Source organism: Phymastichus coffea, unplaced genomic scaffold, assembly GCF_024137745.1.
Source record: "Phymastichus coffea isolate CEN01 unplaced genomic scaffold, Cenicafe_Pcof_1.1 PCOF00124, whole genome shotgun sequence".
Taxonomy (NCBI): Eukaryota; Metazoa; Arthropoda; class Insecta; order Hymenoptera; family Eulophidae; genus Phymastichus; species Phymastichus coffea.
The window spans coordinates 324,094-427,020 of record NW_026706935.1 but is presented as its reverse complement, the minus strand read 5'-3'; the positions used below and the strand labels follow the sequence as shown (position 1 = coordinate 427,020).

The following is a 102,927-nucleotide window of genomic DNA, read 5'->3' as shown; positions in this document are numbered from 1 at the left end:
TCTTACATCAATTATAATCACCTAATACAATGTACGTGTATTTTGCGTATTTGGGTGTGTGTATGTGTATTTTTCATATCATTAGCGCTATGCATAATAATCGTTACAATTCTTGTTTACTTTATACGCGTAAAATCTTAATGTACTACAAAGTACTTGCGCTACAATCGATTGCCTCTCTATAAAGTTCATTATTTATCTTATTTTAGTATTTCTTTCCATTTTTGCGTGTTGCACACGCCCGTCATTCGTTCCCCTCTGTTCTTCCTTCGTTTCTTTTTTTTAATATTTTTTTCAACTTTCCTCCCTTTTTTTATATCTGCAGTCTTCCAATTTTTGCATTCACGCGCACGCAGAACTAACCGTTCGTGCTTTGTTCGATTCGCGTGAAATTGTCAGTCTTTCATTGTATTTTTTTTAAATGTTAGTTAAGAGTAATTAATTTTAGTCTTACAGTTAGTACGGCTTTTGTTTTTCATCTTCATTGTTTAACATGCTCGAGAAGGCGCTTTCATTTCAAGAAATTTTATCTCTGCCTTGCCTAATTGATTCGTTTTAGCGCTACTAGTTGAACGTTTTGAAAGATTCGCTAAAGAAGAAAAAAATAATGTATGCTTTCGTAGATTCCTAAGTCACAGATTTTTAAGTTCTATTTTCACAATATTTTTTAAATGCAAATTTGAGTTAGATAAAAGAAAGCACCCGTATCTCATACAATCATACATGAAATGTTTGTGATGAATATATGCGGATGATTGGCATGTATATATACAAAAGAAGAATAAAAAAAAAAATAAAAAAAAAGAGTGAAATCTATGCAGAAACTACAAAGCATACACTGTTACAGTTCTTCGTTGATTTCTCAAACGTGACTAAAGTTAATCGTATGTATAATGTAATCCTGTACCGGAGCTCCAATGAAAAACATTTACAATATACGAGAGTTGACGCTTAGCGCATCTTTCACATGAATCACAGACCTGCGTACCCACGCTTAGCTCAAGTCGATCTTTTTACATTTCCAGGATTGACGTTCGTTTATTTACCTTTATACAATTATTATACTCTGCGTCCAACGCAGGCTGTCATTTTTTCTCGATTTTTTTCTTTTTAATTTTTTTTCTATCTCCGGTAACTTTGAAATTGACAGTACTGTTTCATCCATCTACTATTGCTCGTTTTCGGATGTATACTGTACTACATCCACGTTTTAGAGTGAACGGCTCACTTTTCGATGTAGATCGTAGCAAATCGTATTTGCTCGAGGATTAACATTCGATTGCGACTATTTGATATAAATCGATTACAATATACATATATCGACAAAACATTGCACTTGTTTATCAAAACCTGGGAAATCAGCGTGTATAAGTAATATTTCACTGAATATACAACTTTATTGATCGAATGGAGCTAGGCGCACGAACGAGGTCACGAACTCTTAAACATCGTAAATGACAAAAAAAGGGTTACACATATAGCCGACATTAGAGAGAATCATGATAGACAGAGCAATGCAAGTTATATAAATCGTGTGTTCGTATGCAAGAAAGACGCAAGTGAATCCAGTCCATTTCTTAAAAAAAAAAAAAAAAAAAAAAAAAAAAAAAAAAAATAGAAAAAAAAGGGAGAAAAAATAGTAAACGAAAAATTACAATTACATTAGAGTATGATAAGCTTGAGAGCGTAAAATCAGAATAATTCCATTTCCCGAAATGGATAACACAAAAACAATATTGCAAGCATATCGTATAGATTTGCCCTTCGCTTTTTTGCTCTTTTCTTCTTTCCTTTCATTCAAGCATTCGCAAAATAAAGTTTAGTACGTTCATTCACAGAGAAAATTTTCAATCACACATAATCGCGCCTTTCGTCTCAATGCGATTCTTAAAAAAAGTCTTCTAATAATAAGTGTATATATAATATATTCGTGTATATAATATATTTTATGAATATTATTGATTAAGTAAATACTAAAGGAAAGAATCTATCTTTCTAGTAGCATTTGGCTTGCCAAATTCTGTCAGTTCCATATATAAATAGCGTTAAACGTTTAATTAGCACTTAGGACTCGAGGGATTATTGTCGTACTATTTCTCCTATTGATTGAACACATTCCCTCTGCAAACTTTGAGATCCGTCAGAGGTTTAGTCTTTCTTTCGTCTTATTATTTTTTATTATTTTTTTAAAATTTGTCTAGATAAGAAAAATTGGCTATTCTCATGCCTGTGACAACAATCACCCGGGAGTCCTAGCGATAGATATATTTTTATATATATATATATATAGTCTTTCATCAAAGACATAAGCACTAAAACCTTAGCAAAAAAAGCAAGAGTAAACTTTCTCATGAGCTCATTTTGTTTTTTTTTGTCTTTAAAAAAAATGTCACATGTAATCCATACAGGCATGAGAAAATTTACTCTCCCAGTCCTTCCATTGCATATAATTTGTTTATTCTTCGAAGGGCTTGTAGCTTATATTTTTAATAGTAGACATTCAATAGCCTATAATCTTCACTTAAATAAACTAAAAATTTATGAGAATATGATTCATTCGCATTATGTTTATCCTTTTCTTTCATCACTGAGGAATATCAATTAATCAAAAACATCGACGTATTATTGTGTGCCATTTATACATCATCGCCTCGATAGCAAGCAAGTTAATTTGTGACTAAAAAAGTATCAAAACCGTGGACAACGCTTTTCATTAATTGATATTGAGAAACATTCATCCTCATTAAACAGTTTTGTTCCTGTGTTCTTCTTTTAAAAAATTACGAATCGCACACGATTCTATCGTTCATTTTTTGTTGTTATTATTCTTGTCGCCAATAAATTAAGTCTAATGCTCCGCTTGTTTGCTCCGTCTTTCTCATAACTCTGTCGTTGGTTTGAAATTATAAAAATAGCGCTAACCTGCTGCGTGAAAAAGTACGTGAAACACGTCGACGAGTAGTATGAATAATGAGCAGCCGACGCTGATAGTTTAGACTTCGCCGAAGCCACCGATCGCTTGCTCGGTCATGCGCAAGCACAATGACTCTAAACACGAGTTTATCTCTGGATCAGTCGTCTCTAAAGCGTTGCTCGAGTGACCAAGGAAATTATCTCTTGGAGCACTATAAGTGCGCTGTAGCGTTCTCTGCAATTGCTGTAATATAATTAAAATTTACGTAAGTTTCAAGAAATTCTACCTTAAAAAAGAATACAGGTTTTATAGTTTCCTAGAACGAATTACCTCCGCAGTATGTAAGATTGAAAACGTATCAAAATTAAAATGGATATTCACCTCTAGGCTATTCTCCTGGAGACTGGGCCGTTTTTCGGGTGCTTGAACGAGTCCAAGATTGTTTTGATTCGATGTCTGACTGGAGCTGGACTGTAAATACGGAGTCGATATACTGTTTCTGTGCGGCTGTACCATAAAGTTGTTCGTTGATTTGCTATTTCCAATATGTCCTAGGTTTAAACTGGGCTTTCGGCTATGCTGCTGTGAGTTTGAGTATCTCCTGTTGAAGAATGCATGATTATTATGCTGCCATCTGCAAAGAAACATTTATACATTAATATTAAAATATTTTCACAATATTTACTATGTTGACTACGTAACAGACATTAAAGAGTTTTTTAATGTGAAAAAGCCAGCTTATGTAAACACGTGTTATAATTTAGCATTTATTCATTAGTAAAAAACTATACTTTTTTATAACTTTATGTACGGATTACAAGTCATAGATTTTAATTAACTAAATTTAAAATAGCAATAAAATTGAGAGAAATCTACTTAGGAGTTGGTCTGGGATTGCCAAGACGACTGCGCCATTGTTGTACTTTTTCCTTCTGGCTGGGAGTAAAGCAATCGTGTTGCAACACCTTCTCAAGAATGGTTATGCAGGAGCATAAAACCGCATCGTCTACATTTTCCAGAGCCAGTCTGCTGCATACTGCCGAGTTATATGAATAAAACAATTATTCAAAGAATCCGCGAACGCGAGCGCATCTTCTTTGTAAATAAGATGATTCAAAACTTACATTTACCAAGAACCTTAGTGAACTGCATGGGTATATCGTGAACATCGCCATCACGACTTGGTTTGAGCGGCGTTGCAAGTATAGTCTTGAGCTCGTCAAGAGCTCCTACCAACAATGGTTTCTGTCCAAACGACGCGGACTGATTGGTTTGCGGTTGTACCAAGTCCTTCTCCAGATCTAGCAGGGTATGATAACGCTGTTGCAATTTGAGAATCGACAGAGCGAGCTTATGACGTGCACCCTTGGTTACTCCTTGCTCGGCAAGCTTCTCCTCGGTTAAATCAAGCATATCCTCATACGACAAGTTGGTAAACAGGTAGCTGTACTTGTGCAGACGTAGTGTCTTTAACCATGCTGGTACATCTGAAATTTGCGTACAGTTAAGAAAAACTAGATGTGATTAAAGACTACGTAAACAAGTCAAATGATCACCTCTCATTCCTGTAGATAGCGGCCTAGCAGAAGCCTCATCCAAACGACCTTCACTGCCGCTGCTGGCGCACGAACTTTGCGGGCTAAGCGGTCCCAAACCGATCAGAGCTGTCATGCAAAACAAACCGGCAAGATTACACAATCATTCCAACAGTAGTTGTAGGCCGTAAAATGTTGACACGTTTTTCCACACTGACCGCAATGATCTCCTGAAACGCTGTAACTTCGAGTCTTGTGCCTCGATGACATGTTGGCATTTCCAGTGCGTTCGATCAACTCGGGTTGATGCGATGATGCCACAGGTGGTGTCAGACTGTTGGAACGTCGTTGACGGGTGACTGGCAGTTGAAATTGAAAATTGAATGGTGCACCTGACTGCGCTCCATAAACTTGAGACATTTGCTCGGTTTGCTTAACGCTTTTTTGCCATGGAGAATCCCATCTAAAATATTTAATTAAATTTTTCAAGTTAAATACATCAATTAATTATTAATATTTTTAGTTCAACTTACCTCATAGGTGTACTAGGGCTGAAATCTTCAGTATTCTGAACAGGTTGAGAATTGGTAATCCTGTCTTCAAGTTGTCTCAGCCACAGGGTTAGTGTTCGTCTATCTTGACTAGTGATCGCAGGATGAATAAGAGTATAACTCAGCAACTGTTGCGTTTGCTCAGTGTACCGGCCAGTGGTCACACAGTGACTGATTAATTCTGGTATGACCAATAAATAACATTGCTTGCATTCAACATTGCCTGGTCTAAGAAGTGGTAGATGAGTTAATAGTTGGTTGATGGCAACCTCTGTTGATTCTGACAGTAATGAGTTGATAAAAGCTGACAAAAGAAAATATTCTTTATAAATTATGCAATAAATGAAGAGGGAATTTATTATATTTAAACTTCATTGTCTTTTACATCACTGAATGATTTCAGCAACTTTATTTTCTTTAAATAACTCTAAATGTGAATGTTGAATTATTCAAAAAGCAAATTTACCAGGATTATTGGCATTGAGTTCTTGGGAATCTAATTCAGAAACAGAATGAAGTGAGTGCTGAACAGCTTGAGCAAGAAAACGAGCTTGAACTGCTGGTATTCGCCTCAGTAGAGCATATAGTACAACTGTCTGCTCGCATTCATTCCACTGTGAGAAGACTCTTGTTAATTCGCCCACCTGCTCGCAGAACAGAGCTCCTGGTGACCATTTCATTGTGTGAAACACACCTGAAACAACATAGAATTAAACTATATTCTAGACGGTGCAATATAATTGAAATACTTGGATCATCACACACTGCTTAGTTTGTCAAACATGTATTGATCTTTAAGTTTCTTAGACAACAGGTTGGTTCTAAAGTAACGAATGCTAATTAAAGCTATTATCAGTGATTATGTTGGATAACCCAGTTAACAAGAATTATTATACAATAGTTAAACTGAAACCTGAGTAAGTATGTTACTAATTTTATCACTTGTTTAAATAAGCCAATTCTACTGTAAAGTAGATAGAGAAAGAGAAAAGAGAAAAGAGAAAAAGAGAGTTCATTGAAACGTACATATATATATATACACATATATAATGCCGAATGTGGGCTAAGGCGCGCAGAAAAGTAGGTAATTGTGCAACAGGGTTTACATGAAAACGAATCACCCTTCGAAGAGAAATACGCAGGCACAAAATCACTTGGCCACGGCTACTGAAACTCTCTTATTCAGATCGATGTAACTCTCTGCCTGCAGGAGATACCGACTTGGAAACGAGTTTCATCGACAATTTCCAAGCGCGAATGCGACACGCCTTCGAGCAAGTGAGCGAGCGAGCGACGAGAGAGAGAGAGAGAGATCGTCTCTCTTTCTCGCGAAATACAGGGCGCACGCAATGACGTTTTTACGTGGCTGTTACTACCAGACGTGTTTTTCACACATAGCAGCCGCGCGCGAGAACAGACTGGTTGAGTTAAGTCGAGTGCGTGTGTGACGTCAGGTAACCAACGTCGCGTGACCATTTGCACAGCTATATATGTGATTTATTGGAGAACGCTGAGATTTATGTCGATGGATTATGCATCAAGGCTTCGAGTGCGCTGTTTTTATTAGTGGTATATGATAGGCAATGTTGTGGTGATTAAGAATGACCTGCTTTCGAAAGAGAGATAGAGAAAGAGAGAGAAGCTTCTTCGTTTGATGGAAGTTTGAATAAATAAGATAGTGCAAGCGGATCACTTAGATGGAAACTTCATAAGCAAAACAAAACATAAAATATCATTTTATGAACATACGTCTCACTCTAGATTTACCTAAATGTACTTTACTCGTGACTTGAATTTTTATTTGATGCGTATTCATAAGTAATCGTTAAAAATCCTTTTATAAATATATTTTAAAAATACTAAAAGTTCAAATAAGTTTTGGTAAAGGCTTCTGAAATTAGGAAAATTACGTTATAATTATTTCGCATTACCGAACTTTGAATCTGATTGTCGGTTTTTATGGTTCTAGTACAAATAAAATAGTTTCGCGCTTCTGTTTGAAGTTTATTATTGAATTCTAAAAACAAAGTTGACTCATTGAAAAAAAGCAAAAAACCTACAATACCTCAGAACGATATCAGCAGCTTAAGCTTTGAGTAGTAAAAAACCATTCGGTCAGCCGCGATTAGTACTGCTGAATCAGCTCAGCAGATGTTAACTCCAAAATATTTTTCACGCTCCAAAAAAATCAACACGAACGCGCAACAATAGTTCTGAACTCAAAAAACCTGCGCAGCACATACGAAACAAAGCATGATCATGCACTTGAAAACGTAGCAGACCGCTCGCACCACTGGTAGTGCACGGAAACAAAAGGGTCGCATTCGCGTAGTCTGTATTGCAGCTGCTGAAAAACGGAGCCGCTCATAATCAGCTGTACTCCATTGCCGCCCCTCCCCCCACTTGCCCTGGCCCAGACGAACTCGCGATGAAAACCAAAACATTAGCCCCCACGGCTGGATAGCACGCTTCGGAAAGTGACGGTCAAGAAGCTCCGCGTTCTCCCTATCGTTTTGCGAATGCAAGAGAGGCGTCTCTCTCCCGCGCTGCTGCACACCCACAGCGCATACACGTACGCGCTCGGCGTTGCGCGCGCAGCTGCCCAGAGTTTATTCGCGGGGCGCAGCGGCAGGCGCGAGTTATACGTATACGTCTGTATATAGGTATAGCAACACGCACGGGCGTTCTCTTTCTTGACCAGCGCAACTACACGCCGAGAGCGCGCGCGCGGGCGCGCGCCGGCGGACCAGCCGCTACACACACGAGCGCGCGTACGGACGCACGCACGCACGCACGCACGCACGCACGCACGCACGCACGACACGGACGCAGGGTCAAGTTTGTTTACCAATTATGTCGCGAGCGCGCACTGAGCAGCTTGCGTGCTACTATGCTGCCGATAATCAGTCTTATCTGCGCGCGAGCAGGGAAAAAAATTGCGCACTTTCGTCGCGAGGCGGCCCCGCGAGCTACGTGTGCGTGTGCATGCACGCGACGAATTTTAGGGGGAGAGCGAGCTTGCGCGCCTGTGTGAGTGCCGTATAGTCGCTCTCTCTCTCGCGTGCGGCGCTACTATATAGATATACGTATCGACTGTCTCGAGGACGTTTACCTCTGGCGGCATGCGTGCTACGGGCGCGACAGAGACAGAGCTAAAGCGACATGGAGACGCGCATCGCGGCACTTTGTTTACATGCAAGAGCCGCCACCGCCGCCGCCGTCGCGCACTTTATATACCAGATGGCTAATCGCTACGTACGACTTCGTTTTCGCGAATACAAGCCAATTGTCGAGGATAAGCGAAGAAGCGCACTGCGGTCGCAAAACGAGGCTTGGCCAAGGGCGACTTTTCATTCGTTTCCCGGCGCGAGCGCCGCGGCTGCACCTTCCCGCAGCGGAGCCGCGTCGACGAAGCGTATGTCCGCGAACCAAAACAAAAGCGACGATTCCGCGGCGTGCTGCGCGCGAACCGACCAAAACAAGAGAGTGGCGAACAAAGCGCGCGACGAGCGAGGTCGCGCTCGCCCACGAAAGCTTGACTCACCTGTGCGTACCTTGGCGGCCAGGATGACGAGAGGTGGCGATGATCGAGCGAGAGCGGATGAAAAAGGCGCGCTCGCGCGGTTCCTCACGAAAAGCGACTACGCGGCGGCGGCAGCGTCAGTCGGCTCGCTCTCTCTCTCTCTCTCTCACTCGCTCGCTCGCTCGCTCGCTGCTGCCGCTGCTGCTGCCGAGAGACAAGCAGCGAGCAAGCGGGGGGCGGCGCGAGTCCAGGGGTGGGGAAAGGGCAATGAAACCATCGCCGCGTCCTTCTCTCCGAAGGCTACGTTCACAACAGCCTCGCGTGTCTTGTTTACTGCCTCGCAAGCTTACGCTTTCTATACGTATGGGCCTTTTGTCGTTGGAGATGCGTGTTTTCGGCAGGGGAGTTTCTCTCTTGCGGCGTGAATCGAGTGATCGTCGTGTGCGACTCGATTAAGCGCAAGAGGAACGCGCGCCTACCTGCGCATCACACGTACGGACGAGAAAATTTTCGGAGGAAAAGCGCGCGCACGAGCGAGCGATGAGAATGCATGACGCGCTCGCCTGCTCGCTGCGGGTGAAGGACCTCTACGGTGGTGTTTGTAATCGCTGGGGCTGGGGGGATGAGGTTCTATTACGAAGCGAACCCAATGTGTACATATCGCGACTGTTATCGCGCCTAGCTTTTTCGACAGCGATCTCGTGTCGACGCGTCTTCAAGCGGCTGCTCTGAAATTTCTTTGTCGTATATTCAACAATTGCAACTCCTAATCTACAACTCCGAATCTACGTTGTAAAAAAAATCTCCCAGCCCCATCTGCTGCACTTGTCAAGATTGTTCCGCGGCACGATAAAGAAACGCGCCTGTAGGGTGAGACGAGAGAGGTTGTAGAATGAGCTTATACGTCTGTCCTCTATCCTTGGGTTTTTTCGGCTTCACTGCTGCTGTCCATTTGCGTCTTATTTTTCATTGTCGTCACGTCGCTCGATTCTCCCTCTCTCGTTTCTTTCTCTTCTTTCATTCTCTTTCGTCTGATTTTTGTTTATTCGTCACTAAGAGGCGCATAAACAACCGAAATAATTGACTGGAGAACTAATCGCCAGAGAAGACTGATTTTTTTGTAGATGTAATTTAATTAGAGATTAAAACTTGTAGGCAATATTTTTTTGAGATTTCGAATAATCAAAATTGAAATTCTTATGATTTCGTGAAACTATTAAAAGTGTGTAATAAAAACGTACATATAGGATAGCGCACGCATACTCATATCAAAGACTCATGCGCGTCGGTGTTATTGTCCTTTAAAGGCCAAAGGTGGGAGGAAGGGGGGTTTTCAACGGCCTGTTCCACACTGTTTCCGCGCGGTTGCGAAGAAAAACAAAACCAGACCAAACAGATTTTACACAAATGAAAGATATGGCGAATCATTTTCTTTTTATAAATCTTACGATAAGTCAAGCAGACGAAACATCGCTAGCAAATAATCATCAGCGGGCGTTCTCGACGTATTTCGACTTGTGTTTGTTGGCTTATCAGTTCTCCTTCCTCTTGCGAATTTCAAGTAAGACACAAAACAGAATGGAAAATAACTTACGCGACTTATTCTTCGCTTGGTGTGGTATGTCTATACTCCCTCTGTATCCTTTTCTCTCTTTCAGCTACAGCATTTTCCAAGCTCCAAGTTGTTTTCTTTCGCGTTGGTTTTTAATTCCCTTTATTGTTGACTGCACGCGGTATGTGAGACTTCAGCGCCCGCGACTGATATGACTTCTCCTCTCGCACTGCACGTGTTTCGTCTCTTTCTTGCTGCCGGAAGTCCACGATATCTCTTTCTAGCTAAATTGCTTGCGGCTTACCCTCCTCCTCTCACTCTCTCTCTCCCCCTCTCTCTATCTTTTTCTTCTCTGTGTGGAGAAAATGGACAGGAGCAGATTACGCGAGGTTAATGACGGATTCTTGTGACCGATAGCGCGAGTTTTATAGGGTTCAATTGTTCGAATTTTTGGTGATTGTTCAATTGTGAATAAATATATTTCAAAAAATAGATTTCATAAATTATGAGATATTCTCTTGTAGCTTAGTCGTTCGTATTTTACTTTTATTATTATTCTAAAACATATATATATTTTTTTATGATGTAACGCTAATTATATCTAGTAATCTGCAATTTGTACGAAAATTTATAAACTATTTAAACATATAAAATAACATGTGTAAGTTTTATATGCTACGAATATAATTCTACACTTAATAGCCTATCAACTAGCTCAATTCTTCTTTCTAACAATTGCATTTTTTTATCTGTCAATGAGTCTTTTTTAAGATTTTTTAGTAAGAAATAATTGATGAAGAGTCTTAGAGCCTCTTTAAATTGACCCAATTGTTTGGATGATGCTATTTTCTGGAAGACTTGAAGACATGTTTCACCATTTTCATGAAGTAATAAGTCCAACATTATTTTTTTTAAAAGTTTCATTGTTGGTTTGTTTAACTCTCCAAGTTCAATTACCTAAATCGACGTTAATTATTTATAGTATTCCAGTAATGTACAGAAATGAAAGTACTAAATATAAGCAAATAATACCTTTAATACTGAAAGAGGTAAGCCTTTTTGAATAAGTAAGTAGGACACTAAACCAGCCATATTCATTATTTGTTTAGAAGTGTAAGTATTCAGTATTTTTAACTTATCCCATAAAGTATATTGGATAGTCATCTAAAATTAAATAATAATAACAATTAATAACTAAATATATAACTGTAATACGTTATATGCAGTGACTCTTACTTGATATTTCCTTTCGAATTCACAAAATTTCAATAAAAGTACAGCATAATAAGGATTGAAAGTACTTTCTTGCAAACAGCAATCAAAAATGACATAAACTATTTCCCTTTCTTGCCGTTCTTTTAGTCCGAGGTGATGTAGTTTCTCAAATGCATCTAGAAAATCTTCAGCAGTCATGAGGATACAAAATATATTTTTTCTCACATCTGTATTCATTCTTTGAGCTTTTGCTAAATCCAAAATTTTTTGACTATAAGCTGGTTTAATTTCCTCAGATATTTTGGATTTATTATCTACTTCTTTGCCTGACCAAGCTGAGCCAACAATCCACCATTTACCATTTTTATCAGCTGTAAAAAACATTGATTATGTAAATATAATTTACAATGCACCATACAATCATGGAGATTGTTTAGTTCGATATATTAACCATTCAACAAGTCCTGTAAAGATAGATTTAATTGTGAAACAATGTTTCCTTTCCTGATAACGCTTTTTATAACTTTTTTTAAATGTTCAATGTGGCTTTGGTCATACTGTGGAATTTTTTGCATGTTATTATTTTTAATAGCAAGTAATACATCCAACATAAATTGAACTCGAGAACTGAAATGAAAGGATAATGATTAATTTTCTAAATAATCTTTAAAAAATTTGGTTTCATTCAAAAGAAGTCTGGATAGTCTTACTTTGATGATTTCATTGTAGCAGCTTTTTGTTGTAAGCTCAAAATTAAAGCTTTCAAAGCAAGAGGGTCATCTTTTCTTAGTCCAAACCCAGCTGATTTTAGTATTACCAAAATTACTTCTATTTCTTTCTCGGTAAACTTTTCTGCAAGTTTCTCCAAAATTTGATAAATAAGTTTTGATCCAAAAACCTGAAACGAATAAATAACTTAACTTAAGAATTTTTGTTGATGAAAATGGAAAAATATTTATTGAAGATTATTATTTTTAAATTACCTTGAAGTTGTATAAATTACAGATCATTGAGACCAAATTATCAAGTTCCTTATTTTCTACACTCTGTGTGTGACCTATCATTTCATTGAATTGCCTTATTAGAACCATTATAAAATGAGCTCCGATTTCTGTACCAATATTTGCATGTAATATTGCAATACACATCATATGTTCTGCTACAAATCTGTCAGCAGTCATTACAGGAGCAACAATAGATTCAATCATCAAAGTGGCAAGCATTTCATTCATATCATTTCGACTATTTAACATGTATAATGTATCCAGCTAAAATTATTAAAAAAAATAATTAATACAAAACATTTGATTTATTAAAGTTTATAATTATTGCATACCTGAGAAATGATAGTATGCATGTTACTTTCTGCTAATCTATTTATAAGGCCTTTCATTTGTCTTTTCAGTAATTTCAACTTTGCATTTTGTTCAGAACTTTTCTCTTTAAGTCTTAATGCAGGAGCAACATATTTCTTATTTTCTATAATAACTTCACCTTGTTTATTCCTCTTTCTACCATATATATCCTCCCAAGTTTCATCTTTTTTAGATTTAGCTTCATTGTCATTTTCCGAATCAACTGAATTAAAGTTTCTGTCATTGTCAAAATCATCAAAATCATCGAAACCATCTTCAGCTATAGATCCATCACTAACATTGTCAAAAAATTCATCAACAGGCGTTTTTCCTTTAGCTAATTCAATGACTTTATTTTTTTTAACAACTTTAGATTTATTTTGTTTTTTATTTTTTTTAATTTTTGATTTTTCCTGTACAGTTTCTTCACAGCTGTCATAGTCATCATCGTTACTATCAATGCTATTAAATTTGCATTTCTTATTTGAATTGCACTTCAATTTACTACTTTTCTTAATTTCTTCAATATCTCTGTTATTATCAGATTCACTGACATCAGAATTTGAATGCACATCAAATGTTCTACTTTCTTTGTCCAATTTTTTCACATTTGTACGATTTTTTTTTAAATTCAATTTTTTTGTGGTTTTAATATTACTTTGTGTGTCACTGTCTTCAGATTCAGAATTGGCATCTTTTAATAGTTGCTTCTCACTTTCTGCTTCAATTTTTCTCGTATCCTCATCACATATATCCAACAGAACTAATTTTTAAGTTAAGAAATGTTATAAAAAAGGCTATAAAAAAATGACAAATTTTAGATCGTTATTGATAAATTAGAGAAAAAAAACTATAAATAAATAAATAAATAAATAAATAAATAAATATTCAAAGGATACAATCCAACCCATCATTTATAAAAGATTTTGGTACATGCTTTTTCTTCTTGTTAAATTTGAGTTTCTTCTCCAAATTTTTAATTACACGATCTTCAGCTTCGTTATCTTTCTTTAAATTTAATTTTCGTTTTTTTGCAAAAAATCTAGCACCTTTACCTCTCATATTAAAATATCGTTGAATTCATACAAGACAACTTTTCTGCAAGTTAATTAACAACGAAAATGTGTAATAACGAGGTCCACTTATTGTTTAATAACGTATATATTATTAGGTTGAACTATAATTTATTCGCGATCAACGCTGCAGTTGTTATTCTTTTAGGTTAGAATTTAAACAACCATTGAGAATATTGAGATTTAATTCTAACCCAGGCCATGTGGTATAACGTCATGTCTAGTGTGTAGAGATTCGTTGGTAGAGTAGAATGCGATGTTGCCGCAGTGTTACATATACCTATATTTATAGCCCACTTATTTTTGGTTAAGCACGTGGCCGATGATTATAATGGCGGTAGAATACGCTATATATGCATGTGTGTATATATACATAAATATAATTACAAACACTGAACACACACAATAATATAAACACTGTATCGTTTAGCTCATGGAAATTTTGTTGATATATATAATATTGTTGCACATCCCACAATAAGACCTACTAAACTTACAATAAGAAAGTTTTGGATGAAACATTCTTTATATTATTTTGACAATTCAAAACAAATATATTTAAAAAAATTCTTTATAGAAATTTGTATAATTTGTTTGTAGGGTTACATTAGAATGTTTGTTAATAATACATTAAATAACGAACTAATTTACCATATTTTTTAACTTTTTAAAGTTTTGTTTTTAAACAATGAACTTTTAAGGAAGCATCATTTAAATAGAATTGAGCGATTTGAAATATTTGTGTGTGTAAAAATAATTATTCTTCTAAAATACAGATTATTAATATTATGTTTTCAAGGATTTTCATACGGATAGTGATAAATATGCAATCTTTTGTATCAAAACATCAGATATGCAAAATGAAAAACAAGAATTGATAATAAGATCTAATATATGTATTTGAGTTCAGCAATCGGTAATAGTTTGATGGAAACTCGATAATTATATTTTTAAGCCATGAGGTGCGCTCCGCATTATCAAAACTTTTAAACTTTTGTTTAAATGTAATATCTGCATCAACATTTGTACTTTTAAAGCGAGTTCTTTCCTAAGATAACTTTTGACTTTTCACATTTAATGTAAAATAGTCGATTAGAAGTTTTATATTCAATCTGACAAATGTCGAAAATTACTCCATTCCAGCTTTTTTATACAGTTTCTGCATGAATTTATTTTAACAAAGCTTTGTGAGCAATATAATGCGAAATTAAATTCAGTAATAACACGTGAAATGTCCATTTTCTTCTGTATTACTATAATTTTAAGGAACACATTCAATTCTTTGTTTAGATTACTAGTCACTTTTTAAAATACAATCAGTTTTTGTTTTTAATATTTGCATTTGTTCACATTTAAAACAAAAAAAAATCATAGCTAAAATCCGTATATTCCTTTAGTAAATTATTTATGATCAAGACTGTATAGAATATTCTCAAAATCGTTACTTAGTAGATATTTCGACATAAGAAGACATTGATACCAAAAATATATTCTGCACATAACTTGTAATACATTTATTCCATTGTATTTCATTTTTTAACACATTGTTGGAGAAAAATTATTATTTTTTATGAATATATATAAATATAGTAGTTTTACAGACGTAAATAGTTTTAATGCAAAATAATAGCTTTCAAATTTTTTTATTTCATATTAATTAACGTTGAGTTAACATTGTCAAAATCTCAGTCACCTCATAAAATATATTTTCGCTTTTCAATAAATATAGTAAAATGCAAACAGCTACTAACATTTATAAATGAGATGTTTGTCTACAAAGTGACAAAATCATAACAGTAGAAAAATGATTTATTCTTAATATATCTATCAATAGTCATAATACAACTGCATAAAAAATTGTAAACATTATTAAGAGCAACAATGCAGTTATTTATAGCTACTTAGATGTTACAACAATATCTTATTGATCCACAATTTTTTAGAAACTATTTTACTTTAGCTTATATAAATATTTCGCATCAACGATTTTATTTTAATTTTTTAACAAATAAAAATTACAAATCCTATGTGCAACGGAACGAAGAACAATACGTTCATTTTTTGTGTATTCCATGACGAATAACCAATTTATGGCCGTTTATTTCATAAGCAGAAGGATTTTTCAATACATTTACCGCATGCTCGCTTTTTTCGAAATTAACAAAGGCATATGCTTCATTTGGTGGACAGTATACCGAAACTACATTTCCATATCTATAAACCAATAATGAAAATATAAACGAAGTAATTATCAATTTTAAACAGTTGCTATTACAATTAATTTCAATTAATTTGCTGAAAATTAAATAATAATACATGCAAAATTATATTACTTACCGTTTGAATTTTTTTCTCAACACTGTTTCAGTGATATTTTTGGTTAAATTTCCAACCCATATTGCTTTGTTCATAATTTGACCGGTACGTGTTTTATGACTTGTAGTATTCTTCTTAATACAATTGTCTACATTTTTACTAGATGGAAACAATGTATTTGTAATTAATTCAAAGTATAATGACATTACTTAACGTAATGCATGACTCTAAAGATTAAGCGCTTTAAAGAAGTAATACTTACGTTTTATTAACAGATTTTGTCAATAGATGAAACATTTTAGTTGACATGGGTTCATAATTAAGTATATTGTTTATTAATGAAGTACAATTTGGTTTTTCATCTTCATCTGACGAATAAATTAAATCATCCAAATTCTCGATGTCATCGAAATATTCGTAATTATTATCCGATTTATCTTTCTTATTAATAATATTTAAATTTCCCAGATAATTAATTGCTTGCTAAAAATAAATGAATTCAAAATTGAGTGCGATTTTATGCATAATTCTTCATCATTGTAATAGTCATAACTGTGTGAAAACTAACTTGAGTTTTCGAATATTTCCGTAAAGCTAAAACAGCACTTTTTTCCGTGTAACCAAGGCTTGTAATTTTAGAAATTTTAGATCGCATGTACTCCCTCTGAGCATACACATTATCCGACTTTATAGAAAGAGAATTTTTAAAGTAATTTTCAGCCTGGGTATATTTCTGCAAAAAAATATTTTATAGTTAATTCACGTATGAAGATACAAAATATGGAGGTTTTTGGCTTAGAATTATTCTCAGATTACGGTTCTATGTATACAAGAACAATTTATGGCAAATTGTGTGAAATTCATGGCTTGGCAGAGGTAAAATGGCACATCAGTGTGTCAAACATTTCATAAAAAATGAATAATCTTCAAACTTTTTTTGTCAACCATTGAGTGAATAGACACATTTAACAAAATGTATACCCACCGGCAATGGATTCTGAATGAATTTTTTGAATTTGATTGCTGAAGAAAGTAAATACAGACTTTGAAATTATAGACAGAGAATTTTCACTCGTGATTATTTGCATAATAAAAAAAAGAGATAGATAGGTAATCGCTAATTTTTGAATCTGTATTTACTTCGTCTTCAGCAATCAAATTCAAAATGTTTGTGCAGAATCAATTGTTGGTGGATATACATTATGTGATGTACTAATGTGTACATTATTTCCTACAATTTTTTTAGTGAATCAGATTAGGTACTTTTTAGTGGTAAATTTTAAAAATGTCAAGACAAAAATTTTTAATTATTATATACTAACATACGTATAATAATCAGAACGAAATAATAATTTTTATTTTGTAAATATATAAATAATATATAATATAATAAATATTTTTATTTTATACCTGCAATGCCATTGAAGCTTTACCCGCTCGCAGATATGCAATGAATCTGTGATCATAATGTGAACTTGTTTGTAACACATAATGAGCATCGGCTAAAGCTCTAATAAAATCATAAAACAATGAAATTACTATGTGGAAATACTAAAATAACTGGAATGCATAAATGTATATTTATAAAAGTACACATACAAGGAAGGTCTATTCAATCGTAAATAACAATAACATCGATTTAAGTAATGACGATCATCAGTAGGATTTAATTGCATAGCTTCAACCAAAGAATTTAATCCTCCCTCTAGATTGTTATCCAGTATCATGTTTATAGACTCTTCTGCAAACTTTTCACTATATAAAATGTAATCTCTTTCAGAGATTGATGAATCAATCTTATTTATCTCCTGAAACATTTATTAGTTAATTTAAAATAAGATTATTTCAATTATGTGAGTTTCTCAGCAATAATAAAATTACGAGTGATACAGCTACACTTTTTTTAGTATTATTATTTTCACTATTTTCTTGCTTTGCAACCTTAGAAATTTCAACTAATTTGCTTTTATTTTTATCTTTTACAGGTTTAATCATTTCATTTATAGCTTTTAAATTTCCAGTTAATACATCCATATTATCAATAATTTCCTCATCTTCATTGTCACTATCTGTTGTATGATCACATGATTCTTCAATTTGATTTTTAGATTTCTCTTTCAAAGTTGAATGATCATTCATTGAACTGAAATATTTTTGTATGTCACTATTTTCACTACTTTGGGAATATGAACTCCTTTTTTTTCCTTTATTTGATATATTTTCAGAAATATTTTCTTTAATATTATTTTTACTACTTTTCTTTTTTTTTGAATCAGGTTTGATTTGAGGTTTCTTGAATTCCTGTTCACTGGAATTACTTTTTACAGTTTTATTATTTGGATTTAATTGAACAGTAGAGTTTGTTAATTGTATTTTATTTTTCTGATCTGATTCAAATTTTGTTACATCATGTACTATATCAACTTTTGCACCTTTATCTTGCTTATTAACTTTTGTAGAGACATTTACTAAGGTAATTTTGTTTGCTTCAGCTGGTTTTGCTGCCGTGGTTGCTGTTTTACCTATTTTTTTCTGATTAGATATGTTTTCATTATTTTTGATTTTTATACTTGTAATATTTTCTTGGCTATTGGTTGTTTGATTAGAATTCTTTTCTTTTATATTTTTATTTGGAACATTCATTACAACTTTATTAGTTACTTGTTGTGCATTTAAAGATTTTATTGATGTTTCTGAATTTTGATCTTTAGTGATAATTGGTAATTTAGCTTTATCAACTACAGTTTCATTTTGTTTGAATACAGTAATGGTTGTTTTTACTGTTTCATTTTTGATTTTGAAATCTTTTAATAATTCCTTTTTATATGTCTTTAATGGAATAATACCTTGTTTTGGAATATTTACTTTGACTTTACTCCAAATGCTCTTGATATTTTCAGTATTCTTTATTAACAGCTTTGTATATTTATCTCTGTAATTACGAAGTTCACGATAATTTGTTATTAATGTGACATCTTTGTAATTTTTTGTTTTATAAACAGAAATAAATATATATTTTTTATTGGCCCACAACTCATCAGTTGTTTCTCCTGACGATGAGTGATAAGATGAATCTTCAGATGAATTATGAAATTCATCAGATTCAGTTTGTATGTCATCACTGATATGGCATGGCCACCCTCCAGCATAGTCACTGCTCCTGTTGCTCATGATTAATATTTATAAGTCTTATCCTACGAAAGTTACCTGTGAATAGAAAAAACAAAAATGAATGCAGTATAATGTTAATTCAATTATTTATAGAAAAAGCTGAGTTTATTATTGTTATACTTGCTAAGATCAAACTTATTATTAATTTTTGAAAAAAATATTAGTTTTTATATTCAAGACAATAGTTTCTAGTTATTAAGACAATCAAATTCAACAATGAATAAGCTGATAACGTTTTAAAATGTTGATGTATTAAATAAATTTAGTTCTTTGTCAATAGTGACTCTTCATATAAAAAATCATTAACATTAATTGAACCCAAATCAAAATCAAGTATTAGGTATAATTTACAATAAGCATTCACGCCGTGAAATATTTTTTGCATTTGTTTTACAAATTTTGGTTAGTTACAATAAATTCGCCATTTTCAAAAAAACATTTTCGTAGGTACCAACAATGCTGATTTCAACTATTTATATATTACATAATCTTAATAAATAACAACACCATATTCAACCACAATTAATGAAAATGTATCTTACATTATTCATCTCAATATCGATATATTTGTGCTTTCAATCGCATACGTTCGTGTGAATTTATTTTTCTAGAAATGTCTCAGTCTTCTTTCATTCATATGATTCACAAATGACGAATTACAGGAACAATTAATATACAATGAAATAATGTAATACTTACATCAATTTATATACGATCATGTGATATTGCACACAAAACATACAGACAATGGGATATCCATTATATTTAGTATTTACGCTTAGTGAAGTCGAAATTCGAATAGAATATTATATTTATGAAGGAGTGAGTGCAAATGCGAGACGAATATAAAACTGTGTAGAACCAAAACAAAATTCAACATCAATCATATACACATCTAAGCGGGCGTGGTTAGCGCCGGCATTGCCGGTATCACATTCTATTTATCTAAACTTCGACTTGTGGCGACATCGTGACGTGACGGTTGTTTCACCATTTTTTTACTGTCATCTGGTTTAAACTAACATTTACGTGAGAACGTTTGTTAAAAGTGTTGTTTGAAAATATTAATTACTAAAAGATTCATATTAGTAAAATTAATAGCATACAATTGAAAACTATTTTATCGACGTCTTGATATCTAAAGCTATTGCGAAAACTTGGGAGGTTATGTTTAGGAGTAATTGGACAACAATAACAATACATACATAAGAATTGTTTTATTGTTAGCTATAAAACGTTCGAACACTTGAACAATTGAGATTGATGCATTGAATTAATAGTTATTCGTAGTGTAAGATTTTTTCAATTTTATTTACAGTCTATTTTATTTTATACATTGTCAATGTAATGAAAGTTTTATATTTACAATTTTCTTGTTTTAAAAATTCGTTGGTATATCATAAAATTATAGAAGTATGATTTCTGGAGATATGAATGAATACTTATATTACATACTAATGAAAGAGTATATTAAATTTTTATAATTTAACTTATAAAAAAGCCATAATTATAACTTTTTTGTAATTTATAATTATCTATCACAAGTAGAATATTTGTTGATATCATAGCTTCATATTCAAAAGTTCAGATATAAATTATACTTATTTCAACTAAACTTATACTATTACAATCAATTATGATCTTGAAAATTTCATTGAATGATTTAGATTTTTAAATTTAAAAATCATAAAAAGTATAGTTCATTTTTATTTGATTGTTTAAACATACAAATCCTGAATTCGAATTAATATAAAAAATTTTATGATGTTCTGATTTCATAACTTTATTTGAATTTCAGAACAAAATGGAAAAAATGATCATAGGAGAAAGTGAAATAGAAGGCAATGAGATAACTATAGCAGAAGAAAGTTTAATAAGTCTTGAAAAACTTGATAGAGCTTCTCCAGATTTATGGCCAGAACAGAATATTACCAAATTTGTTGCTCAAAATTCACCACAGCCAGAACTCCCAGTTTGGACAACTAATCTAACAACTGAAGATATGAATCAGTTGTATCAATTAGGTCACCTATCAATTAATGAGTTAATATTGGAAGCAAAAAAACTTCTTGATACTGCATATCAACTTGGATGTGAAGAAGCAAAAGAAATGACAAGAGGGAAATATTTAAATATATTTAAACAGAAATAGTCCATAGTAGATGCAGACCAAACAGTTTGCAATATTGATAATGAAAATCATGATTAATGTTACAGTAACTGACAGTTTTATATTATAATTGTGTTAGTTTTGTGGTTTAGTAAAGTAATTAAATTTTATAACTGATTTAAAAATATCGCTCATCATTAATTGAAATTAAGTGAAAATGTATTCAGATCTGTATTTTATTTTGCGACAAAAAACTTTTAGTACATTACTTCTATTTTTGTCATAATAAGTAAAAATATGATATATATTGTAATTAAAATATACAGTATATATTTTCAAAGTATAAAATATTGAGATTACTATTGTTGAAGTAAAAATAGTTTAAACTTAATCAGTGTAAATTTCATTATAAAATGATTATTTAATCCATGTTTAAAGTAGATGTAAATGCATTATTAGTACATATAATCTATGTATCGTAAAGAAATATGTATGTGTTGTAAAGAAAATCTTTAAATTGTACAAATATTGATATATCTTATGTAATATCTACAGTATAAAAAAATTCAGTCTAGGTGTGCCTGAAATTAATAAAACAATATAATATAATCAGAAATTACATTTTCAGGTATGCAAACTGTATTTGTGTAAATATAAACACGTAAATCAAGAATGTTCAAATTTAAGTTTTTTCATATGTAAATTTTATGAGAAAAATAAAAATAATGCTTGGTAGTAATTGTGAATAAATAATGTTTTCTTTATTTCATCTTAAGTAAACAATTTTAAAATTAGTTTAGTAATTTTTCAAATTTTTTAAATTTGGCAATAGTATCATTTATTATGATATAAATTTTAACTTGGCGATGAGAAATTTGGTGTTATTTTTTAATTTCACGTATAAAACATTAAATATAAGTTAAATATTATTGTAACAATGATTTTTCAAGTAGTAGATAGAAATAATTATCTTAAAATTTAAAATAAAACAAGCATTTATGGATTAGAAACAAATAATAAAATATATTATTGCTAAGATTTCCGGAGAATAATTATTGCTGTGTCTCACAGTATTCATATATATATACTTACTAGTCATACTAATTTTAAAAATATAGTCCTAATTATAAAAACAATGACTAATTGTTGAACATTTTGAAATTTTTGGATATTATGTAATATTTTTGAACACTGCAGATTTCATTAAGAATTTTAAAGCACTTTTTGTAGTAAATATTTACCAATTTGGAAACAACTTTTCAAAGCAGAAAGATATTTGAATACTTGTGAGCAACATAGTCAAAATGTGTATGCACTCTCGTCCGATTGTAGAGTACTATAAGTCACCACTAGGTGTCGCAAGATTTCTGCAAGTGGAATAGCGTTTTGTACAGCATAATACTAAGTAAAAAATACAACATGGTATCGCTTCTCGGCCTTTTGGCTAAGATCAAAGTGTAGTATCTGTTCTTATCAGCTTGATATCTGATACGCTCCCCATTGGGGAGCCAGAATATCGAACTGATTTTTGGAATATGGTGGAGTGTCTGGGGCTTGCTCCGACTCCGCCGCGGGTCGACCTTGCATTGCAGTACCGCAAGGAACGGCCCATCTAATAGAATTCAAACATAATTTTCTTAATTTTAGTAAAATTATTCATGAATTTTGAATTTCAAAATTCAAGCTAAGAAGCCAAGAAGGTATAATCTGAATTACCTTTTTAATTTAGACAACTGTTGTAATTTGACTCTGTACTGTGGTTTTGTGGTTTTAAGGAAACACGTCATCCCTTTTATAAGAAAACAATTGATAAATTGAAGCGAAAAGATGTAACGAGTCGATTTGAACCTCGCGCCTTTTCACATTTGCGTGTGTGCGTGTGTAGATTCGTTGCGGAGTACTGCGCATGAGCGGGAGTTAAATAAAATTAACGAACATCATAGCTCGCTCGCTTTGTTCGAACTGCCGTCCCGCCAACGTGACTGCACATCGTCGCGCTTGCTGCTGTCTCCGAAGTAGGATACATGGCAAGGTCAATGCCCAAATTGTCACCTCTGTGATGTAACGAGATTGGAAATCATCATCTCGGAACAAATCATCAATGACTGGCATCGGAGGGTTATGTGCCTAGTTTCGTCGAGGCGTTTGAATTCGTTGCTCTCAAGGGATCCTCAACGTTCACTACGTCATAGAATTTGTTAGTGATACAAGAAATAACAACGGTATTACGAATACCAGCGGACTTTGTTAACAAACGTAAGCATTAATCGAACTGAGCTCAATTACTTTGTATTAATTATTCCAACAAATTATAGGATAGTAAATCTATCATAAATTCACAATCATCACTCTACGCCAAAGAAAAAGAATTAAATTTATTGGCAATCGAAATGCGAATATGTAAATAATGTATGAATGTTGTGTGAATATTGTGTGAATGGAGTTGTGATTATATGTGAATGTTGTATGAAAGTGATAGTGATCACGAATGTATATATTTAGATTATGAAACTTCAACTATTTAAAATAATGTATTGTGGCCAAAGGAAATACTATGTTTATTATTTCAATAATCCTTCCTTCTCGTCGTGTGATTCGGGAGCTTAAGGAATTTATGCTCTACTGACTGTGAAAAGCCATTTTATTTGCAAGTTGTCCTTTTAACCTATATAAATTTTACATTGGCGCCCGGCCACGTGGTAACCTAACTCCTAAATTAAAAATGCATGGCTAATTCCAATGAGTCCTCGACTTACGTGACGAGATCAGGAAGGGGAACACATAACTCATGTCTCTTCTTAGAATAAGAAATAGCAATAACAGACACTAAATGCTCCTGAATAAATGCAACTAAATCAATAACATTATAATTCGGATCAACAATCTTCTCAGCAATCAATGATCTTAAGTTTATAAATGCATGTCTTAGACCTCTAGTTAATCTTTGGACTGAGCCAAACCTTCCACTATAAATGCCATATGAATAACGACCACCCTCATCTTTTGAAAGTAAAGGAATCATAACTAACTCAACACCAACATTCTTAATACCAAGATGAAGCGCAGTCTTTCTACTCATCACTAAATCAAAGCAGATACCGTTACAATTTTGAAAGTTTTCCGTAGCACGATCATCTTTACCAATAAAATAAATTGGAGTGGGATCAGAACAACCAAATAAATAATAAGTAGCAATTAATTTTCCGTCGTGACCAAGTAGCATCTTCTCGTTTAGCTCAAAATGAGAGACGTGAATATCCAATTGTACTCGATTATGCACGAACGTGCAATATGTATCTACAAAAGAAGGCATCAAAGACCCAATCTCAAAAAGCTCAGTAGTTGGGGGTAAGGCACATCGTACTAAAGAGGGACAATCTCGAGCATCACTTTGTAATGATAGTGAACTAATGCAAGAATCAGTTTGACTCAAATCAGAACTTTGGGATACAACTTTGGCATAACTTCTTAATGAACTAGGGTCCTGTGGCACATGGGGAAGAAGCGAACTGTCAGTTTTAGATAACTGTAGCAATGATGATTGCAGCTGAATCTGATGCTCAGGATATGTTGTAACTTGTTTTTGAAGCGTATTCATTAACACACCATCATGTATCACAGCTGAAGTAATTGCACTTGTGTCCTGAACCATCGTAGCACCATTAGTTCCGACTAGACTTGGAAGCTTGGATATCTCAGTATTATTTGTAACAGTAACCGTGGAATTTGATAAATCGTAAGGCATAAAGGATAACTTTTGTTGCTGTAATTTCAAACTGCTCTTCACTAACTCAGTCAACTGTGTCATCTTCTCATTCATTAAAATCATATCCTGTTCATGCTTCACTTGATGAGCGTTAAGATGATGATGTAATCCAACAGTATTATGATAGCTTTGCGCGCTCATATGATTCAATTGATGTATGCTATTATCTAAAGCAACTGCAAGACGCTTCAAACCAGGGTGAACAACACTCAATTCATTCGCAAAGTCGGTCACATCATCTTCAAGCAAATCAAGATCAAAAGTCAGGTTATAGCACACGCGATCAATAGAATTCATAACTCTGTTATTAGTCATAATATTTTGGGGAGGTTGCATTATTCCAACATCTGCAATTTTGTGTATTAACTTATCTCCTCCATATTTTACTGGAATAATAATAACACCAACATTGTTCATATCTCCAAAAGCATTAACACATAATTATTCAACAGTTACCTAAATCAGCAAAACTTGCGTTGGCTTCAATAGATTGTAACCAGAGTGATTTGATTGTTAAAACCTTAACAAATTTAGATCTTCTATTCGCAGAAAATAAAAGAAATTTTGAAAATAAATACAATTCACATAGTAATCATAACAATACACAAGCTGAAATCGGGCAAATAAATACTTACATTAATAGAGGTCGAGGTAGATTTAATAGAGTACGAAATAATTATAATCCCCAACGATATCATAACAGTAGACGTTATTCAAATAATAAACCTTCTCAAAATTTTAATCAAAACAAATTTCAATTGCCGGATTTAACGATTCCACCTCCAAACATAAATGATAGGTCTCATTCAAATGGTACAATTATTGATGATAGCCAACAAAACAATTCAAACTTTAATAATTTAAACTAAAAAATGACGCATTGAATTATGGCTCATCAGTCCGTCAATATTATGACGTAATTAGAGATTTATCTCATGACATAATAAATAGTGAGAGTCACACACAGTCAGGAATAAATAAAATACCTTCATCCCCCAGAGTTTTACTTGAAGTTGACAAATATAAGGTGTGGTGTCTTGTGGATAGTGGTAGTCAAATAACAGCAATATCAGAAAACTTTTATAACAAAATAAAAAATACAATACGCATATTAGAATTACCAGTTGCAAACGTAATAGTATCAACAGCTATAGGAAAAAAATCTACAACAGTTAAGACAAGTAGCATTAGATTTAAAAATTAATACAAAAATATTGTCGTTTTATTTCTTAGTGGTGCCCTTTTTGTCGACAGATATAATTCTGGGAAATATTTCAACTTGAAATTTGGTATGATCATAGATTATTGGAAGACTCAATTGAGATTGAAAGATGAAGTGATTCCTGCTCATTTGGTTTTGTTTGAGAGAGGAGATTTAGAAAGATTAATAATAAGAAATAAAGAAAAAGTAACTTGTATTCATATAATTAAAAATGAAAATATTAAAATTGATAATATATGCGAAACACAAAATAATGAACTGAATGATTATCAGGATTTAAAAACCGTTGAGAGAAATAAAAATAATGGTATAAATATGAACAATTGTGAAATTAATCAAAATCCAACGGTAAATATTATTAGGAAAAATAATATAGAATATATTGACAATTTGTCTGATGTTTACGATGATCTTATGGATCTAGATATTGATTTATTAGATACTTATAATAATTGTGTTAATATTAATCGCATATATATGAATAACATGAAGACAAGAGTAATGCATAAAGAAAAAGAAAATGAAAAAAGTCTTGATGATCAACTTTACTCAATTGCGTTTTCAACTGAAAATCTAAATGACAGGGAGAAACAAATTTTTCATGATCTTTTAATTAAATATAAAAAATTGTTTGAGAATAAAACGGGATGTGCACTGGGTTATGAGCATAAATTGGTATTGAAAAATAATAATCCAAAAATTAATCGCTCATATCCCGTACCATCAGCCTTACAGGAACCGGTACGTAGGGTCATTAATGAAATGTTAGAAGCAGGTATAATAGAACCTTCAATTAGTCCTTACTGTAATCCTTTACGTATAGTGGTTAAGGAAGATGATTCATTGAGGGTTTGTTTGGATGCAAGACAAATAAATGATAACATTGAAGATGATTTGGAATCCCCCCCTGTTATAGCAGAAATAATGCAAAAGTTTTATGAATGCAAACATTTTTCAAAAATAGATTTACGAAATAGTTACTGGCAGGTAAAATTACACAAAGAGTCAAGACCTTTAACCACATTTAAATTTGACTCAAAACCATATCAATGGATTCGCGTGCCTTTTGGCATCAAAACAGCTGGCAGCGCGCTCATTAGAGCTTTCGCCATCTCACTTCAAACCTCTCTTCCAATTAATTTTAAATTTTTAGTTGAAGAAAATAACGAAGAAAAAATAGAAAAGGAAATACCTCTACAACTTTCTAATATAGAGAAAAATTTGATAACCTATGTAGATGATACTGCTATTGCGTCTAAGACTTTTGAACGTCATATTCAGTTGTTACAAATAATTTTTCAAAAACTATTACAAAGTAATTTCACAATAAAAATTTCAAAATCAGAATTTTTCAAAAATAAAATCTTATTTCTTGGCTATATTTTGTCGAATGAAGGCATAGAGCCAGATCCGAAGAGAATTGATGAAATAATTAAGTTTGAACATCCAAAAAATCAAGCACATTTGCAGCAATTTTTAGGTGTATGTAATTACTACCGCAGGTTTGTCATGCGACATAGTGATTACATTTCGCCATTTCGAGATTTGTTGGCTGGGGATGCGGTTTGGCATTGGACAAATGAGCATGAGAGAAATTTTGAGGCCTTAAAACAAAATTTCGCTCGTGCAGTTTGCTTGAGTCACATCATACCTAATAGCCCATTTAAGTTGCAGTGTGATGGTAGTTTGATTGGTATAGGCGGCACATTATATCAAATTGACCAAGAAGAAAATCAATGTATAATTTCGGTAGCGAGTAGATGCTTAACATCTGAAGAAACTCGATATACTACTACCGAAATAGAATTACTAGCTATTATATATTGTGTTACAAAGTTTCGGTATTATTTGATAGGTGTCAAGTTCGAAATAATAACTGATCATAAAGGTCTGACATTTTTACAAAACACCGTTTACCATAATTCGCGCTTAATTAGATGGTCCCTGTTATTACAACAATATTGTTATGATATATCTTATTGTAAGGGTACGGACAATGTAGTTGCTGATTTTTTCAGTCGTAATCCTATGGGAAGATTTCATAGAGAAACGGATAAAAAATTAATGATTGGTTTACTCAATACATTTATTTTTCCTTCTCAAATTAATGAAGTTTCTCCTTTGGTAATTATGGCAGTAAATGAGGAAAAACCGTCTTTAAAGCATATGTTAAAGAACTTAAAACAATTGCAATCACAGGACAGTTATTGTACATCAATCACGAATAAACTTCTTGCCAACAATAACAAAAAACAAACAGAAAACTTTGAAATATATCAACAAATCTTATTTCACCGCGAAAATAAAAGTCATTATTATCGTATTGTTATTCCAATTACATTAACAAATAAAATAATAAATTACGTTCATAACAAATTAGCCCATCCGGGTGTTTTCAAAACTTTAACTTATATCAAACGATTTTATTACTGGAAATTCATGCATAAGCAAATAAAAAAGTTTGTATTAACATGTGATTTGTGCCAGAGGGTTAAGTATTTATCAGTCGCGATGGAGGGACCATATAATCAGGTTGCATCAAATTCACCTTCAGATTTGGTCACAGTCGATTATTATGGACCCCTCCCTCGCGCCAGGGGAGGAATGGAGTATGTATTTGTCGTCTTAAACGTGTTTTCAAAATTAGTACGTTTATACCCATTGAGAAAAGCTACCACAATAAGTTCACTCGATAAAATCTTGAATAAATACATTCCAGAATGCGGAAAGTTCGAGAGAATATTAAGCGACAATGGTACTCAGTTCACCTCACATAAATGGAGAGAGTCGCTAGAAAACATAGGTGTCAAAGTCCTGTTTAGTAGTGTAAGGCATCCACAATCTAACCCCACTGAAAGAGTTATGCGTGAATTGGGTAGAATGTTTAGGACCTTGTGTAAGACGAAACATACTACTTGGGTGAATCATATAAATACTATTGAAAACCTTCTAAATGTAACTACTCACTTCACTACAGGTTTCGCGCCAAACGAATTACATTTTGGTAAATCGATACAAGATGAAATACAAAAGTTGGTTAAGTTTCCAATGCAACCGAGAATTGATCATAAAATAATTATAACTCTAGCTCGAGAGAATATTCAAAAAAGTTTCAAGAAACGTTGTGAAAAACAAAAAATAATATCTAAAGTAAAACTTAATATAGGTGACTTAGTGATGTTACGTGTAAGACATTTATCAAAAGCGTTAGACAAGGTCACGCAGAAGTTTTTCGATATATTCGAAGGACCGTATCGTATTTCTAAAATAATCGGTGAAAATGCATTCGAAATAACTGAGTCTGAAGATTCCAGTGCGATTATTGGTACTTACAATCGCGCTAACTTGAGAAAGTATAAAAATAGATCCGATTCGTAACCTTTTTAGATCCAAATGATGACGAAATATAATTTTCAAACATGTAAATAAAATCTTAGTGATTATTCAAAATGTAAACTTCAAAAGATGTATAGATAGATTTAAGGTATGGAATGAGTGAGAAGAATGAATGAGTACATTTAAGATAGGGTAATTGTTTTGACGATGTGTTAAACCGAAAACCACGAATACTTATGAATTACTTGTAAAGATGTACATATAATATCTAAAAAATCATACATGGAAAATGACTTTAATTTGAGAAATGAAATGTATGAATTGTAGAATTGATGATTTAAATTTATGTTTAATTTGAAATGTGTGAATCATGGAATTGAGGAAGACGACGCTTAATACTGACTAAAGCAGATCGTGAATGTCAGTCTACCCAAGCATATATGGACTTCTTCTCAACCCTCATAAGTCCAGGGGAGGAATGTAACGAGTCGATTTGAACCTCGCGCCTTTTCACATTTGCGTGTGTGCATGTGTAGATTCGTTGCGGAGTACTGCGCATGAGCGGGAGTTAAATAAAATTAACGAACATCATAGCTCGCTCGCTTTGTTCGAACTGCCGTCCCGCCAACGTGACTGCACATCGTCGCGCTTGCTGCTGTCTCCGAAGTAGGATACATGGCAAGGTCAATGCCCAAATTGTCACCTCTGTGATGTAACGAGATTGGAAATCATCATCTCGGAACAAATCATCAATGACTGGCATCGGAGGGTTATGTGCCTAGTTTCGTCGAGGCGTTTGAATTCGTTGCTCTCAAGGGATCCTCAACGTTCACTACGTCATAGAATTTGTTAGTGATACAAGAAATAACAACGGTATTACGAATACCAGCGGACTTTGTTAACAAACGTAAGCATTAATCGAACTGAGCTCAATTACTTTGTATTAATTATTCCAACAAATTATAGGATAGTAAATCTATCATAAATTCACAATCATCACTCTACGCCAAAGAAAAAGAATTAAATTTATTGGCAATCGAAATGCGAATATGTAAATAATGTATGAATGTTGTGTAAATATTGTGTGAATGGAGTTGTGATTATATGTGAATGTTGTATGAAAGTGATAGTGATCACGAATGTATATATTTAGATTATGAAACTTCAACTATTTAAAATAATGTATTGTGGCCAAAGGAAATACTATGTTTATTATTTCAATAATCCTTCCTTCTCGTCGTGTGATTCGGGAGCTTAAGGAATTTATGCTCTACTGACTGTGAAAAGCCATTTTATTTGCAAGTTGTCCTTTTAACCTATATAAATTTTACAAAGATTTGATGATATTCCTTATAGTATCTAATTTTCTAGAATCTTTACCAAAAATCGATATGGTACTTTTGTTTTTTATTGAATTTTGTTCATTTAGTAAATGAGATAAACCTTGCAAATAAATATCATCAAATAGTCAAAACTCTGTAAAACGCAATACTCTATCTAAAGTTTGCAAGCTATTAAACACCTTTTCGCGGATGTCCGTTGCTTCAATAACTGTATCTCAATCACGTTGAGTGTTAACGATCTTAATATTCTAATTCTTCTGACACGTAATACATAGATTCTAATCAATTGAAACACTCATTAATCAGCTAATTTATATCTAATATCACAATTAGCCAACTTCTACTTGTGCTCGACATTCTACTGTTATATGCACTTGTTACGAACAAGGTACAACGTTGTAAAACAAAACACGAAAAAGGTTTTTTTTTTTCTGCTAAAAATTTTTCTGCTATAAAAAATTACTACTACTTGTAGATCTTGACTTCAACTTTTATTGTCTGCAATTAGATTTTAAAAAGTTGATTCAATCTAAATCTGTTGATCACAAATGCCCGAAATTGCATTTTTCGAAAGCTTAAGATTTTTTTTAGGAACTAAGGATTGGACGAAAAAAAATTATACAACAATTGTACAACAATTATACAAAAATTGATTCAAATGCAGCGTCAAAAAATACAAAGGGACCGTACAATTGCACTTCTAAAATAACAATTAAATTGCGTGACTGAAAGGATTATAAATCAATATTTTTTAATTTGGAAATGCAAATATAATATATTTAAACAATTAGCAATAATTATAAACTAACAAATGAGCGTTATCAATTCATAAAAAGAGTCTTATATTTGAAAAATGCGAAAGACTTCAATGAAATTAAAAAAGTATAACATCGCGAAAAAAAATTCAGCGTGGAATTTGGAGCTTCCTCAATGCAAGTGCTAAATAATTTTGAAAAAAATTAATTTATTTATTTATACAGTGTAATTTTCGAAAAAATTACCTTTTCAATGGTTTATTCGATTGACTTGATATGAATTGTTAAGTAGTTATTAAATATTATGATTTTATGAATACATTTTTTGAACATTTAACTTATTTTTATTTTTTTATCAGAATATTTTTTGGTTTCAAGTCTTACTATTGTATGTTTATGAATCATGTAAATATGCTACAGCACTACGCATATCTTTCGTTATACAACATTTATCATAATTAGTTAAAGCAAATTCGTTTCTGTAAGCATCATTAAAAATCAACTACCTCAAATTTATGTTAACAGAGAATTCCATTACTATGAAACAATGATTAAGTTAAGTAGCTACAGCCATAATTGAAATGATACATGGATACCCGATACTATTCATAATGATAATTTCATTTCTCACATTATATTCATTAAATTTATTCAACTTTATGGATTTTATGGCTACATCAGAATTTAGTCAATTACCCTTATTAACTGTACCACTACTACCAGAACGAATAGTCTTACAACTAGACATGAAAATATCATCTTTATCAATAATTTTAACTGATAAATCCAGTCTTTTAATAAGAGGATCAACATTTGTTATACTTGGGTTATAGTTGTCATGATTAGCAGACTGAAGAGCATTACTATTTTTTCTGTTTTTCTTGCTTCGCAAGTTCAGTGTAGTGCATCGACATATCAACCCGTGCGCAAATACAAACAATTTTATATCAAAGTCGATGGTTGGAAAATATACTTCACGTATGCAGACCTAATATTTAAAAAAATTGATTACTTACTTTGAAATTTGTTTCTTCGTTTATGTCCCTTATTTCTTGTAATATCCTATTGCATATTATATTTTCCATGATTTCACTTACTGTTTAAAATTATAAACAGAATAAAACTATTGTGTTAGAAAAATGTTATTATTATTTGAATATTATTTTATTTTATTGATACTATTTTATTTCTTTTTAATTTTTACTTTTTTTTACTTTTTTACTTACAGTTAATAGATACAAGCAACTTAAATGCTATATAGCACGGAAGAAACAAAGAAACGTAAACGCTATGAACTGAAACATGTGAACATGAAGATTAAATTTTGACGCGTCTGAACGCTAGCATTATATCCTTATCCTAATTTAATTCTTATATTTTTTCATATGACAATTCAAATAACTAACTCGGCAAGAGCTTTTAAGAAGGTGGACATATCAAAATTTCTTTTATTAATCAAACAACAATTTGTTCAATTGGTGTTAATTTTGATTTATATGAATGCAGTATAACCAAAAGTGCCAAGTACAGTAATTATTACAAACTCTATGGTAAAAAAATGGTATAAACTCCGTTGACAAGATATGAAATAATTCTAATTGTTACTAGTAATATAATAACCAATGTCTTTTTTTAAAGATATGGTACATCGAACAATGCAATCTGTAAATGAGAATACTGCCACTGTAATTGCAATGAGGGATAAAATGGATACGCTTATAGAAATTCATAAAGAACATAACGAAATTATAAAAAAACTATTATGAGAAAAAACTATGGAGGTAACATTAGAAGTTAATAATTGTTAACAATAATAAATGTCTAACATGTTTCTCTGACATCAAATATTATCCTATTGAGCGTCCAAATATCAACTCTATATAATTTCTTTTCAAATTTTTCAGTTATATATTGTATTTTGTAAAGTATTTCATATATATATATACACACACACACACATATATATAATTTAACGATAATTACTAATTTTATAGCATAAATATTTGTATTACAAAAGTTTGAAGCATGCCACTGCAATACGGTGGTGATGTATATGATTGACAGGAGAACTATTATTTTGAAGCCGAGCATGAATATGTTCTTGGTCTCGCAGAAAGGCAAACAATAATAGATAATTATTTTAACATAATTCAGCAGAATAGAGATGTTTAAGGAGTTTGAGAGTTAAAAACAAAATAAATGAGCAATCATAATCAAATAATTAATTCTTAATTTTATTGAATCCCTATGAATTTATTTATATAACATAATTTTCTATTAACAATAAATCTACTTATTTATTATTATTTAATATATAAATGTGATCATACTTTATAATCAAGGGTCGCGGTCGAGAGCCGTAGGCGAGTAGACACGAAGTGGCCACGGCTGCTGGCCGGCGGCAACACTCTATATACTAAAATGGAGAAAAGTCAGATTTGTTGAACATATGATAAATACTATTTTTGTTGCTAATTTAAATTATTGTTTAAATTAAATTAAATTATGTTAATTTAAATTATTTAAATTAACATTGGTTTTAGTGACAGACACGATCGGCACACAATGCACTGTGCAACATCTAAGTGTTCAGGAGTTAGCAGTCAACACAATATATAAGCCGTGACAAACCGAATCATCCCTCTGCCCCTTGCTCTGCGTAATTCACAGTGCCACCTTACTAGTCTCTATGGCATGCGCTCTCGTCCATCTCTATAACATCATTCGTCACCACTAGGTGTCGCAAGATTTCTGCAAGTGGAATAGCGTTTTTTACAGCATAATATTGAGTAAAAAATACAACATGGTATCGCTTCTCGGCCTTTTGGCTAAGATCAAAGTGTAGTATCTGTTCTTATCAGCTTGATATCTGATACGCTCCCCATTGGGGAGCCAGAATATCGAACTGATTTTTGGAATATGGTGGAGTGTCTGGGGCTTGCTCCGACTCCGCCGCGGGTCGACCTTGCATTGCAGTACCGCAAGGAACGGCCCATCACATATAAATAAAGAATAAGTTTCTCATATGGTTTAAAGCATCCAGTCAGAGTTGAAGGTCGTAATATTGATGTTTCAAGGTACAACAATATGCGGATAGTATAACTATATTAAATATTAAATTGAATAGTATGAACGTTTGATTCGCCTTATGTATCTGACAAAAAACAAAACAACAATTAACTTACACTACTAGTTAATTTTCTATACCAAATTTTACTACGTGGTAAGCAGCACTTATTGATAGTGCTGAAATTTCATGTAAACGGCTCACGGTATATCACATAACCGAACGTATTATGATGTAGGGATCGGTTGGCGTTCATCACATATTAACTGGTAATTGAAGGCATCCATGTTAACAACTATACCATTTGTATTACCACTAAAAAAACGGTCGTAGCAATAGCACTGTTTTGTTCTAGATGCTATACTCTAACTTATTATAACTTTGAATTTTTCTTATTACCTAGAACCTTATAAATTAATCTGACTAAATTTTTCCAACATTGACTAATCAGAAAGCAGTTTTATCATGTCAAGATTTTATTTCACTAGCTATTTTTAGCCTCTTCTACATTGGCTTCATTATCCAATATCCACGCAGTCGAAGCAGCGGTTGACAAGGTCCGCGTAATCAAGTGGCATTTTTTCATTTTCTTGTAATGTATATTCTTATTATATTTTAATGAAAGAATTAAAAATTAAAAGTAACACGCTTCATCTAAAAACGTTTCAATAAAATTAATATAGTTTTTTATTTACTTTTTTATTTTTCTTATTCTTATCTTGATTTAATTCAAGATAAGATTTTCCTGATTTTCAAATTAAAGTTTTTTTATTTGAGTTGATAAAAGATGTACTCTTTGTTAGTAGAAAAAGTCACTGTTTTAGATAATTTTTTCTATATTGATAGTTGAGATTGGGCCACAGAGTCAAGCACCTACATAGTAGATGACTGAGACTGCTTTGTTTGTTATTAAACATAAATGTATTTTTCTGTTGGTGGCACATTTTATCTACCCCTTTCCTTTTAGGAAACTCAAAAAAATATTTCTCGAAACTAATATTCTAATGTAAGATCAAGAATTATTTATATTAGTAAGAAGCAATGCAACTAAAAAAAAGTTGTATGGGAAGATTATGTTGATATTCGTAAAATATTCTAAGTCAAAACAGCTGCATCTCTACAATCGAGAATTCCGCTGAATATTTTTTTTGACCGAATCTCCTTTCGAATTTTTTTTTAATCATCAAAAATCATAGATTATTTCTAGATAATTCCAAATCCCTTCAAATACAATCTTAATGATCAAGAATCATTCTGACTGTATTTCGGCTATCGGAAATTCCTCTGTATATCCATCAACGACTGGGAGTGTGGTTTTTTTATGCCGTGTAAGAGCACTTTTATCCATATTTTCTTAAAATTGATCATATTCAAATTTTGACTTTAAGAAAACTAATCCAATTGGAAGATTTGTGTATTTGTGCAAACTTTATAAATGTAGCTGAGTTTACTTGTGCATAATGTGTGTTACACAGTGTCGACCGCTGTTTCAGTTGCTAGGGTCTTGTAGAGGGGAGAGCAGTGAAAGAAACGAAAATTAATCTGCGGTTGGCTAAAGCGGTACTCTATTTGATCGAAATGTTTAATTTTCAAAATTTATTATCGTGGAAACTGTTGAAAATGAAAATTTTTTTCTATAACCCGATATAACTTACCCCGTATAAGCTAGTAAGATTTGATATATTAGCTACATCTTCTAATATTTGAATCAATAATTCATCTTTATCCGGCACCCAGTCTAAGGTAAAATTAATTATTTCAAGAGAATAAGTAATCAAATTCGTAATGAGCTGGTTATCGGTATTCTAAATAATTTAAATGCCATTACTCATTGAAATTCGCTGCATTAATTCAATTCAGCTCGATCATAAAACATATCTTGAAAAAAAGTCACACCGAATCAATTTCTCTTGTACTGTACCTTAGTATTGACTTATACACTTTAATTTATCTAAATATACGCTTGCAAATAATCCACATTTTGTTAGGATGTCAGGCGCTTTTTGTAGGTTGGATGCAAAATAATGCTGTACTTTGTCTTCTCTTATATGCAGTTGCAAGACTCTATATTGAAAGTTGAAAGTCTTACTTAACATCTATATTAAGTAAGGTGACCATTCATCAATGTTCAAGATCTTTTTAATATATGAAGGCAAAGTTATTTGTACTAAAACAAGGGCTGATTCCATAAATCTGAATTTTGATCCCTTGGTAATATAACATTATTAAAAATCTTGCAATAATTATGAACTGATACATCAATGTACATTTTTATTACGTTTAGTTGAGGAAGAACTGAACAATGAATTCACATTTTTATGAAATTGAATGTCGGTCGTTTCTCCGTATCTACAAAATGATAGTACTTATTTTTAGAAAATTACTTTATCGATTTCAATCGCTTCGTTTCACAACGATACTATAAAGCTTCAAACACAATTTGCATCCGCCGTTAAAACTGAAGCCCCAGTTTAAATGCACATTGTTCGTTGTAAAAATATGTCCATCAGATTATGATATCTCGAAGAAATTCGTGCAAATAATCATGTTTATTTATAGTTTATTTATACATTTGAGTAGAGTAAGAAACGCAGTTGCGAATCTCCGAAAAAATGTTATTCCAATCAGTAATTTAAAAGTTCAAAATTTCAAATCTATATGTACAAATATTTTTTTTTCAAACGTAATTTGAGACCCGTTGAAGAAAACTGGTTGAGATTGTTGAATAAAATTAATCGAGCGCACAAAAATTATTCTGCGGGGGAACATTAACTGTGATTGCTGTACTTAGAGGGACAATGTGTGGCTGTTAACAAACCGCTCAGTGGCAAGAAGTAGACTAAAGCGAGGAAGAAGCCAAGAGGGCTTACTGCGCATCGTAGTGGAGTTGATAAATTATGCATTGAAGGCATGCATAATTTATTGCACCGTTAATAATATAGCCAGTCTTCCTGAAATATTCCTGCTTAGCTTTTGCCACCACCTCATGTCGATTCGATTTATTTCACGTGCTCACTGGTTGTCACGCCGGATACACTGTTATGTCGAAGAACGCTTTTTACAAAATAAGAAGACATTTTTTATTTAATGAACATATGATATAAAATGATCCAAGATAATCGACAGCAGATCGATGGCGATAAAGGTAAGACATAATTTTTTATGGTATCACAGGTAAGCTGATACATTCTTTTCATCACCTGATAACTTAATTTGAAAAGCGACTATTCTTTTAGCATATCTATAGAAATTTTTTTCATTCCACTTTTCGTGAAGTATTCTAGTAGAAGGAGTATATGTAAAAGAATCATATATTTTGATTCTATACATGACAACACTACTGCTTTAATATGTTTCTACACGCGTCACGCGTCTGTTCATCTTCATTTTATTTATCTTTTTGTTTGATATTCGCATTCGATATTATATTGAGAAGAATGTATCAAATAAGATCTTTTTCGAAAAAAAAAATTAAGGCAACTTATTCAAGAAATCTGATATTTTTTTAATGATTATAGACTTTCAATGGGCATTTTACTTGAACCGAATATTTCTCACTATATTGGGTGTCTGGCCAAGCGATGAAAAAGAAAGCAGATTAAAATCTTTACGACTCCCATTGATGTTCATAGCCCCAGTGTGTGGCATATGTTTGCCAGCGACTTACGCTCTTATTCAGGTTCAAGATCAGCTAAACTTGGTGATCGACAATTTACTTATTAATATTTCGCATTTGGTTGCTGCTGCTAAAATTTTTCTTCTTTGGTATTACCGATCGAGTAATTGAAATGCTTATAGTTCTTTTAGTCTCTAGATATAGTGAAATTCATGTTCTCTTTTATACTTGTGATGAGGATTGTAAACATTACAAACATAATTATTTCAGAAAAATTTATAAAAATATTTTTGCAAGTTCAGTTCTTTTTTAAGAATTTGACTTTAAAATTAAGTAAAAGGCAGAGAAATTAAAATAAAGAGAATACGTTTTCAAGATTATTAAAAAACTTATTGAACCGATCGAACTCACGATGACTTACATTAGCATTTTTTTATTTACTGTACCTTGTGAAATATCTGGAAAATCACAATGCTGTCTATAAAAAAGTTCAGCAAAATCGAATTAATCTTTAAACTATATTTTTCAAAGATTACATTATGCTGATCAAATGGTCGGAAATCAACTGGTCCCGATGTACCACAAGCTGGGAGCGACAATTGATGGCAAAACAAGCTAGCCGTGGACGTTTTCTTAGCGGATTCAGCTACATCACCATATTCATCCACGTGAACGGCTTCGTTTGGTCCCCCGTGTTCGATCTAGGAATACGTATTGTCAACAACATAACCGATCCAAATCCACAACGTTATTTACCTGTTCAATCTTATTACCCATACGATTCCAACAAAAGCCCTTACTACGAGCTGACTTATTTTAGCCAGATATTCTCTATATGCTTGTCTTCAATAGCCTATGCGTCGGTCGACACTTTGTTCAATGTCCTTGTTTTTCACGCCAGCGGGCAGAGTGAGATACTAGCTGAAAATATGAGCAGACTTGGCGATCGACAAGAACATCAGTCATTGCAATGTAAAGTCAAAGAGCTGATCGACTCTCATAATGAGCTCGCAAGGTACGTGCACCTAATTAATGGTCTGTCCATCCGATCGATAAATAAATGAGCGCGCGCTTACTGCCAGATTTGTCATGACCATCGAAAAGTCATTCACCGTTACGATTTTCATTCAATTATTCGGTGCGGTGATACTCGTATGCAGCAGTATTTATGCTTGCGTCAAGGTACGGCTCGTAGACACTAACGATCATTCAGATTCGCTGTCTTTATTTTGCCGATTGAGCGTTTTAGGCCATCAATGAGAACTCGTCGATAAAGCAATTGTCAACACTTGTCTTGGGTGCTGTGAACGTGAACGAACACATAGTTATTTATTGTTTGACATGCGAAATTCTGGCAGCTAACGTAAGCTTCTCAAACCTGTAATCTATGTGTAATATTATAACATCGATACAAATAATTTCTTTTTATTACGCACAGAGCTTGGAAATCTTCAATGGCATTTACAGCTCGAAATGGTATAATTTGCCAGCAAAAGAGGCTCGATACGTTACTATGGTATTGGCTCGCACTCGATACCCTTTGCGACTGTCTGCTGGCAAATTCTTCTATTTATCGATGAACTCTTATATTCAAGTACGTTTTATCATTATTTGGCCGGTAGCTCAATCTGCTTTGTTGAATTTCCAGAGGAATTTTGTTAACTTGATTTCAGATTCTTAAAACGACTGCTGGGTACATTTCCATGTTGCTGACCGTTAGTTAGATATTTAATATAACTTCTAGTAATATTATAAGATAAATAGTACAGTGTATGCAATTTGTACTGATTTCTTTAAACGATATTCATAAGGGCAAATAAATTCTAGTCGAGTTTCTGAGTTGTATAGAGATATTGTCACATCACTCTATCCTTTGTTCTCCTACTAGACTTATTTGGGGTGAGTCCATAATACAAATCAATCGCCCTTAGCAGTATTCGTGGAGGGTGATTAATTGCGCTTTGTGCGTATGAGTGATTCTCTCGTAACTTGCCCAGATGGCGTCCAAAGTTAGGTGCGTGTTTTGTTATAAAGTTTCTTCGGGAACTAATTTGCTACGGAATTAGTTTGGCTTGTCAGCTGTGTACATTCGAGAACTAATTGACATTTACTTTGACTCTAACGTATCATTTTTTCTGTCATAACAATATACACCTGCACGCACGGGAATAAGGTTTATAATTTTTTATGCGCATAATAGAAATAAAAACTAATTGTTCGTACACCCGACAACGTTTTGTCTTTAGCAAAATTTTGCAGCTAAAGCCAAAACGTTGGATGGACAATAGCTGATTCTCAATTAAAAAGCCTTATTGCTGGTAGATGCACCACGGTGAAATTCTTATTTTAAACTTTTAGTCAATTTAAGGACTTTTGTAGTTTTCTTTCACGATTAATGATAATTACAATTACGCTTTATTCATATTTTTGTGTCACATACTAAACCTACATTAGTACTTGTTCAATGCAGCACATTTTTGCCATATCGAAATTCTTTGCCCTTAACCAGAAGACTACACTGTAAACTCGTTTGGGTTCAGCATAATAATAACAGACTTTTTAAACAAAGAAACTGTCCACCTCTTACAAAAATTTACGCAATTAATCAAATAGTATACAATCAAGGAATTAAAGCAGAAATCATTTCTGTGATGGTATATCACACATTTTGATCGGGATGCCAACGTGAAGCCAATAGGCCCAAAACAGTAATAGATAAAAGGATATTTATGTATGTTAACTATTAAATATAGATAAAATATTATTAAATATTGCTTCAAACAAATAATCTATAAAGTTTTAATAGCTGTATTGAATAAAATTTTTTGTTTTCAGATTTTCAAGACTACTTCTATTGACCTACATTGGAACGTATTAGAGTTGCAAAGTGAACCTCAAAATTTTAGCTAATTCATCAAAGTTAAGAAGAAAATTTCTCATGCATTAAGGTAATATATAATTATACTTAGTTAGTGCAGCTAATATACAATTATACTCAACACTTTCTACTAATCTTACTTATATAGAGAGAAATAATATTGTGATAATTTTGTCGAAAAAAACTCGCTCAATTTCGTCAGCGATTTAACTAGATGAGTTCAATCACTTATGTTAATACACGAATAGCATCAACAACAAATACAGTGAACACAAACAACGTCAATACACAGCAGATCAGGTTAGACGATGTGATTTTTTGAATATAGGAATACAGGATCGGTTGTTACAAACTCAGTTACAACCTTTGAATTGGGGTTAGATTATAATTTTATATCTTATGCGTACGGTGATTCGACCCCTTTACTCCAGATATCACAATATATTTGCATCTGATATATTTCATTATTGTCGTTTCCAAAGCACACATGTGGCAGTGATGTAACCAACTTGTTGATGTTCGTGCTTTTAATTATATTACTAGCGTTATTTTACACGCTTTGCGCACTCTTAAATTTATGTTTTTCTGTCACTTATTGCATTATTCCAACTTTTTATATGACAACTTTGAGATTTTAATGGTATATATGTGCAGATGAATAAATAATACTATTTAAAATACACTATATTTATCGATATTTTTTCATAAAAACTGATCAATTTATACTTTTTTCAAGATGTATCGGAAAAGTTATCTAAAAGACTATACTAAACCTATGATTGATAAAATGTACTTAAGCTGTTACACTATTATAAAATACTACACCTTACATACTTAATAGTAGTGGTTATGGCCCTATAATCTTAGCATGAGTACTATATTGAACATCGTTTGTATTTTTATTAAAATCATCCGTGAACATTATTTTAATTTAATAGGTTAAATCTTATGATAATTAGTTTCTGTTGCCCGCGTACCTCTTAATTTTGTACAAAAGATAAAAAGGAATTTTCCTCTATTTCATGTTATTAGCCTTCTCTATCGTCTAACTAAATGTTAAGAAAATATTAATTTTAGTATCGGTGATGGTTATAAAACTATTAATTTATACTAATAATTTCATATCACAGTGTCTTATGTTATCAATGGCATATTTTCATTCTTGCTATAAATTGAATTTATTGTTGGAGTGTAAGTCTCACACCTCTAGATGTATAATGCAATTTTTTCAAAGTATACGAAAATTAAAAATTTCGAGCTTCTTTTTCGCATCAACAAATCACAGCGCTGGATGTTGGTGACTCATCAGAAAGGAATAATATTATTTTGTCCCTTTGTTAGACGTAACATTCGTATCTGCGTCAGCGATCGATATTTAACGATTAATCGACATACGCTTTGCCATATACATCTCTTTTTTCTACATAACATAAGTAATTTATATGCTGTATCGCACAGGGAGAAAGATTTATAATTGTTATGTATATCATAGAAATGAAAGGCATAAATAATTCCGATACCTGTAAATGTTCTGTTTCTCTGCTTTACTTATACCTTATTTTTTCACTAAAGTTTCCTCTCAACTAACTGTAAGTTAATTATATACGCGCGTCATAACAAGCGTATACCCATATTGTAATATGCACCAGATAAAAAGTATTATTGTAACAATAGCAATTATTCTTATATCCGAGAAATACGATATGCGTTTGCCACAAAGCGTTTTTTTTTCTTCGCTTTTACAATCTATTTATTATTGTCGCTGTAATCGAAACAATTTCTTCACGTCCTATTAGCACGTATCTGTCTCTTATTTGTTACACGCATGAAATCAATCACGTTTTATAAATTTGTCATTGAGCGTTTCAACGCTACTATGAGGTGTTTTAAGGGGGATACAACGATTACAGCAAAAGTCAAAACAGCTTAAAAAATAAAGTTATATAACGGAATATATATATGTATAGTATAAAAAAATTTTATAATTATGTTTTAAATGTTTGTTTAAATGTGTATTCAAAATTCTAAAATGAATCACTGTATTTATAAATTTAATAAATAGTCTTAAAATTGATCTGTTTTTGTAGTTAACCAATCAGCGACTAGCTTTTATCGCCTGCATATAAGCGATGCAAAATATTTATTTATATTTAACGTAAACTAATTGCGTATATTATATTCACCATCAATGCTATTAAATTACACATAAGCAATGCAAAATAATTATTTATATTTATCGTAACCTAATTGCGTAAGGCATATTTATCAGTAATGTTCTTAAATTACATATAAGCAATGCAAAATATTTATTTATATTTAACATAGCCTAATTACGTAAGACGATTTATTTCTTAAGACGATCATTCATGAGCAATGTTATTAAATTAAATTTGAAATTGCCGAAACATTTAACCGCAAGTCATGAAAACTTTTAATTGCGAATATACAACACATTTTACAGTCGTAAAACTCGTGCGACTTTCTTTTACAGTAAAACAAACATAGCTGTCGTTCCATCGCCGGATATCCGAGGACCAAATAGATTTTTTGAACAATTTTCACATTAATTTCATATGAGGAAATGTTAAAGTTGCAAATTTTGAAATGAAATATTTCAAAAATTTCTACTGGCTATCTAAATCATTATTGCTGATATATTAAATTTCCGCGCTGGAGACTTTTTAAGTGTGACCAAATAAAACTAAACAAGGAAAATGATTGGAACTAAGGAAAAGAAGGAGAGAGATGCTAGAAGAAGAGATTGCAGAAGCTACAAGATTATATGAACAAGCCACAGCCGATTCCGATGGGGGTGAGTGTTATGTATGAAGCTTATTTCTCTTGTAAATCTCTTGTAAATACGTTTTTCATTTAGTTCACTTTAATAAAATGTTTAATGGAGTACAGGCTGTCAAAGACTGAAAATTTTCATTTTAAGCGTGAGCAACTGGAAAAAATGCAGTCGACCTTTCTCTTTGGAAAAATTACTTGTTACGTACTTAATTACTATATTTTTTCAAGGATGTAAAGGATATTATACTAAATATTCTTCTATTTTTTGTGTAATAATTCGTGTAATACATTTCAACAGGGTATCTGAAAAATGTACTTTGAATATATTCGCCATATTGTATAGTAAAAAAAGTTATTTGTCAATGGAGCATTAAGGAAATATTTTGACAAAATTTGAAAAAGATATTTACACAAATATTTTGAAATCAATTTAACGTAGAAGTTTTTGTCAAGTTAGTATAAAGTAGTTTCAAGGAATGTTTTCACGAACTTCTTTTAAATTATTCAAAATATTATGTATGTTTTTGCAAAGTTTATTTAAAACATCATTGGCATTTATTAGAATGCATTATTTTTAAAAATTTTTTAAAAGTGTTTTGAATATATAAAACAACATATTTTAACACGACAAACAGTATACATTTGAAATATTCCTATAATTTTTCTAATGTTCTAGTTTTTTCAAAACATTTTGAACGTCTATTATAACAATTTGATGACAAGTTTTTGTTTGTAAAGTTTTTGCAATATTCCTGGATAGATGGAATATATAGATATATGGAATATTTGAATATATCCACATATGAATATATGGAATATTTTCGTACATGACAAATAACATTTTACTGAAAATGTTCAATATTTTATAAATGTATTAAAAAACATTCGTTAGAAATATTTCTAAGCTATTTGAAACTTCCAATACTTCCCTCAAGGTTTCCCTGAAATTTTTCTTCAAATTTTTTACTAAAATGTTTCATGTTATGTGGAATTATTCATTTTTTTTGTGTTATTGGCCATTATTCTATTGTCGATTTGCATGACGATTTGGATAGGACTGCATAGGTTTCGGTTTTGTATAGACTATCTTAACGATGTAGAAAAATATAACACTTTTTTGTATATGTTTTACAAAATGATTTATTTGTACAATATATACTCTTTTAATTAAAAAAGAATATGCCTTATATATAATATTTTAACTTATTTTCCATTTGAATTTCTAATTGATAATTTAAAAGCAACGTTTCTTTAATGTCTCTAATTTAAAAATTATTGTTACTACGATTAATTTCAGCTTTAAAATCAATTTACCCTATCTCATATTTCTTAAATCTCGTTCAAAATTGAAAAAATCGAAATTCAAAAGATTGAGCATAATTTCATTTTTACAAAGAACCCCAATATAGGCTATATATTGCAATATTAATACATATACCAATTTGTATAAATTACGTTTTATGCAGAATCTATAAATTGTAAGTGATATATAAGAAAGAAATATTTAACATAATGATCATATCAAAAATTATATTAGGAGCCATGTACAAGGAAAAAAAGAAAAAACGAAAAAGAAAAAGAAAAAAAAAGAGAAAAATGAAAATATAATGGATAAGTTCAACTATAGAATTTGTGCGTTTTAGCAAAGATGAATTCAGCAGTTATTCAATCTATATACGAGTATATAAAACATATTACTTAGTTTATTAGTAAATTTATAAATACGTTTCATTAAGAGGAAACTCGATTACTTAATTTTAATTTTGAGATTGAAAATATATAACTAGCAATACTGGAAAATTTGAGCATATCGTAATTGGTATTAAAAGTATAGTATATTGAAAATTTACTACTAAGCAAATTTCTAAGTAGACTTATGATGCATTAATAGTATTAAAGATTCGTCATACCTAAAAGTTCTTTAAAATTATAATAAGCAGTTAGAAAAAGTTAAATGACAATATTTGAAAGTTATTTTCGATTGTAAATGTAGAAAAATAAAATCTAGTGCAAAAATACTATGATATATCTTATTATGCACATGTTTTGAGAGAGCTATTATTGTACTTTATTTAACATAAATATGCTTATGCTTCTTGTATAAGAAATATATACAATAGATATCCAAAATTGACTAATTTCATAGTATTATTGTAATATTTACCAGTCATGTTAGCGCTACTTATAAGTTAATCGTTAAACAGTTGTATTAAATTATAGCAACTCGATTATGTACACATTTTGAGTAAGGCTTACTCCGTACAATACTGCACGGATGTCACTAGCACATCCATTCGCATTCGTGTTATCTTTGCAATCAGAACAAAAGAAAACTTGAACTATGTGTTTTAGAACTAGAAGCCAGTGAGGATTGAACTAGCCGTCTCTAGCACCTATACCAGGGTTCTTTGACGGACGTACATCGTATTAAAATCTACCATCACGCATGCACACACACGCGCTCATAAAAAAAAGTAATTCAGTCTTCGTCGCTTCGATGAGAATGCGCTTAGTTATCGCGATTTCGCTGTGCAATTCCTCTCGTCGCTGCCATCGCTGCACTCCAGATAGCCATTGCAAACGCTTGATTTCGGCAGACACTCGCCCAGGGGACATCGGTGACCTTTGCAGCTCGTCACCGTGGACGGTAGGTCAGCTCGAGATGTTACTCGCTCGATCCACGATGAGTAGTGGTAAACCTTCGTGTAGACACCCGGCCGGCCTGGTCTACCGCAGCCATAACCGTTTGACGTTATGCCTGCGAATGACGTTGACGATAAAAGCATTATCAAAACGCTAAAAGTGTCTTAAAACGAATTCTGTCGATAGATTACCGTGAAGAGTGTACTTGTTGCTAGAATCAGAACATACGAGTGGACCTCCACTGTCGCCAAGACATGCATCTCTGCCACCGTCTTTGACTCCGGCGCAAAGCATACCCGCGGTAATTCTGTAAAGAGGTAGGAACAGCGTTTTTCTTCGGCACTCTTCCGTCGATATCAGCGGCAATTCAACTTCTTGAAGGGTGTCAGCTACAAAAGCAACAAAAAGTCCAACTTGGATAAAAGGTTTATTTCATCGCGTGAAAATAGATTGCGGAATATTTCTCACGGAATATCCTGCCGATCTCGAAAAGTTGACCCCAGCCAGTGATAGTGCAGCTCGTGCCGCTCTTGGGCTCCGAACTTGGCAAACAGACCGGCCTCACGTAGTCACTGAACGTCAGTGCTCTCTCGAGCCTCAATAGGGCGATGTCGTTGATGAAGCTGTTGTCAACGTATTCTGGATGTAGAAGTATGTAGTCCAATCTGATTACTTGCTCGTATGGACTAGGAAAGCTGCCCCGACGCGTTGCTCCGATTCGTGCAATCCAGTACTCCTCTTGGGCTCTGAAATATTTTTAATATTTCAAAAGTTAGCGAAACTTTAATTGACATTATGCCTACGCAAGATTAACAAATTACATGCATTTTAATAGCATGCGCCCTAAATCACGACTATTAAACGAATTTCATAAATGCAAGTTTCAAAAGAATAACTATGATGATAAGAAAAATAATAATATTTACACGACAGTTTTACTGCAAAGTTTATAATTTACTGGCAACAATGATATTTCAAAACTTTGTGTATTTCAAGAAATGTTAATAACAGAAACAACATACCTATAGAAGCAATGGGCAGCCGAAATGATCCATCGATCGCTAATAATCGCACCTCCGCACTGATAATCGCCTTCTTTGTAAAGTGCCACTTGCCAGGGCCAACTACCGGCGGATGAACTTCCACCACCGACGATTCTGTAATGACGCGTTCGAGGCCACTTTCTTCAATGTCCCCAATAATTTATCAAATCAAATTTAAAATGTAACTAAACGATACTAATTATTTGTACGTGTGATATAATGAGACCAAAAGTGCAAAGATATAACAAAAGTACAAATCTATCGAAAATAAATGTAAAAAAAAAGTTTCGTCTACTTTAGTTACATTTTTTAATTTTCGACGCAAGAAGCGCGGAACAGTTATGAACATACCTTCCACCCGATGGCACTTGTGTTCTAATTCCACACTCGAAATTCTTGCATTTGACTTTCAGGACTTGGCCGCTATGACATTTTGTCTTTTTAAACGTCAAACTCGTCCTGTCGTTTGATTTATCGTCGCTTACAGACAAACTATAGTAAGTTTTGTCTCGCACTGGGCTGTCTTCTTGAACTCTTTCTACTTTATCAAAATCTCTGTAGAAAAGGTATGTTTTTATAAAAGGTAAAATCACATAACGAATTTTGCAAAACATAATTTGTACATAGATTCATTATTGCAATAAAAGAATGGTTGAGGAGAAAAAACACGATAAAATATCATGTCGAAAAAATAAAAAAAGTCTACTCACTGATAAGTAATAGCCTTGCAAACAGCCCTTCCAAGATCTTCAATGCTCCACGATAATTGTCGCTGCTGTAGCAAGTCATCGGAATCACTGAGACATAATTTACCCCATTCGCCATTTTTCCTCACATTCAAGTATCCTCTGTCATTGTAACTATTCACTTCCATTCTATCGCTAAATCGCACCACTTGACCTTTTTTGATTGAGCCTTTATCTCTCGTCAGGTGATTTCTGACTTTCAGCGATGAGATTTCTCTACCAGATACAACGTCCGTCAGGTTCCGATCATCCTCAGTTATCGACCTTTCGATGTGATCATCAAGAAACAAGTGTTGTGGAGTATGGTCGATGTTTGCCAGGAATTCATCATCGATCAAAGCTGCACATTTTCGCTCGTCTTCACCGTGCGGACAGTCCCGAAAACCGTCGCAAACACGTGACTGATCAACGCAGTACCTGCTGTTGCCGCAGACGAATTGTCCTTCTTGGCACCATGCTATAAAATTTTACGAATATTTACAAATGATTTCTCCAATAATTTAAATGCACGACAACACTCGTAAGTATTGATACAGTCTGTTTGAATAATCATTTTCAAAGTGAAACTAATTTACGATACTGAAATCTTTACAGGAAGATTTAGGATGAATAATACTATTAATTACCACAGTCGGATTCGTCAGAAAAGTCCCAGCAGTCTAAAGTACCATCGCAGATCTTTTCTTGAAGTAGCTGAGTCCTGAGGAAGTCAGCACACGTGCAGTTCGACTCATCTTCCGAGTTTACACACTCGCCCAACATATTGCAGCGAGCACTTGCTGGTAAACACTTTCCGTCACTACACTGGAGACCTTTGCATGGCTCTGTAATATTTTTTAACGTTACGAAATAACCTGACAGTTATAATTTTATTAAATAATATCATCATAAAAACTTACGATGCCGGCTTGTCTGATTTTCATCAGTCGTCGACATCATTTTATCGTCCCTCTCGTCGATTTTGTGCAGTGTTTTAGTTATGATAGGCACGCCATCGCGGCTGAATGTATAATTCAGAGTCGTCTCTTTGGAAAGGGCGAAAGTTTGATTTTCCCTGGCAACAACATCAGCGATTTTCTTAAGCTTCTCCAAATCTATGATATTATCAGGCTTGAATCTCGTCACGATGTTAGATGAACTTGCTCTGGTTTCGTTTTTCGGTTTTTTCACAGCGACAGGCTCATTTCCAGTCCTCACTTCGGCTAATTTTCGTAGACCGTCTACGAGTAGGCTATCTTTGTCCTGTACGCTTGCGATTTTTCGATCTGAATTTTGGTTAACTTTCGATGTTGTTGTTGTTGTTGTAGTTGATGATGATGACAATGGTGTGCTCGTAGTGGATGTTGTAGGGGCAACTATAAATTTTATTTTCAGTGTTGTGTTGCAACGAATTTTTATCAAATTAAAATGTATATGAATAATTTTTGAGATAAAGATAAAAGACTTTGTTTCTAATGGGGGCTTCAACCACAATATAATTAAAATTAGATCCTTAACGGTCAATAGACTTGATACGGATGACGAAAGTTATACAAAAATATTCTTACCTAGCTTGATAATCATCTGATTGCCTTTAATGCTCGATGAAACTTTCGTACTAATCGACGTGACTACCTCAATTATTTGTTCGACAGTTCCACCAAGTGGTGGATCTTTGTTGAACTCTCGTTGCTGCTGTGGTTCCGCTTCGCCGCTTTGCAAGCCGAACAGTCGCTCAAGGAGAACGGAATCATCGGTAGTATTTGCGGTTGCTACTGTAGTACTTGGAATCTCTGTAGTTTGTTTTTGTTTCTCTCTGTCGAGCTTTGGACGTGGTCGTATTGGTCGCCCCACACCTGAAAATTGTGTTTTAAAATAAGAAGCTAGTAAAATGGCAAAATTACAATAAATTCTTATCAACATTTTAACAAACATTTTTAAACAACTTACCGGAGTTACTTTTGACAGGCGCCAAAGTCACCAAATCAATCACGACGTTCGCTTTCAGCGTGTCGTTGTATACTTTCTTCGTTGTTGCAGGTGTACTCATTAAATGACTAGAAATTTCACTTATCGAGCTTTGGATTTCTCCGACAATATTAGTTTCGTTTGTCAGTGGTTTTATAGTGTCAATCTAAGAAGCAAAATAAAAAGATTAATATTCCATCTTCGTGTCCGTGAAATAAAATGAACTTACCTTAATAAAAGTTGAATTTCTTAACGGATGTACTATAATATCTTGAATCTTTTCTTCATTAGGTACTTCACTCTCCGTGGTTGCAACCTTTATTTCTTCTAAAGTTGTCGTCTCCATTGGTAAACTCGTGGTACTTTCATTCGCATCCTTAACGAACGTTTCAATCTCAACAATGTGTTCAATATTAGGTATCATCCCTTGGCCTTTAGTAATCACTGGACGTTTATTCGGTAATTCTAGTTGTTGTTCTTCCTTTGCTGGACTGATCTTATCTACAGGAATGGTATGGCTGAAGGGTTTTAGAGTACCTGATACGCGAACTATAGGAGGTTTCGAGCCACCATTCAAGTCGGGAGTTTTGTAACTGGTGTAAACTGGTTGCAGTATTGGTTCGAGGTGTTTGTCATCAACGTCATCGGCCGAAATTTCACTGTACCTATTTCGACTTTCTAGATCTATTCGAATGGAATAAAATTATAAAAACTATCCAAAAAGTTATATTCAAAATTAAAATGATTATCAACCTAATTCCGCATCGAGTACAGGTTCAGCAATACCAACACCTGTCAAAATAGCTGGCTGATCATCATCCATTTCGAAAATGGGAAACGCAGGTGCTTCACTGGTGTGATCCGTCAATTCAACCATTGGTTCCGACGAGCTTATTTTCAATCTCAGATCGTATGTATCTGACGGCAATTTACCAGCGCCAACCTCGATTTTAGTGCTCTCCTCAGCGATGACACCGGGAATTTTGTTTTTGTACTTGCCGTTTACCCGGAAATTTACCATCTCTTCGGGAACGATGCGATCGTGAGGGAATACGGTGTCTTCGTCGTCAATTGCTATCAACATCGGTGGCAAGAGAGTACTGACTCGTGTTAGAGTATCGATTGCTAGTGTTTTTACGTCGGCTGACGATGAAATAATCAGTGATTATAACATTGAAATTGATCTAATAAATATTACCTAATGAATCTTACCAAATTTATCGACATCTGCCTGAACACTAGGTTTGGCAGTCGTACTCGTCGTAGTCGTAGTCGTCGTAGTACTTGACGTCGTAACAACATTTGGACCTCGCCTGATATCAGTATGCAAATATGGAGGAACAATAGGTTTCCAAGGTGAAGTTTCAAGCTCCGGTTTATGGAAAACATTGACGGGGGCATCCGTAGTTATCTTCGAGGTACTCGGCGATTCCGTTGTAGTAGTTATGGTCGTAGTCGCTTCTGCAGTTGTCGTCGTCGTTGTCGTCGTTGTCGTCGTCGTAGTCGTCGAGGTCGTTGACGGCTCCTCTTTTCTTGACAACGTTGATCCACTGTAATTGAGCTTTGTTGCTGTGTAAGTACCTCGAATTGTCGGTGCACTACCAAAGTCGATATCTGCATCGGGATCGGTTGATTCGGTTGGTTCGGGTTTGAATTTGGTTTTTGGATTGATGATGATCGAGATGTTTCGATTCGGGCGTAAGATACCATTTTTCGTGATCATGGTGTTGCGCTGCTGCGTAGATGGTGCGGCTTTTTGGGTTTGGCTGGTTTCGTGGTTTATTCCTGTTAGAAAAGTAAGTCAGACAAATTACATTTCTTACAATTAAATTCTAAAACATGAAAGTCGTCTAAATTCTTACTCACTTTTGACCGTAACACTCGTCAGGTCAAGTTCCATATCTTTAAATAAAGATGATACCGAGTAAGTTTCTTTCGCTATTATATCTTCTATCGTATCTTCTACATTTGTTATGGACCTTGGAATCTTCCTTCTATCCAAGTATAATCTGAAGAATACTTTTAAGGTATTATTTTCGAACTTGTCTATGACCGTTTGCTTGTATGCAACACCCAGTACACTTCTCCTGAATAATAGCTCAAACTGAAAATAAAAAGAAATCCTCGCGTTAATAAAGTTTAGAAATGTCCTAAACTGAATTATTATTTCAGTACTTACGATATTTCTGTACTTTTGTTCTTTTTCTCGAAAGACCATACTTGTGTTCAACTTCAACATGGGATTATACTTTTCTCCCCTTATTATTCTAAAACTACCAACATAGCCTACTATTGCTGAAATAAATAAGGTCACGTTATTTATTTCATAAAAATTATGAGTATCGCATTTAGGAAAGAAGCATTTTTTCAGCGATTACCATTCTTTGAGTCAGTACGAAGAGCTGAAAAACAAAACAGAAAGAGCGTTAAAATACATTACGTATTCTTTGTTCCTATGTTAATGATCAATCAATTTATCATCTTCGATTGTTGTGACGATAACTTAGCTTACGTACAATTTCGAAAAATTACAAGGTGACAGCAATTCGAAACCGAAAGCCTCGATATAATCGCAAAAATCTGACTCTCGCCTACGTAAAACAAAGTGCAATTCTGCTGGCTCGGTGGTCTTGATATTGACAGTACAGAGTATTAATAATAAATAGCAGATAAGAAACTGACCACCCATCCAGAGCGCGAGTCCAGCAACAGCGAGCACAGTCACAAGCACGAGCATAGCAATGATGACGAGCATAGCACTGCCGACTTTCCACGTCGAGTTGCCACTACGGCTGGATTTTGACGTCTGCGGTGGTACCCGTGACCAGGCCGACCTCGGTGGCATGTAGTAATCATTCTGCAAAATAGATAGACCTTGCAATTAGGCGCACGCAGGAGAAGAAGGATGAATTCAATTAAATTGTTTAATTACATCGTCAATCTTTGCCCGTGACATCGGCATGATTGCAAGCAAGTTTGTTTTTACGCTTGTAATAAATAATTTTCGGGCGAAAATTGATATTCGTCTTGCCAAATACTGCAGTGTAATCTTGTTTGCATTGTTGGATTTATGAAGCAGTATTTTCGATCTCATATGATTGGGTTATTTTAACGATAAGTTCGATTGGGTTTGCGAATAACTTTTGAAGAAAAATAAAATGAACTAAAAATACTTGTTGACATCGGAATCGAATCGTGTATAGAGTGGTACGAAAGCAGCAGGACGAGAAGAATTCCGACTTGTTTAAACACGCGAGTTAACGTGTAAAGCTCGTTATCTGACCACTAATACAACATGACTAGTGAGTGTATGGTTTTGAGATGCAGAACAACGTAAAATTACCTCACGGAGAAATTGAAATACACAAATAACGCAATCTTCGAAATAATCAAATGCATGCGAAATTATAATGCCGAGTTTCGCTGTAGCAAGAAACAAACGTTCAATTAAAATCAAATGAAAGCTCGTAAAATATGAGATATACGGTGACGGAACGTATTCTCCATTTAGGAGGCGCGGTCGGTTGCAGCCGAACGACCAAACCGACAGAAAACGCGAGCGACGAGCGCCTGGCGTTCTCGCAAAATTGACGGCTCGAACTGTGCGCCCGAAAGCTAATCGTCGTCGCGGTCGCGCATCTCTTCGGCGCGCGGCTAATGCGAGGCACTTGCGCAAGACTGCCTAAGCGCCGCTGTCGGCGTCGGGTACCGTTAGCGGATTTTTGGCGCGCGCGCGCGCGCGCGGCTCGTTGCCTAGCGGTACGAACGCGTATGCAACAGCGCGGCGCCTGATTTTTCGCGCTGATTTCGTATACACGCCCGCGACTCCGACACGTCGAGGCAGTTTCCGTTACATATGCTTCGGCGTGATGCCGAGCGAGTTTTCATTATCTCTGTATTGCTATTATTATGTTCTGTTTTTTTTCGAAATACGACCCTGAAAGCCAGCGGTTCGTCAGACTATTATGTATTATAAACGCTTGCCGACAACTCAAACGAATCATGTCAACTTTTGTCTTCACTGTGTCGACACAAAAGTCGGACGCCGCTTGCGTCTGTAGCGTGATCTTGAACTTGATCAAACGTCTCGCACGCGGAAATACAATGTTCATCCATTCTAGTTAATAATAATAAAACAAATGGGCACTTCGAGCATCCAAAAACCATAGCCTCGCAACGTTTCCTCAACTATGACTATCACTTTATTATGGCCCAAATAACGTTTCTAGAGCAGTACTCGTATATTATAAAGTAAATTCTACTTAAGACTGAATTCCTCGTTAAATAATGAATGCCGCTGTGCTGTTTAATAGATTTTTTATAGCTGTTTGTAAAATGAAATTACTATGCTCATCGACCACAAAACCCTCCTCGGTTTTTCCCTCTCAAACATTCACAAGTAACATCTAGGAGCGGAAATTAAAGTAACTCCTCGTTCAACTGGATGCATTCTATTTCTGCCGCGAGCACGCCGACGTCGAAAGAAAATTGTTGTTTTCTTGAAAGTCAAACCACTCGAATAAAAAACGTAATTGAAAATCGTTAAATGCGATCTTAGCATTGCAAGTCATTGGTGTTATGGGAAGTAGTTGCCGTGGCATTGCGAAGGCGATAAACAAAAAAGAAATAAATAAATAAAGGTGTAACAGTTTTCGAACAATTTTCTCGATTGAACATCTCTCGACGGCCGTCAAAAGCAGATACACATCGGGAGCCTTCCTTTAACGGGGCAGCAACAACAAGTCGCAGAGATGCCGTTATGCCATCGACACACGTGAAACGCAAATCGTTGGAGAAATAATGCAGCCGTCGGCGGACGAAAAACTCGCCGCAGCGCGCCGAGACAGACTAAATACATCCGAGTCCACGGCTCGCTCCCATGGAAGGGAGGCGAACGACAGGCGTCAATTAAAACCGCGCGTCGATTGGTTTTATTGCGAAACGAGGAGCGAGTTTCCCTTCGGCCACATCCTTCAATTTCTCAAGTTTAATGCCTTTATTATACGCCTTTGGGTGTATCATTCTATCGTTCCCTGTGCGGCGGCGGCTGCGGCGTCACGAGGAAGTCGTTAGTGCGGGCTGCCAAGTCAGAGGTGCGCGCGGCTGCACGCGCACAGATGTATAAATTAGTTGGCGCTTTGCCATTAGTTACGCCGGCCCGAGATCTCCTATCTTTTTATGCGCCATCGCTTGCCCCCCCCCCCTTTCCTCCGCGCGACGATCATCGTCATTACCTGTTAAAAGCTCCGCCGAACCGCCAGCTTTTGCGTTTACTGTTACCGCGTCGTGGCAATTTACCGCGTGCCTCATGCGTGCTCCTTTCTCCGGCTTTGCGCGCGTCAATTCGGATTGCACCTTGTGCAAACACACCGCCAAGCTTTTCTGCTCTCGGGCCCGTTGGCGTGGTCAATATTCGAGAGAGAGCCTCTTGGCTCGCCTTACCCCCTCCCTTCGAGCGTACAGCCGGCCGTTTCAACGTCGCGAATTGCGCGCGCCGAGTCTCGTTTCATTAGGGTTTAATAGGAGCGAGAGAGCCTCGTAAAAGTACGTTTTGGGTTTCGTCGCAGGTAAATAAGCTCTCGAATTAATTGCGATTGCCGAGGTCTGCCCGACTGCAGCTCGAAATGACGTCTCGCGACGTTTATCAGAACGTGAGAGCGTTAGTAGAGAACTAATTTAGCATGAATCGAGTTAATCCGGGCTTCTAGTCTTGTCATCTCTCGTTCGTTTTCTGTACTTAGCACGGCGACTCGAGGACAAAGTAAAGAAAGATTCTCGCGCGATCATTCATGTCGTACTCGATATGACACTTAGTTTACAAAGAGCATCTTAAGATAAGTGAATTGCGCAAGCATAAGATCTGCTTGATTTGTCGACGAAACAAATCCATTCAGCCGTCTCGCCTTAGTCCTAATTCTCAGGGAAAGGAAAATGCAGCGTCTTATGAGAGTACTTAATCGCTCGCATAACTAGCGAAGTAGACTAAACAAATGTGATTGCATTTTGTTATTGCGAATAAATCTCCCGCGAACGTCAAGCGCGCATGCATAATGCAAATCGAGTGCATGGGAAGAAGAAAAAACAGGAGAAGAGGAGAGGAGCGCGCGTACGTGCACGCAACGGGGAAGCCGAGATGCGAGCGGATACGAGATGTAAGTAGGATTAAAAGTGAGATAAGCTCCGGGAGAGAGAGAGAGAAACAGTTTTTCGCATTTTCCAGGGAAAATTGCTCTCGCGCTCGGCGAGCGTACGCACGAGAGCCGATCGACGTCCCGTCGCGACGTAATCGTGCGCGCCGATGATCCATGGGCTTCGAGATCGGCAGCCGATATCGCGCGACCTTTGCTGCGGGGAACGCGATCCCGAATTGAGCGACTCTCTCTCTTTTTTCTTTTCTTCCTCGCCCGAGAGCAGAGCTCGCGAAGCGAGACACCGGGGCAGCTCGGGGTTCGTCGACCTCAACGCCAAGTCCGAATAAATCTCATCGAGATAGCCATTAAGCATAGGCTTCTTTTAATTCGCTTCGGCACTTGCTCACCTTGCTCCTCGAATTAAAGTGCGCGCACGCCACGGCCGCCTCTCCTTTTTTTTTCCCTTCTCTCCTTACGCGCATTCCGCGCGTATTTTTAGCGTCGGCACGCACGGAAAAAGCGCGAGGGTACCGTTTCGCGCTCGCGACTCAGGTCTTACCGATTTTCTTTTTTTTCCTTTTACTTCCAACTGATAAATCTTTGGCCGACGCCCATGGAAACTAGTGAATTGATTTCTTCGATTGATAAACTAGTTTGACTCATCCCACTGGGATGTTTCTCAAAGCTTTTGATACCGATATTCAATATCATCGTTCTCAAACTGGTTTTCCGATGCCACTGACACTTAATCCCTTATGGACTAATTCTTCCTCGTGATTGTAATTCTTTGTGATTACGATTCGAATCAGCTTAGTTTGAACGAATAATTATAGTTTGATCCCGGTGCCGGAAATTCCAATAATAAATTGTACATACGTGACAAATGAAAACTATTGAAATACTCTTAAAAAATAAACGGTTTCCGGTGCCCATTAAATGTTTTATAGTTGCTGTAAATTCCTTACATTCTTTGCTAAAAATTTTTGTGGAATTACTAAACTTTACGCTGGCATTGTCATATATCATACTGTAGTAATATAAAAGCAATAGATGATCAGAGAGAATAACGTTGTCAGTGACCTTCGTGAATTCGAATGAATTTTGCATTACCTCGTTGCTTTTCGATTAGCTAACCGACCAGCTGAGCTCAACTCGCATAATGAGCCATATAACAGCATCGACACATCAGTGTCACATAGCAAGGTAAAATCGGCATGCATCGCAAGCGGCATATGTAGGCCGGACGCACGCTCCTCTAAAATGAACGGCCGCCAAGCAGTGCGGGCATGCCCGAGATTCATTGGCACGTCCCAGTTGGCGCCGTTTACGCGGATTTTCTTATCGCGGGAGATGGGCCTTTTTGCATAAATTTCCGTTCGAGCGCCTTAAGAGCGAAACAGTGTCTAGGTCAGCCGCGATCACTCGTAGAAAGGAGAGTCTCAGGCTGCCGCTTCGAGCGCGCTGCGTGCGGATTTTTAGACGCGCGCGCGCGCGCGGTGACATAACGAGTTTTCTTGCGCGCGACTCGGCGGTGCGAGGCACCGGAGGCGAGCGGCGTTCCTCGAGCGAGCTCGTAAATCTTTTCCGACGGTGTTAATAGTTTAATGGGTCGGCTTGAGTGAGTGATTGTGATACGGTAGTATGTACGCGAATCAAATAATGCTTGGCTCGAGACAATTTTCAAACCTATTATTTTTATAGCGCGACGTAAAGTTTACCTTTGGTCCGATTGCGAACGAACGTTTCGAAATGGTCGTCGCAAAATCAGCAAAATTAAATCGAGTATTGCAATTTTCGTAAGATTCAAGTATAACAATGATAAGGCCTCGCGGCAATTCCAAGGTTTATTGGAAATGTGTTCATTTTGGGGCGGATTCGACAACAGTTTTATTAATAACAGAAATTTATCCTACATAAAATTTGTACCTTTTCGCTGTAAATATGACGTCTATCTTTTGTACATTTTAACTATAATGATAGCTTGAATTTATGTTACTGCTATAAAATGTTACAAGACATACATTTAGCCTTGAGATCGTTGAGTCCATCCTATTATCAAATTCATAACTATTATGAATAATTATGAGTAATGACTGTTTTAGATGTCGATACATTTTCAATCTATACTATAAGCTTCCATATGGTACACAATTTTTCTAATCAATAGCTTTATAACGTATCTAGACAATGTGTAATGACTTCAAACTTTCTCAACTATCTTTATCCAAAACAACTTGTAACCATATTGTTTATACATAATTTATCGATTCAAAACCATAAACCACATTCTCCGTACAGCATCAAAATGAAAAAAAGAAAACGAACCCCTGTACGAAAAGTCAGTCACCCCTCTTTCCCGAGTCAATTAAAACGAATAGGCCTAGTGGGTTGCGGCATGCGCAAGCCGGAAGTGGCGGCAAACAACAGCAACCAGTCAACGGACCGTCAAAGGTGTGCTGCGCTCGTAAGGTAGCAGTAGCTCAAAAAAAAAAAAAAAAAAAAATTGAACGAACTGAAATTAGCGCATTTGCATAAGTATTCCCTTGAATGGGCCCTTTCTCGTTACCGCGTAAATCGTCCCGATCGTAACGAGTCGCGCGCTGTTGTTCTACCTCATGAATAAAGCGAGGCGAAGATGAACCTTCTTTTGCCTCCGTTTTTTTTTTCTTTTTCGAGTCGGCGTAAGTCATAGACTTGCCTGTCGAATGAACGAAGGACGCCACCCGTGGAGTGACAAAAGCCGAGTGGGACTGGTGTGCGGGCACCCGAGAGCTTCTTATTTTGTTCCTTTCTTTTTACGAGGAAGTGCCAATAATCGACAGTCAGCCTCGACAATCACCTCGAGGAAGTACTCGTCCGATGGCTAAGTTGTTGCAGGCAACGCCCACGTTGCCATTTAGTCGAACGATAAAACCAATCGAATCGACTTCGCTCGCAGCGCCAGCTTCTCCAAATTTCAGCAAGCGAGTGCCGGAGCCACTCGATCCTTCACAATGCGTCGACCTGGATGACGAAATCGCGCTCGCATTATCGCGTACGCAAGGTTCGCTCTAGAAAAAGTATTCCAAGGTGGCCTGGGCATCGCCGGCTGCCGATCATCGAGGCCTCTCTCGCCAAATAGAAAATCCTCGCTCGCGCTCGTTACGGCAATGTGCATCCTCCTGCAATTCCGATGGGTGTTCGCGCACTCCCAGCGCCGAGCAGTCGGGTCGACGCAACGTTGATTTGTTTATGAACGGCGCGCGAAAAAGGGGGGAAAACTTGTTAAAAATGACACGCGCTCGCTGCAGATGGCTCGACGAAACTCTCGCGCTGATTTAAGACCATTCCCCTCTCTCTCCGCTTCCAAGTGCAAATTACAACGAATGCCCTTCTCTTCGCTTTGGAAAAGCTTCGAACTGGTTTTCGCGCGAAGTCTTGTGCATAGGCAGCGAACAGGTTAATCGCCCGCTCAGCGAAGATGAAAAAACAATTATAACATTTCTGTAATCCGTTGAATCGGTGACGCGAGTATCTCACAACGACAGTCCTGATTTGCCAAGATTCCACTTTCGTTAAGTGGGTATGATCGAGGATAGAGATTTTGCAAATAAAAATTAACTTTAATCGTCCTCAAATAATCCAGACGACGCGTGTAATCAGCAGTCACAGCCATAAGTATTTCCAGCTAGCGACGAAGCCACGAGTTATCTCGCGTGCACGAGACCATTTTTCAAATGCTACATCGTAACTGTCGCGTTAACGGCATCGATTAAAAGGTAAGATCAACCGAGCAACATATTAAATAATTAGCTTATCTCAATCTACGCCTGATCGTATGTAAAGTTAATGCGCTCGGAAGCCACGATAATAATTCGCGTAGCCCAACCCCCGAAAGAGCAAAAAAAGGTACGCGATCGCACATCGGCGCTTCCGATCGGCCATAAAGCAAATTTCAATTACACGGCATTCTCGGCGGCGATTATTACCGAACGAAGCGGCCGTGTCGGAGTTGCCCGCTCGCATAATTAATTCCAGGCTGACCGCGAACAAACGATGTGTGCGCAGAGCGATTCGCTCGGCGGCGCGTGCCACAGCCAGTGTATAATCGCGGTTCGCCGTCGGGCTTTCCTCTCGCGCGAGAAAAGTGGACTGCGAGGAAACGAAAGGACAAGGAGCAGCGCTTGGGGGGGGGGGGGGGGGGGAGATGTTCGGCGCGGTCGTTAGTCATCGGCGTTGCGTTAAATGAATGCCGACGCTGTGCTCGCTGCCCGCGCGCGGGTTGACCGATGGGTTCGCGAGCTCGTCCGCCCGCCGGCGTCGCGACTCGTTCGGCTCCGCGAGCAATAACGACGGCCCCCTCCTTGCGAGCCGCAACGAAAGCTACGCGCGCGTCAAGAGAGAAGCTGCGAGCTCGCGCGCTCGTATTGCATTGAACGTAATTACGTAGCTCTCTAACGTTTTCTGAATTGCGCGCTATTGCGATTATGACTCAATTTCAACTGGCTGAGCACTAGTAATGCGTGTATTATCGCACTTCTGGTTTATCCTTGATGCTGCATTTTAGATTCTCAGCATGATTGTGTCGAGCGGTGGGATAAAAAGCTAACAGACGAAAATAACAATCGCAGCGAAAAAACTGCGTGAGCCTATAGGTCGACTGGACGGCGTCGACAATTAATAGCGATGGCGCATTGCAAAACTAGAATAACGTCGACTCGACGCGCGAAAACCGATCGGCAAACGCCAGGCACGTCATCATTACCGGCAATAATCCAGCCGCAGATCCGAGGGGGAAACGAGAGCCGCGCAAAAACGCGGCAGAGCGACGGGCGCAATTACTTTGAGCGCGCGCGTAAAGAACGAAAAAAAAGATAAAAAACAAAAAAAAAACAAAGCATCGGTGCTCGCCCTTAAAGCAGAGAGAGAGAGAGAGGCTCTCGCTGCTCATCTGTCGGCGGCACACACGCGCGCGGCTCAAGAGCCAGCGCAAGGGAAAAACAAGGCGGCGCGCCGCTGGCACTTAAGTCGCGATGCCGAGCATGCCCAACTATGCAGATCGCCGAGCGTGGCAACGGCTGCGCGCGCCGCGGAGCGTCGTTATGCGCCGCCGCGCCGGGCCCGAGAGCCGCGAGTGTCGCTTTGCGCGCGCGCCGCGGACCTCCCTTCTGCCTCCAAATCGCGGATTCCTCGCCGCCGACTTTACGCTGCTCCGCGTCTTTTACGAAGTCGTTGCGCTGCGTCGATTACGAGCAAACGCTCCCGAGGAATTTCGTTTGTGCACTTGTTGTTATTGATCTATTTCGAGCTGGACATTTCAAAAGTGCAGTTCGTTCGAGACTCGGCCACAGGTGGCGCTCGACTATCTGCAAACGAAATGACTCGTATAACGAATAATATTCAAAAATTTATTGCACTCGTTACCGTGAATTTTACAAGCCTTGCGCGAGTCAGATCAATTCATAAAGTTCAATAAGACTCGTGTGGGTCTAAAAAAGTCACCTTTAAAGATGGCGTTAATTAAAATTATTCAACATGTTTAAATTAATTGTGTATTTGTTGCTAAATATGTTTTTGTTATCGACGATATGAGTTACCATTACGTCGATAAAATTTTGTAGTATAGCTGATTGAATTGTAGTATTTAATGAAACAATTTTCGCATTATCAGCAACGTGAGTTTGCATTAAGTCGGTAGTGCACCTAGTCGAACTGTACTCTTACGTGTACTTATGAAACGATTTATTCTTTATCGGTAATATGAGACACATTAAATAAGCAATTATTAGACAGATAGAGAAACAGATGAGTAACTTCGTTGAACAAATCCCTCGATAATAAATGGTAAAACCCGTCCGGGGGCATTTTCGTCGATAGCAAGAAGAGAGAGGAAGTCGTACACACAGAGCCTTGGCGACCGTCGACTCGTCGGATCGCTATATACCTCGCTCTCATTAACCGAACTTGCGCGGCCTTGGGGGATCTTTGCACTCGTCGGGAGGAAGATGCGCGCGCGAGTGTCCGCGAAGGCCGCGCAAGGGCGTGATCGCTTATACATGCGCGAGGCTTGTCGCCCTCTCTGATAAATTGCGATCACGCGGCCGTCCTCAAGGGGGCCCCCGCGCGAGTGTTCGTTACCGTCGCTACTCCCCTTCTCCCTGTTCCCCGGCTCTCCTCTTATCCCCTTACTCTGCCGATTGAAACGTCATATTGAAAAACAATGTCGCGGCTGATTCAACCTGATTGCCCCTCTCGTTTTCTTTTCTCGGCTGCTCAACATTTATCTCGATCGCCGCTTGTCTTTTGTTCGTTGAGCGATGACACTTGTAGGCGACGACTGCGTGGGTTCAATTCACAATGCTACACGTCAACTGCACGTCAAGTGCACGTTTTACAATTAACTTAGCGAACCAAAATCTCGAAATAAATCGTTATCTGAAGCGAAATGACATGTATTAAGACAAGATTAGAAGTAGCGATTAAATAAACGTACCTGGCCATTCTTTATTCTACATGAAATTCTTGTTGATGTCTGTATATTAGAACTAGATTTACTATTTTTAATCCCTAGTAAGAAACGGTTTTTACGTACGTTTCATTGTTTATGAACATCATGATTTACCATTAATTACTTCAATGAGTTGGCTACTTACGAATATCTGGGCTTATGCACGACGATAGAATGCGATAATTCTCTATCTTACCTGAAACAGCGAAAATCATGATATGAAATAAACATTTTTCACATACATTTCAAAAGATATTTATCTCATATTTTTCAAAAGATATTTATCTCATATTTTTCTCTGTAATGATCGAGCATAGAAATACCGTAAGGTAAATTAACAAATTCTTGTTTTGTTTTTAATTAACCACATTTTCCGGCTGATTTTCGATTTATATAAATAAACTTTAATTGGGAAAACAAGTATCATAACATTTTGAAACAGCGATGCACACTTTTAACGTAATATCAGAGACCAAAGATGTGCTGGAGTTATTTTTGCGCACGTTCGACGTATACTAGCCTTTCAAAATGGCAGCATTTGTATATTTCCTTTGGGCAAATTTACATTGAAAAATAATAAAGTGTATAGATTATAGGTAAGGAAAAAAATCCCATAATTCTTTGACTTGTACCACGTGAAATTCTTGAATGGTTGCCGACAATCGATCGAACACATTTTTACCCCAAAAATACGGCCGAATAAAATTGCATTGTTCGCCCGGCGTGCAAGGTCTTAAATTGCCAAGCGATCGTCATTAAAAGCTACGCGAGAGTAACGATAGCGAGCATCTCGCACTGCACGCCGCGAAGAGAACATGAATAATCGGCGATACTCGTAACAGCAGCGACCTTCGTGGTTTCGTTCGGCGTTGTATATTGCGAGTTTCGCTTCAATCTCATCTCCCTTTGATACCCGTCACGTAATGACGGCTGACCCTGGACCGGCGCTCGCGAAACCAATGGATTTGTCCCGGCCTGATCGCTCGAGTCGGCCGCCAATAAATTACAGCCCGATTTTATTCATCCGCGCGCGCGCGCGCAGCCTGTGAGAAAAGCCGGCGAGCGCGGCGGCGTGAGTTACGACCGCGCGCTCCTCGTCCACGATGATCCCTCCTCGCCTTGACGAACTTTTAGACGTGGCTCCGCTGCGCGTTAAAGCGTTTAATGGACATTCTGGAGCGGCAAAGTCGACGTCCCAGTGAGAAGATTAGAAATACTTAAGGCACACTTGACTATAATTTGGCCGTTTTATGTAAGGTGGCCGTGCTCGAATGATATTTAAGTTGAAAATTACGCTGGACGACTGCTCAACTTAACGGCGGCCATCTAATTACTCAATGTTGTTCGTAAAAGGGAGTATGCGCGCACGCGAAGCGTAAAAATGAATTTTTACAACGAACGTGCGACGTTGAGAGACGTGCAACGCTCGCCTTCGCGTACTGTCACTTGCGACAATGCCCAAGGATTTTTAAGCGACAGAAGCTATAAGCTTTCACTGAGTTTTCTTCCTTCGAACGTTTTCAGGTAACGCATACGAGCAGACGTCGAAAGAGTCCAACTATTCCAATTTAAACAAATCACTGGCATCTTTCCGTCGGACTTTGCCATTGTTGGTTAACGCTCGCGCGAATCGATACACGCTGAAAAGGCAACAATGCCAGCGACGGTGCGGGGGAGGGAGCATGCGATACCACCGTAGAACGACACGTTCGAAGACGGAGCGATCGAGTGCGCCGCGCGATAAAATTGTTACGTGTAAGTCCCGCGCCGCTGACAAGGAAAGAGGGAGGAGGAGGACGATCCTAATGAAGCGGCTCGACCGGACGAGGAATTTCCCTCGTGGAAGAACAATGCGGCCACTTGATTTTTTTTCGCTTGTTTCTCGCGCAAAGGCGATCTGCAATTAAACGAACGCAGGCGGCCCATCGAGTCGACGAGGAGCAGCGAACAAAACGAAGGGGACAAACTCGCATTGAGACATCGCTCGCGTGGACGCGGGTTCGGGGAAGCCGTTTATTTCGCCAGCGCGCAGGCTGGTGGTTTTCGCGTGGAGCCGCGTCGTCCGTGCGGAAGCTCGCGCGTGCGCGCGCCGAGCGAGGGCGCGATTGGCGCAAGCGAGGCGAGAAACGAAAGCTGAAAAACCGCGGCGACCCGGGGATGGGCAGGGCGAAAGAGTCACTTCGAGGGGGCGACGGAGAGGGCGGGAGACATTGCCATTAGCGCATTCCGGCTCGCGGCTATTTTCCCTGTCGTTCGTGCTCCCAACCTCGAGTCGATCGCCTCTTTCCTTCTCCCATCTCTCCGTCGCGTTTTTCTTTGCCCGGGCCTGGTCTCTTTCTCCGCGCGCGAGAGCTGCTTTCGTTTTCTTTTGCGCCTGGCTCTGGTTTCTCGAGCGATGAGAGGCCGCCGAAACTGACTGTGCTAGCAGCTCGTACGTCGATTTACCGTGCGGAAGAGGACAATTATTCATAATTTATAAGACCACTCCGACGTCGGTCTGCCGCGTGAAATCAGACAGTAAACTCGCGCTACTCCACTGAGAGTCCACCTGCGCGCAGCTCTCTGTTTACCTTTTTTTTTTATCTTCCCCTCCCTCGCGCGGCAACTGGTCTATCGGCGACGAAATAGACCAGTCGAGCAGGTCCCAAGACCGGATTGTCTCTCCCTTGTGGAGTTTCCTAGAAAAGAGCGCTCGATGTGCGAGCGATCGATGATTTCATATCGCGACCGAAAAGTATTCTCGCCCAGCTGGGCTTATTTTGAAAGACATCATTGCCAAGGGCTTGCCTTCTTGCAGAGTTTTGTCGCTTTTTAAATTCAATCAGTTTCAGTCAGTTTGCATACGATGGTCTCGCTCATTTTCACTCCTATGATGTTTTCATGGGATCTCTGGAACGTTTCGTTGAAGCGTGAGCTACAAGACCCATGATATTTAGTAACTAAAACTCGAAAACAAAAGAAAAAGAACAAGAAATGTACGTATGAAAAAGGAATTTCACAAAGTAAGCCGCGCTCGTTGCAGAATTCGCGGCGAGCAATCGAAGTAAAGCAAACTGATGCACTGTCGCCCCACGCTGACGTATCGCACTCGGGAAATCCTCCTCCTCCGCCTATAAGCTTTGCAAAACACGTTCTACGCTGAGATTCGTATATCGTGCAATTAACGTCACTCAGGTGCGCGTTTACGCCGATAAATGGCCATCGATAATGAATTTACACGCTAACTATCGGTTTTTAAAAGTTAGAGCTAGACGAAAAGATGAAAAAATTGCGAATATGAAAGTTTTATTTCAAATTGTGGCAGAATCCGCGGCAAGCAATCCAAGTACAGGGGACTGATGCGCTGCCTCGCCACACGCTCACACATCGCACCCGGATCGCACAAATCGCCATTTCGTCTCCTTCTCAAAAATTTAAAATCAGTTTCGTTGTTAACGGAACTTTACTCGGGCGTGTGGGTTTACCATGCGAAATTTCTCAAAATCGCGTCATTTACACTGTCCTCTTTTTCGAAAACGTTGTATTATTTTTATTAGAAAATGGATTCATTACAAGCGTATTTTAAGCCAATGTTTAAATTGAAAATACAGTTCTTTTTTATTTTTGACAAGAAATAAGTACCTTTCACAAAGTTTCATCGACAAAGTCTTGTAAAATTAGTTTTCTTCTTGTCAAAGATAAACTTGTACCACTTTGTCCAGATAAATGGTACAATTTACAGAACCCACTATTTGTGTCTACAAAATTCAACCAAACGACATCTAAAACGCGTAGGAATGCTAAGTAAATTGAAAACAATAATAATCTATTTTTAATTTTATCATTCGTGCTTTTAAATTCGCACCTTTTTCATTAAAAAAAATCTGTTGCATTGTTATAAATGAATTAAAACTACATTTGATAACATTAATTTGGCTTAATAATTAATTAATGGCGTCCAATCATCGTTATTTTCACAAAAATAAAAACTATGCTTACAATTGCTCATATCTCATAAAAAAATAGCACAATCTAAGGGCTTGATTAATTATCGCCGAACATTTTTCCTCGTATATGTACGAACATGGGAAACATCTCAAACTAAGATTTTCGACTATTCGCTTCCATCGTTGTACCGCACATTAATTTTTCTTATTTTTTTTGTGAGATGCATGTATAAAAAGTGAATCTTATTGCTTGCTAATTAAAAAGGAAACCAAAGTATTACAATATTTTCAAGAACACAAATTATAATATTAAAATGATTTTCACTTTATTAAATGAAAGAATAAGGTTTATCAGTATTTTTATGAAATATTAGATACATCAAGCTGTTTTTATACACTTCGTTCTTGAATGCGACTTGATTTGAATAGGCGAACGAGTTTCCACGTCACGGTGCGGTTTATTGTCAGTTTAATTGTTACGCTCAAAAAATTGAATGGAATTTGACAATAATATACGCGATGCGCAGAAACGTCGGGCAGACAAGCGAGTCCGGAGTTCTTTTTCTGCGCTTTAGTCAGCGATATCGCGGACGTCACTCGGCTTCCTGGAACAGAATAACTCACGGCAGTTTTTGCGCTTGCCCGACACGCACGGACACCGCGCGAGCGCGCGCGCGGGGCTGCGGCGAAAACGCCGCGAGCGAGCGCGAGAGACCGAGGCGCGACAAACGCGAGCGCGCGCGGCTCGAGCGTTCCTCGCTTCTGATTGTCCTCGCCGTTGGAATGCCTAACGAGCGAATTTGTCGGAGTCGAATAATGGTCAACGAGGGACTTAGCGGTCGCCAATGGAACACAATGGAAATAAGGAGCGAGTGTAAATCGGCGCGCGCGGTGCCGAGCGTCGAGTGCTGCGCGATTTGAAGGCGTCTTTCGTGTGCAGCCGAAACGTCCATTGCGCAACAAACAAAAATCAATCCGATTCGCCGTGATTCAACTCAACCGTCTGAGCTTTTACATTAACTTCACGTGAAATGTCGAATGATCGATAGTATATTAAAAAAATACGAATAAAGTCCTTATTTAAAAAAAATACTTCTAACACAGCGGTCATCGAGGAACTCGTTAACGAAAGCAAGCGAGTCAACGTGAGTTGCCTTATTCCTGTATACGGCTGTTTTGGCACGAACACAGAGATAATGCAATTGACATTGATGCTATAGAAAATCTTTGCCATTCCGTACTTTTGTCGATAAAACGCCAGTACGAAGATAAAGAAAAATAACCGTCGTTAGTTCGGTCGGCGTTTTCTTGCTCCTGATCCAACGTCAAGAGATACCGATAACAACAATGTGCTCTCTTACGTTTTCTATTTTCAAATTTTTACGCAAGAAATCTCTATAAGCTCGAATTTCGTCGCACGTCGATTCACAAGGTCACGAATACCTGCTAGTTAAGTAATGCCCAAAATAGATGTCGAACTTCTTATTGAAGGCGAGTCGTGTATTTGACGTCGTTTTGCAATTTCAAACGATTCTGTCGTCATAGATTGTCTATCGTTCGTTTAACCTGTGTACACGAATTCCGCCATTTTTTTTCTATAACTACAGAATCGATTCTGTTAATTAAAACAATGTCAATGAACTCAAATCACATCGACAAATTTCCGTGTGCTTTCGACATTCAATTAATGTTTTACGATAAAAAAACCAATACACTCATTCACAAAGTAAAAGTTTTTAGGCGCCTTTTTGCTTTGATTACGTTTAAATAATTTGAAATTGGTAGTAGAAAAGGCACGTCAACAAATCTAATTCGATATTATTTTATAGTTATGTCATGGTATAATTAGGCGTTGACATCAGACCGACAACGATAAAGTACAACGATAAGCTCTTTACACGAAGATATCAAAATCACGGACGACGTACGTATACTCCGTCGGATCGCAATACAACAGCACGCTTGCATTTTCTTAGTCTCAACGTGAAAAATCCAACCACCGGGAAGACTCGGCAGCAGCGCTATGAGCGAAGAGAGATTGGCCCAGGCGGCCAAGCAGGCGACCAAGCAGGCGGCCGACCTGCTCGTAGCTTTGGAAGGAAACGGCGTGCCGGCGTCGTCCTCATCTCCGGCGAATTCCAACGAAGATGACGGTCCGCCAAGCGTCCCGCGAAATGCCGACGCGTGCCTTTCGTGCGCGTTCCTGAATCCCGGCAGCATCGAGTCTCGGGCTTGGCGATGCGCACTTAGCACTGTTCCCAGAATACTTTTGTGGATCACGACGGAAGTCGCGATAATCGGCAGCGGCGTGCACGGGCTCGTAGCAACTTCCATCGCTCTCTGTCTTTGGTCCAGCAAGGCGCGAGTCTTTCACGAGGGGATTGTCAAACGCGCGTGTTTTATTTTTCTAGACTGCCTTTACATTTTTCTTTCTAGACAAACGCGGCTTAAGAAAGTTGGAACTTCTCTTCGGATTTTTTATTTCTACTATGGCTATCACCCTTGGATACAAGGTGCGCATCTTGGCAGAGTACTTATTTGTTTTCTGTCAAAGCGCATTGCTTCATTGTTATTTTTGTCTTTACAGTGCGTGCTATCTGCTCCTCCGCAAGGTGGAATCACGACGGGACTATTTATACCTTCGTGTTCCAATTGTAATTCAGACGTTTTATTACAAGCTATAGGAATCATCGGCGCTAACGTACAACCGCATCATATATATCTCCATGGTGCACTAGTCAAAATAAATAAATATTCCGGTGAATAATATAGTGAGACGAGAGAAAAGGTGCCGTCAAAACAGCGTCAAATCAGATTAGCCAAACAGAAAAAATAACAACATTCTCCAATTAAAATGATAATGCTTTGTGCGCTAATTAAATTTAATTGTTTGTGTATTCCACTCTCGTGATATCCATCGGAGAGAGCCTAAGAAAGTGCGAGAGGCGAATAAGTACATTATTTCCGAGGCTGCGATCGCGTTCTTCGTATCGTTCCTCATCAACTCGTTCGCCACGGCAGTTTTTGCACGGGGACTGTTTCGGAAAACAAACGCCGATATCGCGAGTAAAGATTATCCCGGCGTAAAATAAAATGGCCGACTTGCCGCTTTTCAGCGTGAACTCTGTGGAAAAAAAAAAAATAATAATAATTCACGCGCGATGAAAAACGAAAACCAGCGCGACAAATGAAGAATTTCAGAACAATTAACTTGCACGCTGCGAGCAAATCTGTACGTCGGCGGCGTATTCCCGGGCTGTCGATTCGGTTTCGCGGCGATGACGATTTGGGCGGTGGGCAATCGCCGACAACGATCGTTCCATGGAAGGCTTCCTCAACGTGCAGTGGCCGGCGTGGAAGCGAGCTTTACTGACAAGACGAGCGCTATGAACGACACCCTGAACGTGGTCATGAGTTTGCATCTGCCGTTCGCTGTGCTACCGACCATAGCGTTTACAAGCAGTGCCTTTGACACGGGGGACTTGAGAGTCAAGAGTGAAGTGTGAGTTGCTGTTCAACATCGGACGACTAATCGGAATCAACATCTATTTAGTGGCTCTGGTGGTCTCCGATCGAGGAATAGCATTCGTTGCCGTTTCTGTCGTCTTCGCGCGGCTCAATAGATTCCAGGTGAGAAATTTGGAAAATCATCGTAGCTCGCCAAGCAGTCGCTCGCTTCGAAAATAAGCAACGCTCCGTTTGCAGCTTACAGCTGAGTACGCGAGAGGCCCGATCTACAGAACTCTTGCGACGCAACCGACGTGACAATAATGGAAAGGCCGCCGATGACTGACATTGCATACGATTACAATCGGAAGAAGCACAGAGGACGCTTCTTCCGCTGCAGGCAATTAGCGCATAGAAAGCGTCATTTTCTCTTGCTACTATGAAGCGCCAATTTTGAAGTGCTAACGGCCGACCGCTTTTGCTATTTCTAAAGACGGGCCTGACGCGCACGTCTCACGAAGCACGGACTGGCGCTTCGTATGGTCGCTATCGAAGTTACAATGTCTACGCGTACGTGATTGCTTCCAGCAAACAATTGATTTCAAAGCAATCTCAAGCCACCTGCGGCATACTCGCACGTCAAGTTTTTCTTCTTTTCTTTTTTCTTTTTTGAAAAGTGCGTATGGGCTCGTTTCTTTAACGAGTGTTTTTAAAGGTCACGAATGTTCATAAACCTAAATATTATAACATTTTTGCCACAAACCAAATATTATTTATTTTTAACAATAGCTTCTTTAAAATAAATAGTATTGTTGCGCGGACAAGTTAACAGTCAACCTCCATCCTTACATAGGGTCAGAACGACGAATACAGACGTAGGGTATTGATAATCATTTACTCATAGTCAAACTATTCTCATAGTTTTATTTATTTTCACCAAGTGGAAAGCGGCGAGAACTTAGCAATGCAATCGACGTGCTTTTAATCCACGAGCAGAATGAGAACGTGCTATAAAAAATGAACGAAAAAGCTCGGCTGTTGAGGTTGCTGATAGTGTCCCGACTATATTTTTCAGTAATTCCCTTCGTAGCATTCTAAGTAAGCAAAATAAAAATAAATGATCATCGAATTCTTTATTTTTTAAAAGTGTGCATCAATAAGCAACCGTTTCTATCTCTATCTATTTATTGTAGAGATAAAAAATAAACGTTGTCAGACTGAAATTTCTTATTTGGCCAAACATACGTAAATTTCCTTAAACCGAAACAATCGCAAAAATCGTTTTCTATGCTATATTACTCAATCAGAAGTAACGTACTTATGAGGTTGTCTCGACTCATTGATCGGACAAGGTAGTCTCGATCAGTTGGCAGCGCGATCAATTTACGCTCGCGATGCCGTGCGAAATTCGCCAGAAAGGTTCGCGGAGTTTTTCGAGCCGATAAGTATTAGCGAGCGATTTTGCGTGCGGCCGATTGCAGCACGTCCGAGATAAGCGTGGAAATCGAGTTGCGACGTCGAGCGTCGGAGCGACACTACGTTACTCGCGCGCCGTGATTTATCGTCTTGCGGCTTCATTGGACGCGAGCAGGCGCACACAATGGGCATCAGCGGGCGACGCGCGTAAGGCCGACACGCTTGTTCGAGCACTGGGAATCCCATCGAGGCAGACATTCTACGCTGTGATGCGCAAAGCCAATCAACGATCGTACGGCGAGAGAAGGAGATCGCGCGCACGCGACTCGAGCGCGTACGAGTGATTCGGGGATGATCTTTACCGGCATCGTTGCCAACTGCGTCCTCGTTACTTCTCGCCTGGACAGCCTTCGAAATGTGGATCGAGAGAGCTCGCGCGGAGAGAAAAAAGAAGCGCGAGCGTCGTCGCGATATCTCGCGCGCGCGGCAAGCGAACAATCCGCGAGCTTCCGACTTAGGCGTCGCCTTGGATTCTCATCGCACAACCGCTCTCCACCCACGCGCGGGGACCTCCGTATTCCCCCGCGAGTTTTCTTAGATAAAGATCCCCACACGACGCGACCATTACGCGCGCGCGAGGGGGCCCCTCGCGGTTACGGCAGCTGCTCTCTCGACCGACGCCATGGCGGCGAAGGATCGACAGCGGAAATGCACTCTGCCTCTCTATACCTTCTTTCGTTGACAAAGGAAGCGTCGTCGCGCTTCTTACGAGCGAAGGACGGCGCCTGAGTTGTGCTCTCGCCCTTGTCTCTGTGTACGCTGTTCGTTTGCTTTTTCTTTTTACTAGTTACAGATTAACTGTACGGATCGTTGGTTTTCCGATCTCGCGAGTTTTCCTTTCCTCTTCTTTTTATTTCCGATCGTAGATGAAATGTCCTGCTTTGGTTGCGTCATACAAGTTGCGGTAAAGTTTATGCTGAGAATCATTAATTTTTCCTTTTATTCTCACAGTTGTTATAGCAATATTTTATAACTTCACAGTTTTTTAACTTACATCCGTAAATTGAGATTGACAAAAGAGTTGATATTCTAAATTAGATTACTCATAACGTTCTAAAACTACGACGTTCTCGAGTGCAGAACATTTTTCTTGATCAGAGAAAGAAAAAAGAAAGAAAATTCTTCATTAGCGCAATTTGAGAAACGAATTTCTCTTAGTTCGAACAATAACGTTCGAGCAATTGTTTTGCATCGCGTTGATGATTCTGAACGAACAGCAAGTCACGCGATAAGCGACAAAAAAAAAATAAATAAATAAACGAGTGACAATCGTACGGCTGCAAAGAAAAGCTTTGACCCCAACACTAGCCACGCGTTTCGATGAAACTTGAAGCACTTCCAAAGTCGTAATTGCAAGCCTTCGTTACCACGAGAACACGAGCATCGTCGATCTCGACGCTAAAAATTATCCTAAATCGGAGTACAAGTTGTTGGATACCGTTTCGCGAAGCAAGTACACGCCGCGTGCTCAATCTTCACTGCGATCTCGAGTGTAATAACGAAAAAAGAGCGAGTCTGACTCGACGCTGCGCGGCGAAACTCCCGCGTCGGTATAATTGGCGGGCGCACGCGTCTGTAGCCGCTTTTCGCCGCTTATCGCGAGCAATAGCGCAGGCGTTTCGGCGATCGGCCAGCTCGTAACGAGGAGCGTCATTAGCGATGGCAGGAGATTCGCATCTCCGCGAGTCCCGGAGCTGCGACACAGTCGAGCGCCTCTCTCGCGTGCGTGTACGATCTCGGCTGCATCGTCGCGCGGCTCGCTCTTACTTCCGGATGAGCGGGGCCGGGCACCTCTATTTTTGCAGGGCGTGCCCACCCAGTGCCCCGGGGCGCGAGGCGCTTCGCCGACTTCGGATTTCGTGATCGCGACACGCGGACTTTCCGGCTCCTCTCGCGAGACTCGGCTCACGCTGGCTCGTTTGCCGACAAATCACGGCTTCGCCGAATGGTCGGCGATGTAAAATAACGCGATTCAGAGAAAAGTTTCGTTGTTTCCTCAATTTTTTTGCGATTAGCCGCTATAAAATCCACATACTTTCCCATTGAAATAGCGTTTATTAATTTGGCCATCAGTTTTATTTTGCAATGATAAATTTTGCAGCAAAACATCTCAGCGTGTTTCCTGAAGAGCGCGCAATAAAAATGGGATCGACTGTCGTAACGCACCATCGCATCTCGAATATACGACTGCGATTACGATAAAAAAATCGGGTCGAAAAATTCTAAACAAAGCGTCTAGCCACGTTAACTACCCATTAGCGTTACGGAAGTTATAGGCATCGGCGTAATTTTAACGAGCTGTCATGACAGCTCCATTAGCGTTACATTCAATTAACTTTTTCCTCGGCGAAGAATAGTCTCATCCTTAACAATCAGACGAAAGGAAAAAAAAAAGTGAAGAAGTAACTTCCTCTAATTCTCCGCGAGTGCAAGAAGAAGCTAAGCGGAACATTGAAACGTCATGATTGTCTCGTGCAACTCATCGCCCTTAAAAGCGGCAAAAAGCGAATGATCATCTTTTTCGCGGTCGGCGTCGAATTCCTATCGCGCGGTATATGAATCGCGCGATCGAGATGCTTTATATATATATATAGACACATCTCTCGATATGTAACGGTGCATCGAAATACATTTCTTCGAAGTAGCCGCGAGCCAAGCTTCTTACGTCCGCGATTTTATTGCGCCTTCGCTTAATTAATCACTCGCGCAACGAACCTTAATTATTATTGTTCGCGGGAGAAAATGGAGGGAAAAAAAACGAACGACACATAAACAACGGCCCTAGTGAGTTTTTGAAGAGATAAACGAGACTCCCAGTGGGAAGGGAGGAGATGCGCGTACGGTGGAGTAACAGGAGAAAGAGAGAGAGAGAGAGAGAGATGCCTCGTAGCGATACGCGCGTGAACTGGTTTTCTCCGAGCGAGAGAACAAAATACCTATTTTTTCCCCCCTCTTTTTTTCCGCGGCATTACGCCGATCGGCCGTCGCGAAATTGAAACCGAAGCTATTCGCGAGATCGTTGGAGTTGATAAGTGGAATAATTAAATCAGGCGTTCTCATCGCGTGATAATGCCGTAATCGGCCGTGTGTTTGCATTCGCTAACGCGAACGAATTCGATTAATCCACGCAGGAATTGCAATCATTTATGTAGATCGCGCAGGAACAACGTCGTGGGAATGCTAATTAACATTGTTGTTTCCTCTAAACGGTTGAATCATATTTACGAGGCTCTTTATCAACGCGCAGGAACGAAGGCTCAATGGCTTCAATCGAACCAACTGCACTTGGCGCATAGCCGTCGAACATGAAAATTGACAGCAATCGCAGACTCGTCACAATTCTATCATTCGAAGCAACAACACAGTTACCACAGCCCCGCGAATTAAATACGTAAAATTGGCATCTGCCCGTACCAGCTGTTACAATAATACCAGACTGTAACACTGCTCGTTATCTCGATTTCTCGAAACTTCTGAAAATCCCGCGAGTGTAATCATCCAATCGAAAGCGCGCAGCTTCACATTTCCACTTCTTTTCTCACGCGGCGTGATCCCATCGAAAAGTCCCATAGCGAAAATAAAGAATCGCATGCAAGAGAACGAGAGAGCCTTTCGTAATTGTTTAATTACTCGGGAGCGGGAAGAGCGATCATTGGATTCGCGAGCGCGCGTGCGAGAGAGAGAGAGAGAGGCAGGAAGAGCGCGCGCGGTCGCAAGTCACTCTCGCGGAAATCATCGGCTAGATCTCGAAAGGGAAACGCGCGGCGGTGCACGCGAGAGATCGACGCGTGGCTAACGCGCGCGAGCAATTAATGCTGGCTGGGCGCGCGGTTTCGAAAGACGAGCGGACTCGCGGACCGACGCGTCGACGCCTGGCTTCCGGTGATGAAAACGCACCGGTGACATCCAGACCCCGTGCGACGTAGAGCCAAGTCTCTCGCGCCGGACGAGGGGGCAGAGCGGCTTGCGGATCTCGCGATGTGTGTCCGACCGGCGATTATTATTCGCGCGATTACGCCACCAGGCGACACTGCGAGGTAGCAACAGTCGCTTCGACCGCGGATTATTTTTTTCCTTTTCGCCTTGTATCCTCCTTCTCGTTGGGTTCGTGAACTTTCCCAAGCGCGAAGGTCAACGACGCTTCGCGTACCTCGCTCTCTCGCTCGCGCTCAATGAAATGCGGTCAAAATTTTTTTTTTTTTTTTTTTCTGTACGACACGCGTTTCGCTCGCGCCGCGAGGTCGTGACGTGATCAAACGCGACGGTTTAATTTTTAATGAACGGCGTCAGGCGTGCACACACGATTGGCGTTGAACATGTCGACTTGCGTCTGATCGCGACGAGGATGGGAAGAGAGAAGAAGCACGACTCGCGAGACTGATCGGCGGACGAGTCGTAAGTCTCGGGGAAATACGTCGCGGAGTATAGTTTCGACGACGACACGACAGAGAAGCAAATATGAACGTACCCGCAGCGGAAAGGAAATACAATGTGAAAGACATAACGCAGGCCCAAGAAGCGAACTGAAAAAACGCCACGTACTCGATTCCCACTTAGCACATAACTCTGATAATGTAATACGCGCGCGTATGCACGGTATATATCCAGGCGCACGCACGCCCGTGTAACCAATTACATAGTGCCGACCCTAACCGTACGTTCCGCGTACATGTATAATGGAAGTTTCTCGCGAGAGCGGGCAATATCTCCTTTCGCATTTGCTCGGAAACAACCCCTTGGCGCAAGAGCAGTCTGAAGCTTGGCCGTCGTAAAAGCACGACGCTGCGTCGGCTGCTCGCGTGTTATTAAAGCGATGGGATTCCTTTTTCACGACAAACCGCGCATTCAAGTCCAATTGCCATGCTTATCGCGTTAGAGGCTCGCATTCGTCGTTGAGACTCGCTCGGCCGAATCCTCGAATCATCCGGATACGCGATTGCCGCGCGAACGCGTCTCGGAGTCGCGCAACGTTCCGTGCCAGCTGTCGTCCCGCCAAGCGCACCGAATCAAGCGAAGTTCAACCGGACATTCCGCGACGAGCGGCTTAGATTCACATTGTCACGTATACGATATGTTACGTACGAAACCTCGAGAGCGAGTACTAAGTACGTTGAACCTAACTGTCGACCCATTGTTGCAGCCGCTGACCGCCGCCGCCGCCGCCGCCGCCGCCGCCGCCGCCGTCGTCGTCGTCTGGTCGTTTAGAGCATTAATGCGCTCTCCGATCTTTAGACTATTGTGATGATTTGTGTGCGCAAAACATTATAAAAGCTCTAGGCTACTTCTCGGTAGTCGTCTGCCTTCAAGTTAATGCTCGAGTCAATGCCTCTTTCTTTGATTTATCGGTTAACTGGATTTTGAAGAAATGTCCGTGAAGTTGCGGCAACAATGATCGTCGTTTTCAGTTTTTGTTCTTCGACGTTTAAAAGAAAGAAGCGTTATCATTACAGTTGGAGTTCGTTGTTTTGTCATTTGAATCGTCAAAAATATTCAACCACAGAATCATTCTCACGTTTATAACAATTCTGCTTTACATAGAACGAGTTTGAATTTTTCGATCACGCGTGAAAAGTCTTATTTTTATCCTCACGGCATGTATTTTGGACACGTCATTCAATTTTCCATTGGTCCATTAAAGAATATTTAACGAGGAGATTCATACACAACTTTTTAATTGCAAGAACTTCCGTGACATGTCCCGAGTATAACAATACAGTTAAGTCATTATTATTCTATTGTTGTGCTTCGCAGATGTTAAATAGTTTATATGGCATGACCTTCGATACACGTCATCGGACTGCGACCGCCGTCATAAAAGCGATGATAAACGATTTCCAATGATTGAGTTTGACGTGTGACTGAGCAATGGGGTTTTTGTGCATTCGTCTTTTGATATATATACTTGTTTAGAGTGATAATCAGTCATTGAAGATTACAAAAATCTTATCGTATAGAATTGACTAGTTGAACCTAGTGCGTCCCTAAATTCATTGCAAATTATATAATATTAATTGATAATCCAGTGATGAAATTGGCATATTTAACTATAAATGAAGATTTTGCTGTACTAGTAGCAGAGGGGAAACAATACCATAGCAGTACAGCAGTATATTTCTGTTCGTCGACTTTTTGTATTCAGATGTTTTATACTCAATTCTTTTTTAATAGTAGTTGGAAAAAATGCATCTATTAGTACATTACACCATTAGATTGCAATTATTCAAGGTACTTTGACGCTCAAGACCGTATCATTAGATGTTTCACTCGATTGTGAGTCATTCGAACGTTTCTAATAATACTACGTAAAGAAGAAGATGAATGACCCTATTTTACTCTTATGATATAAAAAAATGAGTATAGCTTTGTAAGTCAGACTTTTGAGTCTTTTAACGTGTTTTTCAGATGAACAGTACGAAAATCTCATACTTGTATGGAATATAATTTCTATGCGTCAATTTTGATAAGGATACATCGAAAAATCTGAAACATGATCTTTTTTTTTGTTAAAAAGAGGCTGTTATTAAGATTTTTATATAAAAATATTAATATTATTGTGTCTAATTAATACCATGACTACGTGTGACCCCAAAAAAGAGAAAACGTGGACTGTATCAAATAAACTATGACGTTCGAAAAAGTTGTTTACAAATGGACAACATCTCAAGGAATGCCCTTATGGTAGAAAGAATTAATTATATGAGAAATGATCCGAATTATTTGGGCGAATTATCAATAATGTTCGATCGTGAAAATATCATTAACAAAAAATTAAAGGTAAAGCATAGACTCAACTCCAACCACCAGCAAATCAATATTTATTTCTTGCATTTACAACGAGTCATCGCGCACATCAGCCGTCAGCTTTGCATATACATAGACGCGCAGCTCGTTAAAGCCGATAATAACAGATCGCGAACGGGCCTCGTAAGTAATGTTTCCTCGGCGAGAGACGCAATTCGCGTACCGGCTGAAAAATGGCTTTCCGAGGAAAGCGCGGCCGCCGCGTGCGACCGCGCGGCGCCGCAATTTTTGCGCGGCGAATAATCGAACAATGAAAGCGGCCGAAGGGACGCTTGGAGCGCGCGAGAGATGCGGGTAACGTACGCTTCTCGCCCGAGACGGGCACAAATCTCGCGCGCTAGACGCGGCGTGTGCGACACGCGGCGCCGAGCGACGTCGCGCGTTGCGCGGATCGTTCAAACGGCTGAACTGTGCCGTTCACCTCTCCTTCTATTCCGGCTGTTCTCGCGCTTCCTCGCCTCTCTTCTTCCCGCTTATCTCGCTATAAATAATTTATTTTCGGCTGTCGGCTCCCCCCCCCCCCCCCCCCCGCCGTTACGTACTGTTATTCCGGAGCGGCGCCGTTTGAGCTCCGGAGCGCGCGCTGGATCATCGAAGCAACAAAGTCATCGGCGTCCTCGCGATTTCTCCGTCGCGCGTTAACGACTCGTTTGTTTGGCGAAACTTGGAGCTTACATCAACGATAACTCCACTGCGACGGCTCGGTTATCAATTAAACGCGATAAATCGAGCGCCACGTAAGCACGCTTACGCAACGTCCTAATAATACCCCCCAATAGAAGAGCTTTCTAACCGGTGCAATTGTGCGGAGGCGTTCTCGGGATTCTCCAACGGTCGGCGCACGAAATCAGACGAGTCGACGACGATATATCTCTCAAAAATAAATCAATGGGCCATCGTCTTGCATCCCGACCTGTTGTACTACTCCCTGAAGACCTACAAATTCTCTCTCTCTTTCCATCTACATATTTACTTTTTGCCGGCGAGGAAAACCCTCGACGTTGCGGCGCACGGGTAGGTAAACACCTGCCGAGAGAAAATACTGCCTCTGTCGCCTTCTTTTTATTTTCTCCCCGCTAAGAACGAGAATCTCACGCGGCAGTAGTCCCTCGCCGCTGTTTTACAAGGACTCTCGATAAGTAGTCGTGAATGTCTTCTCTCTCTCTCTCTCTCTCTCTCTCTCTCTCTCTCTCTCTTTCTTTTCGGAAGGCAGTCGTGTGTACGCGCTATTGTCAGCAGTAGGGAAGCCTCGCTCGGGTTTTTGTCGTCGTCGGCAGTTAGTGCAGTGGTAAGAGCTTTTGCTTTCGTTGCGCGAGCGGCGAGTTTCTTTTGCCGCGGACCAGTTTGCGACGCGAGAGAGAAAGAGAGGAGGCTCTATGAGCGAGGACGGCGACGGCTCGAAAGTAAAATCCTTTTCTCGCATTCCTATATGTGGTATCTGGGTGAGGATGCGCGCATGCCGCGTCGTGTGCGCTTCACCCGGAGACACATTTCCATGGCGATTCTGAACTGTAAACAGCTCGAGCGAGCTTCAGCGCACTCCGAAGCAGACGGAGATGGGCATTACGACAATCGTAGCAACCTGCAATAAGTCTGTTGATACCAATGCTTCGCAAGTTAGCGCACGAGCCGACGGTACAGTTGCAACTCGTAGCTGGACGCTCGCGGAGTTGAAAAAGAAAAAACATATATATATATATATATATATATATATATATGTATAAAACAATGCCGCGATGCCGAATGATCGATATTTAATGCAGCAAGAGCACGGCCAGCCTGCCGCGGGTACTTGAAATAGACAATAAAAGCTCGCTCGCGAGAACTCGAAGGAGCAGCGAAGGTCATCAGCTGTTGCGCGCCGAGACCTTCCGAGAAAATCCTTATCTCGGGTATGGCGTCTCCCTCCGCGGGCGGCAGTAAGCAGCAGCCACATAATAAGCGCTTTTATCGCTGCTCCCCATCGAACCGCCGCGCGATGCATCGCTCTCTCTCTCTCTCTCTCTCGCGCGCGCGCGGCTCGACGCTCTCGTTTTCAGGAGAGCTGCAATCCTCGTTGCGAATCGGGTCGTCGCTCCACGTATTTTCGCGCGTCAAACGGCTTACGTGTCGCCGCGCGCCGGCTCGCTTAGATTTTTCGACGTTCGCGCCTTCGATTGCTGGGGTCGACCGAGGATTGTGCCTTGTATATCGAAGGCGATCGCCGATTGTCGTGGTTGCGATTGTCTTTTTTTCAATAGCTTGGCGGCGAACCTGTTTTGCGGAACACGTTCTTACAAAATGTTAGAAAATCCGGGTAATTTTTGTCGTTGCATGTTTCATGTACGTATCCAGATTTGTTCGAGGGAAGAATAAGCTTGCGGAGACAAAGTAAGATTTATTTGCAGGTCTTTCTTTGATACGAAAAGGTTAATCGAATTTATACTTGAAATATCGCTTATTTAATGAGTACAACCACGTGTCTGCTTTTTCTTCACTTGGAATGCAAAGTTTCAAGCTTTAAATGAAAAAATTGAAAATGATCGATAAATGAGCAACGTTTATAAGTAAAAAGTAAAACTGCCGTGCAATGTAGCATAGCATTTTTTATCTCTGACACGATTTCGAGATTTTCATTTCTGAGACGAGACGAGATGCTCTAATCAGTTGCCAGGTAATTTGATTCCGCGAATGTTCAAGGTATAACATCAGTATCCAATCGCACTGAAAGGAAATAATACGGCGCAATAAGTGAAAACGAAGCTCGCGATGACAAAATTAACATTGTCTTTTTGAAAATACAAAATGAAGAAGAGCAATGCGATTCTTCCGAATATAAACTCAGCATTCTCTCGGCAACTCGGAACGATCTGAAAGATTGCAACGTTCCAACACGAAGGTCTCTCTCTCTCTCTCTGTCTCTTCAGCAGCACGTTCATATTTGCATGGTTCTCATGGGAATCGCAGGAGATGCGTCTTGCACGTGCGCGTAGTTACGTGATTTTGTCGCCTCGGCCCCAATCCCTTTGTCGCTGAGCCGATAAAAATGCCTCCCCCTTCTGTTTATTTTTGTTCCCATCGTAATACGTGAGCGTTGCCCTGTTGGTCGGTTTGTAACGACGACGACATCCTCATTTTTCCCTGCGCTGGTTAATGGTTCTTGCGGCGTTCTCATTAGCTCGCTCGATGACTTTGTTATTGTTGTATCGCGTGACATACCTTTTTTGCAAAAGAAAAAAACAGGGGGGAGGGAGGGATCGGCGGTTCGCGCATCAAGGTCAGTTGGATACGCGCGACATTAAAATGACGGTCGATGACATTATTTTTCTTTCGGTTTCTACAGACGTTACGGCCAGTCGATAACGCGATGCTTTTAATCGTGTTTCCAGCGAATCGAAAAACCAGTGTAAAAGAACTTATCTCTCGCAAATATATACTGCACGTTGCGTATAGGAGGTGCAAGTCTTATAAAAGTAATTTGTAGTTTACAATAGTATGTAATTTTCTGATGTTTCATGGTAGATTGTAAAATGGCATGTGCATTCTGTAGTCAATAATCGTTGAACTGTAGGACTTACTATCAATTTTACACGCCGTTTGGCTATTAAAGTAAAGAATAGTTTCTGAACACGCGAAGGCGCAACGCACGTTACATCAGCGAATAAATTATAGAAAAAAAAAGTAATTCAGGATCTTACGTTCGGAGCTTTTCGTTCGTCGTTCATTCGTATTTGAAGCATTGATTTGCGGTTTTATCATGGCTAAAAGAGAAACACGCAGAGCTGCATCTTAGCATGATAGATTTCGCGTCGTACACTTGTTTCCAGACATTTTATGAATTTGGAGAGCGAACCTACTTACGCGTTCGAGACTGGCGGCGCGCGATGTCACCTACTACAACTTAGCAAGCGGTCCGACGCACGGGTTGCCAAATAAACGACACAGCGATAATACAGAGGAAAATAAAAAAAGAATCGTCAAGAGCTGCGCATTTCTTTCGCGGATAAATGTCGAGGAGATAAAATTTTGAGCCGCCCCACGGAGCGCACAGGCGAAATCCCAGAGGCTGTTTTTCATTACCATACAATCGTTGTCGAGCTCCCTCTTTGCACTTCCAATAAATGTACGTGTAACCTAATGGCTTTTCACTGACTCACGACCGCCACTTCTGAGAACTGCCTCTCTCTCGCTCTTTATCGTAATCCCTCATCTTCCTTCGACTCGAAGGAGAGAGAGAGAGGGAGAGAGAGAGAGAGAGAGAGAGAGAGAGAGAGAGAGAGAGAGAGAGAGAGAGAGAGAGAGAGAGAGAGAGAGAGAGAGAGAGAGAGATGGTCTAAACCAATCCTGCGCACGCGATCGCCTCGATCTTCGTGCGCGCGCGGCTGCGTTTATTTGTCGCGAGCATGGGAATTCGGCGAGGGCGAGAGCGCGCCGCTCGCAAAGTGCGCGTGCTCCTTCGTTCCCCTCTCGCTCGCGGGCACACGCGTGCGCCGGCCTCTCGCACTTCGACTCGAGATATACGGCTTTTTAATCCAGTCACGCAACGCCTCGTAATGCCCCCTCGCCCGCGGATCCAGTTTAAAATCGTTTTATCCCTTTCAATTGCCTCGCTCGAATTCGGTTTTTCATTTCGCCGCGAAGTGTTTGTTTGCGCGCTCGTTGTCGCGATCGAAATGAGCTTCGCGCGAAGCCAACGGGAAGAGCCGCGCTCCGCGGCGACGTACCCAATGACCATTCGCTAGAGTCGTATTCAACGATGCACGCGCGAGTTTCGCTTGTGCGCGTCGCAATGGATACATTTTCCGTGCACAATGGCGCTGCGCGAGTCAGCGTTCAATGGGAGGATCCTTACAATACAAGGTGGCTCACCAAATAATGCAGCCTGATGAAGCGAAACGTAAGAATCACCGAATCACGTTTGCGCCGATTCCCAAACCATCTTGGTACCGTTCGTTCAATACGGTTCTCTCCGGTTTTTTCGACCTCGGGTCTTCGGAAAAGATACCTTTTTCAGCTGTTTACGCAGCGTTACGTACGGCGAGCAAAGAGAAAAGGCAAGGCCGCAGTTAGAACTGCATCGGAGTTGAGTCGAACGACTAAATCAAACCGCGCGCGGAGAGCTCGGAGCGCGCAGACAACGCGGATCAGATAAGTGCAGCCACCTGTTCGAGCGCAGAGGTACGTAATAAGATCGGCGGCGCCGATCACGGCTCGTCCAATTGTTGTGCGTTGCGTGCGGCCGGGAGGTGCCGATCGATCAATTGTGCAACGAGCATTTTTCGTTTGCGCCGCACACCTGATGACGGAGCTCGCTGGCGGTGCATTCTTCCGAATAGGTGCGCGACTCTCTGTATTCGTCCGAGGCTCTTTGCGGCGGCGGCTCGAGCGCGCGCGTCGTAAAAAATAATTGAAAATAAAAAAGCCCGCGTAACGTTTTATCGAACAAGTGAAGATGCAATAACGATCCGACCGAACGTAAAAAAAGTTAACAGTATTCGAGCTCGTTAACGTAACAGTTTCACCTGCCGGCCACTTTTACTTTTAACAGCATCGGGACCGTTAACCGCGAAGGAAAATACAAAAGACGAGGCGGCCGATCGCTCGGCGAATTTTCCCGCGCGACGAACACTCGACGCCAGTCGTATCACTCGACGTCTCCGCGCATTCGGCAGAGACGGCTACGGCTCTAATCCTCAATTTTTCCAATTTTCACGACGCCGCGATCAACCGCACGGCCATTTTACGAGACTTTGAGAGAAATATAGAAATTGGCACGGTGACACGCAGACTAAGACTCTTCGGTGCACTCGATGGGTTGGCCTGCGTACCGTTAGGCAATTTTGTGACTACACGTTTCACGGTTACGGTCGCAGTTAGAGATGTCGCGCGTACGCGTGCACCCACGCTCGCGCACGGTGCGATCCCAAGCGGCCGCGCGGCGACAATCCGAGGCGATCTCGAAGTTGCCGGAGCAGATCTCTCGTCGGAAATTGTACGCCGTCCTTGCCGTCGACCGATACTTCGCGCATCGCATACGAAAGCAGAAATGTGCCACGCGTGAATTGCCGTCGGGAGCAAAGCCCCTCCCGCTCGATCGCGTTGTCAAAGCAATGCGGCAGATCGTTAATCAATCGATTCTCCGCGCGGAGAAGGCGTCGGCGCGATCGCTCCCCGTAATCGTTTAAAAACTAATAGCCGTTACGACAGACTCGTGAGACGGAGAGAGAACAGCCCGGGGGCACGTGAAACGCATCCGTGCCGAATAAAAAGCAGGTCCGCCGCGCGAAATCGGCAATTATCCCTCTCTCTCTCTCTCTCGGTCGGTCGGTCGGTCGCGCGTGCGTTGATCTTTGGGTGTAGAGGCGGCAAAGGTGGCACTGACCTTGCGCCCACTCGACGAGCGACTCGGGTACTGTTATGTGTGATACGCTCCTCTTGGCACACTTGCATTCGTATACGCGCGCCGACGTCGCCGGCGAAATTTTCACGGCGCTGCTATTCGATCGAACCGGCGACGCCGCTGCTTAGCTGGCCCGTTGCATATTGGGCCGCGTAATCCGACGCGTGACGTGCGCTCCTCGCTTCGATGCATCGAGCTTGGTGTTTTTCGAAAGATTGAAGATACCCGGATATCTAATAAACTATAACGCTTTAATGTTACATAATTTAAGTATTATGGTCCTCGGGTATTCAAATAAAACATCAATTCTTTCGTTGTTTTTTTTCCACTCGGACAAATCGATCGTAATCTTTAATAAAGCAGCACAAATTTATTGGAATCGTTCATTGGTACTGCAAGTTTCGAAACACTCGTTATACTTGATGTAATTTTTTAAATGCAAGTAACACGATATCATATCCTTAAATTACTTGCACGTAAAAATGAATAACAGCAGCCGAGATGAAAAAAAAAATATCCTCATTTCTATCAATAACACGAAGCATAAACGTCAATTAAAAATCCAGCAAAGCGCAGAAAACAAAATCCGATAGAACGAATAACGAGCAAATCCCATCCTGGACGCGTGTAATACAGCGAAGTGCAGCGACGACGAAAAGACGCCAAAGCGAATGACCCGTAGATATATGTGAAACGAGAGTACGTTTGGCTGTTGCACGAGCTTCATTAAAACGATGCAATGACTGCTTTGCACTTGAGGATCGTGCGCTAAGTATTCAATCAGCAGCGCGTCCATCGATATAACGAGCTACCGCCATTCGAGCTCGATTATCCGCCAATTATGACCCCCCCCCCCCCCCTATCCCGACGTGATCGCTCTTTTGCAACGTGGCTTTTGAAATAAGCGTCGCGGCGATGCACACTCGCCGATTGTCTTGCCAATGGACGACGCGCGGAGCGCGATGATCGACGCCTCGCGCGCTAATTAATTTTCCCGAGCGATAACGCTTAATTGGTGGCCCAGGGGTGAGCAGCAGCCCGTCGCGACTTTCGCTTCGCCGAGAAACGGCTCGTTCCCATCGCGAGCGGCGCTCGTCGGCGGATTTCGACGCGACCTTGCTCGATCGCGGGACGCCTCATCCTCGCGTGGCGCGGCGCACCTCGTCGCGTTTACCGCAAGCGCGGCGAGCGATCAGCTTTCCTAGATAATGGTCGCCGCGGGTGCGCGCGCGCGCGAGTCGGCAATTTCCAGCTTGCGCCAGCGAGCGACCGCACGCGGACGGAAACAGCGAGAGCTCGGCGAGGCCGATTCGAAAAAGTATCCCGATGCGCGATACTCGACGGCGTTTAATTATTTTATCGCTGCGGAAGTTCGCGCTTTCCTCCTTTCCTTTTCTATTATCGGCGCTTGCGATAGTACGGAATGGGTTTTTTCTTTCGAATTCGCTTCTTTTCATTCGTTGATTACGATTTATTTATATACAAATTGTGTCTGTTAAAATACTCTTTTCTTTGTTGGTGCTGTTGACCTTTCGAGGTGACTGATGTAATAAAATCCGTGTGATATTTTGGCGTTACATTTACAGTAGACAATCTAATTGCACGTCTACAAAAAAGGGACCGAATCTTGAAAGGTCGACTTAATAAACGATTTTTTTAGTGCGGGATACTTCATCGGATAAATGTTCGAAAATTATGAGTTCTTCTGTTTGGACAACGTTCACTTTAACGCGAATCACTGTTTGCGAAATGCAAATGCGTTTTCCACGCGCAACGAAAGATCGGTCGAAGACAGGGGGGACGACAGAGGTAAAAATGTAACGCATTTCGCTGCATTCGACGCAGTCATAGCTCGAAGAGGCCTTAAAACGCGCGCGCACGAGAGAGCAAAGGAAGCAGGGAGCCGACCGACACGAGCACGCGCGGAACACTTCCGCGTGCAGCCGTCGCGGAAGTGCGACGCGCGGCGGCCCAAAAGCGCGCGTATATAAATCGCTTTGCGCGGTAGCCGTGGCTCGTTAAAGGCTCTCGCCATATTCGTGCAAGGCCGGCGCGGAAGGGCTCGAGAAGATCGCAAGCGCGAGCGTTCATTATCGAAGGGCCGCGATCTCGCAGCTGCAGCGGACAATGCCGCGCGCCGCCGCGGGCTTTCATTTTGAGCGCGCTTGGCCTTGTCGCGCTCGAGCGCCGTTACGTAACGCCGCTGCGTCCGCGCCGATCTTGAAATTCCTGCGTGATTGCTTAGATTTCAGAGGGTCCGAGCTTCGCCCCCGGGTTGTTCGATTTATTATTATTATTATTATTATTTTTTTTTTTTTTTTTTCGTTTCCTCTTCGCGGTTCCGAGAAAAGAAGATGCTTCGTGCCGTTCGCGTTTGTTCGCTAGATGCAGATCATCGTGAATTTGAAATTGCAAAAGGTAGCCTTTGCGTTTGCGAATGGAAAGAAAAAGAAACTTCCACGCGTAGGCCTCGGTACGTTGCTTCTTTTTTTTTCCGAAAAAAATTTCCGTTAACAGTTATTAATATCTATGTTTTAGTAACTTGCAATCGTTATTTATTCATTAACGCAAACATAAATCTGACGCTTTAGAGTTGGGTTCAAGCAATACACTGTTCATAGCGTTCATAAAATAGCATCCGGCTAACAAGCCAACGACAAAGTAAGTCCAAACGGATAAATTGTGTCATTGTACTTGTCGTCGGTGGTTACATTAACGTTGTTTCTGATATAACGCTTCGTACTTTATAAACATATAAATAAACCTCGAAAGGATTAAAATAAATAGAAGGATTTAATTTGATGAATTTTGAAGTCTTTGAAAAGTGCAGGTATAATCTTATAAAAACGTACATTGGAAACAATGTATGCTCGATGGAAAATTGTAACCAATAAACAGAATCTTTAGCTCGGTACAATTATCGCTGTTTCGAGAGCATCCCGGTTCGCAAAGAGAAATTCACTCGGGCGCTCCGCTGCTCGTACGCAATACAAGATGTAAAACAGCACAACCAACGGCATTATTTGGCCCAGTGCGCGCGGCGGGCCAACGCGAAAGTCGACAGGGAGTTTTTGGCGGACGCATAAATCTGCTTTTTATCGCTCGTCCAACGCGCTCCAAAAGCGATCGGCGGCAAAAGGCCGACTCGGCCTGCGGCGAGGGGGCTATTAGCGAGGCGCTCGAGGAGCGCGCCAAAGCGCCGCGCGCCGAAAAACGACCGACGTCCCTTGAAAGCCTGCCTCGGACGCGCGAAGCGCTGGCCGCGATGAGAAACGAGTGAAGCTGGCTCGCGGGAGAGAGAGAGAGAGAGAGAGAGAGCTTTTTTTTTCTTTTCTCTTTCGCTAGGAAGGTTCGTCGTACCTGATGATAAGGGCTGGGATAAGCGCCGGGTCTGTAGTAGCCGCTGCCGCCGAGCGCCGGATGGCTCTTGCTACTGCCGCACATGGACGCCATCGTTCAACCAAAATCATAAGCGCACCGTCACCCAAAGCTGAAAGTCAGCAGCCCGTCCGCGAGCTTGCACCGGACCCGAAGGACAAATTAATAAATAAATAAAACTACACTGGGACGCGGGAGACAAGTGGCGCGGGGCTCATCGCGCGGCGGCGCCTCGAGCTCGACGACGTTCCTGGGAGGCAACGGAGGCGCACGACGTACGTGTGTGCGTCCAGCCAGAGAGACGGCTCAGCACCGACTGACAGTCGGCGATGTTCCAGCGCCTCCATTCTTCATCTTCATTCTTTAGCGCTGCTCCCCCCTCCCCCCTCCCACTCGCGGCTACCCTGCCGCCTGCGGTCCACTACCGAACGAGACTCCCGCGAGAGAGAGAGAGAGAGAGAGAGAGAAAGGGACAGAGTGCTTTTTTTTCGCTTCGCTCGGCCGACCGATTATACCGGAAGCTTAGCCGCCTGAAGATATACGCCTTTTTTAGCTCGCTTTAAGCTTCGATCCTCTCCGCGCTCGTGTTCGTCTTGTTCTCGTATGCATACGCAGGACGATTGGCAGCCGGACCCGTTGCGCCGCGGAGTCGACTTTATCGCCAAACCACCATCTAATGCCCCGCGCTCCCGTGAATATTCAAGCCGTTGCTCTTGCCATTATCGCCTCTTTTCCCTTATTTTCGTTCTTCCTCGCTTTCGATTGCTCGCGCGCGGCCGTGTGGCTGGCGCGCGCTTGCCGGAGCGTTTCCGACCGGCCGATAATTGGCCTGGCGAACAGATTCAATATGTTTTTCATTACTCTCTTGCAGATCACGTCAGCGCGAGATCAACTTCATTTTTCGATCGGACGCGTGGCATATTTATCGACTCTTTAGACGCCTCGCGTGTCGTGCGTTAATTGTAGACGACGCGACTCGAGATTTCAGCCACCTTAGCGGCAATAACGTGAAATAAAATATTCTCTCAAAGGTCGTCTCCACGACAATTCCTTTCGATGCGCAATCTTCTTTCGAATTGTACGTTGATTTGCTTCGTCTCGTCACGCGCACACAGCAGAAGCACTCGAAGCGCCAACTTGAAATTTCGCGAAGCGAGAATCCTCAAAATAACAAAGGTCGCGTACGAAATGAAAATAAAAAAAGAGCAAACAGGAACGAGCGGCGTGAACGGTGTGGCGGGTTTTCTCTCGGTAATCTAGTTGGAAACGAGTTCAAGGGAACTGGGTTTTAGGCAAAAAGAACACTTTCTATGCGTAACGACCAGCGGGGACTCTCTCAGGGCTACTCCGCGAAATCGTTAAAACGTATACCATCTGTTCTTGTTGTCGCCGAGACGCTAGCGAGCGAGAGAGAAAAAAGAAAGGTCAGCACAAACGCGCGTCGACAAGCCAGCGGACACGCATCGCTCCCTCCCCTACCTTCCTCCTCGCGAAGTTCCCTCGCATTAGGCGTTGCGTCGCTCGAAAAACGGCGACGCGCGAAAGCTTGTCGTTGCGCGGCACAGCGCAATCGATAGAGGGGGGCATTATCTCTCGCGTCGAGGCACCGCTCGAAAATCAGGTGCAACGAGCCGCGATGTGCCGATGAACCCTGCCTATGCGTATATTTCTCCCTCCTTGCATATGCACTGCTATCCTCTCGACACTTCAATTAGCGTCGAAGCGCGCGCGGCCCTTCTGCGCTCTGCACACCCAACCGCAGACACATAGGAATTCCTGTTTAGAAATACGATCATTTTCCGGCACTTGCATCGTGCTTTCTCCCTCTCCCTCTCTCTCTCTCTTCCTTTTTGCGATGCGTTCGAATAGCTACGCGAAGATGCGCATGGTGCTCGTTGTGTTATTACGATTTCGAAAGAGGCTCGCGCTCGATGGTACGCGGGCGTGTTGCATCTCCAGGCCTCCGCCGCCGCGAGAATACGGAGCGCCGAGGAAAGTTAAATGAAAGAAAAGGAAAAAAACGAGCCGGCAAATGGAAAAAGAAAGAAAAATGCTTTCAATGGGCACGAAGGAAAGCTGCTGCAGCCTGCCATCGGCGGCTCTAGAACGTCAGGGATAAACGCGAGCCGTTGCTGGCTTCTTGCGCCTGTCGCCGTGTACGATCGCTTTTTGCGCTCGGCGAATAACAGAATTTCTCGTGTACGCTAATAACATTGACAAACGTGCGCGCGCACGTGTAATCGCTCATTTGCTCGAATGGCGATGCTGCTGATCGCGTCGGCCAACTTGTTAGCGTTGCGCCCAATCGTCTCCACGTCGCTTTGCTAACTTCGAGCTTCTTACATCGTTAATTCAACCTGGCGCAAACAGTTCTCTTTTTTTTTATTTCTACGTATTATACATTACGTCTTTGAATGCAGACGATTGTTCAACGCGAGCGACGGTTTCTTGAACATAGTTGTATTTTTTTTTTTGGTTTATTTTACGAATAATTTTCTTGATTTTCTTTCAAACGTGGATTCGTTCTTTTACTTTTGTTCATCGGATTCCAGATCTCCTGCGATGTAAAACATTTTGATTCGGGGGGAGGGGGGGGGGGAGAAATGTTTAACCACGTAATTTAAAACTTGAATTTCTTATTTCAAGAAAAACTTTGTTAACTTAAGAAATGCAACAACAGTTATTTCAACGGTGTTGCATAAACATGCAGATTGGAAAAAAAAAAAAAATTTTTTTTTCTCGCGTAAGCTCTGTCGTCCTCTTTCTGCTCATCGGTCCCGAGTGACTCACGCCGCAAAATGAAAAAAACAAAAAGACCAACAGAACTGCTCCGAAATTCTTCGCTGGTATGAAAAAAGGTAGCCTAGAAGCGAGAACCAGCGAAGGAAAAACAAGTCAATCGTCTGATCTCTCACTCATCGATAGGAGCGGCCAATTACGTCGCTTGAAAAGCCACACGCGACCGCATAGAAATAGAGCCGAATACTCGCCGAGTAAAAGGGAACGATGCTCGCGATACGATTGTGATGACAACGATCGATGATGCGCGATTATGTAGATTTAATTGAAGACGAGAGAAGAAAAGAAAAACGTTAGTCGCCGCTCGTGTACGTGCAGTCGCGAATAATGAATTTAATGGCATCGCCGCGCGCACAGCACGGCAGTCTGTGGGAAATCCAGCCTGTAGCTTTTGTTTTCTTTTCAAAAGCGAATATTACTGTGGCTGCATAATCGCGCTTTGCATGTTTGCATAAAAAGACCGCGTGCTTGAATTATTCTTATCGCGGGGAAATGTTGTAATTACTTCTTTTCTTTTTTTTTTCTAGTTTAGATGGAATAGATATTGAACCAAAGGTCATTGGCCCTTATTCGAATCGCATCGTCAATAATTATTCACATCGTCTTTGTACGACACCTGAAACTGGTTTTATTCTATTGATTAACGCTCATTTTTATACCGCATTTTTAATATCACTTGCGTTTACAATTAATTTTACGTATTCTACTCGCTCGAATTTCTGAGCATACGTCTGCGCACTTTGAGTTTTTCTACGTTTCATTAATTTTAATCGATGTTCGGTTTACAGTTCGAAACAGACGTTAACACGGCTGTAATAAATCACGAGTTTAGAAGCCTTGAGAATTTTGATCTACTCGAGTTCCACTTTCTTGTTGTTCTCGCGCTAAGAGCTGCAGTCGTGGCCAATACAGTAGTTTTATGGCTTTTCGATGCGTCGAATCAGGCCTGCATTTTTTCGACGCTGGTTGACACTTGTTTTCGGGATGACTGTTGTAAGCCAGTCGGTTAGCTGACGAACTTGTACGTTCCCAATTGTAACGCTCATACCTCTGAATAAACTGACATTGCATTTTATAGTCACTAGTCCTTCAGAAAGTAAAATTCACTCTCCGCCTGGATTAGTTTTCAAATGAATCCTAAATTGAACGTTGTATCAACATTGTTCACACTTCGACTATAATTGAAACTTGAAATTTAAATGTTAAGCAAGTGTGAAAGAAACTCGTGTGTCTTATATTATCAAGGTAGAATCGTTTAAGATCGAATGATATACATCAGCGCCCGCAAATCGCATTATCTGGCTCGCGCGTGCTCCGTTGATAGTTCATTAAATGCCAGAAAAAATAAATCAGATGGATGATGAAGATTTTGATGTGCGGTTGAGTGATTCATTACGCAAGTGGAACTGCTCTTTGTTGCGATTTCACATTAACTTGCGTAAATGTGTTCCGCGTCGCATGTGCACGGCACGCGAACGGCGTTCGAAGCGAAGCTTGATACTAGATACGTATGTGATGTAATGGGGATGAAAATATGCTTGCTCGATGGAAAATCATTATCCAGCGCCGAGGAGCGGGCTGCAAGGACTGAAATAAATTTGGACGTTATTTCCGGGCATCCGAGATGCAATGCTAACCAGACGTTCGGCTCGGAGCATTTTTTGTTACGCCGTTACTCGAAGAGCTGCAGGCAAGCAGGATCGATAAGTGTGTCAAATGGCTGTCTAACGGCGCAGTGCGGCAGGAAGGCTTTTGCGTAATCGTAAAATTTGGCGTTACGCGGGGCAGCGGGAATCTCATCGAAAATTCAAAGCAGCGAGGCTGAAGCTGCGCGAGCGTTCCGGTTGCCACGGCTCCGCTGCTCTCGGAGCACTTGTATAAAGGTCGCGTAGTGGATTATCGCATACCGTTACATCAGATTCCCTTCTTCCACTCTCTCCCATCTCGTGTCGCTGATCTTTCCCTGCGTTCGCGCTTCGAAAATGAAACTCGTTTCCCGATTATCTCGGCCTTTTTATTTCTTACTGATTTTTTTTTTCTCCCCACCGGTTCTGCCGATAATTTCGGAAATTGATGTTGTTTATCGTAATCGAAATCGGTAAGTCGAACTCTTCGAAAGATTATGGAATATTCTATTTCGCTGGCGAAAGGAAAAATATTCACGAGCAAGCATGTTGTCGTGATATATATTTCATTGTTACGCAATCATTGCAATCGCTGCCGAACAATAACTTTTATTAAAGAACTTGTATTAAATTTGTAATCTTCGCCAATGGATCTAAAATGTTTACTTTTCAAAGTATGGGGCTATTATTATTCAATATCAGACATTTCCACTCGACTGTGCCTGATGAATGTGTACACGCATCAATTAACTGTCTTGATTATCACGAAATCTGTTGAATACGTAACCCACGTTCGAAGGCCCGCGTGCACGGGATAATAGACGAGGGAAGAGGAAAAAAAGCCGTTGTCTCTCGCTCGTCGAGAAGGTGTCTCTCGCTTTCATTAGGCTGCAGTTGCACGGCGGCACCTGCGAAGGCGGCCGCTCGTACCGTTACGGGAAAACAGCCTGCCACCCGCGCGCGCGTCCTCGTGAAATTTCAACGAGTCGACCGCGATGACCGCGAACGAGCGGATTATTAAGATGAAATTGTCGCGCGCGCGCGCACCACGCCTTTCGTCCGCTCGCGGGCGGCTCTCGTGTGTTATACCGTTTTGATAGCGCGGCAGGCGAACTTCGCTCGCGGAAACGAGTGGACGCGCGGGCGTTGACAATGCAATGCCTCGCGCCAGAGACCAAAACGTTCTCACGTTATGGTTTTTCTTTTTCTTTGAACTGGATCGAGGCTAAAAGCCAAGCGGTTCTGCGGAGTCGAACGGGGGTCGCAACAAAAGCAACTTGCCTTTGTGCGATTTAGGACGCGTTCTTGTTTTTCCGTGTTTTTATTCGGACCTAACGGGGCGTACTGGTGGTACAATGTAATTGAAAGATCGATGTTCTGCAAAAACATTAGGTTGTACGGACTTTCGATGAGTTAGCGTTTTCTCTTTCTTTGATATTGGATGTATCTTGCCGATTCAAATCTATCTGTTAAAATTAAGATATCGATCTTATCTTCGAACAGTGGAACAAAATATGAACAAATGAAATCGTTTTTATAATTTATAAGTCATTTGAATTTTCCATATATAGCTCATGATACACAATGAGATTGTCCAGTCGCACAGTTAACAAAAATAAAAAAAATATGTATTTGATTTATAATTTTCATGCAGGCCGAGAGCTTCTCGCGAAACACAAGCACACACATCAAAATAAGTTATTTCGTCTTCGAAAATTATTTTTTATACAGAAACAAATGAGCGACGGTCGACAATAGCCGCAGCACTATCCGCCCTTATTCCATGTAAGTGGGTCATTGTTATGTCGACCAAAAAAGGCTCGCCACGAGCGTCTGGCTGTGCACGAGATTCCGTGGCGCTTTTTCTGCGGCGAAACTCTCGCTCTCGCCCAGCTATTTAGGCCTGTACATGGGATACCGAACCCTCGTAGAACACTGCTTTTTTCCTTTCTTTTGCTTGTTTACACGCGACACTAACGAGCTCGCTACTTTTTTTATTTTGTTGGTCGGCTTTGTTTCGTCCCCGTGCTGCTATTCATTTTTGTTAGCGTGTGCTCAAACTATTATTGTTTATAATGTGATATGTAAAGAACGAAACCTATTTTTCAACGTAAAAGACAGACTCAAGTAATTTAATTAATAAACATATAAAAATCATATATATAATTGCTAAGATTGATTAATTATTAATTATTACTTAATCCTTTATCATGGCTATGTTATTAATCCACACGTTAAGAAATATTACTATGGTATATTTTAAGTTGATAAATGAAATGATTAAGTAAAAAAAATATTCCAACAAACAAACTAATACTGATAAACTCTATTCTATTTATTCGAGTTTACTCGATAGGTTGAAGTCAGCTGCTGACATATTCTTAATTTAATCGCAATGCAGTGAGTATAATATGATTAGTACAATATGTACACGTATATAAAATTAAATTAATTGGTTAGTGCATAATTGAGAGAAAGTTAAATATGAATTACAAGAGTGGAGAAACGAAAGTTATTCTGCTCGGGAGTAACAGTTTCGCAGATCATTAATGCGACTATTTTCACAATAATTAAAGTATTGGCGATAAGAATGTCGCCAAGTTAATTCACACTGATACCTGTTGATTTCGTCGGTTGATTGTTTATTCTCACCCTCACGCCATTCGGGTGGTACCGTCCATTCACGTAACTACTTTTACAGTATTTAAAATACATCGGGCCACTTGAATATGACATAGATCGCACTGAATCTTATACTTATAGCATTAACTTGTCCGTCGCGTAGTGCATCGTTAGTACTGAAAGGATAAAGTCACATGTGTAAAAACATGACAGGTTGACGACGTAAACAGAGGCGAAAGAACGTCATCGTTGGAATGAAAGAATTCGATAAATTCTTAAAACATCGGCGTACTGTGAATGTAGCATTGGCTCGTTAATTAAAGAACACGGAGAACTGGAGCGTTTTGTAAATTCGTTTGAAGAAAAATTCGGGGCTGAATTAAGTTGCACGAAGGCGGAATAACAATTCGCTCTTGAAGAATATTTTTCTGAATTTGTACTTTCTGAATCTGACAAGAGAGCTTGATTTTGCTTCTGATGCCAATATTTTGTATGAGAATCAATATGAACGAACTCAATAATAGCAACTAAGATAAGCGCTTATCTAAGCGTCTATATTCGATGGTGCGATAGGTAGTATATATTTATATAACATGATATTTAATTTAGATAATGAAGCTGTGCTTATTTAGATTGTACTAATAACGTGAACTTATAAGTACATATAAATAACAATAACAAATATCATTCTCTTCATCAATGCTTTGATTACTGTCGAGATTATATTGATTCCAATTATCTTTGGATATTTATTATGATTTACCTGTAATGAAGGTTATCCTTATGGAATTAAATAAAATTAAAATTAACCTAAAATTATTTAGTTTTTATATAATAATTTTGTTAATTTACTTCAGTGGGGCAAACCCGGAAAATAATAAAGATTGAAAAAATAAAGGTGAAAATAAAACGAAGCATAATGATTTTTTTAATTGCCTACTTGTTCTTATGTATACATCACAGAGTTTCTTATTTTTTAGTAATATTTTGTTAATATTTTCTCGATTACTGGTGTTCACTATAATTATTTTTATTAAATATTAGATATTTTGTTTTCATTCTTTTATCCTTAATTTATAAACGGTAGCTCTCTTGAATAGCGTGTGTTATTCAAAGGCGTGTGTTTATATACTGCTATCTCGGTATTCGGGCTTCGGCCCAGTTCAGTGTGTTGTAAACTATAAGTGTTTGTGTTCAATCGTGTTAGCGATTGAGTCGCTTTCACGTTAAAAAAATGGGTGAGCCCTCAACCTTTCACCCCGAGCTTCCCGCAGTACCTGGGGGTAAAGCTCAACAAGATATCATTTCGTTTAATTTAAATGAATTCAAAAGTTCTAGTTATGCAAGTGTCACAGAAAATATGTGTATCTCTAAAAGAGAGCAGTGTTTAGTGATGATGTGTGAAGATGGTTTAAATCTTGGTGATTACACCAATGCAATTCTCGATAAAGTTAAACCAGAGAACATTATTTTTGTTTCTAAAGTTTCAAAAAATAGGATTCATATTTATTTTACGGACAAAAACTTTGTTACAAATATTACAGAAAATCAAGATTACTTAACTATCAAAGACAAAAAAGTCTATATCAGACCGTTAATCTCTAAATATAGATCCGTATTTATTTTTTTCATTATAATCTTAGAAAGTTTCTTTTTGATTTTCTTTTTTTTACCAGCTACTATATATTAGGAAAGGTTATATATTTTCTTGATAAATTTTAGCAACAAAATAATTAAATTTATTTTTACAAGGAATAAGGATCTTACAGTAAAAAATGTCAAAAAATATGTTACTTAAAAGATTGATTTGGCAACCCAAGAAATCATCTACCTACTCATCGAAAAATCCTAAGGTATCCATTTCGCGTATTACTTGGTATATGTTGGGTACTTTTCATCATATGACAAGTTCATAATTGTATCTAGATACTCCTCAAGTGGAGGATTTCCACCGAATTTCTTTATTTCTTCTCTTATTTTATTTTCAAGTGATCTTGTTGTATTTATAGCGAATTCAATTGATCCAAGTTTTTCGAGTAAAGATAAACAATAACTCAATGTTGCTACATCTTTTGTTTTTGAACGTAGAATGTCTAATTAATATTTGTAAGGAAATTCATTACTGACATTTGAAACAATAGTATCAAATCACTTTTTATGCAAAAACAAAGTGTTTCGTGACGTAAAGGATACTGTGTACAGTTTGCCCTTCAAATGTCCCACTGCGAACAGCATGGATAGTTGGGAGTGTGAATTTTCCTTCAGAAATATCTTCAAGGTAAGATTTTGCATTCCATGTCTAATTAAATATGAAATTAACGGACATGATAATTTCAGTTAATATTCTTTTCATGTTGAATTATTAAAATATAGAAGATATTAAAATATAAAATAACAATAAACAAATAACCAAACACCTTTTGCTCGCTCATATTTGCAACGTCGTTGATGTATTGGCAATGAAGACTGAATAAATGCAAGAGATGAGTATAATCAGTCTTAGTATCGGACAATACTTGCATCATTTTGATAGGCAAGCCTGCTATTCCATCACATTCTGAAAATTAATTAATTATTTGAATAAATGCATTAAATATCCCCCCTAAACGATAGTGTAACCCATGAAACAGCATGAACATTTACTAACTATCGCTACTTATTATAACTAAGAAGAAATGCACGATTAAACTATTTGAATTCGTTATTTACGGAAATTTATCACGCATTTATCCCAGTATCAAATTATACCTATACAAATGGAAGTTAATAATCTACAGAGCTTTCGAGTTCTGAGATGACTGGAGCATTACGGGCTCAAGTTCTTTAGAAAAAATGTTAAAATTCTAAATATCCTTGTCGATCAAATAGCTCAAAGAAGTGAATAAAATGTACAACTTGCATAATTATTCAGAAAGAAATGCAAAGCTTTGGTGTAAATAGTCAAATGTCTTAGGCTGCTTGGTCAAAAAGAGCTCCAAAATTTCGAGTCGGTTTAGAGCTTGAAAGCTCCGTTAGGTTTTCAGAAAATCACTTACTATTAATACATGTCTCTTCGAATTCACTTAAAGTTGGACAAATCATTTTTTTCGTATTGTCGGTCTCCTTATATAATCCAACACAATACATAATCATACTGTTAATATATGTTTCTACAGCCTGCGGATGTTCAAGAATCAAATGTTGTAATCTTGCGATGGTCACAAAAATCATTTGTGTGGAAAATATAAAATTACCTTCGGGTTGTTTAGTTCTGATATTCTTTTCAAAATTAGGAAGAAAACTCCTTGGCTGCAAATAGCTGTACGACCAATACCCAATAGCTGAGGACTTGTCAGCAAACCTCTTCGAGAGTGTGATTCGTCGACAATGTCATCCAATCTATTAAATTTCAGCAATTAATTTTTAAAATATTAGTTTTAAAATGCTACTGTACAATAAAAAATTTATACATACAAAGCGCCAGCTTCGTATGCCGATACCCATATGTTATTGACAAACTCTATGACGTCACTTGGTAATTTCATCCAGTAATTAAAACCTTCCATGAGGCCGTACCCGAATCTTTCATTTGGCACGGATAAGTAGTAATTATAAGGGACGAGCATATTCTGTTAGAAAAATAGTTAGTACGTTTCTTTTTTCGCAAAATTATTTTTTAAACGTGAATGGCAAGTCGACTGAGCTAAATCAATTTATAGGAGTTACTTCTTACCTCAATATCTGCTTTAGATAGATCTTTCGTTTGCAATGCTACGAACTTTTTATGACCTTCATTGCGGAAATTGGGCTTTGACTCGAATGATCTGCAGCATATAATGTGTTGCAGATTAGTTTTAATAAATTTTAAGTGAATAATACTCATTGATAGTATAAATAACAATAATTTTGTGTAGTTCTTCAAATGCTTACCTTTTAAAAACTTTTCGTTCTTCAAAAATATTGTTGCTTGCGGTAGTACATAATCGAAAATTCGTTAATGATGAGTAATCGCTAGAACGTAAATTACATACGTAAATTTTGATTTGAAATTTGAAGAAGTATTTAGCCGGTGCAATATGCGTATTCTTCTTTTCGAAAATTGAAATAATACAACGTAATAATAATAATATCAATAATGATAATATTATATACGTTAATATAAGGTAAAAAACAGTTTCGTCAATTGTCGAGCAGAATAGTTGTCACATTCAAAAAGTTAACCAGAAATTAAAAAATTTAATAAAAACAATAAATTGAATCATAAAAATATAACTACATACCTTTTCGAAAAAACTGTAAGGCCTACACGAGCTTTTATAATACTGGAAACGAGGAAACGGGATAGCACCATTGCAGCTACGATCTGAAGACAGATATACGAGATTAAGATAGGTATCAAAGTTCGATTCGTAAAATATAATAAGGAATTCAAAAATTACAATTTTAGATAGATATATGGTTATAGAGTTATTTTCATTAACTAATGTAAACAACAAATACAACGATTTGACTTAGAACACTGTTTATAGTAAGCAGATTTTATTTCAAACATTATCCATATTAGCAAAGTATCAAATACATATGTGTGTTTTTCATAACACTTGATTCTTTATGGTCGTTGCTGGAGCAGTACTTGTAAAATGCAATAAATTATTTATCCAACACTCATGATACTTTTGATAGTGCTTTTGACAGTACGTCTCTGACATTACGGGAATGTGAAAATTTAGTGAGTTAGGTACGTACTTTTTTGTAGAATGAAAGGCTACAGGAAAGTTTTAAAGTATAAAAAGTACGCGTATGATTAATATGCCTATAGACCGAGTAAAAATTTTATTACACATTTTTAATGAAGACTAGAGGGTAATCGTTATCTAACAATAATTTTTTGACAATTTTCGCATGATCTTTATGATCTTTTTCAGAAAGTAAGATAACCCCCACTGTTATATGACATATAATAGTGATAAAAAATATAAGAAAGTAATAGGAATATTAATTATCAAGCATCTCAGTCGTTGATTTCAGAAAGAAAAATTAATAAATTTACATGTATAAGTTTTTGAAGTCTGTGATGATGAATTATCATCAAAATGAGGATAAATTTTTATATGTACTTACTGAGGACGATTGAAAATGAACCGATCACAAAGTTAATTTACAACTGGTTGATTAACAAATGGATTTTAATTGACAGTTTACCAGAACAAAAGTCCTCGCACAAGACCCCCAAGCGGAGAGAGAGAGAACGAGAGATTAGATTAAATTATAATTTTACTGTGGCGTTTCCTCCTTCAATGACAACTTCGAAATGTAAAGAAAATTATATCCATTTAGGAACGATAAGAAAGAGTTGATGAATCGCGATTGTATCCAAGGTTCAAAAATACAAAATTTAGATCAAGAGTTGCGATGTGCCTAATTAATTCGATTCAGTTGCCGTCAGGATTGGACACACACCAATGTAGTCAGCAATGTTCCTACGTGGCGTCGATACTCACATTACATTTTGTTAACGTCAATTCAACTTATGTTGAGACCTCAAGCAAGATCTAGTACTCTCAAATCTATAGCTTTGCTGAAGATATAGGCATGCTTTTTCAATATTCACTTCAATTTCGCGGGATCAGAGGAAAAATGTGTAATTTGTTGATTGAATTCAATACCAAGTATACTTGTGACTAAACAATCAATTTTACATTTAGGCACAAATTTGCGCGTTAGAAAATTAGGTAATTTGATTGATTACAATCGAAGTTAAATTAGACAAATTGCTACAAATATCCTAATTATTTAAACAATTTAATATAATAATATATTTAAAAAGTTATACTTTCCATCAAGTTATGATTAATTAAAAAATCTTTTTAAGTTTCCTCAAACTAGTCAGAAATAAAAAAAAGATTTATTTTAAAATTATTAAGTTTGGTTAAAGTTTTTTAAAACTTTTATCAAATTTCCGAGTGGTAAGTAAAAAAATTATATGTACATTTTATATTTCACTAAATTTTTTCCAAATTCTATCCAAACTTCCCAGCGGAAAACAAAAAAAATTACTTTAATATATATTAAGTTGTCCAAACTCTAAACAAATAGTTAAATCGAAAATGGAAAAATCACATCTTGCAATTTATGTTTGGTTAACGTTTTGCACATGACTGCTTATACTTAAAGGTTTGCATTGAATAATTCCTTTATGAATATTGTTATTGGGTTCCATATTTTCTTCCATGATTACTGTCTTTTTTAATAAACATTTTAACGTCATTATGTTTTACATTCTTTTAAAAGATAAAGTGATTGATGGTTCTTTTATTCGTTCTATAATTTTTTGATACTGTGTTAATTACCTGTTATCATATTTTATACATCTTATCCATTTATGCCTTTTTTGTATCATGATGGATTTCGATCCCAGGACTATGGAATAGTCCATAATCTCAGTCAATAATAATTATTATCTTTCGATTTATTGTTCTTCGTAATGTCATTAGAACAAAAAAATTAAGATATGCTTCTTCGTTCGTAAACTTTAACGAATGTTACCTATTGACGATCGAGAAGACTGACCCTCACAAGTTTCATAACTTCTGTTTGATTATAGACTTTCAAGTGATAAGCATCAAGTTTGAAACATCGCTATGTATATAATAGCTTTTAATGCGTATACATTTTTAGTCTAACTAACAAAACAAAAAATTACAGCCTACAAGTAAAGTTTTTTCACAATCGCCATAGCAAAAATTCCACTTTAAGGCAACATTTCAACTAAGCTTTCGAAAGAAGTGTAAATTGCATGCAGAATTGATACTTCACTAAAGTTTGAAAAAATCGTATCCAAGCTATCGAATGACATAAATAAAATGAAAAACAACGTTATCAAATTATCATCAAAAAAGGTTGGCTATGATATCGTTCAAATTTAACACAAAGAAACCAGCTAACTAAGCATGTTTAGCACTGTCTCCCAAGCTTCATTCAACGTAAATTTGGTGAATGTTTGTTAAAAATAATTAGCGTTGTACGATATTTCGTCAATACGTTTGCTCCGAAGAAAAATTCGAGACTCGGTTAGCGTACCAGTCGATCATTTCGGCCCTAACGGCGCACCTCGACCCGTACATTGCAACAGCAGGCAGCAGCGGGAGAAGCGTACAGCACGGTCGTGTGAAAAATTCTGCGATAAATCTCTCGCGAGCAGCAGAGAACGCGTCTTTGCCCCGCAGGAGACTCAGCTGTCGGATAAGAGCCATTATTTATTCCAGCGAGTCCGGGGCCCTTTTTGCGATCGATAAATTTCGCTACTCTCGTACACACGTACGACGCGTCGCCTCTTATTCGCTTGTATACCGATTTGTCTAGCGATACTCGCGAGAGGCTCTCTCGATTTTTATTGGCAAGCGGATG

General features: G+C 38.5%; 6 protein-coding genes and 2 non-coding genes across 10 annotated transcripts; 4 read left to right on the top strand and 4 right to left on the bottom strand.

Annotated features, from left to right (window-relative positions):
* Positions 1–2,992: 2,992 nt before the first annotated feature.
* Positions 2,993–4,477, bottom strand: LOC131671361 (protein Smaug homolog 1). Its single transcript, XM_058947723.1, has 5 exons — positions 4,471–4,477; positions 4,039–4,401; positions 3,791–3,950; positions 3,296–3,548; positions 2,993–3,157 (listed from the first exon to the last, which is right to left on the bottom strand). The coding sequence occupies exons 1-5, from the start codon at positions 4,475–4,477 to the stop codon at positions 2,993–2,995; spliced, it is 948 nt and encodes a 315-aa protein (XP_058803706.1).
* Positions 4,262–20,490, bottom strand: LOC131671360 (uncharacterized). Its single transcript, XM_058947722.1, has 19 exons — positions 19,905–20,490; positions 17,916–19,241; positions 17,634–17,842; positions 17,445–17,544; positions 16,603–16,767; positions 16,297–16,517; positions 16,056–16,193; positions 15,776–15,932; positions 13,545–13,716; positions 12,627–13,408; positions 12,274–12,558; positions 12,001–12,188; positions 11,742–11,917; positions 11,312–11,661; positions 11,108–11,239; positions 10,769–11,032; positions 4,668–4,708; positions 4,471–4,578; positions 4,262–4,401 (listed from the first exon to the last, which is right to left on the bottom strand). The coding sequence occupies exons 2-18, from the start codon at positions 19,203–19,205 to the stop codon at positions 4,554–4,556; spliced, it is 4,695 nt and encodes a 1,564-aa protein (XP_058803705.1). The 5' UTR covers positions 19,206–19,241; positions 19,905–20,490; the 3' UTR covers positions 4,262–4,401; positions 4,471–4,553.
* Positions 19,953–21,357, top strand: LOC131671359 (protein lin-52 homolog). The gene is made up of 2 exons (XM_058947721.1): positions 19,953–20,027; positions 21,004–21,357. The coding sequence occupies exons 1-2, from the start codon at positions 19,953–19,955 to the stop codon at positions 21,355–21,357; spliced, it is 429 nt and encodes a 142-aa protein (XP_058803704.1).
* A 1,382-nt stretch (positions 21,358–22,739) lies between these two features.
* Positions 22,740–22,932, top strand: LOC131671378 (U2 spliceosomal RNA). Its single transcript, XR_009302532.1, has one exon. It is a non-coding gene; the product is annotated as a U2 spliceosomal RNA (small nuclear RNA).
* An 11,613-nt stretch (positions 22,933–34,545) lies between these two features.
* LOC131671379 (U2 spliceosomal RNA) lies at positions 34,546–34,738 on the top strand. The gene has a single exon (XR_009302533.1). It is a non-coding gene; the product is annotated as a U2 spliceosomal RNA (small nuclear RNA).
* A 3,086-nt stretch (positions 34,739–37,824) lies between these two features.
* Positions 37,825–40,241, top strand: LOC131671340 (odorant receptor 63a-like). 3 transcript variants are annotated; one of them, XM_058947704.1, is made up of 7 exons: positions 37,825–37,949; positions 38,323–38,583; positions 38,952–39,435; positions 39,581–39,602; positions 39,670–39,783; positions 39,859–40,014; positions 40,094–40,241. In XM_058947704.1, the coding sequence occupies exons 1-7, from the start codon at positions 37,910–37,912 to the stop codon at positions 40,142–40,144; spliced, it is 1,128 nt and encodes a 375-aa protein (XP_058803687.1). In that variant the 5' UTR covers positions 37,825–37,909; the 3' UTR covers positions 40,145–40,241. The 3 variants fall into 3 exon arrangements, with proteins under 3 accessions (XP_058803687.1, XP_058803685.1, XP_058803686.1); XM_058947702.1 differs by having other exon boundaries at positions 39,503–39,602; XM_058947703.1 differs by having other exon boundaries at positions 39,503–39,602; positions 40,141–40,169.
* A 5,799-nt stretch (positions 40,242–46,040) lies between these two features.
* On the bottom strand, positions 46,041–88,618 carry LOC131671321 (uncharacterized). Its single transcript, XM_058947671.1, has 18 exons — positions 88,478–88,618; positions 53,153–53,327; positions 52,849–52,872; positions 52,650–52,765; positions 52,337–52,574; positions 51,683–52,255; positions 51,224–51,613; positions 50,700–51,154; positions 50,453–50,636; positions 50,071–50,358; positions 49,423–49,878; positions 49,150–49,347; positions 48,488–48,980; positions 48,129–48,332; positions 47,757–47,918; positions 47,203–47,480; positions 46,926–47,123; positions 46,041–46,849 (listed from the first exon to the last, which is right to left on the bottom strand). Exons 1-18 carry the CDS (start codon positions 88,568–88,570, stop codon positions 46,605–46,607), a joined length of 4,770 nt encoding a protein of 1,589 aa, XP_058803654.1. The 5' UTR covers positions 88,571–88,618; the 3' UTR covers positions 46,041–46,604.
* Positions 88,619–97,410: 8,792 nt separating this feature from the next.
* LOC131671358 (terpene synthase-like) lies at positions 97,411–100,650 on the bottom strand. The gene is made up of 10 exons (XM_058947720.1): positions 100,642–100,650; positions 99,801–99,883; positions 99,451–99,531; positions 99,254–99,344; positions 98,995–99,149; positions 98,775–98,919; positions 98,577–98,697; positions 97,959–98,098; positions 97,735–97,840; positions 97,411–97,634 (listed from the first exon to the last, which is right to left on the bottom strand). The coding sequence occupies exons 2-10, from the start codon at positions 99,869–99,871 to the stop codon at positions 97,411–97,413; spliced, it is 1,134 nt and encodes a 377-aa protein (XP_058803703.1). The 5' UTR covers positions 99,872–99,883; positions 100,642–100,650.
* Positions 100,651–102,927: the final 2,277 nt, after the last annotated feature.

Coding starts and splice junctions, on each gene's coding strand:
- LOC131671361 (XM_058947723.1), bottom strand. Junction 3,549..3,790: donor AATCCCAGACCAACTCCTAA/GTAGATTTCTCT, acceptor GTTTCTTTGCAG/ATGGCAGCATAATAATCATG. Junction 3,158..3,295: donor TCCAGGAGAATAGCCTAGAG/GTGAATATCCAT, acceptor ATTATATTACAG/CAATTGCAGAGAACGCTACA.
- LOC131671360 (XM_058947722.1), bottom strand. CDS start 19,205: ATGAGCAACAGGAGCAGTGACTATGCTGGAGGGTGGCCATGCCATATC. Junction 16,768..17,444: donor AAGCTTCAATGGCATTGCAG/GTATAAAATAAA, acceptor ATTTTTTTGCAG/AAATATACCCAGGCTGAAAA. Junction 4,579..4,667: donor CGTTTCAGGAGATCATTGCG/GTCAGTGTGGAA, acceptor TTTGCATGACAG/CTCTGATCGGTTTGGGACCG.
- LOC131671359 (XM_058947721.1), top strand. CDS start 19,953: ATGGGATATCCATTATATTTAGTATTTACGCTTAGTGAAGTCGAAATT. Junction 20,028..21,003: donor AATATTATATTTATGAAGGA/GTGAGTGCAAAT, acceptor TTTGAATTTCAG/AACAAAATGGAAAAAATGAT.
- LOC131671340 (XM_058947702.1), top strand. CDS start 37,910: ATGATCCAAGATAATCGACAGCAGATCGATGGCGATAAAG. Junction 39,603..39,669: donor GTATTTATGCTTGCGTCAAG/GTACGGCTCGTA, acceptor TGAGCGTTTTAG/GCCATCAATGAGAACTCGTC. Junction 39,784..39,858: donor GCGAAATTCTGGCAGCTAAC/GTAAGCTTCTCA, acceptor TATTACGCACAG/AGCTTGGAAATCTTCAATGG.
- LOC131671321 (XM_058947671.1), bottom strand. CDS start 88,570: ATGGCGTCCATGTGCGGCAGTAGCAAGAGCCATCCGGCGCTCGGCGGC. Junction 47,919..48,128: donor CAAGTGCCATCGGGTGGAAG/GTATGTTCATAA, acceptor GGGACATTGAAG/AAAGTGGCCTCGAACGCGTC. Junction 47,481..47,756: donor GCTGCCCATTGCTTCTATAG/GTATGTTGTTTC, acceptor AAAATATTTCAG/AGCCCAAGAGGAGTACTGGA.
- LOC131671358 (XM_058947720.1), bottom strand. CDS start 99,871: ATGGTGCTATCCCGTTTCCTCGTTTCCAGTATTATAAAAGCTCGTGTA. Junction 97,841..97,958: donor CAAATATGAGCGAGCAAAAG/GTGTTTGGTTAT, acceptor ATATTTAATTAG/ACATGGAATGCAAAATCTTA. Junction 97,635..97,734: donor TGAAGGGCAAACTGTACACA/GTATCCTTTACG, acceptor AATATTAATTAG/ACATTCTACGTTCAAAAACA.